This window comes from Quercus robur, chromosome 2, assembly GCF_932294415.1.
Source record: "Quercus robur chromosome 2, dhQueRobu3.1, whole genome shotgun sequence".
Lineage (NCBI taxonomy): Eukaryota > Viridiplantae > Streptophyta > Magnoliopsida > Fagales > Fagaceae > Quercus > Quercus robur.
Window position 1 is genome coordinate 59738474 of NC_065535.1, and position 142104 is coordinate 59880577.

The window sequence follows — 142104 nt, forward strand, 5'->3', positions numbered from 1 at the left end:
TTAAGAGTGTGTTGAGGGCCATTTGCGGAAGTCCAGGCAGACAGAAAAGACCAATAATGAGGGCTACAAAGAATTGACAAGGTAAATAGCAAAAAACCCATTGGGCCCAAGCGGAAGAAATAATGGATTACAGACCCAACAAATAAATAAATGGGTCTTGAAGAAGTAAGCGGGCTCAAAGAAGCCAGGAAAGAAAGAAATAGCATCTCATGGGCAGAGTATGAGGTAGAAAAGTGAGAAAGGGCCGCTGCAGGCCCAAGGCAATGCAAACTAAGAGAGTAGGGGGTTTATGGCAAGCCCATGAACCCCAAAGATAAGGATAAAGTTATTGGGCCGGGGAAGCCCAATGAAGTTAGTAAAAAGCCCATGGGAGTGTGGAAATAGTAAACGGGCCGAGGAAGCCTAAAGAAAGCAATCGGGCCATGGATGCCCAAAGGAAAAGCCCAAAGGGACATAGGAGCCCATGAGTAAAAGCAAAACAGTGCCCATAACCGGCCACTGAGAAAAGGAATAAACGGCTGGCCCAAAAGGAGGTCCAGCAGGATTAAGTTATTACGGCAGGAATAACAATTCAACGTGGCAGGCAATAAAGAAAATCAAAGGTGGGCCAAAGAAATGTAAAGTCCATTATCATACGAGGCCCAGCTCCTGAATGGAGCGAAAAACCAAAGGAAAACCCACATGAAGGGCCAGGAAACGCAGGCGGAGAGTCTCCAGATCACGGTAGACGCATGAGCAGCAGGCAGACTCTTAGACATATCTGAAAGGGAAGCACGTGCAAGGCCCAGGCACCACCAGCCTGTACTCAGCCAATATAGGACATGGTAGGGCCATGGGCCAGAGGTAAGAGGTAAAGGGGGTATGGTTTGGTGGTGGGGAGAGGGAAAAATATCTATTTACGGTTCCTGCCCAAGCCCTTTTGGGGGGTACGTCCTGCTGGGATGACAGACCACCCAAAAGAGGCAAGTTTGAGGAGGAACCGTTGGACGCATGCCTTGAGAGTGGAGAGAGAGAGCATTTATACCGTGGTAGGAAAGAAGTGCTACAGTAGGGGGAGAACTGAAACCTGCCTCTGTTTGGCAGGAGTGAGTGGCACACACCTCTGGTGGTCGTCAAGTACGCCCAGACCAGACAGAGGCAGTTAAGGGGCAAAATGGTAAAACCATGGTCGCGGTAGGCACTATAAAAAGGCTCTTGCTGTGTCCTGTAAGAGGGATCGAAAAACAGAGTATATTTTCTTGAGTGAAAGAAGAAAACAGAGCAAGAAGAAAGGGAAAAGATAAGAAAGAAAACAGAAAAGAAAAGAAAGGAAAACTAAGAAAAACGGGAGTTGGATCAAATAGGTCATGCATCTATAGATCGTTTTCTCTCTCTTCCCCTCCAAATCTCACCTTCTTCCCAAAACGCAAACAAGGACTCTTTCTTTTGGGCAACAACCATTCAGGTCCGACTCCCTCAAAGCCATTAATCCCCACGGCAGGATCCTTTTCCTGGGGGGTTATTTGCATTGAGAAGAGGCGTTCTCTCCTCTTTGGCTTTGCTGCAGCAGACTAAGTTTAAAACTAAATTTATGCCCGTTTAAATTACCCAGTATTATTTTCTTCATTCTTTTCTGTGATTGATATCATTATGACTGTAATCATGCTTTATTAGCAGGGAATACATAGCCGTTTATTTAAATAAGTCAAAATATTCTGTTTTAGTTATTATTATATCTGCCTGCCGTAACTCGTCTGCAACAATTCTGCTTGCCGTAAATTTGCTCCTAGCAGACAAGGCATAAGTTTGTGCACAAACTGACCCAAGTTGAGTTACAATTGGAACGGCCCCAGCTCCCTTACTCAGAAACACCAGGGCCCATCACCGCAGGAGGCAGCCCAGCCCATTACCGCAGGAGGCAGCCCAACATACCATATCATACAAAAAAGGCCCCTATAGAGTGCAAGGGGGTGGGCCATGCTAGTGGTGTTGGGCTACCTCCTGCTGCACTAAGCCCAAGTTTTCTAGATAAGAGAGTCGGGACCGACCCAGCTTCAGCTTAAGTTGGTCCGACTTGTGCGCAAACTAGGCCAAGTCTGCCAGGAACCTGCTCACGGCAGGCGAAATTGTTTCAGTCAAATCATGGCAGGCAGACATAATAATAATAAAATGAACAAAAAATATCTAGCTGCTTTAATGGGGAATTGACCAAATGGCCCTTAAAATCAATTACAATAACAATACTATTTGTTTTCTTTTTTACAGAAGAGAAAGAAAAAGAATAACAGAGGACATCAAATGTTTATAAGCATGGGTTAGTCAGAATACTAGAGGAAATCGACCGGAAATTCAATCCGCAGGAGCAGAACCACAAAGGGGAGAACGTCCCTTCTCAAAGCTGTCAATCTCTCAGGAAAGAGTCCTACCATAGAGGTTAACAGCCCTGAGGGAAACGGGTCTGAGTAGTTTTTTCTGCATAGGTACTTTCGAGTTTTTTCTTACAGAGGGCCAGATTTCATGAGGGAGAGAAGGGATTGATCTACCGATGCATGCCCACCTTTCTAATTCTCACTATTTCTTTCTTTCTTCTCACTTCGTTTTCTTTGTTATTTCTTTTAAGTTTTCTATTTCTTAGTCAAAGTTCCGTTGTTCCTCCCTTTTTTGTTCACGGCAAGACCCTCCTTTTATAGTGTCTACCGTGACCCGATTTTACTGTTTTAACTCTTAACTCCCTTTTTCTGGTCTGGGTGTACTGTCCGACCATCACTGTTCCGTCTGTGTGTCATCCTCCCAGCGCCAGACAAGGAAATGCATTTTATTTGCTAGTCTGTCGTGGCACCCTTTCCTGCTATTGTCTGGGTTATTTCTCTCTCCCTATCCCTCATGGCATGCACCTAATGGTTCCAACTTAACTTGCCTCTTTTGGTAGTAAGCCATCCCAGCAGGACACCTCCCCGAAAGAGCTTGAGCCGGAACCATAAAAATAGATTTTCCCCTCTCCCCACCACCAAACCATGCCCTCTGATCCTCTGACCCCCCGACCTCACCATGCTTTGTATTGGCTGGGTACAGGCTGGTGGTGCCAGAGCCTTGCGCGTGCCTTCATTCCATATGTGTCCAAAACTTTCCTGTTGCCCATTCATCTGCCGTGAGTCTGGAGGCTCGTCGTTCGTGCTTTTTGACCTCTTATGTGGGCTATTCTTTGTTTTCCCGCTCCACTCAGGAGCTGGGCTTTATTTGATGATGGGTCTTACATTTCTTTGGCCCACTCCTTGGTTTCCTTTGTCTCTTGCAATGTCGTTCTGTTATTCCTGCCGTAATAACTTAATCCTGCTGGGCCTCTTTTAGGCCAGCCGTTTATTCCTTCTCTCAGTAGCTTGGCATGGCCACTGGTTTGCTTTTATTTATGGGCTCCTATGTCCCTTTTGATTTTCCTTTGGGCATCCTTGGCCCGTTTGCTTTCTTTGGACTTCCTCGGCCCTTTTGCTAATTCTACATTCCCATAGGCTTTTTACTAACTTCATTGGGTTTCACTGGCCCAATAACCTTATTCTCATCATTGGGGTTTATGGGCCTGCCATAACCCCTTACTTTCTTAGTTTGCATTACATTGGGCTTGCAGCGGCCCTTTCTTACTTTTCTACCTCATATACTGCCCATAGGATGCTATTTCTCTCTTTCCGGGCTTCTTTGAGCCCACTTGCCTCTTCAAAACTCATTTGTTTATTTCTTGGGCCTGTGATCCATTATTCCTACCGCTTGGGCCTAATGGTTTTGCTGTCTGCTTTGTCAATTCTTTGTTGCCCTTATTATTGGGCTTTCTTTCTTCCCACCTGAATTCTCACAAATGGCCCTCAACAAAGAGATGACCCAATAAGACATCTCAATTAATAGTGGGTATAAATTCTGCCTACACCGAAATCAATTGATAAAGACCAATCATTATAGAACAGTTTGGTTACCATAAGTTGAAATTCTATTGTATCTATAAAAAAAAATTACGATTAAACAATTTAATGTCAACGCAACTAATTGACACTTCCTGATATTTCCAATGAAAATATCCCAAATTCAAAACCCTCCTCCCAACTATCGAATTATCAACAAAAAAATAAAAAATAAAAAATAATAATAATAATAATAATTCTTTAAAAAAAAAAAATTGGCAATTACAAATCTAATCGAACACATTCATCTTGTCTTTGTCACCAAACAGTCTCATTCTTCCACACCAATCAAATCAAGTCATCGTCATCCACGGCTTTTGAGTTTTTGTGAGTTGTTTCCTTTGAATCTCAATTATGCCAGAAATTCTTTGACCAAAATTTCGGCAATCTCTCTAAAAATGACTCTTGATCCAGTACCAGAAACATAAAATATATATATATATATATATATATATAATAATTAAAAATTGAACTTAAAAATCATAGTTGTGCCAAGTGGCTTTATCAAATTGTAAAAAAAAAAAATAGATTTTTAGATTTTAGTATTTTTCTTCTCCTATAATTTCTAAGTTAGTAAAAAAACTTAATTTGATTACAATTCAAATTCTTCATCTAATCCATCTAATCCTTATTTTTTACGTGTAGTGTATTATAATCCAAATTCTTCATCTAATCCTTATTTTTTAGAGTAGTGTATTATAAAATTTTTTTTTTTTTTAAAAAAAAAAAAAAAAAAAAGCAGCAACTTTCTTATTGTTTAATTACTACACTACATGTATTTATTTGGGTTTTTTCTTTGAGAAGTAAATTTAGTTGGTTGGTGCCATACAACAACTTACAATTGCATCTATCTAAATATTATCAACAAAACCTAAAATAATAGGATAGAAAGAAAAAAAAATCCAAAGCATAAAATATTAAAATGTGTAATTGTGTACCTAGAAGTATAGCTAATCCCATGAATTTAAAAAATAAAAACCAAATTCATTGGGAGGATATACACACGGGAAGAATTGATAATAAATTATTATCTACTTTTTTTTTCAAATATATTTTGCTTTAATTTATTTTTTTGGATAAGTATCAAATTTTTGGATAACAAAAAAAAAAAAAAAAAAAAAAAAAAAAAAAAAAACCTAATAATGTTAACAACTTGATTTTTACGGTATAACAGATTTGTAATTAAAATTAACAACTTGATTTTTGTGGGGCCCGGCCCAAAACAATGGGCTACCTAAACACAGGCCCGTCCAAAAAGCATCATGTCCGAGGAGAAATCATAGCCGAAACATTATCCAAGCCCAACTATGGTAAAAGAAACCTGTCCGAGGAGTTACATCTCCTCGGACGCTACGAAGTCCAGGCCAAGAACTCGCCCCTACCACTGCAGCTCATCCTCCAAGCATATAAAAAGAATAAAACCCAAAATATCTCATGAAAAGCAACTACCGCCACATTAAATGTATCACAACCACCCTCTTGGCCGCATTAATGAGGAAAAGACCCCTGAACAGTACTGCCTTGGCCACTGTAACTCACAAGGGGATGATAAAGGTGTCTGATAGGACAGGTGCTCAAGTGGGGGCTTAGATGATCAACAAGTGTAAGGTTCAGATAAGAATAATAGAGCTATATAATGTAATAGAATCCCTCAAAGAAAGGGGACGGAAAAACTGTATTCATCACTTAGGAAATAAAAGCTTCTGGGGAATATTCATTCTGGTGTTTTTATCCTTGTAACAATCTTCTCCATACCTAAGTCCGACCAGGTTCACTGAGGCTAAGTTCTTTCACCCATCCTCTACAAACATTCATTGTGTGTTGCGCTTTGGGCCAGGGTTTGATCAAAAGGGTTTGGGCCAAGAAAATCGTGCAACTTCAATTGGCGCCGTCTGTGGGAAGAACTACAGCATCAGCTAGCACAACGGTCGAAGTATGGCAGAACTAGGCCCGCACCAGGAGAATCCCCACCAGGCAAACTCCCAACAGACACAACTCGTTGAGTCCCAGAGGCAGAATAACCCCACCGATCTAGGCGGCAGGGGGAATCGTGAGGGAAGTGTGCATACTGTCCGGACGAGCCAGAGTCACACTCAGATAGGCAGTCACGTGTCCCAGAGGCGAAATAGTCATCAGGACATGCAGCGGGAGATAGACGACCTGAAAAGGGAGTTACGACGTGTGCGGCGAAAACGGTCCCCCTCTGACTCAGACGAGTCTTCTAATGCGGAGGATGTGAGTTACCGATGGAGGTCGAGGACCCCCCCAAGTGAGACTTTTTCCTACGAGAGGGAACCCCGCCCTGTGCGGAAATATGAAAACCCATCCAGCAAAGGTTCAGGGAACGATGTCATGAAGAAGGCGCTGGACCAGGTTTCGAGATCACCCTTCACATATAGAATTGAAGGGGCTAAACTGCCTCGACTCTTCAACCAACCGGCGTTCGTCATCTATAATGGCCGAGCAGACCCGGTAGAACACGTGAGCCAGTTTAACCAGAAAATGGCAATCTACTCCCAAAACGAAGCCTTAATATGCAAGATCTTCCCATCCAGTTTGGGATCAATGGCGATGAGGTGGTTTAACAGCTTGAAGACGAATTCCATAGGTTCCTACAAGCAGCTCACTCAGGCTTTCTGCTCCCGTTTTATCACAAACACCAGAGTCCCTCGACCCCTTAGTTCATTATTATCCTTGTCTATGCATGAAGGGGAAACCCTGAAAGCGTACTCGGATAGATATTGGGAGGTGTATAATGACTTAGATGACAACCATGATGATGTTGCTATCAGCACGTTCAAAAGCGGCCTCCCCACCGAGCATGGCTTGAGAAAATCCCTCACTGGAAAACCAGTTGCCGATGTTCATCAGCTGATGGATAGGATCGACAAGTACAAAAGGGTGGAGGAAGATCAGCTGCAGGGAAAGGGAAAGGAGAAGGTCATTCCCCCCAAAGCAAATGACTTTAGATCGGAACGGTATAACCCTAGCCAGCCGAGGAAAGATTTCTCGCGACAGGCTGGACAGAGCCACGCACAAACAATGAATGCCGTGTTTAGGGAGCCAGTACAGCAGGTGCTGGAGAAAGTAAGAAACGAGCCCTACTTTAGATGGCCGGGGAAGATGGCCGGAGACCCGTCCAAGCGTAACCAGGACCTATACTGCCACTACCACCAGGACCATGGGCATACCACTGAGGATTACAGGAATCTGTGGAATCACCTAGATCAGCTAGTCCGAGAAGGGAAGTTACGTCACCTTCTACACCTCTCAAGCGGACACCACGGTCAAGCAATACCAGAGTCTCGAAAGGATGTGTCCTTAAGACCCCCTACTGGAACGATACATGTCATCCTCGCTGCACCAGGAAGAACTGAGCCACCCATCCCCAGAATATTGGCTGTAGATCGGCCCTACTCCGAGGACAAGCACAGGGAACCCAAAAGGGCGAAAAAGCGAAGCTCTTTGATATTGGGATTCTCGGACGAGGATAAGAAGGGAACTATTCAACCTCACGACGATGCCTTGGTGGTTACGTTAAGAATTGGAGGCTTCGATGTGAGAAGGGTGTTAGTAGACTCAGGTAGTGCAGTAGAAATAATGTACCCTGATCTATACAAGGGGCTGAACCTCAAGCCGGAGGACTTGGCAGCTTATGATTCCCCTCTTCTCAGCTTCGAAGGGAGGATGGTTACGCCGAAAAGGCAGATCCGGCTACCCGTGCAGACGGGGTCAGAGGTGGTGGAGGTAAATTTTATCGTGGTCGACGCTTACTCCCCCTATACCGCGATAGTTGCCAGGCCATGGATCCACGCCCTGGAAGCCGTGACCTCCACACTCCACCAAAAAGTAAAATACCCATCCAGATGACAAGTAGAAGAGATCCGAGGAGATCAGGCCGTATCCAGGAAGTGTATGGTTGCCGCTATCCTACATCGGCCCGTTGCCGAGTCCTCGGCCCCAAAGAACTTATAGCAACCAGACTCCTCGGCAGGGCTAGGGGAGGAGCCAGCCGAGGAGATCAGGTGTGAAAGTTTAGAAAAGATCGCTGTCAACAACGACCCGGACAAGTTTTTTCAGGTCGGCTCTGAATTGCCTGCTCAAGAAAAAGAAGAACTGATCGGATTTCTCAGAGGAAATGTCGACGTGTTTGCGTGGGACGCCTATGACGCCCCGGAGGTTGATCCTGGTCTTATTTGTCACCACCTTAACGTCAACCCGTCTTCCATTCCAAAGAAGCAGCCTCCCCGACGCCCTTCGAAAGAACACGCTAGTGCCGTGAGAGACGAGGTTGCAAAATTGAAAAAAGCAGGGGCTATTAAAGAGGTCTTTTACCCCGAATGGTTGGCAAACACGGTGGTGGTAAAGAAGAAGACAGGAAAGTGAAGGGTCTGCGTGGACTTCACGGATCTGAACAAGGCGTGCCCAAAGGACCCATTCCCCCTACCACGAATAGATAGGTTGGTGGATGCGACCGTGGGTCACCCTCGGATGAGCTTCCTGGACGCCTTCCAGGGCTATCATCAAATCCCCCTTGCAGCAGAGGACCAGGAGAAGACGGCTTTCATGACGCCCATCGGAAACTACCACTATAAGGTGATGCCGTTTGGGTTAAAGAACGCAGGCTCAACCTACCAAAGGATGATGACCCGGATGTTCGAACCACAGCTGGGCAGGATCATTGAGGTTTACATAGACGATATGGTTGTGAAGAGTAAAAAGGTGTCCGAGCACGTGAAAGACCTTAAAGAAATCTTCGCTATCCTAAGAGAACACCGGTTACGGTTGAACGCTTCTAAATGTTCCTTCGGGGTAGGGTCGGGGAGATTTCTAGGGTACATGGTAACCCACAGGGGTATAGAAGTGAGCCCCGATCAAATCAAAGCAATAAACAGCCTACAGGCTCCTCGGAACCCTAAGGAAGTGCAGAAGCTCACTGGTATGATTGCAGCATTAAACCGGTTCATATCGCGGTCAGCAGATAGATGCCGACCTTTTTACCTCCTGATAAGCAAGTGGAAAGGGTTTGAATGGTCGGAGGATTGTGTTCGGGCTTTCCAGCAGCTTAAGGAATATCTGTCACGACCCCCCATTATGTCCAGCCCCGAAGCAGACGAAGTGTTGTTTGCGTACATCGCTGTTGCTCCCCATGCTGTAAGCCTGGTACTGATACGGGATGATAATGGGGTGCAGCGACCAGTATACTATGTGAGCAAATCATTACATGAAGCCGAGGTACGATATCTACCTCTAGAAAAGGCAATTCTGGCGGTAGTCCATGCCACCCGGAAGCTCCCTCATTACTTTCAAGCACACACGGTTATCGTTCTCACCCAGCTTCCCCTCCGAGCAGTGCTTCGAAGCGCTGACTACACCGGAAGGATTGCCATGTGGAGTGCGCTTTTGGGGGCCTTTGATATTAAATATATGCCCAGATCCTCCATCAAAGGACAGGTCCTCGCAGACCTGGTAGCGGAATTTGCTGAACCCTCTATAGAAGCAGTAACCGAGAAGAAAGACATGGATGGAAAATCGGTTGGTGTCATTTCGGCAGGGGGAGCCCTGCATTGGAAGGTCTACGTGGACGGCGCGGCCAACCAGAGAGGATCTGGAGTTGGGATAGTTCTGATATCACCAGACGGTGCCGCCATTGAAAAATCACTGAGGCTCGGATTTTCGGCTACGAACAATGAAGCCGAATACGAGGCCTTGCTCCAAGGGATGATTATGGTTCAGAAACTGGGCGGAAGAGTAATAGAAGCATTCTCGGACTCTAGGTTGGTCGTCGGACAGGTGATGGGTGAGCTGGAAGCCAGAGACGCTAGGATGCAAGAGTATCTGGGACAAGTCAAGCGCCTGCAGACGAGTTTTGAGTCATGCAATCTGACGCATATTTCCAGAAGTGCAAACACTCATGCAGATTCGCTGGCCACTCTTGCCACGTCCTCTGCGCATGACCTGCCACGAATGATCATTATCGAAGATCTAATCAGGACGAGTCCCGCCGATAAAAACCCGGCCCACGTCCATCAGATTAGACAAAGTCCCAGCTGGATGGACCCCATAAGGAACTTCCTCCAAGACGATATCTTACCGGAAGAAAGACTAGAGGCCGAGAAGATACGTAGAAATGCTCCTCGGTTCTGGCTATCAGAGGACCACAAGCTATATCGGCGCTCCTATTCTGGACCGTACCTACTCTGCGTACATCCAGAAGAGTCCGAGTCTCTACTTGAAGAGTTACATGAGGGAATTTGTGGAAGTCACACCGGAGGAAGGTCGCTGGCACACAGGGCACTCACCCAAGGATACTGGTGGCCGAACATGCAAAGAGAGGCCCAAGAGTACGCTAAGAAGTGCGACCAGTGCCAAAGATTTGCCCCGAATATCCACCAACCCGGAGGGGTTCTCAACCCACTCTCTAGCCCATGGCCGTTCGCACAATGGGGACTTGATATTGTCGGACCATTCCCCAAAGCTGCGGGGAACAAGCGATACATAATAGTCGAAACTGATTACTTCACTAAATGGGTGGAAGCGGAACCCTTGGCCAACATTAGGGACGTAGATGCCTAGAAATTCATCTGGAAGAACATTATCACCCGCTTCGGGACTCCGCGTACACTCGTTTCCGACAATAGTCTTCAGTTCGACAGTAAGAGCTTTAGGGAGTATTGCCGCGAGTTTGGGATCATTAATCGATATTCCACCCCTGCATACCCCCAGGGAAATGGGCAAGTCGAAGCCGTGAACAAGGTCATCGTGAACGGGCTGAAAAAAAGACTAGATAAGGCAAAGGGGAGATGGGTAGAAGAACTCCCGCACGTCTTATGGACATATCGGACAACGCCGCGACGTTCAACCGGTGAAACCCCCTTTTCGATGACTTATGGGGCTAAGGCTGTGCTTCCAATCGAGAACAACTTCCCCACACTGAGGTCTAGCTCGTTTACCCCAAGCGATAACTACGAGTTATTGGGAAGAAGTCTAGACCTAGCCGAGGAAAGAAGGGAAAAAGCCATGATTCATATGGCCTACTACCACCAGAAGCTGAGGCAAGGGTATGATGCCAACGTCAAGCTGCGACCTCTAGGTCCAGGTGATCTCGTGATGAGAAAGATTCTCGGCAGCGCGAAAAACCCCTCTTGAGGCAAGTTGGGGCCCAATTGGGAAGGACCGTACCGTGTCACATCCGTGGCCGGGATAGGCTCTTACTACCTAGAAGATCTGGATGAAAAAACTGTACCTCGGCCATGGAATGTAAATAACCTCAGAAGATATTGTTATTAATGAAAATGGCTTCGCCCATGTTTTGTTTCGTGATTATCCTTCATCTGCTGATCTATCTACAACTATTCATAGTTTTAAACAGAACCTAAGTCCTGCATGGCTCCTCGGACCACAGACTTAGGGGAAATTATTACTCATGACAATTCATCCAAGTTTTAAACAGAACCTAAGTCCTGCATGGATCCTCGGACCACAGACTTAGGGAAAATTATCACTTATGGCAACTATTCATAGTTTTAAACAGAACCTAAGTCCTGCATGGCTCCTCGGACCACAGACTTAGGGGAAATTATTACTCATGACAATTCATACAAGTTTTAAACAGAACCTAAGTCCTGCATGGCTCCACGGACCACAGACTTAGGGGAAATTATCACTTATGGCAACTATTCATAGTTTTAAACAGAACCTAAGTCCTGCATGGCTCCTCGGACCACAGACTTAGGGGAAATTATTACTCATGACAATTTATACAAGTTTTAAACAGAACCTAAGTCCTGCATGGATCCTCAGACCACAGACTTAGGGGAAATTATCACTTATGGCAACTATTCATAGTTTTAAACAGAACCTAAGTCCTGCATGGCTCCTCGGACCACAGACTTAGGGGAAATTATTACTCATGACAATTCATACAAGTTTTAAACAGAACCTAAGTCCTGCATGGCTCCACAGACCACAGACTTAGGAGAAATTATCATTTATGGCAACTATTCATAGTTTTAAACAGAACCTAAGTCCTGCATGGCTCCTCGGACCACAGACTTAGGGGAAATTATTACTCATGACAATTCATACAAGTTTTAAACAGAACCTAAGTCCTGCATGGATCCTCAGACCACAAACTTAGGGGAAATTATCACTTATGGCAACTACTCAGTTTTAAACAGAACCTAAATCCTGCATGGGTCCTCGGACCACAGACTTAGGGGAAATTATTACTCGACAATTTGGGAAACTATTACCTAAGGGAAATCATTTTTAGGCGCACGCACAGTCTAGCACCGTTGCAACCCTCACTCAAATTTGCTACAACATCCTCTTCACCACGACCGTTTATATCATTATCAGCGCTAAATAAAGGGATGGTGCTAACATAAATCCATGAAAATGAAGGAAACATTCTATATTAATATTCCGAGACCAATACAAAAGAAAGGTCCTTACAAAAGAGTGCAAAAGCAGGACAACTCTCATTCAAAAAAAAAAAATAGTAAAAACAAAGATGAAGAAAATACAAAAGCTAAAAAGCCAAAAAAACTAAGCCTTGGCAGGAGGGTCTCCTTTCTGCTCTGGCAGAGGAGGAGAAACCACGATGGCAAGGTCCGCAGCCGGATTCTTCGTGTTGTCAGGCACAGGGACGGCGTCAGGCACCGCCAAATCCTGCTCAGAAGTTGCTTGGGCGCCGTCAGGATTCACTCGAATCTCCTGAGGGTAGAAAACGTTCTCAGGCAACCTTAGCGCCGAATCAGCGGGAACTCCTGCAGCATCAAGAGCCTGAGCCCACGAGATACTGCAGTAGTCCCTGCACACCTCAGGGATCTCCTCGGACAGCCTGGCCTCCGTTTCTTGGACCCCAAGCTGGCGAGCAGCATTCTTTTCAGCCTCCGCAGCCTCCCGGATCAGCTGAGCCTCCTTTCTAGCCCTCCGCAGCTCACTCTCGACTCTTTGCAGAGCAGTCTTGAGATCCACCACTGCCTGCTTCTCAGTGGCGAGGTTGAGCTGAGTCGAATACAGCTCTTTACGCTGATCCTCCGCCTGAGTCTCGGCACTCTTCAGACCAGCCTCAGCACTTTTGCGCCGTTTCTCCAACTCCTTGAACTTCTCAGTAAGCCCAAGGTGATCATGCTTGAGGGACCCCAAGGTAGTCTCCATCTCCGTCCGAGACTGAGCCTCAGCCTCAGCCCGACTCCGACTATCACGACAAAATTCCTCAGCCACAAATACTTGCTGAGTGATCTGCAAGCGAAATAAAATCGGCTCAGAATTTAGCAGGGTTAAGTAAGTTAATAAAACAGTAAAAGAATTACTCACCATCGCAAGATCCCTTTTAAGGGATAGGAAAAGCTCCGGCTGAGAGAACCGCCTATAGGCCTCCATATCCCGAGGAAGCAGTAGGGGTTGCTCTAAGGCATCAGCCACGTACCCTGCTCGGCCCCGATTGTATTCTCGGATCGACGAGTTGTAGGGGATGGCGACCCCATCCAACTCCAACTTAGGGCTCCAGGTACGCGGGGTAGCGCGCACCTCAGCACGGTTCTCCTCGTCCTTGCTCTCAGAGGAGTTTGCCCTCTTACTCCTCTGTCCCTTGGCAGCCTTTTGCTGCTTAGTAAGCCGGGTAACCAGCTCGCCCTCCTCAGGAATGTCAGCCTGCCTCTTCTTTTTCAGGTCAGGGATAGCCTTGAGGCCAGGATCAGTAGGGACCTGAAGGGCGATTGGAGGTGGGTCCTGGGTTTGCGCTTTGGCAGGCGCCTTCGAAGACTGACCCTTGCCTCGGCTGGACATCAACTCTCTCAGAGACTTTCCCATATCACCTCCTTCTTCGTCCGAGGAGTCTTCTGAGCAAGTTATAATAATTGGACCAGCGACCACGGAGTTGCGGTCCTGCTCTCCTTCAGGATCAGAAAGCTCAACCACGAGGTCTTGCTGAACTTCTTCCTCGAAATAAAACTCGTCTATTTCTTCCTCAAGGGAAAGACGAGATGATTCGGTGTGCCCCTCAACTGGAACAGCAACACCAGGCTCTTCCGGCGGAGGTAGTTGCTCTGCTATACGGGGATGCCGAACAACGGGTAGAACGACTGGGGGAAGATCATGTGGAGCTAGGAACCCGTTTATGGATACGTCAATCCTAGCCAACCTCGGACTGCCAGCCCTTATGGCGTGACCAACAGCTTGAAAAGAGCGGCTTAGAGGCTGGTAGCCCAGGACCAGATGAGCCGCACGTAGCTGTCCGTCCTCGGCAACGTAAATCTCCGACCTTAGAAGATAGTTCAACGCCGGCACATTCACGAAGTTTAGCCGGGGAGCGACGTGAACTTTATCTGCAAAACATCCAAAAACAACGGGGTTAGTACATGAAATTCTCCAAGTGTGAGGAAAGCTAGAAAAGCGACCCCCCAATGCTAAACCCTATCCCCAAAAGGACTGGCCCTAAAGACGCCGCACCTGGTTTTCCTGCCCTGGTCGGACAATGAATACCGTCGAACCACTCCCCCGAAGCAATAAGAAAATCATTCTTCACGGTCTTATTGGAGACTGGAAGACAGGAGATCAATCTAACCACCTCGGATCGGGATTTGAGATAATACCCTCCCTTATTGAGGCCACTCTCGAGGCGATGACACTCATACAGATAAGCCACGTCGTGCCAAGTAAGGCCTAGATTCATCCGCTCGTCTAAGACATCTACACAGCCTAGTATCTTGAACATATTAAGGGCACACTGATGCGGCGTCAACCTATGGTTGGACAGGTACTCCCTTGTGATCCTACGCATGGGAAGTGTCATCCCTCCCTCTATGAAAGCAATCATGGGGATAACAACTTCTCCCTCGCCTCTATCTGTCAATACTCCCTCAAGAGGACAGTACCGCAGCCCCACGCCCGGGAGAATGTGGTATTTTGCCCTAAAGGCCTCCATAGCGGCCAGAGTATTTACTAATTTTTCGAATCTACCCATCCGAGTTATACTGGAAGAATGAAAATAAAGACCAAGGGAAAAATAAAGTCCGAGGAGGAAGTCGAAGCGACAAAACGAACGGGACTTACAGGTATCTTCTCAAATGCCCAATAAGGGAATCGGAAAGCTCTTCTACGGAGGGCGCCTCGCAGAAATGACGATGAAGATCTAAAGGAAGGATGTGCGTAAGGATTTCTGGGCGCTGGAGTTCTCTGGAGGGCTCTGTTCTGATGAGCGAATAAAAGAAAAGAAGAGGGGAGCTTGTCTGACGCCTTATATAGCCGGGAGGAGAGAGAAAAGATCGACCTCGCCTAAAAAGTCGAGAAATAATGATGGCCGTTCGATCCATGTCTCACCGTTGGATGAAGGGGACAAGAAACCTCCAGAAGTAAATGGCCGCGCCTCGTAAATTGTAGCGCGTCCAAAAGTAATTGCCCGCACGCGCGCCCCAAGGCTTCTTTGCTTCCATCCTCTCATTGACATCAAAACCCCGCTTTTCTCCTCGGAAGGAGATAAAAACCGGAGTTTTGAGGGGCTATTGTGGGGCCCGGCCCAAAACAATGGGCTACCTAAACACAGGCCCGTCCGAAAAGCATCATGTCCGAGGAGAAGTCATAGTCGAAACATTATCCAAGCCCAACTATGGTAAAAGAAACCTGTCCGAGGAGTAACATCTCCTCGGACGCTACGAAGTCCAGGCCAAGAACTCGCCCCTACCACTGCAGCTCATCCTCCAAGCATATAAAAAGAATAAAACCCAAAATATCTCATGAAAAGCAACTACCGCCACATTAAATGTATCACAACCACCCTCTTGGCCGCATTAATGAGGAAAAGACCCCTGAACAGTACTGCCTTGGCCACTGCAACTCACAAGGGGATAATAAAGGTGTCTGATAGGACAAGTGCTCAAGTGGGGGCTTAGATGATCAACAAGTGTAAGGTTCAGATAAGAATAATAGAGGTATATAATATAATAGAATCCCTCAAAGAAAGGGGACGGAAAAACTGTATTCATCACTAAGGAAATAAAAGCTTCTGGGGAATATTCATTCTGGTGTTTTTATCCTTGTAACAATCTTCTCCATACCTAAGTCCGACCAGGTTCACTGAGGCTAAGTTCTTTCACCCATCCTCTACAAACATTCATTATGTGTTGTGCTTTGGGCCAAGGTTTGATCAAAAGGGTTTGGGCCAAGAAAATCGTGCAACTACAATTTTCATATCAACTTCTTCACAACTTAAATTTATTATTTTAAATAGAAACAACTTCTTATCAACTTTTTTTTTTTTTTGAAGTTTACTGTGGTTGAAATTTTGTTTGTTGGATAAATATAGGAATGATTATGGATAATAGTTTTATTATACCATGAATTTTATATTTAGATTTTCAGGTCACTATAAATAATAAGGTAAGGTTCATGATTTTTATTATTAATATTTTGAACTTCCAAGTATCTATCATCGTTTCAAAAAGCAAACTCCCAATTTTGTTGGTATTGAGTTTTTCTCCTCCAAAAAAAAAAAAAATGTCTTGAAGCTTATATCTACACATTTAATTTTGATAGGGTGAAATTCGGTGCCTCCTCCGTCACTTTCAAAGACAAAAATTCAATTCTTATGTAAGTATATCTACTTTTATTTTCTAATGTTTAGTAATTTGGGTTGTTCATAATTCTTAACTATTACATTGAGATTATCACTTAAATATGCTTTAAATCTTTTTTTTAAATTATTGAATTCAAGGCTTTTCATTTAAATATGGGCTTTAATTATGCAAACTCACTTTATAATTTTTTTAGGCATCTCCTTTTATATTAGCTGCATAATTATCTACCATATTCCATTCAATTAATTTTGTACTTATATATGATTTTTATTCATTAATGAAAGCTTAATCTTACACAATAATCATTCATTATATAACTAAAAGTAAAAGGTAACTTTGTTTAAAAAAATAGAGTAAAATATTACTTTATTTTTATTATCTATTTAATTTTAGTTAAAATAAAATATTTTTTTTTATTTTCATTAATTTACACATGATTCTTGATTAAGCCGTGCATCACACAGGCATAATACTAATATATATATATATATATATATATATATTGTTCATAGAAGATTACGGAAGAAATGTTGAAGGACATTCATAGGATCACGACAGTCTCATTCCAATGGTTCCCTTCATTCTTCCTGTGCTTCAATCTCTTTAAATTTGAATGGTGTTGGAGATTTAAAAGCCATAAATGTTGGGGGCGACTAGATTTGATTGTTGTGGGAGAAGGAGATTGTTTGGTTGCAAAAGACAAGATTAGATTTATTTCTGGGTTTGGATTTGAATTGGGGATTTAGACCCAAACACGTAGGTTTGGATTTAAGATTATCATAGTAAAAATTTTTAATAAAAATTAAGGGACAAAATTTAGCTACAAAATTGGTTGTAGCCTTAGACTACAACCTTATTCAATATTTTTTTTTTATTAGAGGTGAATTTTAACAAACTCATCATTGGATTACATTTTCTTCTTATATCCTTTATGCTTGCAAAAATTCAAGAAAATTAAAGAACACTAGCTATGTCATTAATAAATTTTTTAAATTGCAAGTTTTTGTAATATAAAATTATGTATAAAATATAAACTTTTAGATTATATAGTAAATAATATCCGATTAACACAAAATTTGACATGTATATTAAAAGCGTAAAGAACATGTAATTCAACGGTTAGATTTTCAAAATATGTATTAATATTTATTTTATTAAGTGAGTTTGTAGCCTTAAGGTACAACCAATTTTGTAGCTAAACTTTGTCCAAAATTAAGTTGGTTTTTTGTTAATTGTTGGGCTGGATTAGTTTTTAGAATTTATTTTGAATTGTGAGATGATAATTTTTTCAACCTATATAATTCAACTTAAGCCACTTATTTTATAATTTTTTCAACCTATATAATTTTTGTAATTTAAAATTATGAATAAAATATAAACTTTTAGATTATATAGTAAATAATATCCGATTGACACAAAATTTGACATGTCTATTAAGAGCATAAAGAACATGCAATTCAACGGTTAAATTTTCAAAATATGTAGTAATATTTATTTTATTAAGTGAGTTTGTAGCCTTAAGGTATAACCAATTTTGTAGCTAAATTTTGTCCAAAATTAAGTTGGTTTTTTGTTAAATGTTGGGTTGGATTGGGTTTTAGAATTTATTTTGAATCTTGAGATAATAATTTTTTCAACCTATATGATTCAACTTAACCCACTTATTTTATTTTATTGCTATTTTAAGAACTAATTATGAATTTGAAAATTCAAAATATAACTTAGGCATATTACAATGAATTGTAATAATTTATTGAAAAAAAAATTAATTTTTGAATAGTTAATGAAAGAGTCCAATTTTTTACAATGTATGAAATATATAAGCACAGCCACCTATCCAATGCAAGTCAACTCAACCCATATAGGTTGTATTAATTTGGGTTGAAATATGGGTCTAGTTGGGTTGGAATTTTATTTTGAGTCTCTAATTAAATCAAATTTAAGTTAGTAGATTTTAAACTTGTTTAACTTAGCCCATCCCACCATATGTAAATTGACAAGGAAGAGAGAATGAGATTTTAACACAAAGGCACATCATTCTTCCTTTAAAATTATCATGACTCTTGAGTAGAGTTTGTAATAGACCTTTCTATTAAAACTTAGAACCTCATCTCATTCCATATCCATTATGTGACCATTTGTTTCTAATATCAATAAATAAATAAAAACTTTTCAACTAATCTTTTTAATTTATTCATTTAAATCACTTTTATATTAAAATACTTTAAGAAATTTTAATAAAAAAGAATAATCTTAGGACCACATAATTGTACACGACTTTAGCCACAACTCGTCATGTGACGAGTTGTGTGTGGTAAAAGTGTAGTGGTGGGTCCACATCTTTACCATTCACAACTCACCAGTTAGCCCAAAATTGTGTACAACAATACAATTATTTGGTATTAGAATTTTCTGATAAAAAAAAAAAAAAAAAAAGCAAAAATGCAAAACTCATCCTCTAAGTTTCACTACTTTTAATTTCAGTACTCTAAGTTTAAGTTTTGTCATTTCAATCTTTTAAATTTCATTCATTCTCAATTAAGTCCTTTATTAACAATCTGTTAGTTGCTACAGTTATCTACCCAGAAGATACCATTTTTGCCCTTTATTTAATTTTTAATTTTATATTTTATATTTATTTATTAATTTTAAAAAAAAATGTTAACTTCAAATAAATAAATTAAATTTTTTTAAAAAAAAATGAAAGAATCAATGTTGTCCCTCCATCTGGAGCCTATCTTGATACTAACAATTTCTTTCCCTAATTTTCTTTTTTCTATCCAACCAAATCCTAAGTTAGTAACAAAGCAGTGGGTCATTATAGAATTATGGTGGTGGAAAGCAACAGATTCCCTAGAAACTTTTGATGGGGGATTTCCTCCTTCAGAGCTTTTCTTTCAGATTTGCTAAGGTGTAGAGTATGAGGAGGATCCAGTTCAAACATGTCAACTCATTTAGCAACTCAAGTGGGAGATTACTTAATGCCATGGGAAGCCTATGTGCCCAAGGTATTTACATTTTCTAGGGACCATAAGATTGAAAGGGAAGACTTTGGGCGGCTTTGCTCTGGTTGGACTGTACAAATTCAATGGCTCCAGTTCCCTGTTTTCCCTCTCGATCTCTCTTTCTCTCTCCTTCTCCCTCTCAATGTCTCTCTTTCTCCCTCTCAGTATCAGGCTGGGCTGGGGTATCAGGTAGGTGGGATTGCAATTGTGTTCTTTCAGATGGGAGGGATGACATTGATTAATTTCTGTTTTTTTTTTTTTAAATTAACTTTCTTTTAAATAAATAAATAAATAAAGGGTAAAAACGATGTTGTCTGGGTGGGATAATGGCAACAACTAACAGTTTGTTAATGAGGGACTTAATTGTGAATAAATAAAACTTAAAAAACTGAAATGACAAAACTTAAACTTAAAATATTGAAATAAAAAGTAGTGAAACTTCAGGGGTAAGTTTTGTATTTTAGCAAAAAAAAATTAATAGTAATAAATAATTCTCATTTATTCTGTTTTTTGGTCGCCCCATGAACAAAACAAAGATTTGGTTTACCTCCATACCTTTTTAACTAGAATTTCTTTTTATTTTAATGAGAAAATACCACAACATCTATTAACTAAATAAAATGTGACGATTAAAATCTACTAGCTGTCATTGTATGATTAAAACAAAAGGAGCTGTCCAGGACAAAAAATACCGGGTAAACCAAACCAAAAAAGCAAAACAATGTCTATCTCTTTATCAGGAGTAATGATTTATTGTTGTTGTGCATCCAACCATTGAAAACCCTTGTATCAACCCCAAAAACCGGTTGCTGTAGGTGGGATTCTCCATTCGATTTCAGGGTCCTGACTCCTGACTACTGAAATTCTGAATTCTGATTCAACCATTTATTTCCTTCCTCACGCCACTATCCCTTGGGTACTCTCTCCCTCATTTGCTTTACTAAATCAGGTATAACTTAATCTAGGCATGCTTCACTTCTCTATATATAATCTTCTTCCTTTTTGGGTGACATTTATTATCTTCTAAAAGTTTTGTATCTTAGATGTTTCATATGACTAATCGAAGTTAAAAGCTGCCTTCTAGAACGGCTATCTATGCTTTTTGTCTGGCATACGGGCATACAATTGAATTTTGATCAATACCCTCTGTTTTGTTTTGGTTTTGGTTTTTTTTTGGGGGGTTCCTTGTTCTTTGTTGGGCCCCTTCGGTCCAGGTCCAAGTCCAGGTAAGATACCGAGGTTGTTTCTTTTTCTTTTCTTTTTTGATACCGAGGTTGTTTCTTGAGTGAAAAAAAAGTGATGCAGTGTGTTGGAAAAGGACTTATATGACAATATTAAAATACGAATGTCCAGGAGTCAATAAGACATGATATGCATCAATGGGTGCAAAATATTGTGTTGGAAAAGAACGAATTTCATAAAATAGTTGTAACCTATATGATGATATTAAAATTGAGACCTGAGCATTTTGCAATGGCTGGGAATTAATTGAAATAGTTGGTTTGAATTACAGTCTTGATGTTCTCCAAAAAGAGTTCTGCTTGACGGGGCTGAAGTAGTTGATTCAGTCCATTTTGCCAAGACAATTAACCTTTATCCCTGATGTCACATATATATATATATATATGTACACTTTGAGATTCTCTATGACAGGCTTTATTGTGGACAAGACAAACACCCTGAAGGTTAGACAATAGACACTAAAGAAGGGAAGAGAAATGAATTATTTCATGTTGTTTGGTTATGTAGAGATAATGGAAGGAAACTAGAGATAAGAAAAGATACATTTGTTAACTTTTTCCTTCTCGTCAATTTTTTTAGAGAAAATTTTAGTTGACTTGACCAGTGAAAATTTTTGAACAATTTCTTCCTTCTTTATTTTCTTTTACCTCACTGTCGATTTTCACTTACTAGCCAAACAATGAAAAAATAAGAGAAATTAAAAATTTTCCGTTGTTTTCTTTTATTCAGTGTTTAACTAAACGTAACACAGGTTTGTGAAGGAGATTCACATTATTTGAGTTAGCATATATATGCAGATTTGTTAATTTTTCTCTCTTCATAAACAATACTATTGCTGGTATATCCTATCATTATTATCCATTGTAAATGGTATTATTCTTGTAGTGATTCCTCCTCATGACCCTAGGCCTTTATTGGAAGCAATGGAGCAAAATGCGAAAATGGTATCTAGCCCATCCAAGGGTTTATTGCAGAGTGAAGATTTGTATCAGGTACAATACCATTCTTTTGCGTGTTTGTGTGTGTGTTCATCTTTTCTTTTCTTTTTTGATAATTTTTTTTTCTTCTTTTCTTTTTTAAATTCTTAATGTCATTCTTCAACAATGTTGCAGTATATCCAGGAGACTAGTGTTTTCCCACGTGAACCAGAATTTCTCAAGGAGCTAAGACGTGTCACAGCTAGCCACCCAAGGTAATTGTCCTTCTTTCTAGCTAACTTGGTGCTTGTTCTTTCAATTACTATAGTTCTTGTATGTTCTGAAATTTATGAATGTAACTTAGTAGGTGTTTAGAAACCCCAGCGTGAAAATGAAAATTTCTGTGTGGATTCCATGTAACTTGTTAAGCTATTTAAAATTTCTTTAATTAAGAAATGCCATGTGAATGAATGGAGCAAATTGATTCTTGTGATATTCAAATACTCCCTCAAGAAATGATGCATTTGACAATGGATGGCATGGATACGGCTAAATCATCTTACTGGTTCAGTAGTTGGCATTGAAAGAATTATTGAACTTGTTATGGTACACATTCATGAGCATGCCTTCGAAATGAGTTACTGGAGACTTTCAAGTATCTTTTATCTCACAGCATTCAGAAAATTAATTAGCTTGTCGTTTTCTAGGGCTATGATGGCTACCTCACCAGATGCCGGTCAGATGATGGCCATGCTGTTGAAGCTAGTAAACGCAAAAAAGACTATTGAAGTTGGAGTTTTCACGGGATACTCTCTACTCCTCACTGCCCTTACAATTCCAGAGGATGGCAAGGTCTGTAATGGACAATCTTATGTATCTTCTACTTATCTATTAAATTACTTATGGTTTCTTGTAGATTACTGCAGATTATAGCTATAGATGTAAATCGGGACCCTTTTGATATTGGGTTGCCGGTAATTAAGAAAGCTGGTGTTGCTGACAAAATTGATTTCATTGAGTCTGAGGCGTTACCTGTTCTTGATCAGCTATTACAGAATGTAAGGATTGCTTCCTCTTATTATTATTAATCTTCTTTCATGCTTGCCACAATAAGGTCTTCATGTTTCTTTTTCTTTATTTCTTTTTTTCACTGCGGGGGATGGGGCTTATGCAGCATGAAAATGAAGGGAGTTTCGACTTTGCTTTTGTCGATGCTGACAAGGTCAATTATTGGAACTACCATGAGAGGCTGATGAAACTGTTAAAGGTGGGTGGGGTAGCTGTCTATGATAACACACTCTGGGGAGGGTCAGTTGCAATGCCTGTTGCATTGGTTCCAGAGTTCATGAAACCGGGCAGACAGTTGACAATTGAGCTTAATAAATTACTTGCAGCTGATCAGCGAGTCCAAATTTCACACGCTTCATTGGGTGACGGTATCACAATCTGCAGGCGTCTCTACTGAATTACTGCTTGGATTTAATCTGTATTTTACTTTGTTTTCTTTTTTCTATAGAAAGGAAATGCATGAGAACAAACTAAGCAGCATCACAAGTATTTATTTCTTTACTTGTTTTATGAGCTGGAATGTAAAATTCACCCGAAGTAGCCAGCATAGATTATTACTTCATTGCATATTACTTATCATATGTAACTGTTTGCAACTTTGAATCAGAAGATGCTGATGTTGCTAAGATACAGATTGCTTCACCCATTTCTTCCATATCAACAAAAGAATGTTGACACTATCAATGGCTCCAATGGCTCCTTTGGTCCCCACGGGCACCTATCTGCTGAGAGCAGTTTTTTATGTTAAGGTTTTATCAACATATACGTGTGACGGTGTGAGTGAAGTCCTATGCTAAAAAATAATGATAAAAGTAAATGATTAATATAACATAATTGGGCCCAAAATCATAGGCTTAAGTTTTGGGGTTAGATGATGTTATTATATGTTATATTAACTACTAAATAGGTATGGGTGTAAATTCGGGTTAACATGTCAGGTTCATGTCATGTCGAGGTAGGGATATTCGACTAAATAACTCAACTCGAACCCGACCTATTTAATAATCGTGTCATGATCCTTCAACTCTAACCCGACTTGTTAATAAGGTGAGTTGACCTAACCCAACCCACTTGACACGCTCAATAAACGGGTCGTGTTGGATTGAAACGAATATAACACAAACCATTTTAACCTATATAATATTAAATATAACATCCATCTAGAAATATTGTTTTTTACATCCCAAAAGTAGTGCATACATTTCAAGTCTTCAATCCACATTCAAAATAACATAGTTCAACAAAAATATAACACCTATCTAGAAATAAGTTCTTTACACCCCAAAAGAAGTGCATACACTTCAATCCAAATTCAAAATAACATAGTTCAACAAAAATTTAATATCCTCAGGGTTTGTAAAGTTTCAATTTCCAATTATATCCCTTGTAAGTTTTTATAATTACTCACTTTTCTTTTTAAATTTAAAATATAAGTTGGATATAAAAGGTATTTGACAAATCTAAAATAAAATGAATATTTATTTGTTATACTAGTTAAATTGGTTGTATTAAATGGGTCATTTCGGATTGACACAAATAAATTTACGTGTCAAACGTATCTATTGTAAGTTACACAGGTTGACCCGCTTATAGGTTGGATATAAAAGGTATTTGACAAATCTAAAATAAAATGAATATTTATTTGTTATACTAGTTAAACTGGTTGTATTAAATGGGTTATTTCGGATTGACACAAATAAATTTACGTGTCAAACATGTCTATTGTGGGTTACACGGGTTGACCCGCTTATAACATGTTTCTTATCATATCGCTATTGTGTCGCTTTCAGGTTGACCCGTTTATGACCCAAACCTGCTAAAACTCATCCCTAACTCGCAAAAACCCATGTCGTGTTCACGAGTTGGGTCAAACATTGACACCCCTATCAATAGGAGTTATTCCAAGATTTTCTCTCCCCAACATTCTCACTTGTTTTTAACCGATTTGGAGCTATTTTCCTCCAATTTACTATATGATGATTAAAGAGACTATCCATATGTAGTTTTAATCACATGACTTTTTTAATGAATTATATGACTTATATATATATAGGCAAAGCTTAGAGAAAATATAACTATATTTTACAATTGAAGTCCAATTTTGCGTCATGTGTCATAAATTATTTATTTTTAGAGTTTTATTTCTTAATTTTGGAGTCAAATGTGGAACCACATCATAAATATCCATCCAAGTGAGTTATTGTATACAAAAACCAAAGTATCTAGAATTAATGAACATAAAAATAAATAAATAAAATTGAAATTGGATAATTTACATTTTCTACTTAATAATATTATTACAAGACTTCTTAAAGAGTTTAAAAAAAATTATAAGAATGACTATCAATAATATTTAAATTATATAGGTAAGAATTATACTATGCATCTTTTTTTTTTTTTTTTTTTGAGGAAAATACTATGCATCTTAATATATATCTTTTATGTAATTCTATGCATATGTATGGGGTTATAAACTAATTTAAATAATACATAAGGATGATCTTGTAAATTGTCATGTTGTAGGTCGGTGGAAATTCCTCCAAACTATTTGAGGGACGCTATCTATTTTTTGTAAGGATCATTCTCATTATTTTCTCCCCTTTTTTTATCACAATGAGAATATGCCTTCTTGCCTTATATGACAAGTTAAAGATGTGTGTTGTCATGCCAGTGAGGTGCGATCCCTCTTGCTGTTTTTTATATATTTATAATCCCACTACTTGAAAAGGAAGAGAGGAGGAAGAGAACTTCCTCCTCTCTTCCTTTTCAAGTAGTGGGATTTGATTCCATTGTCCTTGACAAAGAAGTCCTTACGCCAACAGTCTATAATTTTATCAAATTATTGCTCTTTCCACAAAGGCAGAAGATAAGTTCTTCCAAAGTGCAATTCCTACCCTTATCCTATCATTTAAACATGACTACAAAAATCAATAAGTCTAGAATTTTTTTTTTTTCACAAAATTATTCACAATCATTGAAGTGGGGAGTTGTAACTAGTAGACAATAAAGTGGTATTAGTAATAAGCCTAAATGATAATTAATAATATCTTGACAATTCATTGATTGTGAAATTTTTTTGTAAAAAAAAGTGCACCCATTACTCACAATTATTACAAGCAAGTTGACACAAAACACAAAAGCGTCTTTAAATAGTTGTTATATAAGTCTGTAACCCATACAATTCATATGAAAGTTTAACATAATATGATTTTTTTTGGTCTAAATATGAAATTTGATAATTATTAATATTGGAAAAACTAAATTAAATGACGATCCACATGTCAAAAGAGGAACTAGTCCAATAACACTTGAGAAACAATTGCATATGCTTGTCACATAACAAAGGAGTAGGCAAAGCATTACACATCTCTATGCTGCCCAATTCTTCCAGTTCCAAGGCCATTTTCTTTTTCGAACCGATTAAATTGCACAGTACACCATTGTGGACAAGGATGTAAACGAGCTGAACTCGAACTTATAAACAAACTAGATTAAATTTTCAAGTTTGGTTTATTTTATTGTTGAACAAACTCAAGATTGTTCCCAAGCCCCTTGATTAACTTATTTTTTTTCTCATATATAATAAACATCATAGCTATTTTTTTTATCCTTTTTCACTAATCTATGCTAATAATTAATAAATGGATTGTAGTTGAAATTATATATTACTTTAGCTAGAATGATTTTTGTTATGAACTTATAAAAAAATAGATAACCAATATTGTATTGTTTATATTTGAGTTTGACTCATTTAATTATCAAGCCTAAATATTGACTTGAGCTTGGCTCATTTGTTAGATAAATAAATATAAATAAGTTTTCTTCAAGCTGACATGGCATTTTTGTAAATCGGAATTTCATTGGACAGATTTTTCATCTAATTTTCGGACAATGGCCATTAAAGTTAACATCATCAAGATGAACAGTAGGGTGTAAATGACTAGATTTGTTACAAATTGGGTAATAGTTGTAACTTTTTATAGCTTGGGGGTGTAAAAAGTAAAAACACAAGTATCCCTATAGTTGAGATGTCTTTTTGCAAATTACCGTAAATAATAACTGTGTTTCACTTTTTTGAATTTTTCTAACTTGCAGTCTCCGCCAGCACTCACGACTCATTGACCGTTTGACACGTAAACCACTTTCCCTTATGAAGGTGTAGGAAGTTGCAATGAAGAACTGTGTGGCGCTTGTGGAAGCCCAATTCAGTTCCTGATTCAACCATTTTTTTCACACCGTAATCCATTGGTACTCTCTCTAACCTTTTTCAAAATAATTCTGCAGCATTCACTTCGCTTAGAACTTTTCTTTTTGTGTTTTTTGGATAGTTTAGAACTATATAATTTCTATGTATCTTTTGTGGGTAGGTGTGATTATTTTCTAGTTTCCTTTATTATGGTTAATCTAATCCCTTCCCATGTTAAAGGTAGCCTTCTAAAATGACCATGTATGATTTTTTTTTTTTTTTTTTGTGTATGGACATAAAAATCGAATTTTGAGTAATACCCTCTGTTTTTGTTAGGCCCCTTTGGTTAAGTGAAATACCAAGATTGATTTTTTGAGTGTTTTGCTGCACTTACAAGGAATATAGATCATAATGTTTGGTTTAAAATAAATATAAAGAGGATAGTATAACAGACTAATGTGAGATTATAAGACGTGTTAAGGTGCAAAACATTGTGATGGAAATAACTAATTTGAGAAGATAGTTGTAGCCTAGATGATGATGTTTTATAACTGATCAGTACTAAAGACCTAGGAATTTTGCAAAGACTGGGGATTAATCGTTAACAGACTCCGGTAATTGAATTTGTTTTTCTTACAACAAGTGGGGGAGAAGGGATTCAAACACAGATTCTCTTTCATAGGAAAACCAGACAGTGTCATTGAGCCACAAGGCTTTTGGAACCTCTGGTAATTGAACTTGTTGGTTTGATTTGTATTCTTCATGTTAGTATACAAGACTACTGCTTGATGTGGTTGATGGAGTTGATTCAGTCCAATTTTCTAGGATAATCAACCTTTACCCTTGATGTCATATATACTCTGCCCCGTTTGCTTACTTTCTATGAGAGAAAATGAACAATGGAAAATAAGAGAGAGGAAAAGAATAGAATTATTTTATGCTGTTTGGTTATGTAGAGAAAATGCAAGGAAACTCGACAGAAGAAAAAAAAAATGGTAACTTTTCTTCTTGTTACTAACTTTCTATTAAAATATCATCTATCTTTGGAGGGACAATTTTAGTTACATGAGGAAAATTTTGAATCTTTTCTATTCCCTCACTATTTACTAACCAAACAATGAAAATAGGAGAAACTCAAAAAAATTTATTCTTTTGTTTCCTTAGTGGCAAACCAAACATAGTATTAGTATAAGTCTGTGAAGGAGATTTATGTGTATAAAAAGGCCCCTCTCTTTTTTTCATGAGATTAAGATATATATGCAGTTATGTTTTCTCTCTTCATAAACAATGAAATTGCTGCCCCACTGGAATATTATAACCCTTGTCCTTTTTTGAATGATATCATTCTTTAGTTATTCTTCTTCATTAAAATATACAGTAAGTAGAAGCAATGGAACAAAATGTGGAAAACGTACATGCTCCTTCCAAGGGTTTGTTACAGAGTGATGATTTATATCAGGTACTTCATTCTCTCTTTTTTTTTTCTTTTTTCTTTTTTTTGTTCAGCTTTTCTTGATTAAATTCGCAATTTTGTTATTCAATGATGCTGCAGTATATCCTGGAGACTAGTGTTTACCCACGTGAGCCAGAATTTCTGAAGGAGCTAAGGCATGTCACTGCTAGTCATCCAAGGTAATTGTTCTTCTTTGTAAATTGTAACTAACTTGCTAGCTCTTTCGTGTACTCTTGTCAAGGTAATTTTTTTGGTGTTTAGAAACATCAACAAGAAATGCAACTTCTGCATGTTCCTTTGAATGAGAAAACCAAAAAAGGAAAGACAAACAAAAGGTGCAATTAGAAGTTAATTATATTGAAATGACTTCAGGTATAAATGGATAAATGTAACTTATCAAATTAAGATTTCTAGAATTATGAATGCCATGGAAGGAAACAGAAAAAATTAGTTCATGTGGTATTTGAATACCACCTTAAGAATTGGTGCACAACACAATCAATGACTGGCATATTGTAAATCATCTAACTGGTTCAGTACTTGGTGACTAAAGAAATACTGAAGTTGTTTGTATCAACCAACCATTACTGATTTTAAACTGACTAAGCGGGGACTTTCAAGTTTCTTTTTTCTCTTTTTTTCTTTTTTTTAATATCTCTTAGCATTCAGAAAGATAATTAGCTTGTCATTTCCTAGGGCAATGATGGCTACTGCACCAGATGCAGGCCAGTTGATGGCCATGTTGTTGAATCTAGTAAATGCAAAAAAGACAGTTGAAGTTGGAGTCTTCACAGGATACTCTCTTCTCCTCACTGCTCTTACAATTCCAGAGGATGGCAAGGTCTGTAATGGATATTCTTCAGTGAGAGCCTTATACTTATCTATTAAACTACTTATGGTTTGCCATATAAAACTGCAGATCATAGCCATAGATGTAAATCGGGAGACATTTGAGATTGGGTTGCCAATAATTAAGAAAGCTGGTGTTGCAGACAAAATTGATTTCATTGAGTCTGAGGCTTTACCAGTTCTTGATCGGCTATTACAGAATGTAAGGAGGAACTTTCTCTTATTATTAGTCTTCTTTCATGTTTTCCACAATGAGCTTGTCATGTTTCTTTTTCTGTCTTTCTTTTTATGGCTGTGTGGGGGATATGCAGCACGAAAATGAAGGGAGTTTCGACTTTGCTTTTGTTGATGCTGACAAGGTTAGTTACCAGAACTACCATGAGAGGCTGATGAAACTGTTAAAGGTGAATGGCCTAGTTGTCTATGATAACACACTCCGGAAAGGATTTGTTGCAATGCCTGAAGCGTTGGTTCCAGAGCACAGGAGACAGGACAGAGAGATTTCAATTGAGTTTAACAAATTTCTTGCAGCTGATCCTCGCATCCAAATTTCACATGCTTCAGTGGGTGATGGCATCACAATCTGTAGGCGTCTCTACTAAATGACTTCTTGAAACTTCTCTGCATTTTACTTGCTTTATGAGGTTGAACGTAAATGCTCCTGAACTACCTCGCTTAGATTATTAGTCCTTAAGATGGTATATGAGTAATTTGGTTTTGATTGTAAATTGAGTTTGAATGTCACATGATTTTGGAATCACCTTAAGTTGGGGTTGCTAAAAAACAGATGGCTCAGTCACTTATTCCTCCTTATTTACAAAAAGAAATGTTGACAATTTCTCTTTTTTTTTTTTTTTTTTGGGTGAATAAGGTGATATTATTTATAATTTAAAAAAAAAAAAGAATCAAACAATTACAGCTCAAAACCCCAACACTGGCAGCAGGGCTGCCAACCGGGAAGCAAACAAAGAAAACTCCCAAAACAACACAACACAATACAAACCCAACCCTGCTCAAGCCTAGCCTATAATGATCCAATATTTCACCTGGATTCTCAGCATAGTAGAGAGGCTTGTATCACTGGCAGAAACCTTTGCATGGACGTATGCCCTAGCTCATCATCTTACATCATTCAAAATGACTTTTACCAATTGATCCTCTAAAATAAAAAAGTTACACATTTTTTATACCATAGATTTCTAAAAGCTCTAACGGTTAAAAAAAAAACACTATTATCTGTATCATCATTAAATATTTATTGTTTTCCACCTCATTAAAGGAGGAATAAGTGTATGAAGCCTTTTGTTTTTTTTTTTTGTCCATATGAGTTTGAATGTCACACAAATAGCACTATATCATTAGAAGAAAAGCAGATGGCCAAGGTATGTGGCATATCTGAGATCAAAACGCGTTTTATATGTAATTGAATATTAGTTTCTAGTGTGTTTAAGTAGTACAAAAGTGATTAACAAGTGGTATTATTGAAGACATAAGACTGCTCAAGAAACTACACAAGAAAAGCTAAAACTATAAATCTCAACACTTGCTCGATACTTGTTGATCTATCGAGATTGAACCTTGATACTTGCTCAACACCTCTCGATCTATCGAGCCTCGAGTAACTTGAATGTAAAATTCAGTTTTTGGCCCATGATGACTTGGCCTTCTAGGGATTCGTGTACTAGGGTTCCAGAACATATAAAAGACATATTTTAAAGCCGCCATCAGAGAGACAAAGAGACTCATGCATAACAGGAGTTGTTGCAACGTTTATGCACCTAGGGCTTTGTGCGAAGCTACTTCCGGTTCATCCGAGCATGGATTGAAGAACTCTGTAAAGTTACAACAATCAAAAATGTTGTTTTGGAGTTAGTCACGGATAGGAAGATTCATGCAAAGAAGAAATCTTCTACAAAATCAAGTTCAATTGGGGATTATAGCTGAGACTGGTATAGCTCAATAGGTTCTATTATAAGTAGGTACTTCAAGATAGGCATGTAGGGTAAGATTCCTTGTACTTATAGCTGGTTTTTCTTGTTAGAGCACGTTTGGTAGACTAGAACGGTAATTACATAGGAATAGGAATAGATATTACAAGGAATACAAAATGCTATAATGTAATGCTTATTACTATTCACTAGTCATAAATCCACACATTGCGTGTGATAATTTTTTTTGATAAAATACTATTTTAGTCCCTAGACTTTATAAAGAGTTTTTTTTTTTTTATAAAAAAAAAAAAAATATATATATATATATATATATATAGTTTTATCATATTTTTCATAATCTTGTCTATAACGTTTTTTTTTTACCATTATCATATATTTATTGGTTGATGATTTGCATAACATAGACATTTTTAAATAAAAGGTAGAACTAGTCATTAAATTTTCTTAAGTCATGGTGTGTGTGTGTGTGTGTGTGTGTGTGTGTGTGTGTGTGTGTGTGTGTGTGTGTGTGTGTGTGTGTGTGTGTGTGTGTGTGTGTGTGTGTGTGTGTGTGTGTGTGTGTGTGTGTGTGTGTGTGTGTGTGTGTGTGTGTGTGTGTAAAATTTCCCTAGTTAGAGTTTGATTAGTTTTAAGTTTAAATTTTTTATTATTATATTATATTTAATTGTTGATTAATTATTTAATTAAGTGAATGTAATGGTTGATTTTATTGCACTATATAGTTTTCAATGTCCTCTGTATAGTCATCTCTATTTTATTTCTTACTCCTCTTGACCACCTTTTTATTTTCCAAATAATGGTTATTAATTGACATTTGATTTCATTTCTTTTTTTTCTTCCTTCATTTATTCTTTATTACTTTATATGTTTCGTTGCTAGTTGTAAAATTTATGGTTATTAATAAGAAATAGATATCATGGATGGCTTAAGTAGTTATAGATGTAGTTACGTTAGTCGTAAGTCAAAGGGTTTTTTTTTTTTTTTTTTCAATCTAAATTTTCAAGGAATTATGAAAGGCATTTCTCTAGTTTGTTCTCAATCAATTAAGATATCCACAATATATTAACAGAAGTAATAATGAGCCTTAAATTTTTTTTAATGTATGAAGTTGTTAGATTAGTGGTATGTCAAAGGTTTTATAAAAAAAATTTAAAAATAATTCCAAGGAAATGTAAAAGGCCTTTTTTTGAAAAAATAAATTGTGACTTTTTGAATTGTAGAAATATGATTGTTTTAATTACCTTGTTTATAGATTTCATTATTAAGTTATAAACATCTAAATTAAAGTAGATGAATATGCAAATGCAAAATTATATGTAAAGTTACAACTACACAAGATCAATATGTATAGATAATTTTTTTTTTTATATTCATGAATCATTATTTCATTGTTTACTTATAAATATCTAAATCAATTTTTTTTTTTTTGAAAAAATACCTAAATTAAAATAGATGAATATATAAAAGTAAAATTATATGAAAAGTTAAAATTACGCAAGATGGACGTTTAACCACTTGTAGATGTGTGTTTTTTGAAGACTAAAAGTATACACTATTGCTTTAGTTAGAACTATATAACTATGCAAATATTGTTGCGAGTGGTTCCATCATTTGCAAATTATCAAGTTTGGTGGCCTTACAAAACATATATTTCATTTTGCAAAAAACTTTACATGAACTCATCTTTTGTGGCAACTTTTTTTTTTCTTTTTGCTGAAACAACTTAAGAATATTAAGACTTATGTTGACACATGTGGTGGTTGTAAAACACGTCAGTGATATGAAAAATAAAAAGGTTTAAATATTAAAAAAAAAAACATTTTTAGTAGATTGTAATATAAAACATTTTTTTCTCAGTATTTTATGTAACTTTTCCCATAAGATCAATATTGTTAGCATCCTTTAAAGATGATACATAATATTTTTGAGAAGAACAAGAAGATGAAGCAGAGACAATGCTAACACATAATATAAAATTATTAAGTTTGCATGATTTAAATTTGTGGCAAAAAAAATATTAATGTATCTATGATAAAAGTTTGTTGAGGTCTAAAAAGTTATAACACCAAGGCCCAAAAGGAAAAAAACAAAGTGGGTGAACCTCATATAAAAGGGTTGAGCTCACCACAAGAGAAAAGGATGGCCCAAGTCCATCAAAAGAAAGATTTGAAGCCCAGAACCCACAAAAGGACAGGCCTTAGGGCCCATGAAACGGAGGGAAGAAAGGAAAAAGTCCAATCCATCAAGATCAGAAAATCAAAGAAAGTTCAGTGGAAAGAACTGGGCCGGGATACCCAGAAACTGCCAAGGGCTCGGGATCCTCGAAACATGCAACACAGTTAGGATGAGATTAAGACAATTCAAAAAGAGCACCAAGAAACACAAAGAACGAAGGACAAATACATCCTTCTCAGTCACCCAGTGATGCAGAAAGGAAACAGAAGGCGTGGAGAATAACAATTCATGAACAAGGGGCTGGTACCTCGGGCAACCCAGAAAGAAGAACTATAAAGAGAAGTAGCCGAGAAAACCTCCAACCTGGTAGGAATGGATTCGGCTCACCTGGGAAAAATGACAAAAGAAGGACAGTCAAAAGCTAAGTCTGAAAAAGGTAAGGATTAGAAGCCTAGAGGGAAGAGAGATTGGAGGTCAGGACACCCCAGAATGGAAAGTTAGCAAGAAACTTTTAGGGAAACAGCACTAAAAGAAGCAAACTATGAGAAACAAGGAAATGATCAGTCATCAAAATGGCTGGCACAACGTGGGCTCTGGTACCTAGGGGAGCAGAGGAAGGGAATCAATGGTATCCCGGAATTCTAGAATGACGCTATAAAAAAGAGAAGCAGCCAACATTGAAGAGGCATTCAAAAATAGTGAATCATAACAGAATTATTAAGAAAACTCTATCAAAAACTCAAAGAAAGTAGTAAAAGAAAGACGAATATCGTCCGGTATCTCGAAACAGCCATTATAGAACATACTTGGATTCAAAGGGATTCAAACTTTGCAAGTTTTAGAGGTTTAGATAGTCATCTAAGTTTGTAATTTTTGAGCTTATTTGAACCTTGTAATACGGCTTAGTGAGCACATTGTGATTTATAACTAAAGAAAGTAATGAAACATTTCTTAGTGTTTTAAGGATCCTTAACGATATATTCGTTTCTCTCTTTATTACATTGTTCCTTTACTGTTTCTTGTTGTTCAATACATATATATTCTTGCTAGTATGTACGTATTGTAGGATTTTTGCTCTGTGCACTACTTGGTTTTGTAAATAGCCCATTTAGCTGCGGTGAACTAAGCCCAGTCCCCTTAAAATAACAACTCAAAGGCCTAGGGTCCTTGCTTCAACTTGGGCCTGGACACTTTCCAAAAAGGACCCTCACAAATTTTTTATCTAAATGATATATAGTAGTTCATATTTTTTTAGACTTGATTCAAAAAGTTCATTCTCAATAGCATTTTAAGTCTACAAATTGCTCAATCTATGGGCCTAGACACATTCAAAGGTTGCTATCTAAATAATAAATTATATGACCCTTTATCACGCAAATATATTGATTTCCCCAATGTATGGTAAAGGAAGACAAGTTTGTGTCTAGCCATATTCTTGATTTGTACTGCATAATGTAGTAGTATGGAGGATGTGACTAGATTTAAATATTGAATGAAATAAGTTGAGAGGAAAAAAGAGTAAAAATAAAATATATATCAATAAACATCGAATTATCTAAGTCATTCTATGTAATATAATAACATTATATTATTATATACTATATGTATAATGCAATAAGATAATATTTAGTCAAAGAGAATATAAAAGATGATAACTTAAAACACAAAACTAAATTGCACAACCCAAAGTAGAATTCTAATTAACACAAAAATTCATCAACCTAAAGAATTGATGCAATAAAAATAAAAATAAAAAAATCAAACAAAAAATGAAAAACAATTTGAGAGTGAGAGAGAGAGAGGTAACATTTTTTGTGTGAATAAAAACTACTGAATAGTTAAACCATAAGAATAACTATTACATTACAATACCTATTACAGTCTACCAAACATACCCTTAGTAGATTCTTCAGAAGTGGTGACTCGATATTCACTTTGTGGGGTTTTGCTAACAAGGGTTTCTCATCGTGATCAAATCAACATGTCAAACTTAATTTCTACTGCACTCTATTTAGTTTAGTAATTTAATTGTGTCTTAATCTAATTTGCATGTAATTTGACCAATTAACCAACTTAGTTAATTAGATTAATTAAATGAGGTCAATCTATAACCTAACAAGCAGCAACCAAGTGCAAAGCAATAATGAGACAATCAAAACACAAATCATTAAAGATGTTACAAAGTCTTTTTGTTATAAAAAAAATATGAGAATACCTTCGGTCTGGAGCTGGCAGAAAAGGGCATGTTTATGCCATCAATCAGGAGCTGCCACGTCAGACATTTAATGAGGAAGCAATACACTATCACACAGGATTATAACTCAATTAAAACTAAAATCATCAAACACGTATCAAATCAGAAGTAGAGACTTGGAGAAACAGCACCAACGCCTAACCCATTCTTGAAATACTATCTATTATCATTAAATACCATATCAAGGCTCTCTACTATTTGTCAAATTAGTTTAATTGGAAAGATTTGAACTTAAGATCTTCCCTGACCTCACTGCTCACCTTTACCATCTTAGCCAGGGCCCAAGGACCTTTCCACTATTCAATTAATTGGAGCTGTTTCTCCAGGTCTCTGCTTCTAATCTGATACATATTTGATGATTTTAGTTTTAATTGAGTTATAATCCTGTGTGATAGAGTGTACTGTTTCCTCATTAAATTTCTGACGTGGCAGCTCCTAATTGGTGGTATAAACAAGCCCTTTTGGGCCAGCTCCAGATAGAAGGTATTCTAGAAAAATATTATTTTCACACTGTTTTCCAAAGCTACCTCTAACCACTAGCCATTTTCAATATTAAAAAAAGGGACCAATTTGAATTTTTTTTAATATTGTTTGGAAGCATTATTGATATGAAGTGATCCGCTTTCAGATTTTCATTGCATTCTAATAAGTTTTTAAAAAATTAAACGTTTTGCTCAAGTAAACAAACGAGGGAAAAAAAAAAAAAAAAACAAACACTCACTAAGTTGTATCCAAACAACGGCAAGCAAAAAAAAAAAAAAAAGCAAAAACGCAAACGCAGGAATTATAAGTTGTATCCAAACAATGAAATTGCTGGCCCGCTGGAATATTATAACCCTTGTCCTTTTTTGAATGATATCATTCTTTAGTGATACTTCTTCATTAAAATATACAGTAAGTAGAAGCAATGGAGCAAAATGTGGAAAACATACGTGCTCCTCCCAAGAGTTTGTTACAGAGTGATGATCTGTATCAGGTACTATATCATTCTCTCTTTTTATTTTTTATTATTTTTTGTTCAGCTTTTCTTGATTAAATTCGCAATTTTGTTATTCAATGGTGTTGCAGTATATCCTGGAGACTAGTGTTTACCCACGCGAGCCAGAATTTCTCAAGGAGCTAAGGCATGTCACTGCTAGTCATCCAAGGTGATTGTTCTTCTTTGTAAATTGTAACTAACTTGCTAGCTCTTTTGTGTAGTCTTGTCAAGGTAATTTTTTTGGTGTTTAGAAACATCAACATGCAATGCACCTTCTGCATGTTCCTTTGATAGAGAAAACCAAAAAAGGAAAGAAAAACAAAAGGTGCAATTAGAAGTTAATTATCCTGAAATGACTTCAGGTATACATGGATACATGTAACTTATCAAATTAAAATTTCTAGAATTATGAATGCCATGGAAGGAAACAGAGAAAATTAGTTCATGTGGTATTTGAATACCACCTTAAGAATTGGTGCACAACACAATCGATGACAGGCAAATTGTAAATCATCTAACTGGTTCAGTACTTGGTGACTAAAGAAATACTGAAGTTGTTTGTATCAACCATTCATTACTGATTTTAAACTGATTAGCGGGGACTTACAAGATTCTTTTTTCTCTCTCTCTTTTTTTTTTTCTTTTTTTTTCTTTTTTTCTTTTTTTTTTAAAATATCTCTTAGCATTCAGAAAGATAATTAGCTTGTCATTTACTAGGGCAATGATGGCTACTGCACCAGATGCAGGCCAGTCGATGGCCATGTTGTTGAATCTAGTAAATGCGAAAAAGACAGTTGAAGTTGGGAGTCTTCACAGGATACTCTCTTCTCCTCACTGCTCTTACAATTCAAGAGGATGGCAAGGTCTGTAATGGATATTCTTCAGTGAGAACCTTATACTTATCTATTAAACTACTTATGGTTTGCCATATAAAACTGCCGATCATAGCCATAGATGTAAATCGGGAGACATTTGAGATTGGGTTGCCAATAATTAAGAAAGCTGGTGTCGCAGACAAAATTGATTTCATTGAGTCTGAGGCTTTACCAGTTCTTGATCAGCTATTACAGAATGTAAGGAGGAACTTTCTCTTATTATTAGTCTTCTTTCATGTTTGCCACAATAAGCTTGTCACGTTTCTTTTTCTGTCTTTCTTTTTATGGCTGCATGGGGGATATGCAGCATGAAAACGAATGGAGTTTCGACTTTGCTTTTGTTGATGCTGACAAGGTTAGTTACCGGAACTACCATGAGAGGCTGATGAAACTGTAAAAGGTAAATGGCCTAGTTGTCTATGATAACACACTCTGGAGAGGATTTGTTGCAATGCCTGAAGCGTTGGTTCCAGAGCACAGGAAACAGGACAGAGAGATAACAATTGAGTTTAACAAATTTCTTGCAGCTGATCCTCGCATCCAAATTTCACATGCTTCATTGGGTGATGGCATCACAATCTGTAGGCGTCTCTACTAAACGACTTCTTGAAACTTCTCTGCATTTTACTTGCTTTATGAGGTTGAACATAAATGCTCCTGAACTACCTCGCTTAGATTATTAGTCCTTAAGATGGTATATGAATGGTGTGGTTTGAATGTAAATGAGTTTGAATCTCACATGAATGGCATTGTTTGGTTTTGGAATCACTAGAAAAAAACAGTTGGCTTTCACTCACTTATTCCTCCTTATGGACAGAGAGAATTGTCAAAATTTTATGTATAATTTTTTTATGAATAAGATGATATTATTAAAACCAAATCAAACAATTAGAACTCAAAACACTAACACTAGCAAGTAGCAACAGGGCTGCCAACAGGGAAGCAAATAAAGAAAACTCCCAAACAAAACACCACAAAATACAAACCCACCCCTGCCTTGGCACAACCAGGCAAGGACTAACTAACAGACCAAACAAACAACACTGCACCCTACTCAAGCCTAGCCTATAATGATCCAATTTACGCCTGGATTCTCATCATAGTAGAGAGGCTTGTATCACTGGCAGAAACCTTTGCAGGGATGTATGCACTAGCTCATCCTCTTACATCATTCAAAATTTTCTTTCACCAATTGATCCTCTGAAACCAAACGATAACTTTGCAAAAGTTACACCATTTTTACACCATAGATTTCTAAAAGATCTAATAATTAAAATAAATAAAAAGCAGTACAATCCATATCAAACTTAATTTATGCTGCACTCTATTTAGTTTGGTGATTTAATTGTGCCTTAATCTGATTTGCATGTAATTTGACTAATTAATGAATTTAGTTAATTAGATTAATTAAATGGGGTCAACTATAACCCAACAAGCAGCAACCAAATGCAAAGCAACAAAGTTTTTTATAATAAAAATATTATTTTCACACTGTTTCCAAAGCTACCTCTTATCAATATTAAAAAAAGGGACCAATTTGAATTTTTTTAAGATTGTTTGCAAGCATTATTGATAAGAAGTGATCCGCTTTCAGATTTAAAAAAATAAACGTTTTGCTCAAGTAAACAAACGTGGGAAAAAAAATTCACAATCATATTATAATAAGCATTTCTAACTTCCAAACAAAAATGCGCTCAGACAACACAGCACACAGTAGCCCAGAAAAACCTGTAGCTGCAGGTGGAAGCCAGATACAATTCTCAAATTTTTATCCTAACCTCACTCTTCCTCCACTCAACCTCATCAAGTATCAACGCCTCCTCCAGGCTCCATCACTGCTGCTAAGTGCTGCTGCTGTTCTTTTCCTCAGATCAGATCCGGACTGTTGGTCTATTGCTGCTGCTGCTCCACCTTAGATGCTTGATCACAGTCACACACGGTAAATCTAAGAAATTTCTCTCCTCTCTCAAGTTTAGATTTTTGTTTTTTTTGTCTTGCCAGGTTAGCCCTCTGCCCTCTGCGTTTTTTGATGAACTGTGTTGACTGTATTTCAGTATTTGTGAATTGTGGCTTACTGGCTTTTATTGGACTGGTGTGTTTACTGTGTTGTGTCTTGTCATCATGTCTGTGTGGACCGTAGACTTAGTTGGTGACTTGGTGTTTGTGGTTGTGTGGACGTAGGACCAATTTCAAACTTTGTTTGTAACTTTTTTTTTTTTTTTTGGTTTTAACTATAGAGAAATAAAGTGGTACCAAGATACAGTGGAATGTGAGTATGTGATAGTGAATATCTTATTTGTGAGAGTAGTATTTGGTAGTATTTTTTTTTGTCACTTGTGAGTCTGTGAAGATTAGTTTTTGGTAAGTCATAAGTGACTTTTTTGTGAGACCAATCACGAATTGACCAAGTCTTTGATCAATTGTTTTGGTTTTATCAAAAATTGTCTTTGTCACTTTGTGTGATATGGCTAATATAGTAATATTATTTGTATATATATGATAATATGAACTTGTGAACTTTGTTTTTTTCACTTTACTAGAATGTTGCCTGCGCGTTGCGCGGATAATGCTGTAAAATGGTTTTGGAAATTTTTGTACATATATTATAGCATAAATAATATATATTTTTATTGCTAAAATCACCTAAAATTATAGGAGAAACTTCAGAGCATGTAGGCATATTTTGTTGCGTACCATCAGTTGATCATAAAACAATTAATTGCAAGCATAAATTATGCATAATTGCATATCAAACTCCTTGAACCTATCCCTTGTCATACGAAATGTCTAACGAAGGCATTGATCTTATGAAGCATTTTCAATAATATTTTAATTATAGCCATGCTAAGGTTGCATAGTGATTCATGTCTAGGCAAAGCAACAAACTCACTTTGATATTGTCAATGCTCTCGTGGACAACTGTACATGATACTTGACCAATAGATAAATAAATAAATAAGCAAGCAGCTTCAATGATGATTGAGCTAGACATGATTAGCATATTTAACAATTTTTTAACAAAGGTGTATCAGTATAATATATTTAACAATTTTTTTAATACTTTTTTGAGTTAATATAGAGTATAGGCTAACCTTTAAATAATGGAGACACCACATAATTTTTTTTGCCCACCTAATTCTTAATTTGTACCTTTGCGGTTCTCATTGTTTCTTTCTTTGTTCTTATTTTTAATAATTGAGTTTTTGTTATATAATAGGACATAGAATATGTGTAGATTGTGTTGATTATTTTAAAACTTTGCTTCCAAATAATATTTAACCCCTCAATAGGTAAAAGAAAATTATTCACCTAAAAATAATAACAACTTTCTAACTCATAGTTAAGTTTGTTTGTTTCACTCGTGTCAATTATATAGGCTGCTACATCATACAACCAAATAAAAATTATAAATTTTCTTCAAGCATTTTATCAAACACTATGGATTCAAAATAAAATATATAATTACTCCTAGGCTCTTAGCACTTTGAATCCCACAAAAGTTTTCCCATTGGCATTTTGAATGTGACCCAATCCATATAGATACATGGGTATGTGCTCCAACTACATGTGGCATTGGGGAGCTTGATTTGTTGATTGAGCTTCTTCCTCATTGATCTTTCTACCTGCCTAACAAAACCGGATTATTTACTCAACTTATCTTTGCCCTAGGGTCTAAATAGTACCCAATTCAACTAATTTTCTTTAATCACATCCTCATGTAACATATTTAAATCACTCACCAAAAGCCAAATTATAAATTACAAAAATGGTGTGGCTTAGTAAAAATCTCAACCAGTAAATAGTTCAAATGAAAAGAAACAAACCACCATGTAGTTTGATTATCAAAAACCCATTACCTAAGGGTATGATAAATTTGGGGCCGGTGGCTTTTTCTCCTTAGGTTTAGTGACTTTAGTCCCCGACCAAAATAGGAAAAGTTGAAGCTTCAATCTCCTAGAGTCTGTCTTCCCTCAAACATTGCAAACCACAAACTCAGTACCTAAAATAAAATAAATAAATAAATAAAAATGAAAGAAAGAAACAAAGAGTGAGAGTCGGAATATTTATTTATAGACACTGAGAAAGGAGTTTTTTTCCATGAACTCATAGAGGAATCGTTGATCCATCAATAGAAGGAAGATCCATCAATATATAATTTCCAAAAGAAACAGGTACATTAGTGTGCGTTTAAATTGAAAGGGGAAGTGAAAGATTTTTCATTTTTATTTTTATTTTGCTAGAAGGACTGAAGAGTTAAGAGAGATAATAAGTGAAAAAAAAAAAAAAAATTAAGATGGGTTTGATCTCAGCGAAAATATATTAAAATTTAACAATGCAAATTTTTTTTTTTTTTTTTTGGTGAGAAAGTAACGGTGCAAAACTTGGTCTCACTTTGCCAAGTGCTTATCCGTAGTGTGCATTTAAATTTGAAAGGCAAAGTGAAAGAGTTTTTTTGTTTTTTGTTTTGTTTGTAAGAAGTGAAGAGTTTGGAGAGAGAAATAACTAAATTGATTTTTGCTGAAGCAATAAGTGCTAAACATAAAAGCTACCTTCTTTTAATTTTTGAGGTTGGAATGAAACAACATTGTTTCATAATAAAGAAGATTGCAAAGAACTCATATAGAGCGCCACATGGCAAAACCTCATGCACTCTTGCATGAGGTCTCTGCTTTTATATATATATTGATATATTGATGTGACGTGGCTAATATTAGTAATATATATAAACTTGTGCTTATCTGTTTGTGATTATTTTGGTTTTAGATTTTTTTTTTTTTTTTGGTTGAGAAGTTCCTTGTTTTTAGTTGGTGTATAGAACTACGAATTATGGAAATAATGAGAAACTTTTTTTTTTTTTTTAATTTGTAGATCATGAGTAAGTCCACTACAATATTAAATTTTTTCAAAAGAAAAAATCCAAATAATTCCGAAGTCATAGCTGATGATGCAAGATTGCCAACCCCTAGCGTTGAATCCGTTGATGTCCCAGTTTCTGAAAATCTCCAAACTGAAGTTCCAAATGTTACCTGGTTCAAATGTCACCTGCCCCCCCGGTTCAAATCCTGGTTCCGACCCTGTAGACAGTAGCCCTGAAAAACCTGTTGCTGCACGTGGAACCCAGATACAATATCAGGGTCCTGGTTCAACAATTTGTTCACATCACAATCTGCAGCCAGGCACAAGTATCACCACTTGCACACACACTCTCTCTCTCTCTCTCTCTTTCTCTCACACACACACATTTTCAAGATAAATTTGCAGCCAGGTACAACTTAGTTAAGTTCTATATATAATTTAGGCAAGCATTCACTTCATTTAGAACAATATAGTTGACATGTTGTATCTTTTCTTGGCTGGTTGTTATTATATTCTAGGTTTTTCAATTGATACATTCAAATGGCTAATTTGAAGGTGGTCTTCTAAATTGGCCATTTATGCTTTTTCGTCACTATTGGGAGTATTGAAAAATTAAGGGAAAACAATGGAAGAAACATGGATTGAAGTAGGCTTAGATGCGCAAAGAATTTGTTTTCTTTATTTGGATAAGTCTCTGAATTTCTCTTTAAGGTCTGCAACAATCTGTGAAAAAAATGAATAGAATGAATATTTTATAAACAATGAAGAGATACCAATGAAAATACGTACACCTTTGAAAGGTGACTTGTGACCTTTGAAAGGTCACTTATGAAAAGACATAACTTTTAAAACTCCGTGAGGACAGCTACTAGGTTTTGTTTTTTTTTTTTTTTTTTAATGAGATTTACAGCTACTAGTTTTTAGGAAGAGAAAACATTCATTTTGGCTCTTATAGTTCATCATTACCCTAGAGCTTTATTGGATGCAATGGAGCAAAATGCGAAAAAGGTAACCAGTCCTTCCAAGGGTTTATTGCAAAGTGAAGATTTGTATCAGGTAGTACTATACCATTCTCCTTTTTTTCTTTTCTTTTTTTCATATTTTCTTGGTTGAATTCTCAATTCGTTCTCCAACAATGTTGCAGTATATCCTGGAGACTAGTGTGTACCCACGAGAACCAGATTTTCTCAAGGAGCTAAGGCATGTCACTGCTAGTCATCCAAGGTAATTGTCCTCTAACCTTTTTTTTTTTTTTGGAGAAATTTTCTTAACTAACTTGATGCTAGTTCTTTCGTGTACTTTAGTTCTTGACTTCTTTTTATATACTCAAGCTCTTGTCAATGTAATTTTATAGGTGTTTAGAAACCTCAGTGTTAAATGAAATTTCTGAATATTCCTTCAATAGAGCAACGCCACAAATGGTGCAATTAGAAGTTTATTATCCTGAAATGACTTCAATTATAAATGGAACGCACGTAAACTATCAAACTGTTTAAAATTTTCTAGAATTATGAAATGCCGAAGGAAATGGAACAAATTTGTTCGTGCGGTATTTGAATACCACCTTAAGAAATGGTGTATTAGACAATGGATGACGAGCATATAGCAAATCATCTAACTGGTTCAATACTTGGTTATAGCAACAACTCATGGCTCAGTTTAAAATGACTTAGTGGGGACTTTCAAACATTTTTTATTAAAAAAAAAAAAATCCAATGCAGGAAAGTGTAGGAAAATGAGGATTAACAAGAAACAAAAGTATAAACTCTAGGCTTTACCACATAGAATCTGCCTAAAAACCTTAGGCATCAGTCACCACCTAAAGATGTTTGGCATCACCACCAATCGAAGATAGAGACATATTCTCAAAACATAATTTATATTCCAAATCATACTGCCTTCCACAATTACAAGATCACTACTTTAAATGGTTTAGGGATTACACCAATAGAAAATACCTAATTAAATCCCTTAAAACCCTCAACATTAAACCCAAATTTAAAATTCAAATTCAAAAATAACATCTTAAGGTTGTTGTTTTAGTGCTCCCTGCATCAATATCTCTCTTCATTCAAAAAAATAATTAGCTTGTCAACTTCTAGGGCTAGGATGGCTACTGCACCAGATGCAGGTCAGCTGATGGCCTTGTTGTTGAAGCTAGCAAATGCGAAAAAGACAATTGAACTTGGAGTCTTTACAGGATACTCTCTTCTCCTCACTGCTCTTACAATTCCTGAGGATGGAAAGGTCTGTAATGAGTATTCTTCGGTGATAATCTTATCTATCAAACTGCTTATGGTTTGCCAAATAAAACTGCAGATTATAGCCATAGATGTAAATCGGGAGACATTTGAGATTGGGTTGCCAGTAATTAAGAAAGCTGGTGTTGCCGACAAAATTGATTTCATTGAGTCTGAGGCTTTACCAGTTCTTGATCAGCTATTACAAAATGTAAGAATGACCCTCCCTATATTATTAATCTTTTCATGATTGTCACAATATGATCTCATCAATTTATTATCCACAGACCACAATGAGGTCTTCACATTTCTCTTTCTTTCTTCTTCTTCCTGTTTTTTTTTTTTTTTTTTTTTTTTTGGGGGCGGGGGGGGGTGGGGGTGGGGAATTATGCAGCCTGAAAATGAAGGGAGTTTCGACTTTGCTTTTATCGATGCTGACAGTGTGAATTATTGGAACTACCATGAGAGGCTGATGAAACTGTTAAAGGTAGGTGGCCTAGTTGTCTATGATAACACACTCTGGAAAGGAACAGTAGCAATGCCTGATGCGTTGGTTCCAGAGTTCTGGAAACAGGAGAGGGAGTTGGCAATTGAGCTTAACAAATCATTTGCAGCTGATCCTCGCATCCAAATTTCGCATGCTTCATTGGGTGATGGTATCACAATCTGCAGGCGTATCTACTGAATGATTTCTTCAGACTTCTCTGCATTTTTCTTGCTTTATGAGTTTGAATGTAATAATTGAACCTCAACTACCTCGCTTAGATTAGTACTCCTTTAGATACTAGTTCTCATATAAAGAAAAGTGTGTGGTTTTAGAAACATCAGAAGCTGGGGTTGCTAAAAGAACAGATGGCTTCATTCAGGTCTTCCTTGTGGACCAAAAAGAACTGTTGCCATTTTCTGTTTTTAGCTACTATTATCAGAAAACAGTATATTTTCCATTGTGAGCTGAAATCATCTTCAACAAAGGACTCTCTCTCTCTCTCTCTCTCTCTCTCAAGTTCCCCTTTTGTTTGAATAAGCCCAAGGTTCATTCTTATGAATTTCTCCACTTTTTATCCAAATGATAATCTGTTCTTGTATACATTGATGACAAATTAAGGAAGATATACATCATGCCAATGAGGGTACAACGCCTGCTGCTTTTTGCAATAAGTAATTCAATCCCAGTACCTGTATTTTAGCCTAAATATAAATGGCCTAGGCTGCTTTTCTGTGTTACTGAATCTGAACTGTTGGATGTTTTGCTTCGTCTCCCCCTCTTTTTAAGTAATACGATTTGAATCTATTGTCCAAACACATAAGGCCTTAATGCCCACAATTTATAGACTGTTCTAGACATTGTTGATTGTTCTTTCCCCAATGGCAGAAGACAGCTATCTTCTTAAAGTGCCATTCCTACTTTTAATCTTTGATCACACAGAAGTATGGTCATCTAACTTAACATGCACAAACTCACATATCAGTAAGTATAGTATAATATTAATGTCCTGTCATTACTAGGAAGGGGTAGATTTATAGACAGCTGAGCCAAAGAGTGAAGTGTTGCGATGTCAACTGAGAGTTCGTGTCTCCTGCTTAACAGGTGGTATTATTTTCTCTGGTATGAATAAAGCAACTTATTCATTGAAAAATAAAAAATAAAAACAAAGCTACATTGTGTTTGTAGAAAAATTTATAATGCACGTTAGAAGAAAAGTTGAAGGCATCAGCCAAAGAAATAATGAGACATAAGCAAAATACAAATTATTGATGATGTTACCAACTTTTTAATTTATAATCAAAAAATTATTTCCATACTATTCTCCCAAGGTCCCTCTAAGCACTTGCCATTTTTTTATATTAAAAAACAGGGAGCACTAAGAATTTTTAGAGATTGTTTGGAAGAATTATTGACATGAAGTGATCCAACCTCAATTTTTCTTTACATTAGTCGCAAACCTGAGCGCAGTGCACAGAAAAAATTGATAATTTATTTTTTTAAGTGAAAAATGAAAATAGTATATGAGACTTATAAGAGTTAGTCTCAAAACTTCTTAAAATGATGTAATTATTTTCTAACAAAGTATGGTTGATACAATATGTTAAATTTTCAAATTAAGCTATTTATATTTGTTATTTGAAAGTGTTTGAAATTTTGTAAGTTTTTTTTTTTTTTTAAGAAAATATAGTGCATTTTACATTCAATATTATCTAAGACGAAGTATTTTGTAAATAATATAATGTGTAGTTGAAATTTGTTGTTAGTCTTCCTTACATACAATTCATCCTCTATTAGTTTGAAATGACCTAAAGAATAAGTAAATTCATCACTTATTTTAGGGAAAAAAAAAAAAAAAAAACTTCAATAACATAAGAAAAATGTAATTTTATCAACAACCCACCAACATTATGCTAAGAATGTGACATAATTGTCAATAAAGCAACTTCTCTTTCTACACAAACATCTCCTCCCAAAGCATCACCAAAGTGAACGAAATTGATTGGTGTGGACTGAAATTGATCGAACTGGACCAAAATATATCAAAATGCTAAGCTGATGTGGTTTAACAGGAGTATAGCAATGTTTTATCTTTAAATATTACAAGCACATTAACTTGAAATACTAAATTTTGGGATGAATTTATAATTGAGTTTTTAGTCATGTCACGTAAATTCAAAATGGCAATTAAGGCTACGTTTGGATAGGGCGTTTGCATCTGCGTTTTCCCTTTTTTTTTTTCACGCATTTTTGAGCTTTTTGAGTGCTGCGGTTACTGTTCATGTACTGTTCAATGAACAGTAACTGCAAATTTTGACTTTTCCAATTTGTTTCAGCCAATCACAGCACATCGTGTACTGTTCACGGACCCACAAATTTCACTTTTCAGCAACTTTTTCATTAAAAATGGGTCCCACGATACTATTCACACATTTAAAAATTATTTTGCTACAGTGTTTTTCAATTTTCAGTTTCAGTTTTCAATTTTCAGCTGTATCCAAACGGACCCTAAGTTACCAATCCCAAGGGAAGCCAATAAGATATAACAACATAGAAAAGAACATCAAAATGAACATAAATTCTTAAGTAAACACATTGTTAATAACTATATTAGACAAACTTAATTATAAAATAGGAACTTCAAAATAAAAATAAAAACAAAACAGTTAGATAGTAATTACAACGGTTAAGTGCATACAGGGCACTTATCATCCAAATAATTTTTTTTTTTTTTAAAATTGTATATATATCATTAAATAATTTAATGAAATACAAATAAAATTAATAAAAATCACATTCCAAAAAAATATTATTTTTAAGTAATTTTAGTTTTTTCATTTTATATTTCAAGACCGAATGGACCGAACTGGTCCGAATTGACCAAGTGGAATGAATGGGACCAAATAAACCAAGGTTGACTGAACAGAACCATAATGGGTTGAATTGGACCGAAGTAGACTGAATGTGACCGGAATGTACCAAAGTCGCCTGAAATGCTACATTGATGCGGCTCACGAGAGGGTTTAGCAACAATAAATGTTCCGCTTCAACTTTTAGTAATATATAGAATATAGATATAGAAACTTTTTTTTAAAGAAAGTTTTAAAAAACCTTAAGTAAACAAAATGAAAAAATAACAATAATTTTTTTTTTTTGAGAAACAAAAAAATAAATAAATAACAATAATAATTCGCAACTTTCCTGTAATGGTCTAATTTGCAAGGAAGGTTTTTTAGGATATAATTTTAAACTTTCTCATGATGCATAATCTTGTTAAAAATACAGTATGAGATTTAAGGAACATATTTTGTACAAGAATTTTATCAGTGGTGAATAAAACGAAGCCTTAATTAATTCTGTTTCTACTGGAAAGCATGATACAATAACCACTGTAACGTCCAGACAAAAAGGGTTTCAGACAGCAATGATTGACAGATAAGTCAACTGTCAGCCACGTAAAGTGTTAGTGTTAGACAGTAGCCCAGGAAAAACCAGTTGCTGAAGGTGGAACCCCAATTCACACCACAATCTGCAGCCAGGTACAACCACTCTCTCTCTCTCTCTCTCTCTCTCTCTCTCTCTCTCTCTAGAACTTTTACAAGATAAATCTGCAGCCAGGTGCAACTTAGTTAAATTCTATATATAATCTTGGCACTTATTCACTTCATCTAGAGCTATGTGTTATATCTTTTTTGGGGTGACTGTTACTATATTCTAAGTTTTTTATGTGATACATTTGATGTATATATATGGGCATCATATTGAATTTTGACTAATACAGTCTTTCTTTCTTTCTTTTTTCTTTTTCTTTTTGTGTCCTTTGTTTTCATAGGACCCCTTTGGTCCAAGTAATACAGATGTTTTATGAGTAAAAAATGATACATCTATGAGAAATCGAAAATCATAATGACTTGAGGTTTTGCATCTGACAATATTGAAATAGGAATGCCAAGAAGTAATAGGACAAGATAAGCATTAAGGTGCAATACATTGTGCTGGGAAATGACTAATTTTGTAGGATAGTTGTATCATAGATCATGATGTTAATTGATTTGTAGTAATGACCTAGGCATTTTGCAAAGGCTAGGAATTAACTGCCTCCAATAAGTGAACTAGTTGGTTTGAATTGCGGTGTTGTTCACAAAAAAAGAGTAACTGCTTGATGAGGCTGAAGGAGTTGATTCAGTCCGTTTTGCCAGGATAATCAACATTTATTCCTGATGTCATATATACGTTGAGATTTCTATGGCTCTATTCTTGGCAACACTTTACAACTGTTTAGTTTGCTTTCAATGAGAGAAAAGAAAAGAATTATGTAATGATGTTTGGTTATGTACAATAAATGGAAGGAAACTACAGAGAAAAAAAAAATTAAAAAATTATTTCCAGTAACTTCTTTTCTTGTTACCAACTTTCAATCCAAATCTAACCTATTGTGGAGAGAAAATTTCTGAAATTTTTGAATAATTTTCTTCTCAATTACTAAGCAAACAATGAAACATAAGCTAAACTGAAAACCTCCATTTCTTTTCTTTTCTTCGGTGTATACTCCAAAGGTAGTGCCAAGAAGGAGATTTACATATTTTCCTTAGCTGACCCCCTTTTTTTCATTCAAGTTTGGATCTACATATATATATATATATGAGGTTTTATAAATTTCTTTCTCTTTGAAAACAATACATTGCTGGTATAATACATCGTTGTCCTTTCTAAATGATATAATTCTTATAGTGAGTCCTCCTCATTTACCTCTTTATAGGAAGCAATGGAGAAAATTGTGGGAAAGGTACCTCACAATATATTGCAGAGTGAAGATTTGTATCAGGTAATGCACCATTTTCCTCAACACCCCCCCCCCCCCCCCTCCCACCCCCCACCCCAAGCAGGCACTTTTGCCATTTGAATTCTCAATTTCATTCTTCAATGATGTTGTAGTACATACTGGAGACTAGTGTGTACCCACGTGAATCAGAATTTCTGAAGGAGCTAAGGCATGTTACTGCTAGCCATCCAAAGTAATTGTTCTTCTTTCTTATGAACTTGATTCTAGTTCTATCTTCTACTACAGTTCCTGACTCCTTTTGTATATTCTGACTCTTGTCAAGGTTATTTTTTAGGTGTTTATAAACCTCAGCATGAAATGAAATTTCTGAATATTCCTTTGATAATGCAAAAGTAAAACCACAAAAATGATGCGTTCTAAGTCCATAATCCTGAAATCACTTTAGTTATAAATGGATGCCATTTAAATTCTTAAACAATTTCAAATTTCTAGAATTATGAAATGCCATGTGCACAAACAGACTTAATATGGGTTGCTTGGGTGCACACAAACCTTTTGAAAGGAAAAAGTTTTCAGATTGTGAAGATTCCTCAAGAGAACAGTTGGGGATGGAGGAAAACCATAAGGCTTAGAAGTACAGCAAGGCCATTCTTGTAGTTTGCTGTGGAAGATGGGAGAAATATTCAACTATGACGTACAGTTGGCATTCTGAAGGAGTTTGGCATTCAAAATATGGATTTAGAGTTGTATATGATGCATCCAGCAGTATGAATACCCCAGTCTCAGGTGTGCTGCAAGAAAGAGATTGGATCTGGAAGCCTGTAAGATTGGAAGCTCTAGTATCAATTCAAAACAAGCTTCCTCTGATTAAGAAGAGAAGGACCAGGCCATTTGGATTCCATTCCAATCAGGAAAATTCACTTGTGCAGAGACATTGAATGAAATTAGATCCAAGTGACCAGAAGTCAATATGGTTCTCCATTGTTGTCCCTAGATATGCTTTTATTGGCTGGTTAGCAGACAGAAGTAGGTTGGTCATTCAGGATAGGCTGCTGCAATGGGGTTACAATGGTGATACGGCTTGTATTTTCTGCAGGAGATGCTTCCCACTTGGAGAGCTGAAACAGTTGATTGGGGAGAAAAGAGTTGTTCTTTTCAAGCTAGCTTGGAATGCAACTATGTGCTGCATCTAGCTTCAAAAAAATGCAAGAATTCAGTGAGCAAGTTGAAACAGAGGATGGTATAGGTCATACTTATCAGATTGGAAGTTAGTGCCCATGTGGAGAATAGAGGGAGCTATTGTATTCAATCCTTTTTTCTTTTTATAGGTAAATAGCAGGAAGGGGACTGGTGGGGTTTGAACCTCAGTGCCTAGGCACCATAAGAGGTGTTGGAACCACTGAATCTTGAATAGAGTCCTATGTTGTGAAGAGGGAATCTCCTTTATATAGATGAAAAAATATATTATAAGTGAGGTGTAAATGGGGAATCAAAAGATCTAGAAAGTGAAGAGTAATTTGGTGTTTGTGCAGTAGGTTAGTAAGGTAGCCAAAGTTGATTGTAATAGCAGTTAAATTTAACTAGTTTGTACAAGTGTAGAGTGTTTGCAGCTTAGCAGCTGTGTACTTTGCTTGTAAGCATGTTTCTTTGTTTTGAATAAAGTCACTTGTTCATCCAAAAAAGGCCATGGGAATGAAATGGAACAAATTAATTCATGTGGTATATCCCACTTTAAGAAATGCTGCACAAGACAAAGAATGATGTGCATATTGTAAATCATCTTACTGATTCAGTAGTTGGCACTGAAAGAATTAGTGAAGTTGTTTATAGCACCCATTCTTGATTATGCCTTCAAAATGACTTGGTGGAGAGTTTCAAGCATTTTTTTATCTCACAGATTCCAGAAAGATAATTAGCTTTTCATTTTTAGGGCTTTTTACTCTACTGCACCAGATGTAGGTCAGTTGATGGCCATGCTGTTGAAGCTAGTTAATGCAAAAAGGACTATTGAACTTGGAGTTTACACAGGATACTCTCTTCTCCTCACTGCTCTTACAATTCCTGAGGATGGCAAGGTCTGCGATGGATAGCTTTAGTGAGTATCTTATAGTTACCTATAAAATTACTTATGGTTTGCCATACATTACTGCAGATTATAGCCATAGATGTAAATCGGGAGACATTTGAGATTGGGTTGCCGATTATTAGGAAAGCTGGTATTGCAGACAAAATTGATTTCATTGAGTCGGAAGCTTTACCAGTTCTTGATCAGCTACTGCAAAATATAAGGATATATTTCCTTTTATTATTAATATTCTTTCCTGATTGCCACAATATGATCTTATTATCTCTATTTCCTCTAGTTTTAAATTTTATTCAGCTCATCAGTTTACTACCACAGTAAAGTCTTCAAGTTTCTCTTTCTTTTTTGCAGCATGAAAACGAAGGGAGTTTTGACTTTGCTTTTGTTGATGCTGACAAGGTTAATTACTGGAACTACCATGAGAGGCTGATGAATCTGTTAAAGGTGGGTGGCCTAGTTGTCTATGACAACACACTCCGAAGAGGATCAGTTATGATTCCTGATGCATTGGTTCCAGAATTCGGGAGAGAGATAAGGGAGAAAATAATTGAGTTTAACAAATTAATTGCAGTTGATCCTCATGTCCAAATTTCACATGCTTCTTTGGGTGATGGTATCACAATCTGCAGGCGGCTCTAATGAGGAACGGTTTGGAAGTTGAAACTTCCCTGCATTGTACTTGTTTATGAGTTTGAATGTAAACGCGCCTGAATTACCTCGCATAGATTGTTACTCCTTCAAATATTAGTAGTCATATGAAGACTGAAAATCAGTTTGTGATTTTGGAATCATCAGAGCCTCAGGTTACTAAAAGTACAGGTGACTTCACCCACTTCTTCCTTATGGATAAAAGGGGGTGGGGATGGTTTGACAATTTCTGCCTAGCTATTATTATCAGAAAACAGTGTATTCCATTGTCAGCTAAAATCTCTCTTTTGTGAGGATGCAATTATTGTAGCTTCATTGTTTTATTTTTTTGGGATAAGTAATCCAATCCGAGTACCTGCATTTTTACATTAAATGGCCTAGCTACCTTTTCTGTGTAAATAAATTCACACCATTCAATGTTTCTCTTCCTCCTCTCCCCCTAATACGAGTTGAATCTATTGTCAGTTGGATTTGAATCCATCGTCCTCAACACAAGTCCTTAATGCCAACAATTTATAAATTGACCAATTCATTGTTCTTTCCCAAAGCCTAAAGACAATTGTCTTCCAAAAGTGTCATTCCTACTGTGATATTTGATAGCACAGAAGTATGGTCGTCTAACTCAACATTCACAATTTCACACGGAGCAGAGCATTGGCATATGGCGGATATACACACAATTTTCAGGTGCAAAAGCAGCCAAACATGACTAGAATTGTTGCAGGCAAGTTAACTCCATGTCTTTTTAATTCAAGACAAATATAGGTCCATAAAGCCAATCAGAACGATTCAGGAGAAATACAAATAAATCATTTTAAAGGCCATTATATTCCTGACCATACATTAGCATCTCCAAAGCCCCCCTCCCAACCCCATCACTACAGTACATATTTTAGGGCTAATCATCAAGAAACCTGATCTTGCTAGAGACGTGGTCTTGGCTGTTGAATGGATTTTCTATTTTTCAGCTACCAAGAGCAGTAAGAATACAGTAATAAATGAATCCACACCTTGCGAAAAATTGTGTGAAGCCTTATTCTTGATGGAATTCTTTCTCTTTTGAGGCAAATGTTTCTGCAACCAGTAGAGGGAAAGCAATGGTTGCATCACAATGTACCTGGCAATCCAGTCAAGAGGAAAACACTTAGAATAGTATATTTGTTGCACTTCTAAGTTCTATTACACACGCAAACACTGAGATGAAGGCAACACAACTAATCCATAAAAGCAAAGAGGAAAACACTTAGAATAGTATATTTATTGCACTTCTAAGTTCTATTACATATGCAAACACTGAGATGAAGCAACACAACTAATCCATAAAAGTAAAGAGAACAAAAGGCTAAAGATTTGCTTTAGTATAGTGAGAAGAAAAGCTAGAAGGCAACAACCAAAGCAGTGATGAGACAAACACAATATACCTTAACAGTCTTAGCAGAACCTCGTATTTTCCCCCATGATACAGCCTCATCAGGACAAGCTCCAGAGTCACTCCCATCAAACTCTTGTGCAGTATTAATGAACACGGCATAATCTGCACCATTACGCATCATATTGGCATTGCAAATGTGATGCTTGGGGAGCCCCCCTCCAAGAATTATCATGCCAGTCTTCCTAGGATTCGCATGTACTGCTTCACCATTTATGGCTCTAATGTCTGTTCAAAGAGTTTGTAGTTTCAATTCTCTACTTGTTAAATACCGGCTCACAAGATTGTTGAAAAAGGATATGCATACCTTGAACTATGTCGACGATCAGACCAGGGCTGCGGAAGGAATGGAAGTACAACATGTCCCCTAGTGAGCCATCTGTTAGGCTTGGACAGTAAACTGGAATGTTGTTCTGGAAAAGATTGACAAAGAAAATCAAATATCTGTGAATCTCAAAATAACCACTTCTGTAGCATTATGTTGAGCAATTACTTCAAAGTAGCAAGTGAACAATGCTTCACAACTGATCAGAGTTCAAATACCTACTAGATTACCATAAAGACCACAACAATGGCACCATCTAATACACTACAACAGCCAAAAACCGTCCATAGAAATACTAACTTTTAATTTGAGTCATCATTCCTAATTCAAATGCAACTTCTGTAACACATGAAAGCTAACCTACCCATCAGAAGATTATTACAGGACATCTTAGTGTTTATGGTTTTTAGTCCAGAAATACTTTCCCACAGCTAAACTTGCTACGTGACTTATTCTGATACTACCAAAACCTAACATCAAAGTAGCAGCAAGTTACAGGATGGTCCAGAGTCTGGAGCACACAGAAAATATATAATATGCATTCAAATGCTAACAAAAGCTTTGTAAGGATTATGTATCTTGAATCTCAGTGTCAATAGAGAGGCATCTGAAAAATCTAGATGAAAGAAATCTAAAGTTAGCTCTCTTTTGTATATTTAAATAACTAAAGCATAAACACCTCTATTTATTTTTTCTAAAACTCTCTTCTAATATGTTTTACTGTTACAATTTCTTCTCTTTCTCTTTCCTTCAATGTAGTTCACTTTACTTTCCAAAAAAAAAGGATGTAGACCGCTTTGGATAGGGTTTGAGTTGCTTGAGCTGTCAATGAAACTGATGTGTTACAAGAGAACCAGAAGTCTTGCAAAAAAATTTCTCATATGTAGTAAAAAATTTAAGAAACAAAAATTCTCAGAAGGTTGGGATTATAGGCATCATTAGTAATGCTACATAATAAAATGGCATTCCCATGAGTTCCACTGAACTTACTATTTAACCAGCATTGAACAATGTTGAACATAAAAATAAGTAAAATTAGGGGAAAATAAATAATAAAAAACAACCAAAAAAAAGTGACTAAGAAACATGGTAAGAAGGGAGAAAGGGCCTGCTCCCAAAATATAAAGCTACAAGCACTTGCCTTGTAAGCCCAGTAGAGGTATGAACTCTTGTTATTAATTTCTTTTCCCAAGCGAGCAATCAACCTCGATGGTGTCCATGATACATTCTGAAAATCCAAAACAAAATAGGTTATCACTTTCCATCAACAGGGCAACAGGAGAAGAAGATTACATATTAAAATGATATTTTCTCCTCAAAGTTCATCAAGGCATTGTATAAAGCATACATGGGCTGGGAGACCAAAACTTAAGGCACATATCAGCACTCAATAAGTACATTAGCAACTCAAAAATCTTTTTTCCTTTTTCTTTTTGAATCATTTAAGTTTAACAGGTACTGATTTATTTACATTCAAAGCCCGGGAAATGTAATCCGTCAAACAAGTAAATCACTCTACCAGTTTTGAAGCAGATTAGAACAAAATTAAGCTTGCAATTCTCAATCTGCAGAAGAACAGCATTAAAGGAATACCTCTTCAGTTTGTTCTTTCAACATCTGGTCAAAAATCGGAATTATCCAATCCTCAAATTTGCAGTAGTTGTCGTTAGGAACCAACAAGTTACCAATGCGGTTCAGTCCTTTTGATCTTAAATAGGCTCCAGGTAAAGAAAAGTCACCTTTATATGTGGGCGCAAGGCATTTTATCAGATCTTCCTCAATACCACCAGCTGTTGTAACCACCACATCAACCTGCAGTTATCATAAGAGTAGTAACACTTCAAATTATTCTAAACAACAACATTAACACATATACTGCTGTAATTCCTTTTATGGCTTACAACCCAGAATATCAAACTTATTCAAATTGTTGATTATATATCATACAGAAAGAAATAACACTTCTATTGATAAATTTACATGCAATGCAACAACACAATAATGACCATTCATTTATAAATCCTTTTATAACTCAAAACCAGAAAAATCAAACTTAATTTAAATTGTTGATAAAGGTAAACCCAAGGCAAGCCAATAATAATGATACTATAAACCCTTTCTATTATTATTATTATTATTATCAAAAAAAAAAAAACCCCATAAAATTAAACTAATTCAAATTGTTGATTACGAGTCCATTTGGTTAGGTGTTCTAAGAGCTTAAAAGTGCATTTTTAAAACTCAAAACTCCGTTTCACAACAACAACTCCTCATAGCTTTTTTTTTTTTTACAAACGCTCATTTTAAACTCAAAACACCATTCATTACTCACCATATGATGCTCAACAAGATAGCGAACCACGTCCCTAACACCGGAAGACGTAAGATTTGAAGTAAAACCCAGGAAAACTTTGCACCTCACGGACTTTCGGTACGACGGGTCTCCCTCCTCCTCGCTACAATCTTCCGCTACACTCTCGTCCGCAAGCCTCCAATCTAGCTTCAATCCAATTCAAAAACAATCAAGTCTAGTGACAAAATTCTAACAACTAATTTTTTTTTTTTTTTAATTTTTTTTTCAGAAACAGAAACTAACCATTTGATTAACAACTTCAATTGCGTCTCCCAAATTGGAAGCTTGAAAGCCGGTGGAAACCATGGACTTGAGAAGCTGGGAGTGGTTGACTCCTTGATTGAAATCGTAACCCTCGATCTTAATACATTGTCCCTCTAGGTTTTCTGATTGTTTGAAAACCGTCGAGTGCACAGATGACATGAGATTGAGATCTTCCTTCATTGCTTCCCCCATTGTTTTCTACTTCTGCAATCAGAGAAGAAAAGAGAGGAACGTAGCAGCAGCCACCAAATTTTCAATTGGAGAAAAATGAGAGGGAGGGTTGCGTTTAGGGTTTAGCAAAAACTGTTAGTAAAAACTAAAAAACTGGAAAGAAAAAAAAAACCCTCTCTCTCCAACTTTTTTTCCTTGCCTTTTTTAATTATAGCTTTCTATTCTTTCTTTTTTAAGCTCGTACAGTACCCTTGACCGTTGAGTAGTGTTGAAGCTGCAGTTGTTGGATTGTGGAGAACGGTGATTTGCGTTTGCTTTGCATCTGACTGGGCCTTTGGATTTTGATTTGCGCCACAATGGGAGAGGTTTTTTTTTTTTTTTTTTTTTTTTTTTTTTAATGCTATTGGGAATTTGGTGGATAAAAAAACCTAATTTATACGTAATATATATATATATATATATATTTTTTTTTTTTTTTTTTTTATATCGCATATTCTGGCTTGTCAATTGGCACAAGCATCAAGTCACTTTAATCTTCTTCTTCTTTTTTTATGAATTCACTTTAATCTTTTTATATCTTATTTCTCTCTATATTTATATCCACATTTTTATCTTTATTTTTATGATTTTATATATATATATATATATATATATTCATATCAATATAATACATACATATATATATATATATAATAATGTAAGTTTGATGTACCAATTTACCACAAAAAAAAAAAAAAAAAAAAAGTTTGATATTCCACACCCTTGGTCCATAGACTCAAAGGACAAGTCATATATTTTGAGTTTCGATTTCCATTCACCCGGTATTAGCCGGTATTAGTCCATAGACTTGAAAGACATGCTCAAAGGTCTCAAATTTCATCCATTATATTATCGATCTATCAGATTTTCAAGATGTTTCATGAGTAAGGAGTGAAATAGTCTGACCAAAGGCTGAAACACGACTTTCTTATATTAAAAAAATGTAAAATAAAAGTATTTGACCTTTTATTGAGTTTTTCTAATATTTTTACATAAACTTCTGAAAATCCACATATTTTTCACGTCATCTAAAGTTGTCCACGAGTGGGTTGGTGTCAAGTTTAGGTTCAAATTGACAATTGACCCAATTAAGGTGGGTCTGGGATCAAGCAACTTATTGTCGATTGTACGGTATATAGGTCTTTTTTTTATATATATACAAGATAAAAATTCTACTCTAACCTAATCTAATTGTATATGTGTGTGAAAGCTCCATTCTACAGATTTGAACCCTGATCTTTGCCCCCTACACACCACAAATACTTATATTTGTGGAGTGACCATCGCACCAAGAGTATGCGGTGGTATAGGTATATATGTTAGACTGCCACAACTTGGGTGATTCAAAGGTCAAATTGGTCAAAACAGCCTTAAAATTGGTAATGTTAGCAAGCATGGTGAAGTTGAGATTTCCAATTGAGATATGCCTAGATCCAATCAAGTTCTCACTAGATATGGTTGGAACTCGCAACATTTGGCAGCAATTTCAACATATTGGAGGCACACGATAAAAATTGGAAGAGAGAAGGAAGAGTACGATGGCATTCTATCAAATCGGTTGGAGTCGGTTTCAAGCGAGGAGAATTGCCAATCAACCTAAAATAGTCGAGTTTTCTTGGCAAAGATTCATCACCAACTATCATATTGGTTGACTAGGTCAAAATTCGATTTAGATCCCTTCGGATCAGAAGGTTTTGTCTGATCTAGTCACAACTGGACAACCCTAACATCATCATTTTGATATTTTTTTAAATTTTAATTTTTAGAGTTATAAATAGTGTTATACTATGTCAGTTTAAACTAATTATAAATCATAATCTTGTAGGATAAAGTAACTTTACACTAAATAATGCTCCTTAAATTAAATTTGATACACTAACTAAACAAAATTGTGTTTTATATTTTTTACGCAAGTTTTAAATAATGAGATGGGTTCAAGTTACACCTAGTGTAACTTTTTAGAGTTACACATTTTCTAAACCATTAGATTTAAGTAGATCCAACGGTAAAAAAGAAACTCATTAATACTAATATTCTGATTAAGATCTCATTAATTATCCCTTATTTATTGCATTCCATACCTATCTCTAAACCTAAAAAAACAAAAAAGACCAAAATATAGTACTTGGTACTGTTGTAGAATGCAGACCAGGAAACACAACATTTTGGAGTACGTGAAGCTTCAAATTGCGAGTAACTACCGGTTACATTCCAAGTCTCTACCATAAACCAGAAAAATTATGTCATAAAGAAAGCAAAGCATATATCATCAAACCATATAATTTAATCTCTAAATTCTTGGCAACTTCATAATATTAGCTCCCAAAGAAAACAATATTCATATTAATTCTTCAAAACTTCATAATATTAGTTCCCGAAAACAATATTCATAGTAATTCTTCAACCAACATACTTGAAATCTATGTATTTCTAGTGAGAAAATAAAATAAAAAAAGATTGTATAATTATAAAAAAAAATATGATATATGCATAATGAGTGACATATATAAGACATGTTTTTTGCGTTTGTGGCAAGTTTAGGGTTAGGATAATTTGTGAATTTTATTTTTTGGTTTAACTCTTTATAAACAAGTATAAAAATATAAAAATAAAAGAAGAAGAAGAAGACGGTTTTAATTTTTAATTGATTAAGCTACTTGATATAGTTTGTTTTACCGAATTCGTTAAAAACTTCCCAAATTGAAGACTACTCCTTATAATTTTTTTTTTTTTTTTTGGGAGAAAAGTCAGCACTCAGCAGTAATTTCAATCACCAAGTAATCTTAGATTCATGGTAGAACTGTTGTAGTCGAACCATGCGTGTGGTTCCCAACTTTTAAAGGATTGTATAATGAATTATTGCAGCACCAAGGTGGCCTTTTTCTGCATCTTGCATGTGCCAATGGACTATTAGCATACTTATTATTTTGGTATTTCAAATATATATAAATATATATATATATATATTATTTTGGACTTTTTTTTTTTTTTGGAGAAACGGTGGAAAAAAAAATTATAGAAAGATGTATACTTTTTTATGTTTTTTTTAAGTTTAGAGATATGTATGGAATGCAATAAATAAGGGATAATTAATGAGATCCTACTCAGAATATTAGCATTAATAAGTGTCTTTTTTGACCGTTAGATCTACATAAATCCAATGATTTAAAAAATGTGTAACTTGAACCCATCTCTTAAATAATTTGATAAATTATTTTACTATAAACACTTTAATTTGACCTTTTACTTATTGATGCTTAGTAATTAAATATGTATTATCTTTCCGTGCATTATAAGGGTTAACCACCAATATTTATATATTTATATGCGTTTGTGTCTTCCTGTCATGTCATAAACTATTAGCACATAGTGTGGACATTTTCAAAATAAATCATTTTTATTTATAAAAAGTAAAAATAACATAATTTCATAGTTATTTAATTAGTCTTCCAATTTATCTTTTATTCGTCACACACACATATAAAGAGAGATAGAGAGGGTGTTTGGTGTAAATTACACATTAGTTTTGTTCGAATATAGGATAAAAGACTTGAAAATGGTTTAATGTGACAATTTTTGTTTTCTTCTTAAGGAATTTATGGATGAATTAAGTCTTATTAAACAAGTGGATTTAATATGACTTGGTGTTAGCTAAAAGACTTGTACCTCAACTACTTAGTACCTTCTAGTATTTATAACAAAGATATCCCGGGCTCAAATCCCTCATTGTAATTATTAGGGGTGTCCAGACTCGACCGCGACCCGCCGGACCGACCAACCCGCCCAATCTCCACCCGATTTTAGCCCGAACTGATGCTCCCGTCGATTGGTTTCGGGTTTCCGCGCCCAAGGCCCGACGCTGGCGGGTCAAGTGGTGGGTTTTCTTCTCCAAAACTTAAGCTACCCGACCTAACGGAGGTTATATGCAAATCTGGCAAAATCAGCTCAAATCCGAGGAGATCCAACGAGTTCTCAACCATATTTGGTGAGATTTAGCCAAATCCGGCCATCCTCAGCAGATTTCAGAGATTTTGGTGCAAATTTCGACGATTTTGATGCAGATTTGGTGAGTTTTTACATTTTCCGGCGATGATTTTGCAACTCCGGCAACAACTCGAAATCGACCGAACATACCTGATCTCCACTCAAACCCAAAACCGACTCGATTGATTGGCGTCGGTGGTCGGTTTCAGGTCACTCTTCTTTCCACCTGATGCCGCACGGGTCGAGTTCGGGCTGGGTCGAAAACCAACCTGACCCGACTCATGGACACCTCTAGTAATTATATATATATATGTGAATGACTAGGTGCTAGTTGTCATTTTAGATTTATGATATCACAATTCTTTTTGTTTAGGCAAAATCTTCAAAACTCATATCATTATGTGTTATTAAATTTAAAACAAGCACTTTATACTAGCTATTGTTTTTTAATTCCCTTAATTTTGAATTCTTAAATCCAAACTCAATCCTAGTGTAAATTTCCTCAATATTACAATAGTTAATAACTTTATATTGAATTCATTTTTGATAATCCTGAATCATATCGTCTCTCTCTACCCTCTATATTTGAAAAATACCAAGATGATTAGACATTAATAATTATTCATTTATAAAATATTTAAATTTCAATTTATTTTAAAATTATAAACAAAAATGAAAATATGGATCAAATAATAAATAATATCTAATCAATATAAAATTTGAAGTGCCTGTTAAAAACAAAATAACATATAATCTAATGGTAAGATTTTGGAAAATACTTATCCAATAAAAAATTATTAGGTAATGTAATACTATTAAGAATTATACGTTACAATTTTATTGACATCCAAATAAAATAAGACGTCAAATATGAGTCCAGCTTTTAATCTTTTTAAAAAAAAAAAAACTCACACAAGAGGGAGAAGATGAGATCCTCACACAAAGGCACACCACAATCAATTTACAAATGAGCAAAGAAGCAGAAGATAACATTTCTTTTTCAACTTACCATTTGAAGGTAGATTTTTTTTGGGCCCAAATCCAATTCTCCAATTTTCCCAATTTCAGTCTTGGGAAAATATTTAACACAACTTCGACTTTTTAGTTCTACTCGCAAGGGGGGGAAACTTATAAGGCATAATGCTCGACCATAACCATTAGAAGAGAGCAAGGGGGTATTAATAAAAGGGCATAATGCACGGCCACAGTTTCAATTCAACCATCACATCTGTAGTCACAGTAGCCCAAGCAATCTCAGCTCCAACCCAAACTATACAAAGGATTAGTCCATCAAAGAGACGTATATGCCACAAGCAAGCACATATCTATACCTCATGCCTGTATCCATCAACAACAAACTGAAAACATGGGTAGGTTCCTTCTATGCACCCCTGCACCTATAGCAGTGACTGGTGGTATAATGCCACAACATGGCTGAAGATGCAAACGGATGAAATGGCAATTGTTAAGACATATGAAGATCTGGTCATGTAATCAATAACAGATTCAGGAAGTTGACTATAGAAGTGCAACCATAGATTAAAATGGATAACAGATTTAGGACATATGAAGGTCTGGTCATGTAATGGTTGGCATCCATGTCAAATTAAGATACTTTTTAAGTAACAATATGACCAAATTCTCAGGTAGATCTAGTTTGAATTTGTACCATCATGTTTCAATACTGAACAAACAATCAATTTATGAAGAGAAAGGAAACAAAGTCATGTCCATCATCTCATTCATCAACAGAGACAAAATTACAACTGACTGAAGAAGAAAAGTAGACAACATAACAAATGCTTGCTAACAAAGGCAAAATGTGATCATATGGGCAACTCTATGCCCCTTTCCCTCCAAGCATGTCGAAAAAGGCAAGTTGGAAGTCTAAAGAAAATAACCCAAAACCTGACCACCCACATTCTTTTTAATTGCCTCTTCGTGATCCAAAACACCATCTGGAGTTGTGATTACAACATAACCCCACTGCACAGAGAGAGGGAGAGACAAGTAATAAGATAAGTCAGAAGAAGAGGAATTTCATTCTTTCATAAACAAGTGAGATTTCATTAACACAAACATGGAGCCCATTCTTCCCCCAAGCCTTTTCCAATATAAAAAGGGAAAATGAGCATCCATGACAGAATGTTGAAAATCAAAATGTGACAAACCTGATGTGTTGGTAGCATACGCAATCTGTAATTTTCAATATCTCTTGCCTTGATATCCTGCCTGTAAGTGAGAGCCTTGCAATCTTTAACCCTGCCTTGTAGTTCAACTGTTATCCTCCCCACTCTATGCGGATCATAGACCTGATAATCCTTGATGTACCCTAAAATGGAAGGAGGAAATGCACATGTATAGTATCTGCTCCAATCCATGGGTAGCAAAGCTTTGCTGGTCTAGAGAAGGTGGCTTAAAAAACTTCCTAAACTGCCCCTACATAAGCATGGATTCATATAGAAGCAAAGGAACTATCTGAAAATGCCTAAGACTAACCTTTCATAAGCAGCTAGAGCTGCTGTGAGGAAAATTAAATGAAATCATACTTCTGACCCCAATGAAACATAAGCAGCTATCCAATTAATCAAGTAAAATACAGGCACCTCCTCGTCTCCCATTTATGTTTATTTACTATTTTTAGTAACTTCGGGTTTCTAATTATAATAGGGACCTCCCAAGGGTTCTAAACTAAATTATCTCCCTCTTACTTTATGGCAACTGTTTCAACCTCCCGTCTTTTAGGGATATTGGACAAAGAATAAGACTAAAGGCACCAGTACTTGAAAAATAATAATAAAACAAGTAGAATTTTGGCTTGGACACAGTATATGAGCTACTTATAAAAATAAAAATAATAAGTATACGAGCCCTAAATCAAATAGTACTTCCTCCTCCCACAATAGGTGGAGGATATGACAATGGGTTCAAAATTCACCAGATCAAGCATTACCAAAAATCAAACAAACTTAGACCATAATTAGTTCAGAATAGAAACATATAGAAGTCAACAAAAACACACAAAATAACAAACCTTGAATTGAGTGTTACAGCACTGGACTTCAAACTATATTAACATTGAAAAGAGAATCTAAAATGCTCTAAAATTCACATGAAATGAAACAGAACCATGATGCAATCCTCCACCACTCTATTTATAGTACCAGATTTCTAAAACAAACCCCATTAAAAATTTTATGGGTAGGAATAAAATGGACAATCCACCATCCTTTTCCAATTCCAAACACTCTAATAACTCAGTGTCCACCATTTCTGGTAGCTCCAACATTATGACATCATAATTTGAAGTACCCACCGACCTTTTACCACTTCAGTACCAAAAACCAAACACAAATATTATAAATAAAAACTAAACCATTGAAGTTGCAAAGATCCTTAATTTATACAAACCCACCACGAATTCAAATAATAAGGGACTCCGAAAGTATAAATGGGAAAATTTTATGGAAGCAATGGAAAAAGTAGAACTATAAAGAAAACCCATATCGGCAAAGAGAGGAATAGTACAGATTTACCTCGATCTTTCATGATCTTGAGAAAGGAAGAAATAACATTGGAGATAGGCTTCAACTCCACAGTTGCTTTTCCTCTCTTCTCCGCATTCACTATCGATCTCAACGCATCGTTCAATATCCTCCTCCCCATCTCTCTCTCTCTCTCTCTCTCTCTCTCTCTCTCTCTCTCTCTACCCTGAAAGCCTAAAACCCCTAAGTCGGACAGAGTCACACAGTGAGTTCTGCGAGGTTTGGGGGTTTTTGATTTTGAGTGGCATTTTGGATATTCGAATAAATGGCATGGACATTTTCGACTGACAAACTGTCTCAGAGAGGAAAATGTTATGGTTTTTTTTTTTTTTTTTTTTTTGATGGCATGGCTTCTGCCCAGTGTTTGGGCACGTGTCATAATCACAGCAGTCCCAGCGACGCTGGACCGAAGTCACGCTCTTTTTTGCTTAATTTATCAAATATATCAATTTAATAATTTTAATTTACTTTTGTTTTGTTTTAATTAATTTTATCTTTATTATTAACAATATGAAAATAAAAAATAAATAAAAATGTTATGTCTATAAAATTTTCACAACACTTTTACAACAAATCTTAAGTGATAAATTATTATAGGTGGGCAAAAAAGCAATTTAAACTGTGGATTCAAATTATAATCAATAACAATTTGACATTTATAATTTGCTATGAAAGTATTGTAAAAATATTATAAATATTGTATTTCTCATAAAATAAAGATATATGATCTTGAATATTAACTTTAACTAGTCGCCAACTCGTGCGATGCACGAGATTCTTCAAAAAGAAAAAAACAATATTGCAATTATCATTTGCTGCACTAAATCAAAATGTCTCAAGACTCACTAATCAAATAATACAACTAAATGGAGAAGACCCAAGCATAACATAAAATCTTCACTAATTCAAATATTAAATATTGTCAAACCTAGTACATGCTTGTGCCCAATAAAAAATTATAAAGACAAATAAGGGATAAAGAAATCTTGTATATCATCTCCATAAAAATACATACATGCCAAAAAGATTAATACCACTACCATAGGTCCATTGGCAATGAAGTTATTTTCATAGTTACATATATACTGTGAATAAACAAATAAACAAATTGCAATAATGATTGCAATCTTATTTTCATAATAAATAAATAGAATATAGTTACCAATGTCAAATTTTTTTGCTATGACTCAAAAAGAGTAGAGAAAGAACATAATACAACAAATCTACATTATATAGAAGAGTACATCATATATTTATTCAACATAAAACATAGAGTTTTATAAAACATCTTTGCTTGCTCACATTTCCAACCACATCTCTTGTGCTTAGATACCATAGATATTGTTTTTTCAAAATCACGAATAGACTTTGCCAATAAAGCCTTCTCCATGTCAAACCCTTTTGCTTTGCCTTAAAATAGTTCCTAGAAAACAGCTGCTCTACCCAAGTTAGGGGCTTTGAGAACAGAAGAGTTATAGTATTTGAGAAAGTGCGATAACACACCACATTCTCCCTCAAATCTACATTTTAGTAGAAGGATCTCATTCCTAGCCAAATCATTTTTCCTTTAATACCAAGCAAAACAAAAACAAAAAACTAAACGTATATTATGTCCAGATAAAAGCAATCCTTAAGATTATTAAAACCTGATGTCAGTAAGAGCACCTCAATGTTCCACACATTCAGCAACTATGCAACAATATTAGTTCCTAAGGAAAAAAAAAATGCACAACCCAAATATATAATCCAACAATATGCACAAAATGCTCTTCTTTTCTAATAAATCAGATCATTCACATAAGGCATAATAGAAATTAGAATTAGAAATCTGAATAAAGAAATACAAATAAGAAAACTAAAGACAACCTAAAAAAGATGTAATCTTTATCTTTCTTTAAAAGAAGGGAGGTTGGGGGACAAAAAAAAAAGTGCAGACAAGAAAAGGGATTGCTTCCCACAAGGGCCACAACATTCTGCATAACAATCTACAGGAAAATCAAAAGATTCCATCAGCAAATTTCTCAAAACATAAAACTGCATAAGCAATAAATTCTTTGAAAGTTTTAATTAAGAGAATTATACTTCAGTTTATGAGGTTATGAGGTTAAAAGAAGTACAATTCATGCATTAAAAGATTGATTATGAGGTTAAAAGATTCAGTGAACAAAAAATGCATGTATTTAAAACTATGATTGCCAACACTAATAGAGAACAAACATCTGAGAGTATAGCTCTCCCAGGCATTCTATCAAACCCTTGTTAGGAATCTCAAACAACTATAGTAACCAACCCCAACCTTAAAAAAAAAAAAAAAAAAAAAAAAAAAAATCCCACAAAAACTCAAATATTTTAGTCATATAGCAATATACAGCAATACCCAGAAAAAGAAATTTTAATTTTTGGGGTTATACCATCCTCCTTTCCTCTCATCCTAATAATTCCAATTCTCCAACACTACCAACCATGAACGGCTAAATAAAAACAAATCTCAAGAAAAACCCAAAACCTAAGTCATAATGTCCAAATTTTTAAAACAAAAAACAATTACCAGCAGACCATGAATCGCTAAATAAAAACAAATCTCAAGAAAAAACCAAAACCTAAATCATAATGTCCAAATTTTTAAAACAAAAAACAATTACCAACAGACCATGAATGGCAAGAAAAACCCAAAACCTTAATCATAATGTCCAAATTTTTAAAACAAAAAACAATTACCAGCAGACCATGAACGGCTAAATAAAAACAAATCTCAAGAAAAACCCAAAACCTTAATCATAATGTCCAAATTTTTAAAACAAAAAACAATTACCAGCAGACCATGAACGGCTAAATAAAAACAAATCTCAAGAAAAAACCAAAACCTAAATCATAATGTCCAAATTTTTAAAACAAAAAACAATTACCAGGAGACCATGAATGGCAAGAAAAACCCAAAACCTAAATCATAATGTCCAAATTTTCAAAACAAAAAACAATTACCAGCAGCCCATGAACGGCTAAATAAAAAAAAATCTCAAGAAAAACCCAAAACCTTAATCATAATGTCCAAATTTTTAAAACAAAAAACAATTACCAGCAGACCATGAACGGCTAAATAAAAACAAATCTCAAGAAAAACCCAAAACCTTAATCATAATGTCCAAATTTTTAAAACAAAAAACAATTACCAGCAGACCATGAACAGCTAAATAAAAACAAATCTCAAGAAAAACCCAAAACCTAAATCATAATGTCCAAATTTCTAAAACAAAAAACAATTACCAGCAGCAGTCTGATGGTGGCGAAATGCATGCTTGACAGTGGGTGGTGGCTCTCTCGATCTCTCTTTACCCAATGACTTTCACTCTCAAAATCTGAGTTTTGCGTTTTGATTTTGGAGAAAGGAAAGTGAGTTTTAGGTTTAACCAATCCTAATCCACCCAATTGTAGAAATCATAAATAAAAATATCAAAAAAACTTAGAAATAAAAAACAGGGCATCTAAGGGTGGCGTTGTAGAAAGGCTTGGAGATGTGGAGCACTAAACTTCTAGAGAAAAAAAAAAAAAAAAAAAAAAAACCCTCAAAAAATCTATTTGGGTTTCTCATAAACGACCCTAAATGCCCAATCTTTATGACCAATCTTGAATCTACAACAATACTCCACGACTCATGGCTTCTTTGCTTAGTTTGTGGTTTTTTAGAATTGTGAGAAACCAATCAGCAAAAGGAAAAAGTAGAGAATAGAGAATAGAGAAGAGAATAGACATACCCTCTACCACGGCTAGGACAGTGGTTTGTTCGGTGATGCCTTCTTTCTATCTCAGACCTGACAGTGCGGGGATGGCTTCTTGGCATGATTGATTTTCAGTGTTGGGTTTTGGGGAAGGTGGGTTTTCAAATATATATATATTTGCGTTTATTGGGTTTTAGAATAGGTTTTGTATTTGGTGGGGAAAAAAAAATAAAAACTTATAAAAAAAAAAATTTAAATGATGACGTGGAAAATTGTGGAAGTTTCAAAAGTTTCGGTTTTATATATATATATATATATATATAGATAATAAATATGAGTAATTTTTTTATCAAAAAATATGACTAATTTATACTGCTATAATAATTTTGTAGTTTTTTTCTTCTAAGCACAGGCAATACACTTGAACTCCCACATGAGATAGGCACCACAAAGGATGACACTCTCACTTGGTTAACACTTATACTCCTTTGCTTAGCATATCGATTGAATTTGAATATACTATTGAATTATAAATAGTAAGGTCCTACTTACTTTTTGGGAAAAAAATTCACATTAGTAGTAATTTCGTGTATTGAATAATCACTAAAATGGTGAATTCATCTATAAAAAAAAAAATGTTTTGCATGAATATAATGTACTTTATATATTATATTAGTTAAAGGTCCGTGCGTTGCACTGTTTACTTAAAGAGATACATGTAAATAAATTAAAATATTCAAAATTTATTAATAATTAGTTAGTCACATTATAAAACACATTAATGTTATGATATTTAATTAATACATGCATTTGAGTCACTTTTTTATGAGCACGGTGTGTAATATATAAATTTTACATTAAAACATAAAATAATGATATACAATCTGTAGGAGCCAACTGTCTAGAAGGTAATATTAAAACTATATGAATTGGGCCTATGGTCCAATCCGAGGATATCAACCAATTCGAGGATGGTTAAATAAGGTTATAATGGGAACGGTATAAGAAGAATAAATAAAGATTGTATGTGATGGTCCAAAACACGTCCGAGGAGATAATTCATCTCAGAAACGGGGATCCGAGATCGGTAAGGATGTCTTATCATCCCAGGTATCCTTCAAGGTTGCATCACAACTAAGAGTTGGGCATTGGATAAGGGATGAGTAAAGGGTGACAACAAATATCTTCAAAAGCTGCTACCTTCACATTAAATGCCTCTCAACCAACTCTTTGGCCGCATTAATGTGGAGGTGATACCTAAACAGTGATTGAGCAGCCTTACAGCTACTAGTTAATGATTCTAAGAGGTGTTGGATGGGACAAAAAGGAGTTCTTAGAATCCAACCTGCACGTGTATGGTAGGGATGATACCAAGATTGTAGTATATAGCATGGGAAGGTGGCTTAAAGGAAGGGATCGGAAAAAATCAAGAAATTCTGATAAAAAATAGTGCGAACCCTTGTAACTGTGTTCTTCAACAAGATATTATAATATAAGCTCATCGGGTTGTGCTGAGGACAGATTTTCTTATTTACTTGTGTTCAACAATCTTAATTCAGCAACTTTTATTGTCCATCTTTTGGAGTAGAACTAGTTCTTTCACCCACGCTCTATAAATTCATTGTTTGGGCTTGTTGGGCTAAAACCCAATCCTACACTGGGTCCAATCCAAATTCAGCCCTTACACAATCAAAATAAATATTAAATTTATTTTAAATTATATACTTGAAACTTTTGCTAGTAGAATTTTTAATTTCTTATAGTTTAGAAAATAGATTGTTATTCATAGTAAATTATTGGTAAAAGAGTTTGATTTACATTAACTATCTATTGTCACTATATTAATTATTAATGAAAATTAATTATCTTTATGCATTTAGTAGTATAACATATTACCAAAATACTTTAATTTTGAAAGGAAACAAAATTGAAAAGGAATGGGCATTTTGAGGAGATAAAACATGGCATTTGAGGCTTATGAGCATTATTTTGACGTTCTCAATGCATAATGTAAACAATGAAAGAATAAGTGTTAACCTTATGTGTGGAGTAAAGTTGCTTTAGATGATTTTATATGAGATCTTCACGTGCTTTGTAACCAAATTGACAAATATTACTATTTTCGTGTGTGTTCTAATAAGTATTACTGTTTACTAAAAAAAAAATAGGGATGTTAATCCCACATTGATTGTGTGTGTCAAGCGTCCGCTGTTTATAACCCCAGTCTACAACTACAATATTACTGTTAATCCTACATTGGTTGTAGTTGTACTCTGGTTATGCAATGTATTATAAACCCGATTAAAAACACTAATATTACTATTTTTTTTTGTGTTCTAATAAGTATTACTGTTTACTCAAAAAAATTATAATTGACAAACAAACTCTTCATTAGAGTGTCATTAAAAAGTAAAATAAATACTAAAGATGAAGAGGAAAAAAAGTTGATATCAACAATTAAGCATTTGTATCTATCCAAAAATTAATGTAGCAATAGTTTAAAAGTTGTAAACTTACTGGAATTTTATACTGTTAAAATTTTAGCTAATAGAGTTTAATCTCAAGCAAACTATCTTCATAAGAGTGTCATTAAAAAGTAAAATCAATACTAAACTTAAACTCAAACTCTCTTAATTCAAGGGAAATAAAAAATGAATTCGTAAAACTTGAACCTTTTAAAGTTTCTAAGCACGATTGATGAAGATAAAATAAAATAATATATTTATCTAAAAAATCATAATAATAGAAAATTTAATGATTGATAAAAATCATGTCTAACCATATTTAATGAGAAGTTGATATGAACAAAAATATAATGTTAGTCTAATTTGTTAAGGTGTGAAGTTGAAATCTAAATCTTTAAAACATCATGATTTTGCTCAATTATTCTCCTTTTTATTAATAAAAATTTTACTACTCGAGAAAATTAATTTAATCTAATAATGCACATAAAAACATAACACAAATACAAATGGAACCCTTGTTGTAGGAGAGAATACAAAATTTGATAATTCTTAAATAATTAATAGATAAAGCGTATTGTAAGGACTCAATTTGTAACGACCCCAAAATGATATTGGGTTCGTACGTTAAGGGCCCAAACAATATAATTTGTAAAGCGTGGTCTGAAAGGCTAGGCCTTGGTCACCGAATAGTAGTTAATCATGGTACTCATATAGAGGTGAACCATGTTTGATCAAGAAGTCTTTCTCCTCGGCATGGCCTGGGAGGCTCTGGTTCTTGGCCTTTTTCCCTAGCCCCTTTTCTGGATTGCTTGCTTCTCTTTTTATATTAACCTTTACCCTTCCTCCAACATCCACGTGTAGGTTCAGCTTTCCAGGGCTGATACTTGTCCCATCAGCCCATACCCAAAGTGGTTGGGGGTAGTTGTAAAAGCTAAAAAGCATTACTCTGTCTAGCGCAGAGTATTTAATTGCAGTAATGGCAGCCTTTCCTTTGTCCTTTGTCGCCATATTGTCCAGGGGTCCTTTCTCTATCAATGTGGAGGTGTTCAGCTTTTCCTTAAACTGTTCCTATACCGTACTTGCCCTTTCTTTCAGGAGCGCGTTGGGATGCCGAGGACAGAATCATCCTCGGCTATATCTTTAGGCCATTTGGACTTTCACTGTATGTCCTCGGCTATATCCCTCCTCGGCTCGGGTCTTGGGCCCTAAAGCAAAGTGGGCCGGGGTCACAAGTTCTCTGGCCCCACACATATATATTTATAGAGGTTTATATAATAGATTTCATGACTCATAAACAAAACTTTAAAAAAAAACCAACACAAAAACAAAGTAGAGAAATACATACCTGTAATAGTTTGGATGGTAGGTTTGATAAAAACTTCTACTATGGATTTCAAAAATATCAAATTGCCTAAGTATAAGGAAAAAAAAAAACAAAAAACAAAAGAGAGTTAGATTTCTAAACAACATAAAAATTGTAAGAGAGCGAGAATTATTGATAATGGGGAGAGAAAAGAAGAAGAATAAGAAGAAGTTGTGCCTAAGAATATATAAGAATACATGGGAAAACAATATATATATATATATATATATAGAGAGAGAGAGAGAGAGAGAGAGAGAGAGAGAGAGAGAGAGAGAGAGAGAGAGAGAGAGAGAGAGAGAGAGAGAGAATTTTCAATTGTGAGGAAATTAGATTTCTAATCATTTTAGGAATTATAAGAGAGGAAGAATTAACTTAGGATGCATGTTTATCCACACACACAAAAATTGTCATATAGATTGAATAGAAAAAATTAGAAGTGATTATCTATAAAAAAAAAAAAAACAAACAAAAAAAAAATGTCATATAAATTGAATACGTTAAATATGTAATTGAATACGTTGCTTTTTTATTTTTTATTTTATTCGTGTACAATTTTTTTTTTTTTTACACGTAGTAATATAATTTAAATAAAAATAAAGGATTATATGAAGATTGTTGCAAATTTTTTATTTTTACATGTATTATGTTGTTGTTTTTTTTACACTTGATAATATAATTTAAATAAAAAAAGATTAGATGAAGAGTTTGGATTGCAATTAAATTAATATTTTTATCAACTTAAAAATTATAGAGAAGAAGATAAGAACAAAAAAAAAAATTATATTTATTTTTTTAAAAATATAAAAAAATGTATGCAATTTGATGAAGCCACTTGGTGCAATCACGGCTTCTAAACCCAACTTTTATTATATAGTATATAATATGATACTGATATGTAATATACCTAATTTTCAAAACAATTTATCTAAAAATTTCAATAAATATTTAGTTAACAAAATCATTACTATAGTGAAATTTACGTAGCAGGTTAAAGAAAAATAATAAATTTCACTTAATATTCATCTCCAAAAAGCAAAACTACAAAATTTTTATATTTCTTAAACAAAATTAATTGAAAAATATCAAATAAAATGTTGTGTTCTATTATTAATCTTAAATATTGTGTTCAATTTTAAAAAATAAAAATAAAAATTTGTGCTAGTAAATTTTGTGATATGCAATAATAACTTGTTAACGTCCATTATAAACTATGTCTAAATATCGCTTTAAAACTTTCCAATAAAGGAAATAAAATATCTGATTGTCCATCCGCAGATGGTTTGCTGTGGAGAACTTCAACTCAAACCCCATCAAGTTGAACATCATCCAAAACCTGCCCACAAATCAAGTGTCTTTGTCACTGTTTATGTCTTATGGTATGCTTGTTTGGGGTAGAATGATAGAAGAGAAAAAAGGGGAGAAGATGGTGTTTGGTTAGGGGAGGAGAAAAGGGGGGTGGGGGAGTGGGACCACCATATAAGAGGAAAAAGTTTTCTTCCTAAATTGGGGGAGAAAACTAGAGAGAAAAGTGAGGGAAGGAGTGGGCTTGGTGTGAAATACCCATTTACCTTCCCCTTTATTTATTAATATTGCTTCTTTTATTTACTGCCTTAGTGCTACTGCTTCTTTCTTCTTTCCTTTCTTCTTGTTTTGCCTTTTCACTATACTGGTTGGCTCTCTTTATCTTTCTTTCTTTCTTTCTTTCTTTCTTTTCATATCAAACGCAACTTTTTTTAATATTATTTTTAGTTTTTTTTTTTTGCTAGATGTTTTATTAGTCGTATTAGTTTGTAAGTTTGTAGTAATTAAAAAAAAATTAGAAACTATTAATAATTTTGTTTTTGTTATGTACTAAGAGAATGGGAGTAAATTTATATAAACTACATTTTCTATCATCTCACTTTTCTACTCAACCAAACAAAAGAATTTTTCATCTCTTCACTTTTCCACTCCCTTAACCAAACATAAGCAGGGAAAACTAAATTTTGTCTATCCACCCACTTTTCCAATCCCTCCTCATTTTTTATTTTCCTACTTTTTTATCCTCTCAACCAAATAGACCCTTATGGTAGCCCCTAGTGCTTCACCACGTGCTTGTAGAAAAGTTGGGTTGCCTCCTCTGCAGGGCATGATGCGATGCTGGGATGAAGACTGTGCACTTGGAGAACTTATCAACCACCACCATAATTGATTTGTGTCCTTGGACTTTAGGAAAGACCCTTAATGAAATCCATAGATACACTTTTTCGAGATTGTTCTGGAATCAGTAGAGGTTGCAGTAATTTTGCTTCCTTTTTCCTTTCTGTTTTCCCTTGCTGAAATACCAAGCAAGGCTTCATGTAAGCCTCGATGTCCTCCTCTATCTTATGAAATGACCAGAGAAAAAGAGAGAGAGAAAAAAAAAACTAAACTAAACTAAACTAGCAATCACATTTCCAATTTTCTTGTGCTAAACCCACCTTTAAGCTTTGATGGTTGGGAAGTAGGGATGGCAATTTTTCCCTGCCCTACTTAACCCCCCCTCCCCCGCTTCACCCTGTGTGGGTTTTCCCCACCCCGCAAAGGTGATGGGGCGGGGATGGGGTAAGATTTTAGCCCCACACCACGGGGCAGGGCGGGGATGGATTTAGACTTTTTAAACACACCCTGCCCCCGCCTCGCCTCGCCCGAGTTGTTAAGGGTTATAATTGTAAATTTTTCATATCCTAAAACCTTACTATAAGGACTCAATTTGTAACGACCCCAAAATGATATTGGGTTCGTACGTTAAGGGCCTAAACAATATAATTTGTAGAGCGTGGGCTGAAAGGCTAGGCCTTGGTCACCGGACAGTGGTTAATCATGGTACTTATACAGAGGTGAACCATGTTTGCTCAAGAAGTCTTTCTCCTCAGCATGGCCTGGGAGGCTCTGGTTCTTGGCCTTTTTCTCCAGCCCCTTTTCTGGATTGCTTGCTTTTCTTTTTATATTAGCCTTTACCCTCCCTCCAACGTCCACATGTAGGTTCAGCTTTCCAGGGCTGATACTTGTTCCATCAGCTCATATCCAAAGTGGTTGGGGGTGGTTGTAAAAGCTGAAAAGCATTGCTCTGTCTGGCGCAGAGTATTTAATTGTAGTAATGGCAGCCTTTCCTTTGTCCTTTGTCGCCATATTGTCCAGGGGTCCTTTCTCCATCAATGTGGAGGTGTTCAGTTTTTCCTTAAACTGTTCCTATACCGTACTTGCCCTTTTTTTCAGGAGCGCGTTGGGATGCCGAGAATAGAATCATCCTCGGCTATATCTCTAGGCCATTTGGACTTTCACTGTATGTCCTCGGCTATATCCCTCCTCGACTCGGGCCTTGGGCCTTAAAGCAAAGTGGGCCGGGGTCACAAGTTCTCTGGCCCCACACCTACTATTTAAATAACATATTAATATTAGCTTATTTTATTCTACCAAATGTGGTTCTCTGCCTTTATTTTGTTATGCGTTATACTATGAGTTTTTTTTTGTTAAACGCTTGGATATACTATTCCATTTTTTTCTAAAAATTGATTTGATTTGATGGGATAAATTTAGTTGTAATTTCAAGTATATTTTTATTAATGAAATAGGTTTCATTAAAAAAATTGTACTAATTTTAGGGCAAATTAACAAAAAGTAGAGTTTTACGGGGTGTGGCGGGGCTTCACGAGGCCCCAAGGGGCGAGGATGGGGTGAGAAAGTTTTCCCCGTCATGCAGGGCAGGGCGGGGCGGGGATGAAAATCCCATCCATCGGCCCCGCCCCGCCCCATTGCCATCCCTATTGGGAGGATGGAAAAATGAGAGGATATAAAATATTTAAGTTATGTTTATGTTAGGTTTTAAGACTTTAGGAACTAAATATATTTGTTGGCGAATCATGATAAAAAAAATGAGTGTAGGTTTAGGCTTGCTCAAAGTTTATTTGTTATAGTTTGAATCGAGCAGAAATTTACAATGCAAAATTGCAAAGCTCAATCAATCGAAAGTAAGACGATTGATCGAGAATCGCAGATCAGAAAATTCTGCAGAAATTTCAAAATGCAGCCAAAGCTCATATGACATGTAGGGTTAAGTGTTTCACTCCTAGTATAAAAGGAAAAACCCTAGTCACGTTTTAGAAGTCTTTGAATAGTTTTGTGTTTTCTCTTGTGTGAGATTTGAGAGGTGTTTACCTTAAAACATAAGGAAAGCTCTACCAAAGTCTAGACTTGAAATCAAGTTTTGGTGGTGATTCAATTGCTGCACAAAGATCCTTCAAAGTACAAAACCTATGAGTGGAGTCTCAAAGTCACAAGTAGGAAAACTTGTGTTTGGTGCAGATTCAAGGAAAGAAGTAGTCGGTGGACTTGGAACTGTCACGTGGTTGTGGTAGTAAGTTTTCTACTCGATGTAGCATTAGGATGTTAGTGGTCTAAGTCCTTTTGTAAAACTTCAATTATTTCATAGTGGATTTGTTTTTACCTTGAGGATAGCTAGATTCTCTAGGTTTTTTACCGGTTTGGTTTTCCTGGGTCATCAGATTTTTGTGTTTTTTACTTTCTACATTATATTTGTTTTGCTAATACTTGTTTAACCTAGACTTGAATAACAAACTTGTTAATCAACTTGGCTTAATATTAGGTTAAACATATTGTGTTAAGGGGTCTAAAAACTTAACAATTTAGTAACAATTTTTGTTTTCTATTTTCAAAGACTTGTTTTTGGGAATATAAAGAAAAAATAATTTTCTTATATTTTTGAAATCAAAAACATGTTTGGTTATTTGAAATTAAAATGATAGTTTTTTGAAGAAAAAAAAAATAGAAAATACTAAATTATGTTGCTACTAGGATTTGAACTCTAATGCTAACTCATTAAATGAGATAGATTCATTAAATTAAATGCGTATTTTCATTGATATTTGAAAATTAGAAATTGAAAACAGTCTTTTGCATGTTTTCAGTTTCCTTTACAAATTGAGTTTTAAGAATAGTTTTTTTTTTTTTTTTGTCCATTTTGGATTGCCAAACAAGCTTTTTAGTTTCAAAAATATAAAATTATTTTTGGAAACAAAATATAGTTACCAAACATACCCTTATGTTTTCCACCGTGTGTGTTTGGCACGGAGGGATAGCTACTTAATTACCATTAGGGCTGTGCATATCCATCAATCCACCTAACAAATTCACAAATCTACCTAACCCATTCCAACCCATATATATTTAATATTTATAAGTATATATTATATGGTTTAATGTACTAATAAAATAGTTTGTGTTGGTTTGATGCTATACTCAAGTTTGATTACCAACATAAATAATATTATAAATATGTTGTTTTTTGTGTTGGTAATCTTATAAATCTGTTGTTCTAATGCTCAATTTTTTTTTTTTTTTAAATGTCCAACCCGTGGTCCAACCCAATCCACATGGAACATAATAGTAAATTAAGACAAACTATAGTTTCCATTGTCTTATTATTCTTTTCAATCAAATAAAATAAATTTATTTTTCCTCTAAAATTTTTTTTTTATTTTTATTTTTATTTTTCATCCTTATACTTTTCATAATTTGTACAAAACATACACGTTGGAAAACACAAATCTTTTACACGTTAGAGCATCCACATCATATATTATGAAATAGCACAAGGGCCAAATTTTGCCCACTCGGTCCCAAAAAAATTCAAATTAGCTTTCTTTTTTTTTTTTTTGTTGAGAAGAAAGACATCATTTATTAAAGTTATCAAAGGGTGGCTTTATCAGCCTGAACAAAAAAATAAGTGATGTGTGGATCATCCTCCATCCACACTGTACTATCTCGAAAGAACACAGCTTGTCTAGTCAGGCTATGAGCAACTCTATTGCCTTCTCTCACAGTATGAGAGTAAGACGATTCTGAAAAGAAACCAAAGTAAAGAGCAGTATCACTAACCAACCACCCATAAGAGGTCAATCCCTTATCACTAGAGCATAGAGCTTTCACCACTGTTGCCGAGTCTTCTTCGACAATAACCTTAGCTACTCCTATCTCCCTGCCAAACTCCATAGCTTTGCATGTTGCCATAGCTTTAACCTCAACAGCTTGAAAAGTGTAGGGTAATTGTTGTACTAAGGACGCCACAACTAGCCCCCTGTTATTTCAGATCACCACACCTATGCCTAATCTATTTTCAACAAGGAAAATTGCTCCGTCATAGTTTATCTTAAAGAAATCTTGAGGTGGTGGAATCCATTTAGATCACTATTTTTGTTGGCGGATTTTGGGGAGGGTGTCATAGCTTTGTACTCCTCCAAACGGTCTTTTAACTAGCTGGGCTAGTTGCTTTGTGGGGCAACAAGGATAATGAAGATGAACCTTGTTTCGTTAATTCCAGATTGACCATACATTAGCTTATGTATCCATTGGCTATAAAATGTATTTTTACTATAGTATGTATCTGTTTGGGATAAGCTAAAAATTTCAGCTTATCTGCAATTTTAGTTTATTTTTGTTACTATTCATGGGTCTCACTACACTTTTTGGTACTATTAATGGGTCCCATTATATTATTCAACTAACTTTTACCTTTATCTATAATACTTATAGCAAAAAGTTTTCAATTTTAACTAAATAAGTTATTCCCAAACAGACACCATATGTGCAAATATATATAAGGGCATATATATATAAGAAGGACGAGAGTGGATAATACTTGTATTGTTACTAGTGTGTGAAGAGAGATAAACAATTAAAAAATTAAAAAAAAATTAGAAACAAAATAAGAAAAATTGATATTTAATAAAATAAAGTTTAAAATAAATAATTTCATGCCAATGTTTTTGAAAACAATGAAAAGTTGTTAAGTAAAATTATATTATGCTAAAATAGACCGATACAAAGAGAGAGTGCAACTACCAATCTACTTGATCCTGAAAATTCAACGTCACATTGGAAAATGAGTGTGAGTTAAAGAGGTTTAAAATCTGTACTGTGTATCCAAGAGTTAAGCCCTTTTGGATATACACCACCAGGGCCGGCCCAAGGCCTAGGCCTAAGGCCCCACCAAAAAACAAAAATTTTCTTAGGAAAAAATGCCCCACTTTCCATAGTAAAGGCCCAAATTTTTATAAAATTATATATATATATATATATATATATATATTCTAAAGGTTGTACATTTTTTTTATTAGTGATGTCAAGGATACTACAAATTTTACTATTGGCTTACAAATTGTCATGTTATTAATCATAAAAAAAATGATATAAACATTCATTAGTTAAATTGATGAAGTTCATCAATGAGAGACAATGTCACATTATATTTTGAACATTTTATAGTGTTTTTAATTAGTGTATTTTTCTTTTACATTTCTATTAAGACTCTCAAATTACAAGACCAATAAAACCTTAACTCAATTGAAACCCTAAAATATTTCAAAAAGATGTTGCAAATGTATTAAATCATCAATTATAGATTAATCTCCCCTGATAGTTTGAGACTTTGATTTTTGTAAACTAATATCTTACAAAGCCACACACCAAATAATATTTGTGGGGCTAGTGAATTCGCGGCCCAGTCCCACTCTACATGGGGGCCCAGGCCCTATGGCCCAAGCCGAGGAGAGCCATTGTCGAGGACGACCTCTTGCTCGGCACCTCATGAAGTGCCTGAAGAAAGGGAGAAACTGAGCTCAGGGGCAGGGTAAGGGAAAAAGCTGCCAACGTCATAATACCAAACCCTGTATCTGATAAGTCCATCCTTTAAACCATACCCTTTAACTTTCCCAACGACCCCAAACCATACTAGGTATGGGTTGACAGGACAAGTTTGCACCCCAGAAAAGTGAAACTTACACGTGGACTCTAAATAGGAAAACAAACATGAGTATAAAAGAAAGAAGACCCCCAGAAGAAAAGGGGACTCTCTCCCCCCGGTAAAATGGGAGAAAGGGGGACTCTCTCCCCTCAGTAAAAGGGGAGAAAGGGAATAACACAAGGATCTTTGGACAGCGTCCGAGGACAAAAGTCCTACAACCCGTTTCAATGGAGGGCTTAGCTGGTCAAGCCAGGCCCGCCCGTACAAGAATTTCCATGGACGCCACGATCAAACCGTCCACCTGTGCCCAAGGTCATGCCATTCAAGCCTATTCTCTACAAATCATATTGTTGGGGCCCATTGCATACGAGCCCAACGTTACTATTGGGCCGTTAAACAAATCGTGTCCCTACAATTGGCGCCGTCTGTGGGAATGGCTTGCGCGTTGGCTTAGGTGGTGGCGGAGTTAAGCCTTTGTCAAGCAAGGGTCTATGAGGGTGCCTTCATTACCAGCGACATATTGTTATTGTTCTAACATAAGTTCCCACTAGGGGCTATGCCTGGCAATGCCAAGGGCACAGGCAATTCTAGGGGCTTCCAACATCAAGTGAACCCCTCCCCACCTGAGTCAAGGGGCTAACCTTTGGAAATTAAATCAATAGATAAGTAAAAGAAAAAATACAAGTTTTGGACAGAACCAAGGCCTTGCATGGTCCTCGGACTCAAGCCTCTGGGGAAACCAACTACTTAAAAGAAAAAGTACAAGTTTTGGACAGAACCAAGGCTTTGCATGGTCCTCGGACTCAAGCCTCTGGGGAAACCAACTACTTAAAAGAAAAAGTACAAGTTTTGGACAGAACCAAGGCCTTGCATGGTCCTCGGACTCAAGCCTCTGGGGAAACCAACTACTTAAAAGAAAAAGTACAAGTTTTGGACAGAACCAAGGTCTTGCATGGTCCTCGGACTCAAGCCTCTGGGGAAACCAACTACTTAAAAGAAAAAGTACAAGTTTTGGACAGAACCAAGGCCTTGCATGGTCCTCGGACTCAAGCCTCTGGGGAAACCAACTACTTAAAAGAAAAAGTACAAGTTTTGGACAGAACCAAGGCCTTGCATGGTCCTCGGACTCAAGCCTTTGGGGAAACCAACTACTTAAAAGAAAAAATACAAGTTTTGGACAGAACCAAGGCCTTGCATGGTCCTCGGACTCAAGCCCCTGGGGAAACCAAATACTCAAAAGAAAAACTACGTTACATGGACCTTAACATCTGTCCGGAGAGAGCTCTTCATTAACAATTGGGATAATCCCTAAACTGCATGGGTTCCCAAGTCTGCTCTCGGATCCTCAGTACCAAAGGGATTGATGCAATATAGAGCAATATGTTACCAAAAACACAATCGAAGTCCCTCAATGCTCGGCCATCCTCTCGGATGAATTATTTAGAGTTTATCGTTCTCGGACGATCTCCTCGCATGTATTACGGAATATTCAGCTGTTATCTCGATTAGTTTCCTGAGTTTAATTTACTGTGAATTATCGTTATTATGCCTGGTAATGTCGGTAAATTAGAATTAGTCGGATTATGCTTCAAGGTTTCCTGCTCTAAGTATCATTGAAGAAAAACACACCCAGAGCACACCCATTCACAAAGTAGTTGTTGCAAAAAAAAAAAAAAAAAAAAGAGAAAGATATCCAAAACAAGTAAATAAATTCCACTTTTATTAAGACAAAGAAATAGTACAGTGTACAATGAGAAGCTGGAATAAGCTTATACTGGAGCTAATTACATAAGCGAAAAGGAAAATACAAGAAAATAAAAAGGAGTCCGAGGAAGTAACACAGAGGAGAGGTTGGCTGCTATTGTTCAAGGAAAACCATTCCTCAACACTTCTACATGCCCATAACTCAGGCAGCCAAAGAACCCAACATGGGGCCTGCACCGTTGAAGAAAAGGTGTAGAGAGCCTAACTCCGGGCTAGCGGAGCTGAAGAAAAGGTGCAGAGAACCCAACTTGCGGCCAGCACCGTTGAAGAAAAGGTGCAGGGAGCCGGAAGTTGATGGGCCTTCACGTAACCATGTCTGCGATAAAGCAGACGGCGCTGATGGCGGAAAACTCTACTTCTAATGCACCAAGAATCTGGTGCGACCAGCACCTGCTTCGGATTTTGACTAAAAGAAGAAGAAACACCATTTCCCCTTTGTCAAGACGGAATATTTTCTTGAATCTGTGCCTCCCTTGCCCAGACCACACTACTTTGAGTCTCAGAAGGACCCGGCGCCTCTGTGGCGGATGGAGTTCCTTCACCCCAACCCGCGCCTCAAGCATATTACACTAAGGGTGGACAACACCGGATACGGATGCTGTGATTATGGCTTAAGGATTATGGTTTGGGAGGAAACTAAAGGATTTATGTGTAAGTAGAGCAACCTCCTATCCTATTTATTTAAAAGATCAGGAGGTGGCATTTAATTTACGCAGAGTTCCAAGGAACGCTACAGAAAAAATGGTTTCAGCGCAATTTCCAATGCCACCTGCAACCATAGGGTTAAAGGATTCTCGTGAAGGCGCGTCTCGAACACTGGAACGTCAAAGGGCACCGCGTGACTGAAGACTAAAGAAATGCCTCTTAATTCGGTACATCTCCTATGCAAATGGAAAAGCCCAAACATCAAAAAGTACATAATCAGAGTGAGTCGTGATGTGGGCCTAGCATTATCAAAATCCTCATCCCCAACTAAAAGTCGGGCAGCAGGATTTTGAGGGGCTATTGTGGGGCTAGTGAATTCGCGGCCCAGTCCCACTCTACATGGGGGCCAGGCCCTATGTTTCAAGCCGAGGAGAGCCATTGCCGAGGACGACCTCTTGCTCGGCACCTCATGAAGTGCCTGAAGAAAGGGAGAAACTGAGTTCAGGGGCAGGGTAAGGGAAAAAGCTGTCAACGTCATAATACCAAACCTTGTATCTGACAAGTCCATCCTTTAAACCATACCCTTTAACTTTCCCAACGACCCCAAACCATACTAGGTATGGGTTGACAGGACAGGTTTGCACCCCAGAAAAGTGAAACTTACACGTGGACTCTAAATAGGAAAACAAACATGAGTATAAAAGAAAGAAGACCCCTAGAAGAAAAGGGGACTCTCTCCCCCCGGTAAAAGGGGAGAAAGGGGGACTCTCTCCCCCCGGTAAAAGGGGAGAAAGGGAATAACACAAGGATCTTTGGACAGCGTCCGAGGACAAAAGTCCTACAACCCGTTTCAATGGAGGGCTTAGCTGGTCAAGCCAGGCCCGCCCGTACAAGAATTTCCATGGACGCCACGATCAAACCGTCCACCTGTGCCCAAGGTCATGCCATTCAAGCCCATTCTCTATAAATCATATTGTTGGGGCCCATTGCATACGAGCCCAACGTTACTATTGGGCCGTTAAACAAATCGTGTCCCTACAATATTTATCTCTATCTTAAAATCAAAATATAAAATTAAAAATTAGATTACAACTTTATTTAACTATGTTTCGTCTTATATCCAAAATAAAGTATATTTTTCAATCGCAATATATTTTTATTTCTTTTTATTAATATTTATAATTCAACTATGATATTCAATTCTCTATATGAAATTAACATTAGTGTAGTTGGTATTATTTATGTATTTAATGTATCAAATTAATCTTAATTTGATTAGTATTAAATAATTTTGTTTAATTAATATTTACATATTAAAAGTCCCGCATAAATTTTTCGCCTTAGACTCCAAATTATGTTGGACCGCCTTTGTACACCACTATAAGGTTTTTTAAAAAACTTTCTCACCTCTCTCCACGTGCATTAAAAAAATACTTAATATTCTCAAAAAAAAAAAAAAAATCACTGCCACGTATTGTAATTAGTGTCAACGATGAATAAAATGACTCTTACATGACCCAAACAAAACTAAAAAGCCATAACCGACTTCCATTTCCACCCATCTCTTTTTCTCTCTCTCTCCATGGAGGAGCTACCTCCTCCTCTAATCATCGAAATCCTGAGTCGACTCGGCGACTCATCGGAGCTCGCTCGGTGCCGACTCGTCTCGAGGACACTCAACTCGCTCTCTTGCGAGGTCTCGAAAATCCACCTCCTCTTCACCTTGTCACGCTACCTCAAATCCCGAGCCCCAGGTACCGAGCCCTCTGTCACGCCCTTCAAGACCATCATCAGCAACTTGGTCCTTCACCGCCGAGCCCTCCGGTCCGTATCGATTGGCGTCGAGAAATCGCTCGGAAACATATCCGACGTCGACGTGGAGGGCGAGTCCGACGATCTTTACCTCACCGATGTGGGATTCGTTAACCAGTGGTTGCCGAACATCGGTGGTGGGCTCAAATCGCTTTCGATATCGGACTTTTGGATTCAGTCTTGTTGGCGAAAGTCGGAGATTCTGTCTCTCATTTCATCGTACTGTGAGTTTCTGTTTTCTTTTTGGGTTACACATGTTGTCTTGTCTATTAAATAGTCAAATGAAATTTAAATCCAGTTTGAAACTGAATTATGGTAACATCATCAATACTTTAATGATAGAGACAAAACTGAGTTACAACAATTATGTGCTGTTTTTTTTTTTTTTTTTAATTAAATTTATTTATAAACTTGATAACTAGACTGGGGGGATTTGAAGCTTGGATGTCTCTGTTGGGAACATCAGAAGTGTCAATTAGCTAGAAGGCTCTTGGCATTTGGTGTACCTTAGGTTTCCCAAATCATATGATTGTATTGGTCAATGAACCATAAGGTGAATTTGATAGTCCATAAGAGAAGATTGCTGAAGTTAACTGAGGAACCTAAATTACAACACCTAAGAAAGAGTACCAAAATGTTAATGTTTGAAATTCGTCTAGATGTTGAGTATGTATCAAAATCTAATCAACTAATTTTAGAAGGAAAGAGTTGGATTTTAGAAACTCCATAAGAGGCAGATTTTGAAAATTCACAACAAAGGGCACTTGGTGCGATAGTGTAACTTATCAATGGGGGGGAAAAAAAACTTAGAAATTAACAAATAGTGGATTTTTATGCTTTAAATTAACAGAGGTTCAGAACATTTCCCATCTGTATCAGAAACTACACAAAATCTTCAATCAACACCCTGATGTGAAATTTGGATTAAAATCTAATTTGGATAGTGGGTGAACATTGCGCATCTATACCGTTTAGAATTTTAGGATGTATATCACAAATGTATTCATAGTATAGGATTGAAAACTACAATTAACCAGTTTCCTTTGATTGCTGAAATGTCACTTTATTGTTTAATTTCATTCCCAGCGGAGCTCCAGTTTGATAATTACTCAGATATGCTTGTTGTGATTGAATATATGCATGTTATATGTTTGTACATGTGCATGTGCAGGCCATAGTCTTCTTGAACTACAGGTGAAAAATGCTTGGCTGTCTGTGGATGGTCTGAAACCAATGCCCATGCTCACTAGTTTGACACTTGAATACATAAGACTGGATGATGAAGATCTACACAACGTTAACCATTGCTTCCCTTATCTGAAAGTTCTGAATTTGATTGGTGTTGGTGGACTTAAGGAACCAAAGATCCATCTTCTGCACCTTAACACTTGTCTATGGACAGTGTCAAATGCTCCACTTTCTCTGACCATATTGGCACCCAAACTTGTCAAACTCAAACTGAAGTGCATTAAACCACAGTCTCTTGTCCTTGAAACCCCACTGCTCTCTAATTTCCACCTTGCCCTTGAGGAAGCAAATGAATTTAAAGTGAAAGAGTTTCCTCATTTAAAAAACCTTAAGCTTGAGTCTGTGAATCTTTGCAGTCTTATCAGCATGTTTCCATCTGGTAGAACCGTCAAGAAGCTTAGGGTGGATTCAATGAAATTGAAAATGACAGGGTTTAACTTTGACATGTTGTTTGATGTTTTCCCAAATTTGAGCTATCTTCATATGGGTTCGGGAGCTTGGAAGGAAATAGAGAATTACTTTCACTCAAGAGGTATGGAAGGTAGGCGTGGGATGAAGGGGTTGAAGGAAATTGTTGGATATTTGGTGGAATTTGACTATCTTACATTTTCATTCATTTTCTCTATTTTGGATAATTGTACCAACTTGTCAGACATGGCGTTAGTCATCCACAAACGAGTTGATAATCCCACTGCTAGCAGCCTCATCTCAAAGTGTAGAGCTGCTTGTCCAAGAGTTAGATGGAAAAGAGGAATGTGGATAGAAGGAACAGAGGATCTTTGGGTTTCTGAACCCCTGTAGTTTGGCAACCGTGGTTGTCCATAATAGGAAGAGGACTGAATAAAAATTCCTTTATCATTGCCATGTTTCCAAAGGGTTATGTTATGTATAATTTGAATAAAAATTCCTTTATCTATGCCATGTTGTTAGAACAATAATTTGCTGTGTGGAATTTGGCAGACATACGGGAGGTGGCAAAGACCAATAGTTCATAAGACTCGTGACAATATCAGATGCATAGGAGGGAATGATATCCTCTCATCCAAGGTCTGTTGTACATATAAATGAAATATACATTTCAATGCGTCTGTTGTACATATCCTTGATGTAGAATTTGGTGGGAACATTAGGGCCTGTTTGGTTGGTTATTCCAAACAACAATTTTCAGTGTTTAAACACTGAAAACTATTGATCCCAAAAAAAACATATTTGGTAGGAGTGTTTTTTTTAGGAGTGTTTGAATTACGTTGCTCATTTTAGGATATTTAAACATTGAATTTAGAAAACTTCTCTTACCGGTTTTTAGTTTTCAAGTAACATTGTTCAATAAATTTTGTAAATATTTAGAAATTTGTAGGACTCACATGTAAATACTAGAATTTTGTTCTAGCCATGTTTTCAGTTTTTAAATAACATTACATATATTTTCACACATTTTTTTATCCACACGTATTTCCAAAAAATACAAACAACGTTATTAGAATAACATTACCAAACGGCCCCTAAAACTTTCAATGCAAATTAACTCATTTTCATACATATGTACAGTTCATATTTGGCTTGCCAATTTGAGGATAGTTGCAAATATCTCCCACCTCCCTTGTGCCTCCTATTGGTTTGGTAGAACATTTATGTTCTTTATTTTTTGAAAACACAACAATACTTCATTCATTGAAATTGAAGAGAGTCAACATACAATGCCTCCAAGGCTGGTGGTGGGGAGTCCTCCAACCAAAATACATCATCAACTATAGTTTTCGCATAACGCACTAGAGAATGAGCTACACAATTTGCATCCCTTTTCATCAATTTCACTTTTGCCCAATGTAAACCAGCAATCAAACATTGTATATCAACAAAAAAATGACCAAGCCGAGACAAGTTTGTATCACTGGACATTAATGAATGCAGCACCTGTGCACTGTCTCCTTCAATCACCAATTTTGAAAATCCAATATCAATGGCAAATTCTAGAGCTCTGCAGCATGTAAGGACTTCAGCTTTCGTGCTGTCTTGTACTTGCAGACCCTTAGTGGACATTGCTCCCATTACTTCCCCTTCTCATTGTGAATGATAGCTCCTATACCAGAGCACTTAAGGTCAGAGAAAGTGGCTGCATCAAAGTTAAGTTTGAACTTTGAATTTGGTTGTGGACACCATCTGCTCTCTGTGCTGGTTCTACTGACTATAGTTAGCTGCTTTTGAGCTTGCTAAAATTCTACCAGGAGATCAGATGCTCGTTTGTTCAGTTGGGTTAGTGCCTGAAGCTTTCCCCCAATTATAATCTTGTTCCATTGGGTCCATATGAGCCAGGCTTGGGCTAAGAATAGCTCAAATTCTCCCCTTGATAGTCGGTCCTGCACCTCCTTATATAATTGCATTGAATCCCATTGACCCCCAACATGTTTTTGTAACCTCACTGAGCTACCTGCCCATACATCCTTCGCCACTCCACACTCCCATAAAGCATAAACCCCTGTTTCTGAAGCACTCTTGCAAAGCTCACGTGTATCATTCACCATTATACGTCGATGGACTAAATTTTCTTGGGTAGGAAGGATGTTTTGGCATGCCCTCCAGCCAAAGACTTTGATTTTATTAGGCACCTTGAGCTTCCATAACTTTGCCCAATTTTTAGTACCGCTGTGCCCTCTAGAACTTTCTACCCAATTCGCCCCCCTAAGTATTTGTGTGGTCACATAATAACCTGATTTCACATAATATATTCCCCTGGTTGTGTGGAGCCACATCACTGAGTCCACCACTTGTCTTTTACTCAGTGGTATTTGCAATATTGCCTCTGCATAATCTCTGTGGAACTTTGTCATGATAAGCTCTCTATTCCAGCACCTTAATTCGAGGTCCATAAGATCAGAAACTCTCCATTCCCATTCTTCCTCAATAGGGTGGAATATAATTTTCTTTGGGGGGTGATTAGGGATCCAACTATCCAACATGACCCGTATAGATGTTCCATCTCCCACCCTCCAACAGCATCCCATTTTTAAAACAGGATGGGCAACCATAATACTCTTCCAAATAAAAGAGCTATTTGACGAATCAACTGCTTCCAGGAAATTGCATCGTGGAAAATATCGAGCTTTGAGACACTTGAACATTAATGATCCTTGGTTTTGCAATAGTCTCCATCCTTGTTTAGCTAGCATGGCAAGATTGAAGGCCTTCAAGTCTTGGAAACCCATTCCTCCAACTTTCTTAGCTTGAGTTAAGATACTCCACCTCCGGCAATGGATTTTCCTCTCCCCATTAACTTGACCCCACAAAAAATTTGCACACATTGCGTTGAGATCATCACAAAGCTTTGTTGGCAGTTACAATACACCCATTGTGTATGTGGGGATAGATTATGCTACGGCCTTAATCAACACCTCTTTCCCGGCCTTGGACAACAGCTTGCCTTTCCAACCCTGCAACTTTTTCCACACTCTATCTTTAAGGTAGGCAAAAGTTTGGTACTTTGCCCTTCCAACCAATGTCGGCAGCCCTAGGTAAGTTTCAAACTTTGCCACTTCCTTTATAGCTAACTTCACCTTTATCTAGTCTCGCATCCCCTCTAGAGTGTTGTTGCTGAAAAATACTGAGGACTTCTCCATATTAATACTTTGACCTGAGGCATCTACATAGGTTTGTAGAAGTTCATTTATCAGCTAGACTTCCTTTTGAGAGGCTTTGCAAAATAACAATGGATGGCCAACGAAAAGCAAATGAGATATCGTTGGCGCTTTTCTACAAATAGAAACACCATGAATCCTCCCCGCCGACTCAGCTTTTGCTAATAAGGATGTGAACCCTTCTGCACACAATATAAACAAATAAGGTGATAAAGGATCTCCTTGGTGGAGCCCTCTAAAGGGGGTAATATTTCCAAATAGGTTTACCATTAATAAGAATAGAAAAAGATGGTGAAGAAACACAGGCCATTACTAGCCTGATCCAATGTCCAAGAAAGCCCAATTTAGTCATAATGCCACGAAGGAAATCCCATTCTACTCGATCATAGGCCTTGCTAACATCCAATTTCAAAGCAAGAGAGCCTGTCTTTCCCTTCTTTCTACTATGCATAGTATGTAGGGTCTCATAAGCTAATAAAACATTATTTGTGATGAGTCTTCCGGGTACGAAAGCACTTTGTGTAGGTAATATGATTTGTGGCAGAATCAGTTTTAGTTTATTAGCTAAGACTTTAGAGATGATTTTATATATCACATTACAAAGGCTAATAGGGCAAAAATCAGACATTTTTTGGGGCTTTTAACTTTCGGAATGAGAACAATATTAGTAGAGTTAATTCTAGGAACCATGTGACCAGACTCAAGAAAATCCAACACAGTATCTATTACATTATTACCAACAATATGCCAATACTTTTCAAAAAAGAGAGCATTCATACCATCAGGACCAATGGCCTTTGTTGTTATCATTTGGAACAACGCCGCTTTGATTTCGTCTGCACTAAACTCACTGGTCAAGGTTTGATGCGTCTCTGCAGTAATTTTGTGGGGCACTGCACTAAGGCATTCATCCATCTAGTCACACTCCCCTGCTATGAAAAGATTCTGAAAGTAGTCCAAAGCTACTCCTGCAATATCCTCCACTTTTTCAACCCAATTATTGTCTGAATCCCTTATTCTTTGTATGTAATTTCTTCTTCTCCTCTATGAAGCCTTTGAGTTGAAAAAATTCATGTTTCTGTCGCCATGATTTAGCCAAGGGATCCGAGATCTCTATGCCTAATAAATTTCTTGTTTGCGTAATAAATCATCCAACTTCCTACTCATAACCAAAAGCTCTGCCTTACTTTCCTCAGTATAGTCATTACAATTCAAAGTTTCAATTTTGTTTTGGAGTTGTTTGATTTCCTCATTTGCCAGATGGGTTTTAGTTGAACTCCAAGCCAACAAATCCACCCCACAGGCTTTGATTTTTTGTTTAGCTGTCTCTAGAGCATTTGGCAGAATGCCCTCTCTACTTGAAGCTTCCTCTACCACAACCTCACAATCATTATAGAGAAGCCACGTCTCCTTAAACTTGAATCCACGGCTTCCTCGTCCTTGCCATTTTCTGTCACCCTTCACATGAAGCACAATTGGAAGATGATCAGAGGCATAATAGGATAAGTGTGTTACCTTAGAGAGATGAAATTTCGCCCTCCAAGCCTCATTCCCCACTACCCTGTCCAACCTCTGTTTTGTGTTCGCATGTCCAGGTCTTCTATTGTTCCAAGTGAAAGGGTAACCTTGGAAGCTTAAGTCAATTAATTTAGCCAAGTCTAGTGCCTCTCGAAAATCATCCATAAGCCTTTGTTGCGGTGGTGTGTTACTTAATTTCTCCGAGGAATTCAAGATGGCATTAAAATCTCCTATACAAACCCATGGTCCATCCATAAATGATCTTAGATGATTGAGTAGAGGCCATCACTTACCCTGTTGGCTAGCTTCAGGCCACCCATAAAATCCGGTGAGAAACTAGTTGGACCCATCTTCTCTAGTGACTTTAACAAGAATATGGTTCATGGTGAAATTGATAAGGTCCAGCTGCACTCCTTCCCTCCAAATCAATCCTAGTCCTCCTCCAGAATTCAGTTGCTTAATCACTATTTTGTTTGGGAATGGTAAGTCCCCTAGTTGTCTGTCAAACCCCTCTTTGTCCAGTCTAGTCTCCACTAAGAAGCATACCGTAGGCGCTTGAACTCGCACGATGTCACATAGGCTTCGAACTGTCCAAGGGTTCCCAAGCCCTTGGCAGGTTCAGCTTAAAATTTTCATTGCATCCGGCAAGGGCGGTTCTCCACCCTCGTCGATTCATCATCGTGGACTTCCTTTTTGTCTAAAAACTCTCCTTTGTTTTGCTGTTCTCGTCGTAGCCTCATATTCTCCTTTAGGTTCTACAACGTGTTTAATCCCTTTCTTCCCCAACTTTGATTTTGGGCACTCTTTATTTGTTTGCACCAGCCCACAGTCCATATGGGCAACACGAGTCCACTTAGGCTTGGTTTTTGAGTCCGTAGGCCCAATAGTCTTAACATCATGCATAAAGGGGCACGTGATCTGCATTAAAATTTGAATTTTGGACCTCAGTAACATTACCTTCATTATTACGTTCACCCTTTTCCAAGTTGGTCACAATGTCTCCAAGTATCATGGGTGAGAATTGATGGCCTTCTAAATGAATCCCGGATTTCTCGCTGCATCCAAAACCACCTTCCTCCTTAGGGTTTCCGTCTTGCTTCTTAAACGCCGCCTTGATTGGCTCCACTTGCTTTGAATTACGCCCTCCACCACCTTGTGCCTTACCCCCTTCCCTGGTTAATCTTGATGGACCTTTTGGTGGCGTATGTGAGTGGCCACCAGATGCTCTCATCCAATCCCCGTACTGGCACTTCACATCTCCATTGTGTTTAGCTGCAGCAAAATGTTTAGCACAATGCCAAAGATCGTGTCCAAGCATACCATAACAGTGATAGAAAAGTGGCAGCCTCTCATACTTAAACTTGCACCATGTTCGTTCACCATCTACACTAGCTAGATAAGCCCCCAGCCTAAGAGGTTTAGGAATAGGCAAGGCCACTTTAACCCGCATAAAAAAGTTTTGATCATTTGGATTCCTTCTCCTTTCCACATCTTCCACACTACCTAGTTTGCCTCCAACCTCCGTAACCACTGTAGGAGACACCATATCAAAGGAGCATCCCAAATTTGAATCCAGAGAGAAGCAAAGTCCAAACTAACATTCCTTGCATTCATGCCTCTATGCCACTTCTGTAATAAGAGAAGTTGGTTATCAAACATCCACAGGTCGTCATGAAGTATTCGCTCCATATCAAACTTGGTGTTGAATTTAAATTGGAAAAGATTTTCCCCTACTTCTATAATCTGTAAGCCTTCATTCAAGCCCCAGGCCCTTCTTAGAGTTGCTTTCGCTGCTCTTTTGTTGTAAGGTTTACAAGTGAGAAACCTTCCAATCAGACTTAAGTTGCAACTTTCAATCTCCCTTAATCTTCCTTCATCAGAGATCGCAATAGTTTCTTCTTCCTCCATTGTTAACGTCATGTTCTCCAAGCTGTCAATAACCTTCTCTGCCATCGAGATAGCAGATTGGTTTGATAGGATGTACAACCACAGTAATAGTTTAGAAGATAGGATAAACCCTAAGGGTGCTCCTTAGGGAGGGAAGGCTCGTCAGCAAACAAGAGAAACAACTCCTACACGAGGAGAGACACCATTTATGTTCTAAAAATATCTTTTGTTGTTTATAATTTCTTGAGACAAGATTCTTACTTTGAATTACCCAATTTTATACATATAGACCTCAATTTTGGGGTATTCTAATTTTCAAATTGATTTAGTCAGTCTTTTCAAATATCAAACCATCGACACACCGTAGTTTGTAGAGGTTACAAGATTTTCAATTATTCTAGAATCATAATCTTTATCGTACTCTTTTCCACAACTATATGTGGCAAACTGTGACCTATCACTCATAGTCGGATACATAGGATAGTTGAGAGAAATAGTATGGTAAAAGTTGTGTTTCATAGACTTTTTGAAAGCTTTTTATAATAGAGAGAGAGAGAGAGAGAGAGAGAGAGAGAGAGAGAGAGCATGGAAGTGGTGATGAGGGAGGAAATATCATCGACAACAACATTTTTAATTTGAAACTTGTAATGACATTAATCGTGTTGTCAAAATTTCATATGCAATTGTATCTGGCACGATTTCATTTTTAAGGGGGAAATGTAGTGGTGTGGTTCTATTTTTTCATGGATCATTGTCATTTTCATTGGAATTATATGTTGTATAAAATCTTAATGGAAATAGTTTACCTCCAAATCAGTCTAGAGGAATCTTCCTCCAGGCTCCAACTTATCGTGTGGCGGTTGAAAAAATCACCCATATGTAGTTTTATTCATAAAGTCATGTGACTTTATTTAAAATAATACACTTGGATGGTTTTGTAAATCGTCATGTAGTGGGTTGGAAGAGAATTTGGAAGGAAAAAAAATTGCAGGAAGAAATGGATAATACTAACAAATTTGGATAAAGAAACATAAAGAGGTGTATGGATATATATAACAACCATGTGAAAATGAAAATTTTCCTCTCCAATTTACTTGAAAATTTATTTCTTAGATTTGTTATGAAATAAAATTGTACGGAGAGTATCTAATACAATTTTATTTCTTAGTTTTTATTTTTTGGAGAATTTTTTTTTTTTTGAGATTTGTTATGAAATTTTCATTGGTTTTATTTGAAATAGAAAGTATGTGAAAGAGAAAGCAACCGGTAAAAATTTATTTTTCAGACCAATGGAGCGGGTAAAAAATGATAAGTAAAAAACGGAAACTATAAAAAAAAATAAAAGGGGGCGTTCCGAGAATCGAACTCGGGACCTCTCGCACCCAAAGCGAGAATCATACCACTAGACCAAACGCCCTTGCTTGAAGTACATTCCCATTGATAATAAATATATATACGCACAACATATTTTTCCCCAGTCAGTCTCAGCTCCTTCTAGGGTTTTGCAAAGGTGTATAAAATCAACCTTCTGTCTTCTCAGCCGAGCCCTCGTAAACCCCTCTCTCTCTCTCTGACCTAAAATCGTAAGTCTTCCTCATCACTCGGATCCCTCTTCTCTCTCTCTCTCATTTCCGATTCACTTTTTTCCCATCCCATGAATTATTTCCATTTACACGATCTTGATCTAATGTATTCGGTTTGTTTTGAAAAAAAAAGGGTACAGGCAAGGTAAAAGGTAGCAATGGCGACAGTTCCAGGGCAGTTGATATGGGAGATGGTGAAGAAGAACAACTGTTTCCTCGTCAAGGAGTTCGGACGTGGCAACGCTGGCGTCCAGTTCAGCAAAGAGCCCAACAACCTCTTCAACCTCAACTCCTACAAGTACTCCGGTAACTCTCTTTTCTTTTCTTTCTTTCTTTCAATCACTATGTATGTGAATTTTTACTACTTACTATATCTATAATAAGATGATGATGATGATGATGATACATAGGTTTGGCGAACCGAAAGACGGTGACGATTCAGCCAGGTGGCAAAGATCTGTCGGTGGTATTGGCGACCACGAAGACTAAGAAGCAGAACAAGCCGGCGGCCATACTTCACAAGTCGGTCATGAGGAAGGAGTTCCCTCGTATGGCTAAGGCTGTTACCAATCAGGTATACTTACAGTTCTGTAATTGAATCTTGACTTTGAATTTAATTAGCTGGACTTTGCTCTTAATCTTGTTGTTCATTTCAATTAGTTTGCTGCAAAATATTGCTTTTTTATTTGTTGGGTGTAAGTGTTTGCTTGGCAATACTAATGGGAATGAAAGGATTTCAAATCTGCTTGGGACCCACCACATAGAATTTTTAGTGTTTGAAATGCCAAAATAAACTTCCACTTGTTGTGAAAGTCTTTCCTTTGATGGAGGAAATGGTGATTGCAATCACTTGACATTATTCTAATGATTATTGGGTGAGTACCCAGAATAAAAATTGATTAATTATGCAAGTATTTTTTCCTTGCGTTTTGTGTGTGATCTTTGATTTATGTGTCAATTGTAGTTTTAGTTCTTTGCAGTGGTTTGATGCCCTGAAATGTTTTTGGTTCTTTGAAGAATAAGCCACTATTTTAAATTTCGTTTTTAGAATGTTAATGACTGGTGCTTTTATTTGCTAAGCGGTGATGATCAGCTAACATATAAGAAAATCCTGCTGTGTGTGGGATTTTCAATGAAATACATTTGTTACGCTTGGCTTCTGAGCTTCCTTTTTCACCCAGGTGTATTATGCTTTGAATAAGTAATTTGTTTTGAGTTATGTGTGTGATCTTTAATGTATGTTTCAATTGTTGTTTTAGTTCTTTGCAGTGATTTGGGGGGCAGTCTCTCTAAATTTGGTTTACTGAAAAGTTTTGGTTCTTTGAAGAATTGGCCACTATTTTAAATTTCTAATATAGTATGTTAATGGTTAGTACATATATTCGTTAAGCGGTGATGATAAGCTAACATGTAAGAAAACCCTGCTAGCAGTGGGATTTTCAATGAAATGCAATTGTTACGCTTGGCTTCTGAGCTCCCTTTTTTCCTAGGTGTATTATGCTTTGAGAGTGTTGGCCTATGTGACCTACTGAGTTTTGTTTTATTTTAGTGTATGTGTCTCAAGAATTATTTGGCGGGGTATAGTTTTTTTAAGCCTTACTTTCTCCTTGTTCAGCTTTTTTTTTTTTTTTTTTTTTAAGCTAGGTAGCCATTGGATTTAGCTTAGAATTCTGTCAATGATTGTTGTTTAGAAAATTTTCTCCTAAATATCATTATTCCTTCCAACTTCAATTGTGAGGTATAATGGAGATAGGGTTTCAATTCAAGTGGCTCTGATACCAGTATAAAATCTCTCTTCTTTCGAAAGCTTAAGGTCATAGGAAATAGTGAATTTAATTTGTTAACCATTATTCAAACAATTATTTGGCACCGTAGAATGATTTGGATAAGTAACTAGTTTTGAGTTATGTGTGTGATCTTTGATGTATGTGTTGATTGTTTTGCTTCTATGGTGATTTTTTTTTTTGGGGGGGGGGGGGTGTCGGTCCAAATTTGATTTCTTGAAAATTTCCTGTTCTTTGAAGTATCTTAATTTGATTTTCAATTTTTTTAGTATGTTTATGACCGGTAAATTTATTAGTTAAGCGGTGATGAGCAGCTAACATGTAAGAATATCCTGCTAGCATGGGGTTTTCAATGAAATTTGCTTGTTACGCTTGGCTTCTGAGCTCCCTTTTGACCAAGATGTTCATGCTTTGTCAGTCTAAATTTGATTTCTTGTAAATTTCCCGTTCATTGAAGAATCATCTATGATTTTCAATTTTTTTAGTATGTTAATGACTGGTAAATTTATTAGTTAAGCGGTGATGAGCAGCTAACATGTAAGAAAATCCTGCTAGTAATGGGAATTTTCAATGAAATTCACTTGTTACGCTTGGCTTCTGAGCTCCCTTTTGGCCAAGATGTATTACGCTTTGAGAGGTGCCAATATGACCTAACAGTTCTATTTGTATTGAGCTTTCTTGTCAAGTGTTATGGTGTGTAATTTCTGTATGCTGGGGTGTGGTTAGAAATAGTCAGTTCAGATTTTGTTTCTTGGAAATTTCCTGTTTGTGGAATCATCTGAGTTTCAATTTTTTTTATCATGTTAATGACTGGTAAATTTATCAGTCAGGCAGTGATGAGCAGCTAACATGTAAGAAAATCCTGCTAGCAATTGGACTTTTCAATGAAATGCACTTGTTACGTTGGCTCTGAGCGATCTCCGTTTTGAGCAGGATGTATAACCATCAGTTATTTGCATTGAGCTTTCTTGTCAAGTGCTAAACTGTGTAATTTCTGTATGCTTGGGGTGTGGTTGGAATACTTGTAGTTGAAAGTGATTCAGTATATGTAAAAGGAAGCATTTAATTCTCTCCAAGTTCTGCTGTTAATATGGATTCTCATTATTAACCCCATAAATTTCTTTGTGCTGTAAATGAGGCATAGATGAGTATTGACTTTGATCATGTCACTTTTCTTTTTCTTTTGTTGACAAATCTCTGATGTCTTAGAATTTTGTTTGAATTTGATGCCTAGAAGTTGAAGAACTGACTTTCAGCATTTTTTTTCATTGTTGCTAGTACCTAATATGTCAAATTGAATTTCGGAATTGATGTTTTCATTGCATGTTTCCATGTACTTTGAATTGCATGGGTTGAAGTTTGTTTTCCAAAATGTGCATTTAAAAGTGATGTGTTTGACTTTTTACTATTTATTACACATTCAAGAATGACTTTATATTTTGTCTAAATGTCAACACTTTCTAAGTTGGTTGCTTGCCAATGATTGCAGGTTTCTAATAATTACTACAGGCCAGATTTGAAGAAGGCAGCTCTTGCAAGGCTTAGTGCTGTTCACAGGAGCCTTAGGGTTACAAAGTCTGGTCCCAAGAAGAAGAACAGGCAGGCTGTTAGGACCCCTGGTAGGAAGTGAGATATGCTAGGGAACCGAGTTGTGTTGCTGTATTTCTTTGGTGGTCTTTCTTAGTTTCTCTTCAGTCTCAACGAAAGAGTTAAAATTTTCATCTATATTAATCATCTGAATGTATTCAAAAGACCTACCCCTTGACCAAAAAGGGGAAACCCAGTTTTTGACCTAGTACGGCCTTAGTTTGTTATGCTTCGACTTACTATGTAATTTTTTGAAACGTTATTGGTAATTTTGTAGTGAGTGTACTAGTGTTGCTTTGTCAATGCTGCTAGTGATTGATATGGAATTCATATCAATACATTAGCGTGAAATGATGGTTCAAACCTGCACACAATTCCTGCAACCGAATTGTGCATTCCAGCTTTGTCATTTGTAATGAGGTGAGCTGTAGAATGTGGTTTGATTGGTAGGTTAGGAGCTCCTGCGATTGCATACATATCCACGCTCTGAAAATTTATGGCACTGGGTTTCATGGTACCCAGCTTTTTTGTTTGTCACAAGATGACTTGGATTGCATTGATGCAGTCATAAGCAACGCAAGATGTTCGTTCGAGACAGTTCGTAGCCAACATTAGCAGTTACACCCCTCCAGCCAAAAGCTTTTGACATGGATATGTGTTCTCTCATCAATGATACACAAATTACAATTTATTTAGGTAGCAAAATGTGATTTATGTAGTGTCACTTCTGCATGGAACAATTATTAATGTCACTTATGATGGACAACAATTTTAACCATTATTATGCAAGGGAATGATTTGGCATGTCCAAGTTGGACAGTCAACCCGCTGTTGGCTTCTACGATGAAAATTGTGGAGGTAAAGCAATGTTTCCACATTTCTCTGTCACCAAGTTCAATTGAATTGGAATTCATTTGTGTTCCACGTTTGAGTTTTATCTCTAATTGGGTCTCTACTGTTGCTGCAAGGTTCTTGTACTTAGAATACCTAACACAAACAGAGGTTGAAAGGTATAGTATGGGTTTAAAGTTGATTGGTTCGTAAAGCTTGACGTTGGCTGTACCAAATCGTCCGAGTCTCTCTGAGATCCTATCCTGCTTTCGATTTCCATACCATTTTCTTAAGGGGTTCATGGGAAGGTCAGGTTGTGTACTCTTGCCATTTATTATGTACAAGTCAAACAAAGCAAACGGAGTTGCATTAGCAAAATTTAAACTGATGACCTATAAATCCTATAGTAAGAAACATTCTCTAGGATTAGTACATCTACCGTCACAATCAAAAGACTTAGGGTTTGGATTTTGGGTCTGGAAGATCGATGGTTTTTAATTGGGTTGAGGTTGTGGGTTTCTGATTCTTTGATTGAAGACCAGTGTGTTTTTGTGGTGGGTTTCTAATCTCTGAAGGGTGTGTTTTTGGGAAAGGAAAAAAGATTATAAGATTATTTTAATAAGATGTACTTCAAAAATAACGAATGAGATGTATGATGTGTTTTAAAAGGGAGTTGTTCAAATAGAAAAAGTGATTTTTTGGAGATGCGAAATTGAGAAATTATACAAAACTCAATGTGAATGCTTTAAGCCATATTTGTTCAATCCCCTAATTGAACAAAATAACAAAATTGGGTTTGTGGTCACCATTGCCACAAAATAGCAAAATTGTGACCAATAATTAATGCACCCTTTATTTTGGAAATCTTTTTATGGGTTTCCTATCTGCCATTTGTTGTAAACTAGTAAAATAATAGGTTTGCTGTAAACTAGTGAAATAATAGATCGTCGTTTCCAATCTAAAAGAACGTAATGGGAAGGAGATAAGTTGTTTGTGATTCCTATGTCATCCAAGAGATGAAACACTTCTTATTATTCAAGAATTGGAAGATGTGCTAAGCTCCTTTCAAAACTAAATTTACTTCTTTTTAAGTGTTGAATTTTCGTCTCATTGTTGAAGCAACATCCTAAATTGCCCTCATAATTTGATCCACACCAATCTAATTTTTTGATGCTTTTATCTTTTTGGTTTTTGAGGAGGTTCCACTTTGAGGGTGAAAACATGATTGAAGAGTTGCCATAAATCATTATTATCACATATCTCCAAAGTAACTTCGTTTTGGGTGACTTGGTTTAGGAATTTCCATCACTCATTTCTTGTTTTTCATGGGTTCCACCACCTACTAGTTTCTTGTTTGGTTTGATTTTTGTTCTCAATTATCATAACTCATCACTCAACAAAATTGAGAATGAGTAGTGAGTTATTAGAACAAATTTTGAGAGTTTTCAAATATTAGGAAAGTGAATTAAATCGCAAAATAATAATGACACACAGAAAAGTGGGACCCACACAACTAAGTTGTTTCTATCAAGTCAAAAAGAAGTAATGAAGCCCAACGGCTATTTGAGGCAGTAGATAGAACTCACTAAGTTCACTCTAACAATAGAAGCAAGAAAACCCCATACTCATCTCACAAAACTTCATCTCTCTCACCTCTCAGTCTTTCACTTCAGGTGAGTCTCTTTTGAACTTCTCTTTCGTCTAGTTCTTGGCTTCAGACCTCATGTGAGGGGTTGTCTCATCTCACTTTGTTCATCTCTCTCGGTCTCTCATCTCTCTTGGTCTCTTAGAGCAACAAATCCACTCCATCTCAGATGAGTGTCTTTGAACCTCTCTTCAATGTTTTCCATAAAGCCCACTAGAGTTGAATTAGTCCACGGTTACCTTTTCCAGAAAACTCAACCAATTTGTATTAGCTTGACATTTGTTCCTTCATCCACTCATTTGCTTTAGGTTTGGCCTACTGAAAAAGGACGACATAATAAAGAATTGTCTAATGTCTAAAATCCACAACCAAAACAACATATGACATAAGATGAAAATAATAAAATATTTCACTTGTCTAAAATCATAATAATAGCACCCATAAACTAGCCTATAGAACCATGAATCTAATAAAACAAAGACACCTAACATTCTTTATACTTCAAAACTAAGATTTAACCAAGTTGCTATCCAATAAAAACTAAAAACTAATTGGACAAAACCTAGATTAGACTTTCCCAAACTCTTGGATTGCTTAAAAAGCCACATTTCTTGTACAATAGCATGAAATTGAAACCCCTAATTCACTTGGGCCTAACTGGCTGGCTAGTCCAACAGGGCCTTAACATGTATGTAGGGCCACATACTTTTTTGTATATCACGTGCAATGCACGTGATATACATCTTCAACTTCTTCTATATATAAAGCCCCAAATCTATTTTCCCCAACAGTTCGTACACACCATAATTTCCCGCCTCTCTTGCTCTCATTTCCCGCTCTAAAAAAAACCCTAATCCCCAAAAACCCAAATGGGTCAGAAGCAACAATCCACTGCCGATCCCACCGCCGAGCCCAAGAAACGAAGGCGGGTCGGGTTCTTCAACTTGGGTGAGTCATCTCAGCTCCGATTCAAGCTTCCAATTTTATTCAATTTCCGATACTTCACTGAGCTTTCATTTCTGTGATTTTTTGTTTTCGTTTTTATGTGTTTTATTTTTTGGAAGCAATTTCACATTTTTAGTTTACTAATGCTGTTTCCTTTGTGTTTGTTCATGTGGGTCTGCTTCAGATTCTGGAATTGAGGCCAAAGATTGCATTAAGGTTTACCTGGGTATGATTTAGGTTTTGAGTATTAATTTGTTTTTTTAGGTTGAATTTTTTGTTGGGTTATGTTGATTTTTAATGTTTGTTAAGTTTATTATTGGTTGATTGTTATGTTCTGCTTGCATTAGAAGTTAAAAGGCATGTTTGGGTTCTCTATTGCCCTGTTTGGTTGGTGAGAAAATGTGGGAAAATTTTAAAGTTGGTACCTTTGAATATTTTTTTTGGGTTTGAGATAGTGTTCTCAATAGAGTCAACAAGGAAGTAATGGTAAATAACAAAATCTTGATTTAAGTTTCTCTTAAATAGTCAAGTTATGCTGGGGTTTATACTAGAGTTGTGTGAACTGAGGTTCTTTGAAGATAGCTTGGTCTTTTGAGAACCTGGAATCTGAGCTTGCTAAGTCATCCTGCATTGCCTAAGTGAATCGTAAAGAGTTCGTAAATGCAATGTCTGGTTATGAATATGACCTTGTTCTTTGCAATATCTTTTTTTTTTTTTTTTTAATGGTTTTCTGGCGAAATTTTTCTGTGCTGTTTGCTTAGTCTAAAAGGATAGGCAATGTGCCACTGTATAGTGCTCATGTGCATGTGTCGATTTGCAATTAGTTAACACTTCTGTGCATGTGTCATTATGCAATCAGTTAATGCTTGTGCGTGCAAGCATGTGTGTTTGTGTATGTTCATTACTTCTACTGCACAGCTGCTTGTTTAACGTTTTAACTTACTGCATAAACTGTGGAGAAGAACCTGACTTCCCTGTCATGGTTCTTGATTGTATTATAACAGTAATGATTTTGAACTTAGTCTTGATTCTTAGCAAGTGAATCATCCAATTTATCTTAATAAACTTATTAGATAGGCAGCTACAGATTAAAAAATATATATATATATATATATTCTTCATTATATACTATAATTTTTCTTTGTAATATGTTGAGCTTATGTTGGAGTGCATTGTGTCAATAGTTTCTAGCAAAGAGGAAGTGGGTTCTCCAGATAGTTTTTGCATCGACCCAGTTGACTTAAATAGCTTTTTTGATGAGGATGGGAAGATATATGGTTACCAAGGCTTGAAGGTAATTAAAATTGTAGCAAATTTAAGCTTACCTGAATTTTACTTGCTGCTCAAGGGGCTAATGATGTAAAAACAATGTTATGCTGTTTAACAATATAAACATAATGGTTAATTCTGTACAAAAAAGAAATTCACTAATGCGTCTTGTTTGATACATTTTATGCAGATTACCATATGGGTTAGCAGCATATCATTTCATGCATATGCTGATATTACATTTGAGAGCACATCAGATGTAAGTACTGACATTCATCCTTGGTCTACTAGGAAGTCAAGATTGTTATGTATTTCCATTACCTGTTACATAGAGTCGAGACTTTGTCCTTAAAAGAGTTAAATTTGGTTGTCCTTTTGACCACATTTATTAATTGCTTTTATTTGTTTTAAGGGAGGAAAAGGTATCACAGATCTGAAAGCTGCTCTTCAGGTATACATTAATTGCCCATGTTAAACTGTCCCTTTTACTTATTATGCCTATATTTCTGCTCATTCATTTGTCATGTTCTGCAGAGAATTTTTGCTGAGACTCTTGTTGAGAGTAAAGTTGACTTTCTTCAGGCCTTTTCAACAGGGAGTAATCTCATCGGGTACCTTGTACTTTGCCCACATCTAGAAATCTACCCTGTTTTTTTTTCTCAATGAAGTGTCAGGTTGGTTGTTTCTTGTGTTCTGATGTTCACCTTTAACTGGTTACAGATCCATGATCTCAAGCGGGGAGATATTGAAGCTCAAAGCCTCAAATGGACGTGTCACTGATTGTAATAGTGATAAAGCAGCTATTTCTGATGTTGAGGTGCTTTCCACATAAAGCTTTGGTTTTAGTATCATAGTGAAAATGATAGTTGCTTGTCTAGAAAGCCACTGGATATGGTTTTCTGTCAAATACTGGGGGCTTTGTGACTTGAACCATTAAGTTGTCAAAAATTTTCTTAGGATCCGTATGGGATGACTTATTCTTATTGACTTGTTTTGCTAAAAAAAATAAGCTTACCATACTGTATACATGTTGTAGAAGGCTTGCCATGGCCGACTGCATGTTGAAAAGTTATCGTCTTTTCTTTTAGATCCCTTGTTGGCGGTATTAGTAGTTAGGTAAAAGAGGATTTTGTAAAGATCAGTTCCTTTTTCATGCTCCTTTTCCTTGTATTTGAATGTGCATAGTCGAATTTTTGAAACTGAGTACCATGGTTGATGTGCTCTTCTGGGTCAGGTTGTTCGCATGGTGGTGGGCAAGACAGCTGCTGGGCACCTTTACAGTCGCTTGATACCTCTTGTTCTTCTTCTTGTTGATGGTATGCACTCATTTGTTTTGTTGTTGAAACATTCTATTTTCCCTCCTTCTTTTCTTTGGTTGCATTTTGAAAGTATAGATTCCATTTTTAACTTTGAGCCTTCTGAATTAGGTAGCAGCCCTATTGATGTTAGTGATCCAAGTTGGGAGTTGTATGTCCTGACTCAGAAGAAACCTGATCAGCAGGGCGAGATTCAATGTAGAGTGCTTGGTTTTTCAGCTATTTATCGTTTTTACCATTATCCAGACAGTTCTCGCTTGCGACTTGGTCAGGTATACTCTCCTTTATTCTTGTTAGTTACTGGCTTGACACACTTAGAAAATCTAATTTTGGTTCCCTTGTATGAATACTATCTGAATCTATATTCATATCTTTAGAAATTCCAATTTTGCCTTTTGCAGATATTGGTATTGCCTCCTTACCAACACAAAGGTTATGGCCGTTACCTTATGGAGGTGCTTAATGATGTTGCAGTGTCTGAAGATGTTTACGACTTGACAGTTGAAGAGCCATTGGACTATTTCCAGCATGTGCGCACCTGTGTTGACTTATCACACTTGCTTGTTTTTGATCCAATCCAGCATGCAGTTAGTACAGCTGTTTCACGTTTGAAGCAAGGAAAGCTGTCAAAGAAAATCCACATTCCCCGGTTCATGCCCCCTTCAAGTGTAATTGATGATGTCAGGAGAAGTTTGAAAATCAACAAGAAACAGTTTCTCAATTGTTGGGAGGTTTTAATCTATCTTGGTCTTGATCCTGTTGACAAGTACATGGAGGATTTTGTGAGCATCATTTCCAGCCGTGTGAAGGGTGATATTATTGGGAAAGACTCTGGGACTAACGGAAAGCGAGTAATTGAAGTTCCAAGTGATTACGATAAGGAGATGGCATTTGTCATGTATAGGTCACAGGTTGGTGAAGCTAGTGATGTTCAGATGGATGAAAATCAAACAAATCAAGAAGAGCAGCTCCGGCAATTAGTCGATGAGAGGGTGAAAGAAATCAAGTCAATTGCGCAGAAAGTAACTGGGCATCGTGTATGAATTGTGGCTGAGTCATTGTAGTGGACTCTGGTCTCTAGGAAGTACCTGCATATTATTAAATGATGCAATCATAGGAGGTCTTGGTGATGCTGTATTTTGGGAGGGATGGAGGCTTGGCTGTAAATGACTGAGCTGTACCTGGGAAATTTTTAGCTTTTGTTATTTAGAAAATTTACAGAACGCCTTTTCAATGAATTTGAGCATTTAAGCATCTATTCTAACTTCTGATCACTACTATTTTTGAGCCCTCTAATATGGGTTTTTATTAGAAACACTTGGTGCCGCAAATTTACTTTGAAGTGATGCTTTCAGTAGATCTTTACCCCATTGTCAAAGGCTGGATACATGTAAACTCTTGTAAGCATTGGAGTACTTTTATCATCATAATCAACAATTGCGAGTATATATGGTAATATGGTTACTCCTAGGCTCTAGTGCTTATATTGAGCAGAGAGGTGTGGTAATGAGTCTGGTTTGTGTACGTTCCCAGTATAGTCTCTACTCTAGTCTCTAGTTGGCCTAGGGATGTAATCATGTAAATGAACCAAGTTGTTTTATGAATAGTTAGCTTGAGCTCGGCTCTAGAAAAAACTTGTTTATGTTTGTTTTCTTAGAAAACAAGCTAAATTCAAGCCTTAAGTTTAGGCTAGTTTAGGCTAGATTAAACGAAAAAAGTTCAAACATAGTAATGTGTTTGTGAACAAACTTATGAACATGAGGACTCAATTTGGCTATAATTCTTATAACTATACTATTTATAAGAGAATTTCTTTCTTTGAACTGGACTTTTATGTAGTTAAAAAATACCATCGTTAATAAATGGTAACTTTTCTTAAAAATAAGGTCATAAATGTCAAATAAATAATCAATTTATCTACAACACCTTTAGCTACTATCGTTTTGAATTCAAAAAGAATACTTCTAAAATTTAGGTTTTCTTTTTTCTTTTTCACATTCATCTTTTTATTCCCTAAAATTTAGTCTTTTTTTTATATTTTTTATTTATTTTTTTAACCTAAGAGAACTCCTAAAATTTAGCCTTATTTCTCCTTACATTCATCTTATTTTTCTACCAAATCTTTTCTCTATATTACTACATCACTTTCAAACACAAGTTCAAAAAAAAAAAAAAAAAAAAAAAAAATTACAGTTACTGCTTAAAATTAAAAAAAAAAAAAAAAAAAGAGTTTCTGAGCACGCACAATACTCGTGCATAGAGACTAGTATTCTTATATGTATACTTCTCTAAGAAAATATTTATAATAGATTTGAAATTAGATTGTATAATTTCTTGAAACTGTGCCCATGAATTGAGTTTTGGTTATTTATGAATTTTAATTTATACCCACGTTTTATATCTTTCGTATTAGTTAAATAGGTTTTAGTTACATAATTTGAGGAAATTTTTGAAAATCTGATCATGAATTGGATTACTTATTATATAATTTTTTTTAAAATTATTTATGGATTTGTATTTGCACCTTTTTTATATTAAAATTTCATATTATTTCAATGGATTCAATTACATGTATAAAAAGAAAAAAGAAAAAAAAAAAGCAACAAGTTTTAGTTATCTTTGCATATTATGTATACCCATGTTTTGTTACATGTTCTTAAAATTAAAAAAAAAAAAAAACTTTTGTTATGTGTTGAATTTGAGTGTTTATGGTTTTATTTTTATATTTATTAACTAATGCCCTAACGATATTTGTTAGCATTTTCTTAAAATAAAAACAAAAATAAATAGAACAACAAATTGATGACTTTAAAGTCAAATTATATAAAAATGAGATTCTTTGTCATATGCATCCTCAATAGTTGACAACAACCAAGCTTTGGTCTACACCAAAATATAATAATGAACTTAAACATATTTATCTTGTAAGTCAAACGATCTTGCATCTCTATGTTTTAAGATTTGTGAGCATTGTTCTTGATGCATGCGAGAAATGAACACGTGTTCCTCCATTCGCCTCACCAATTAAATTCCATATTATCCAAGTGGTTATAGTTGGAAAAAACAAACATATAAACAAACCCTGATTCCACTGTCTCTCCTCTCTCATTAGCAGTGTTCACATCCCATCAACCAAAGAAGCTTCATCACATTGAAATAGGCGTTGATGGGCAATGAACATGCCTCCACAACATGAGTTCTTTCACTCGACAATACTATTCCCAATTTCAAGGAAAGAACATAATGAACACATCACCCAAAAATTGATGGAGGACTAACAATTCACTAACAATCCACATCACCAAAAAATAAATTGATGGAGGGATTAACAATCCAAACCCTATGTAACATTAGGGGGCAAAATCGAAACTCTAAAACATTAGGATATAAAATTCAAAGACCTTCAAACTTTAGAAGTGTATTTTGCACTTTAACCATTTATTTATTTATTTTTTGTAACTTAAAAAAAAATTAAAATTAAAATTAATGGTCAAAATTTATCATTTGTGTTGAAATTTAATTTTCCTTGTGCTCAGTGCTAGTTTGCGACTAATATTATTAAAACAAGTGTCCCAATCAAGTAGCTTTGTCGGTTCAAGAATTACTCACGTGGATGCACGTGTAATGAGAGGGACATTTGACCTATCAAAGTGGTAGGGAGTATTTCTTTTCTTTCCCTCAAAACTTTAAATTCTTAATTATCTTTTTTAATGTTTTTCCTTGCATGTTAAAGATGAATTTTCTTAATTGTAGTTTGACATTTCTTCTTTAATTAGGAATTATTGAACGATTTAGATTAATAGGTCGTTGATGCATAGTCTAGTTTGGTTGCTGAGAAACAAAAAAAGAAATTAGTTCTAGCTTTCTCTTTTTCTCAATCTTCTCAAGCTCTATTTAGTTATCAAAAGCACCAAGAAAGTATAGAAAATGACTTGTAATGATTTCCATAAAACAATTCTAGGAAGTTTCAATCTCACACATTTTGGAAGCCATTAATGGTCAAGTAGATCACGAAACAAAATAATCATATGTAGAAGATGAACTTGCTAAAAGAATTGAGTGTTTAGGTTTGATGAAATTTTTGTTTCTCTAATAGAAAAGTCTTATCTATTAAGAACTTCATAAAGGCAAAGAGAATGTTACTCCTATTTTATAATCATGATAATATGAAAAATTCTCTTTAACTTTGTCAAAAATGGCATACCAAAACGAAGTTGCCAATAATGAATTTTTAGAATAAGGCACATTTCATATAGGAAAGAGCAAAAAAATAAAAATAAAAATGAAACTAATAATGAGGATATTTTTATTTTTAGTTTATCAAAATGATATTTGCATGATTGAGTAGGCATGAATTATGTCTATCTATACCAATGTCATGCAATTTTCAAATTTGTAAACACATATAATATGATCATATCACTACATCACTCTTACTCTCTTTTTATTTTAACTATAAAATAGATTACTAATAAAAAGTTATTGAATTAATTTTTTTACAAAGAAAATTAATGAGATATTAGAGGAAACTAATAACAAGTTAAGGTTTATGAGGGAATTCTTTCGTGATGAATAGGAATTAGGTCATGCAATCCTAGAGTTTGGATAACTTGATGGTTTGATTTGGGTTTTAAGATCACAATTCTCGATCAATCGACTTAAGTAAATTATGTGTCGTGCTCTCAATAAATCGACCATGTGTCAAGATTCTAGAGACTTGAATCTTCTAAAGTTATTTTGGAATCAAATCTTGAACATTGAGTAGTCTTCAAATCACTTACAAAACACATATTTTGATATGGTATTAGAGCGAAGCTTCTAGAAGCCTTTGGGGTTTTATTTTCTCTTTCAAAGTTTGTGTTTTTTCTCTCTCAAAAACTTGAACTCCATCAATGGCTGCTGTCACAAACAACACTTCTGCTTCTGAATATCCTTCATCCATGGCAGATGATCCTTTGTTTCTGCATCATAGAGAGATTCTTGGTGGTGTTCTTATGTCTCAACCCTTAGTTGATGAAAACTATCTAGCTTGGACCCGATCAATTAGGAAAGCCCTGATTTCCAAAAACAAATTGGGGTTTATAGATGGAACACTCACACTCTCATCTCATTTGAGGAAAACTCCATTTGAGATTCAAGCTTGGATTTGAGCAAATAACATGGTAGGAACATGGATTATAAATGCAGTTTCACCAAGAATTCAAGCTAGCATCATTTACGTGGATACAAACTTGGAGATTTGAAATGACCTTAGAGAAATATTTTCTCAAGGATCAATTAGCACTATTACCAAATCACATCCTTGTTGTCTTGTTTTTCTTGCTTCTTACTGTCTCAAGTTTCTTCTTTCCTTGATGACTTCCTGTCTATAGATCACAATTAGGCCATCCTTCTGATTCTAAGCTTCGTTCATTAGGCCACGTTCTACCTATTTTGTAAAATTCTTGTAAAAAAGATTGTGGCCATCCTTTTGATTCTACACTTCATTCATTAGGCCATGTTCTACATATTTTGCAGAATTCTTGTAATAAAGATCGTATTGTTTGTCCTTTGGCTAAAAATAAAATTACCTTTTCCATTCAATAGCTTATCTGAACATGCTTTTAATTTGATTCATGTGGATGTGTGGAGTCCTTATTCTACTCCTACTTCAAAAGTTTCAAATATTTTTTTAACAGTGGTTGATGATGCCACTATAGTTACTTGGACTTTTCTTATGAAATCTAAATCTGTATATATATATATATATATATATATATATATTTTATACAATACATAAATTCTACTCTAGTCTAATCTAAGTGTATATGTGTGTAAAACTCTCTCCTCGAGACTTGAACCCCGGCCCTTGACCCCCACACCCCACAAGCACTTATACTGTATTTAGAAGCTTAATAACCTCTTTTTTGCACTAGGGTCCACACTCAATTTGGTTGCCAACCTATAAATGTGGATTTAACGTAAGAAATGCATAGTAAAACTTTGAGCCCAGCCTAAAAACCTTAATTTGACAAAGAAAAATGTGTTTTAGTTCAATTTAGGTGTGTGCCGAATAGGTTCACATTATTAGGGTTTGTACGGATTTTGTAGGTAAATTGGCTTGACCGGTTAGATTATAATTATTTCTAAGTATGCTTTCTAGGGGAAAATGAGTAATTTTATGAAACAAAATTGCCAAAATTTGTACCTATGTATATGATAATATATATATATATATATATATAAATATTTTTCTTTTAAAATTTGGGGGCCATTGCCCCCTAACGTCCAAGTCTCCCTCAGCAATACAAAAGCCAAACAGCAATAGTTAAAACCTGATGGAAAAAATAAAGATTAAGGATGAGATGTATTGAGATTTTGAGACGAGAAACGGTGGAGATTTCGAACAAAAGGGCAGAGAGAGAGAGAGAGAGAGAGAGAACACTATGGCCAAAATCTGGAGAATGCATAATTTATTTGCTTCTCAATTTTACATTCTCTTTCCCTTCATATCTGGGATATCAAGTTCTTCAAGAACACGCTCTGAGGCCTAAATTTGTTTTAGGTTTCAATTTCAAGTTCTTCAAGAAAACACATTGAGGCCTAAATTGTTTTAGGTTTCAATTTTTCTTCTTCTTTAGAGTTCACAGTTACATAATTGTATGGTCTAAATATATAGCTTCTTTGGAATCATTTAGAGAAGCAAATGTTTCCTAACAAATAACGTTTGCTTTCGGTCACCTTTTTTTTTCATTGAGAAAATTTAACACCATAAAGACACCAAAAAAGCTGAGATGTGTTTGATTAAAATACCCATGAGATGTCAAAAATCACCAAGTTGTCTTGAAAACATCTAACATGATCAAAATATCTTTACAATCACTAAAAAAAATCCAAGATATCACTCTAACATGGCCAAAATCCAAAATTCTACTGTACCCCCCCTTTTTTTGAGGGGGTACGGTACTCACTAGTAGGTAACCTGCTATACCAAATGGGTATTTTGGATCAAATTAAGTGGTTTTGATGTTATTATGGTCATTTTCAAAATATTTAGTATTTTAATCATTCTAGGTATTTTTAGCGCTACTTTGTTCATTTTCAGTGTTTTTATTATTATTAATTTTGAAAGTTTAAAAATGTATTTTAGTCATTTTATAGGTTAATGAAGGTATTTTGGTATTATTTGAGGCATTGAGGTATTTTAGTAATTTTATATATTTTTAGGACTATTTTTTGAAATCCTTAATTTCCAGGTATTTTTGTTCATTTTCAAGTTTAAAAACTATTTTGGGAAAATTCATTGTTAACATTTTAATTATTACCAAGATTATTATGAATCGACAAAAGTACAGTCATATGTGATGTTGGTACTACCTAATGTGACTAAAAAATAATAGAACTATTGTTTTTTTTTTTTTAGAAGAAAATAATAGAACTATTGAATATAACAAAAGTATGATCATATGTGATTTGGTACTGCCCAATGTGACGTTAGAACCATTAAATGTGAGAAAAGAATAATGTTACCACCAAATGTGACAAAAGTACAATCAGTTGTGATGTTATTGCCTAATGTGATGATGAAATTGTCAAATGTGAGAAAAAAAATTAGAGTACCACCGAATGTGACAAAAGTACGGACATTTTTTTAGGTTCTAAACGAATTTAAGTAATTTTTTAGGTTATGGGGTCATTTTTGGTCATTTTTTAGGTTTTAGTGTCATTAAGTTATTCTTTAGGTTCTAAGGGTCTTATGGTAATTTTAAAGGGGTTCGAAGGTATTTTGGTAATTTTCAAGTGTTATGGGGTATTTTTGGTCATTGTTTTAGGTTTTTTGGTTATTTCAATCATTTCTTATATTTTAGGGTAATTTCAAACATTTTTTTTTTTTAAAGGTTTTAGGGTCATTCAATCATTTTTTAGGTTCTAAAGGTATTTTGATCATTTTTTAGGTTCTAAGGGTATTTCGATAATTGTTGAGGGTTTTGGGGGTGTTTTGGTCATTTTTAAGTTTAATGAGATATTTTGGTCATTTTATAGGTTTCAAGGGTATTTCAAAATTTTTTAAGGTTTCAGGGTCATTTCGGTAATTTTAAAGGTTCATGGGTATTTTGGTAATTTTGGTTTAAGGTGCATTACGGTCGTTTTTTAGGTTCTATGGGCATTATTGGATTTTTCTTTTACTTTTTTTCATATTTGCTTGGATGATCAAATATGCTTAAATGTTTTGTTTTTTGTTTGCAATTGTGTGGATGACAAATAGCATGACAATTCTTTGTTTTCCTTCACATGCTTGGATAAACACTTCTAAGTTATTATTTGCTTTTCATAACATGCTTAGATGAACATGTCTAGGTAGTGGTTTTTTTTTTTTTTTTTTTTTGGATGCTTAGATGAACAGCTCTAATTAATATTATGGTTTTCACTTAAATACTTGGATGAACATGTCTGGGTGATTTTCTTTGTTCTTTTCATGATTGCTTGGATGATTGGTAGGCCTAAAAATAAATTTTCTTTTTTTTGCAATTATGTTGATGACAAATAACATGACGATTTTGTTTTCTTTTACATGCTTAGATGAACATGTCTAGGCTAGGAATTCTTTGTTTACATTAATTTCTTTGATAAACATGCCATTGCTTTCATGCTTTCTTTACATTTACATTGTTATCTAACAAGTTTCACTTTTTGTTTCTCTTTACATTAAATTCCCCAACACATGCTTGTTTACAATTCTTGCAAATTAACATGTTTATGTGATATATTATTTGCATTTGTTTGACATGACATGATATTGGCCACCTTAACCTAGGAGACTGGTTTTACCGGGCGAGATGGGTGCTTAATTCCTTCTCATCTTATAAATTAGCCTCCGAACCAAGATTAAGGGTTCTAGACTAGACTCTTGCATATGCAATTTTACATTTTTTAGAATGTAATTAGGAAACAAAGCAATGTAATTTATTTTCTTAGATTGTATCTAGGACCAAAAAAGCATTGTAAATTTTTGTTACAAAATTGATGTAAATTGTCATATATAATAATACAACATAAGCATTTTTAATAGAGAAGGTTTTCTTATTTTTCCATTTAAATTAAATAAGTGGCGACTCCATGTAAAACCCTCGATCTAAGGGGGAGTACATTTTATAGTGAATTCGACATTTGTAAGCGACCGCGACCCCGGCTTGCCAATTTTTTTCTCAAATTGGGCCTAACCCATGCGAATGGGTGGGATCGTGATGCTCAAAATATCGAATTCATTGCAAAATGTACTCCCCCCTAGATCGAGGGTTTTGCATGGAGTCGCCACTTATTTAATTTAAATGGAAAAATAAGAAAACCTTTTCTATAAAAAAATGCTTCTGTTGTATTAATATACATGACAATTTACATCAATTTTTTAACAAAATTTACAATGCTTTTTTGGTCCTAGATACAATCTTAGAAAGTAAATTACATTGCTCTGTTTCCATGTTACATTCTAAAAAATGTAAAATTGCATACACAAGAGCCTAGTCTAAAACCTTTGATCTTGGTTCGAAGGCTAATTTATGAGATGGGAAGGATTAAGCACCCATCTCGCCCGGTAAAACCAATCTCTTAGGTTAAGGTGGCCAATATCATGTCATGTCAAACAAATGCAAATAATATATCACATAAACATGTAAATTTGCAAGAATTGTAAACAAACATGTGTTGGGGAATTTAATGTAAAGAGAAACAAAAAGTGAAATTTGTTAGATAACAATATAAATGTAAAGAAAGCATGAAAGTAATGGTATGTTCATCCAAGAAATTAATGTAAAACAGAGAATTCATAGCCTAGACATGTTCATCTAAGCATGTGAAGGAAAACAAAGAATTGTCATGCTATTTGTCATCCACACAATTGCAAAGAGAAAAACAAAATATTTAAGCATATTTGATCATCCAAGCAATTGTGAAAAAAAAAGTAAAGAAAATTCCCTTAGACATGTTCATCTAGAGAAAATCAAAATACTTAGACATGTTCGTTTAAGCATTTAAAAAAAGTAAAACAACTACCTAGACATGTTCATCTAAGCATTCAAGAGAAAGTTGCACATTAGCCTAGAAGTGATCATCTAAGCATGTAAAAGGAATATCAATGAGATATATAGGCATGTTCATCCAAGCATATCTGAAAGAAACAGATAATGACTTGGAAGCATTTATTCAAGCATGTGGAGAAACTAAAAAAAATCTAGACAGGTTCGTCTAAAGTTTTTAAAGGAAAGTCAGAAAATGATGTCATGTTCATGTCTCAATTGTTGGTGAAGAGAACCAAAAATATATGTCATGCTATTTTGAGATGGAAAGCTAAAAATTCAGTATCTAAAATTCAGCATGTGAAGAAAATCAAGGTTGAGCAACAAAGCATATGTAAGCAAACAAAGATTCAAGTCACGTGAAGGCAAACAAAAATCTGATAATATGACTAAGAATAAATACATTTGTCATGTTGAAAGCAAACTAAGATGTGATCACGCAATTCAAGATTTAATCACGGAGAACTACAAAGATTAGGACATTCCCTAACAAGCAACAATCTGACTTTTATGAAGAAAACCAAACATTAAGCATGTGGTAACAAAGCATAAAAAATATAGGTGTGAAAGACAATATACATTAAGCATGTGAGATATCATGAGATAGTATTCAAAAATTTGAATTACATTAAGGGATTACATTGAAGTGTGTGGCATATGAGAAGACATAAAATTATAAGAGAGGAATAAGATACCATGAATGAAGCAGTACATGAGAATCAAAAAAATAACCATGTATTAAAACAAGCATGACTCCACGAAATTTAGAATACGAAGGACAAAATAAGACAAGTATTTTAATGTTAAAAACAGCCTAAACTAAATTAGTGCAGAAATTCAAAGAACATAATTAACTACTTACCAGCATAGAGCATAAATTAAAGGGGGAAGTGATCACTTAAAGGGCTAGGAAGAAAGCAAGGAAGTACTAAACTACAACCAAAGTAAGAACAATGGTTACCTACAGCTTTTCTTTTCTGCTTTCTCACTAGCCCTCCAGAGGGAATGTGGTGCAAAAAATGGAAGAGGTCTTCTCTATTTATAGGGGAAGGGCTGGCTTAGCTTTAAACCTAAGTTATTAGCTTTCTTCTGAAGCTAAGGGAGGAGATAAACTTGTTTAGATAAGCTGGAACGGATTTGGTGTTGATCCCCATTTGAATTTTGAAAGGAAGTTGAAGATGATGCTGAACTTGTGTTATCTTCTGCACCTGTTTCGTATTTTGGCTCTAACTTTCTGCTCAAAATTACAATTGATTCGGGATTGGTGTTTTTTGAAAGGAAATTCAATTCTCTACAACTTATCCAGAAATAGAGAAAACCAAGTTTCAACGTTTTCCAGGCCAAAAATGAGATTCAAGTTGCTGCTGAAAATAGTAACGTTTTTTGAGCATTTTTCTGTTTTTTTTTTTTTTTTTTGAAATTTTTCATAGAATGTATCTGTTTCTCTATCCAACTTGTTTTTCAAAAGTTTTCTTCTGAAGCTAAGGGAGGGGATAAGCCTATTAGATAAACTTGAACAGATTTGGTGTTGATCCCCATTTGAAATTTTGAAAGCAAGTTGAAGATGATGCTGAATTTGTGTTACTTCTGCACCTGTTTCTTATTTTGGCTGTAACTTTCTGCTTAAAATTCCAAATGATTTGGGATTGGTTTTTTATGAAAGGAAATTCAATTCTCTACAACTTTTCTAGAAATAGAGAAAACCAAATTTCAATTTTTCTAGGCTAAAAATGCAATTCAAATTGCCACTGAAAATAGTAACGTTTTTTTTTAGCATTTTCTGTTATTTTTGAAAATTTTCATGGATCATATTTTTTTCTCTATCCAAATTGTTTTTCAAAAGAGCAGATAAGATGCCGTAAAGGAAAACTTTTTTTTTTTTTTTAATTTCTTAAAAAAATAAAATGAAATCCAATCAAAATTCACACTTAATTAATTTTAAATTAGTTCTTGTTGGAACCGATCAAAATTAAGTGTTTAAAATAGGACGTGATCGGACCCATTATGTAGGTGAGCCACGATCTTTGAAAATTGTTTGTATAATAACTTTTGATCAGGTAGTCCGATCAAAGCCCATGACATACCATTGTGATCGTTAGGGCATCAATATTTGTTTTGTATCACAAATCTGAAGATCTACCTATTGAAATTATGATCATGCTCTTGTTGCAACATTACTATTTTACCCTTAATATTGGTTAAATGCAAGTTGTAAAATGGGGTGTTTACAGGTCATGTTTGTGATATGGGTCTATACATTATTATGACATTGTTAGGCTTACTAAATAGACTCTCTCATATGGGGTTCAAGTATAAGTCAGTGGTAATAGTGCGGCATAAACAGGCCTAACCTAGCAAGGAGTGATGTGCAATGATTCCACAATCAACTCCGACCAAACTCCAAGACAAGAAAGGGAATTCGAGTTTGTTTTAGAAATTGAAACAAAGTAAAAAACACTTGGAATGGGGACATTGAAGTTATCAAAAGTGCAGACCCACAGTTCATCCCCTCTCGAACCAATAAGTAACGAAATCTCTGTCTGTATAATCTAACCTTATCTTTGGATGGAGGAGAACATTCCAACCACCTCCCCTCTCCTCTTCTCTCTGTCTTCCTCCATTCCAAACAGGCCCTAAAAAATAAGTTATACTAGTTAGTGTTTGAGTCTTGGCAATCTAAAACTTTAGGGATTAAATGGTTATAAATTAGATGAGTTTAGTTTTCATATTTTTCCCTTTCATAAGTTTTTTTTTGTGTGTGTGTGGATAATTCGAAAGTTACAACAAGAGAGGAAGATTTGAATCCTAAACGTCTTTGTAGAAGGCTCTTGGCCTTTCATAAGTTAGTTAATGTGATAAATGTTGGTTTCATTTCCTATAAATTGTTGATTTTTGTTTTTGTTTTTTAAAGATTCTAGGAAATTTGATGTTGTAATGCTCGTTTATGGACGATTGGCACCATAGCCAAATAGGAGAAGGGGGAGCTGATTATTTGTGGTTGTCCTGAGTGAGATGTGAAGTGTTAAGGGTAGTTGCAAAGCATTTTAGAGGCTGGCCAGCCAGCCTTAAGTTGGGTTATGCAGTTTCTTTGAGTCAACTGTCTAAATCTGAGTTAGATTTCATTGATTTGGGAATTTTTGAGAGTGGAGTGTGGAAAAAAGGTTAGCTGTGGGATTGTAGTCTAATTATATATTGGGTAGTATATATAATTTTAATACAGCTTGGTTCACAGGTTGCTCACTGAGGGCTCTTGAAGATATGGCAACCACGCCAAGAGAATCAGCAAAAAGCACAAACCTCTTCACAGTTACAACCCACATTGTATGCCTTTTTTACGCCTGCTATAAAAACAATGTTTATCAGGTGTGAAATTTGAAATTTGCTTTCCTATGGCTAGACCCTTTCAGCGTGTCTACATGTTTTATGTGCTCAGGAATGGAAGTAGCCAGTTGGGGGAGCGTGTGCTGCAAATTTTGCAAACGGAAATCTTATTACACATTTATCATTGCATACTCCATACACGCTACGGTTTCAACCTACGTGGCAGTGTGTATGATACTATGATGAGTGTGCAACGGCGAGTGTGTAATAAACATTAACCTCTTACAAATAAAGTGTGCATGTGATGTCCTCATGGACACTTACTACCTTCAATGCTCATGCACACTGTCCTAGCAGGAAAGTGAAATGGGAAAATTTTCATCAATTGATATAAGACTGCAACCAATTTAAATGCCTTCCCTTAGTGCCTCCTCTTGATCTACCAGTCTGAAATATACATTTCTACACTCAACAACACAGGTACATGTGCCTAAAACCAGCACTCTATGGTCTATAATATTTGCATTCAAGACTGTTTGCACCCAGTCCTTGCCCTTTAGAACTGGCAAAGAAATTAAGCAAGTGAAGAATGTAGCCATTTCATCAACATTTCCCTGGGTGTACAGCAAGTATGCTAAATCTTGTGTACGCTGTAACCTGCATCCTCTGATTTCAAGTTCTCTTTCCAGTTCTCAAATTCAGATCCACCAAATGTCAATTGCTTAATTCCAACCATGCTGTTAAATGAAAGGTAAAGGGGTAAGAAGCTTTTTTGAGATAGAACATAAGAACCTTTTAAGTACACACAAAAATACGGCCAAAAAACCAACAGACAAACATCAGAAACAAAACTTATCTAAGAAGGCAAGACCATTTAAGGAGCTGAAAGAGAGAACAAAGCAATCCTAGCTGTTAGCATATGCATATGCGTATATCTAACTACACATTCCTAAGTAAAAAAAAAAAAAAAAAAAAAACACTCAGAAATGTAGAGACAAATTAATCAGTATTTGGAAATCTGCAACTATCATTCTCTTGAAATTTCTATTTCGTAGAAACTAATTTCTTATTTGTAGTGGGGTTCAAAGGATTGCGTGCAGGAAGATAATTATTTCCAGTCCAAACTTTAATAATAATAACTGAGTCAATAAAACTAACAAAAAAATTGAAAAGAAATGAGATGTGCTGAGCTTACTCGGAGCTTATCTGTGTCAATGCATTTATCAAAACATCCAGAAGCAATGGCTCACTGGTCCCAATATCCACCCTGTAAAAAATTATCAGATTTATGAGGAATAATCATCAATCTTCCGTTTGTGTGTGGTTGTGTGCACGTATTGTGTGTGCATGTATAATATATGTAATGCCTTAATCTGCATCTACTTCCCTTTGAAATTATACACACCCACACACAAAAATCAGCACATGTAAATTGAGCATCATCAAGGATATAGAGAAAACTTGCATCCATTATTTAGAATTTTAAAACGGTCCCCACCAGATTCGTGCCAAGTTGTCTTGAATCTCAAGATCCCCAATATTGTAAAACGCGGTTGGTGTTGTGTTTGCTCCCTGAATAGCATCATAACTTGGTCTATTATCCATAGGAGCTTGTGACAGCTGCAGGAATGACATTGTGCATTGTGTGAGTAACAAAGAACCCATATGGCTATTGGAAATAAACTTGCATTCCATATATGGTGGGGCTATGACAAGTATCTGGATCAAAATTTTATGAAGATGAAATTTTACCTGCATATTCATAGAATTGCATCCGCCAAGACGTCCAATTATGTGCCATGATCGAATGGTCTACAAACAAACATATCAATTAAGTCACTGGACTTCAAACCAGGATACTAAAAGAACAAAAAATAAAGTCATTAACTTCATCTTGCAGAGAGGTTATTGTTAAGTTAGAGAATAGTCACGTACATCACAAATTAAAGTAATATCTTTCTCCAACGGATTGTTGTAGAATTCGAGCCATATGTATGAGTCTGAGTATTTGAATCTGGAAGCACCAGCTGTCAAAGAGTAAGTTTATGAAGGAGGAAATGATATGTAAGTGTTGTAATAACTCCATGATTAGAAGTTGATGGAAGATTTCATTTGTCTTCAGTTAAAAAATGAAAAAGAAAAGAAGTTGATGGAAGATATTGAGTCCAAGAATCTAAAAAAGGCAGTTAAAGAACTTTTGGCCCTCAAGAAAACTTGGTTCAGCTGACCTTGAGGAAACTTTGTTCAACTGACAAACATGATGGACTGCACAACCATAAATGGTGTATGCAAAAGCGTTTATGTACTCAACTTATCAGTATGACTTAATAAATCCAATCCTACCAATTATCAATCAACAAGGATTGAATAAGCCCAGTTTTAAAATGGTTTGTTTGGAGAAAACATGTTTGGCTGGAATGGCCTATTATAAGCTTACATGATGGCAGTAATTCAATGTCACTGGTTATTAATAATTTCAAGCATTTTCATGGATAACTTCATTTGTGATACCCCAAATTTCTGGCTCCCAATTTCCATACATTATTATGTAGAATGAACCAATCAAATCCCTTTTTGTCTCCTTCCAGAGCCTCACAAAATGGGCAGTGACATCAATATACTTTCAGAGCTTGTGTTCCTAGTATCCTCTCCTCAATTTGGTTTGCTTGCCCACAAAAGGTGGTTTTTTTTTTTAAACAATTCAGCGCTAAGCTGCCAACACAGACTGGAAATATTACACAAATCTTATGGAAAGCAATCATGTGTGCATAGTTAGCACAAAATCACCATTACCTTGTGTACCACTAAATTTGCAATAGCATAACCACATAATTAATGTTCCCATGTATTCAAACTTACTTGTTGAATGTCACTTTCATTGGTTTTGCTGAACCAGCCTTTGCCTGCAATATTTTGTTCCTTTTCTTCTTCAACCTCTCCTTCATCTGCAATCCAATAAACCCCATTTCAACTCTCTCTCTCTCACACACACACAAAAACCCCAAAATCCACAATACCATATCTGCTATCCCCTCAAAACAATCCCTGTCAAACATTTCCAAGAATACAAATACCAAAACACAAAAACACCCATGTAATAATTCACCCTTAAAACATAAAACCAACACTAAAAACCAAATCTTTAAGGTGAAAAAACAAAAACCCGTGAAATTTTTTCCTCAAAATAAGTTTTCACAATGCATAGCTTACTTTTGACCGAAACTTTTCCGGGTCGTCCACAGAATGACCAAGAATTTCAGCAATTTCGGGGTCTCGATCGAAGTCATTCTCTTCTTCTCTCCTTCTAAATCTACCCCAAGCTGAAAACTCATCTTCATCTTCATCTCCATCTATATCTCCATCTCCATCTCCATCTTCACTTTCATCTTCATCTTCATTTTCATCTTCATCTTCAAATTCATCATCTTCTTCTTCAATTTCTCTTTGCAAGTTGTGGGTATTTAATTTCTGTCTTCGACTGGCATTAGCTTTACACAGAAACGTTTTGGTTCGAGCATAGCTCGGATTCGAAAGCTTAACGGTCAACAAAAATGGCGCGAAGCGGTTGTTTTGGAGGGAAAAGTTGGGGCATAGAATGGTTGGCGGTTGAGGAAATGGTGCGCAGGAGTGTAGGATTAGCATGCTTTGCTTAAAAAAAAAAAAAAAAAAAAAAAAAAGGTTTGGAAGGTTGGAGTTGGAGAGGAACGGCGTATGGTAGCAACAGGAGAGTAGTTGTGTGTGTGGAAGGCTAGTGTTTTCCACTGCTTTCTTCCTTAACTCGCACCTTCTCTGTTCATAGCTGCTAAAGAGAGTAAGACTGTAAAGAGAGACTCAACCTTCGTGGAGGTTCAGACTCCAGAGTTACTTATCAAGGACTGCACCAAAATAATAAAATAAAATAATAAGTCTATTGTTTTAATGTCCGCGAGTACATGCGTTGCGCATGATCATTTTTTTTAAGTGGTTTTAATAAATTTATTTTTTACAATTTGGACTAATTTAATAAAGATTAATGAATTTTTTTTTTTTTTTTTGAAAATGGACTATTTATTCAATTAAATAAGTGAAAGGTCATGATCAAAAAAAAAAAGCATCCATTGTTAGTGGGGGAGAGTCCTCCATCCAGTATTATACATCCTTATCAAAATTATTTATAGCATATTGGACCAAAGTATGTGCTACTCGATTCGCACCCCTCCTAATACAGCAAATACTAAACCATTGCAAACACCACATCAAATGTCGAATATCATCCACAACATTACCAAATGGTGAAGTGTTTTCCACTGAAGAAGAGATGGCATGAATAACATTAATGTTGTCCCCCTCAATTATTATCCTCAAAAATCAAGCATACATAGCAAATTCTATGGCTCTTCGGCAAGCAAGAAGTTCTGCTTCATCACTTGTGCGCACCATCGGACCACTAGCCGTCATAGCAGCCATAACCTCTCCCTTTTCATTCTGAATAATTGCACCGTAGCCTGATCTGCCTGAATCCAAAAATACAGCTGCATCAAAGTTCAGTTTGTATGCCTCTGTTGGTGGTGGCTACCATGTATCTTCGCTTGGTTATTGCCTCATTTGAGCATTCAACTGGGTTTGGGCGTGCTTGAAGTCTTCAATATACTTATCTGCCCTTTTATTCAAGCTACTCGAAACCTTCATTTTTCCTCCATGTAGCAAGCTGTTACGCTGGTTCCATACCATCCACGCTTGGGTCCAAAATAATTCAAACTCATCTATAGTAAGGCGCTCGATGAATTTCTCCATCAGGTGCAACATATTAATTTGGCCGTGTCTACCCTTCTGCAGTTTTCGAGAACTTCCAGCCCAAATATCTTGGACTATTGCACAATCCCACAGTGCATGAATGGTGGACTCTGTTTCCCTTGTATAGACCGAGCATTTATCATCATTAATTACCCTTTTTTTGGCCAGGTTCATTGTTGTAGGTAGGATCTCATGGCAAGCTCTCCATGCAAATACTTTTATTTTGTTCGAGAGCCGAAGCTTCCATATTGCAATTCATACATTTTTTGCAGCACATCCCCTAGATGTTCCACCCCGATTCTCATCAACTAAAAGCCTCCTAGCCATATGATAAGCTGACTTGACAATGAATAAACCCCTTGAATTACGCAGCCAAAATATAGAATCAGGGACATTTCTTTGGCTCAATGGTATTTGGTATATAGCTTCAACTTCTTTCCTGTGAAATATAGCCATGATATCCTTATATTTCCATACGTTCAGCTCCAGATTAATCAAATCCGCCACCATCAAATCACCCAAATTTTCCTGAACCGAATGTAGGACTTTGTTTGTTGGAAAATTAGGCAACCACCAATCCTTCAAGGCATTGATTGAAGTTCCATTACCAACCCTCCAATAGTGACCGGATTGAAGAACAGGTTGTGCTGCCATCAAACTCCTCCACACATGAGCAATTAGGGGATTCTTTAGCCCTAAGGAATGATGATCTCGGAAAGTACCTTGCTTTAAAACATTGATAGAGCAGAGATTCGTTGCCTTGAACCATCCTCCAACCTTGCTTGGCCAGCATAGCTAGATTAAAAACTCTCAAATCTCGAAAACCCATTCCTCCTTTTTTTGAAGCCGTTAGTTTATCCCAACTCTTCCAATGAATTTTTCGTTCATTGCCAATTTGACCCCACCAAAAACGCAAAATTTCAAAGGGATTTGAAATACACTTATAGTGTATGTGGGTATGGACTATGCCACAGCCTTGATGATGATTTCTTTGCTAGCTCAAGACAACAACATACCCTTCCATCCTTGGAGCTTCTTCCAGATTCTGTCCTTCAAGTATGAGAAGGTGTTATACTTGGCCCTCCCAATCAAAGTTGGTAGACCAAGATAATTTACAAACGGATCTACCTCCTGTACTCCTAAAATCTTCAAAATCTGGCCTTTCTGCCTTTCCGAAGTATTATTGCTAAAGTAAGCTAAAGACTTTTCCAAATTAATACTTTGCCCAGAAGCTCTTGCATAGGTTTGGAGGATCTCTGCTATAGTTTCTCCTTTAGCCCGAGTTGCCTGACAAAATAGCAATGAATCATCTGCAAACATAAGGTTAGTAACCTTTGGTGCCCCTCTACAAATGGAAACTCCCTTGATCCTCCCTTCTGATTCAACTTTTTTTAACAGTGCAGTAAGGCCTTTTGCACACAAGAGAAATAAGTATGGTGATATTGGATCTCCCTGACGGATTCCTCTAGATGGATGGATCATTCCGTAAGGTTTCCCATTCACCAGAATAGAAAAGGATGGTGTTGTAATACAGCTCATCACCCTCTCAATCCAACCAGCTGTGAACCCCATCTTCTCCATAATACTTTGAAGGAAATGCCACTCAACTCGGTCATAAGCCTTGCTGATATCAAGCTTCAGTGCCAAGGAGCCGTTCTTCCCCTTTTTTCTGGAATGCATGGTATGAAGTGTCTCATAGGCCACCAACAAATCAGTGATCAATCGTCCCGGTACAAAAGCACTTTGTGTAGGTGATAGAATCTGAGGCAGTACCTGTTTCAATCTGTTTGCCAAGACCTTGGAAATAATTTTGTAAATAACATTCCACAAACTTATAGGTCTAAACTTAGACATTCTCTCCAGATTTTTAACTTTAGGAATAAGCATAATATTTGTATGATTAATATCAGGTAACATGTTACCATTATTTAAAAAATCCAAAACAGCTAAAACAACAGAATCACCCACAATATGCTAGAAATTTTGATAGAAAAGGGCATTCATACCATCAGGGCGTGGAGCTTTTGTTGGTCCCATTTGAAATAAGGCCACCTTCACTTCTTTAGTAGTAAATTTAGTGGACAGGAATTCTTGCATGTCATCAGTCACCATACTCTCCACCGCATCCAAGCACTCCTCCATCTGATCTCCCACTCCTGCATGAAAAAGGTTATCAAAGTAGTCTGAGGCTACCTCAACCACCTCCTCCAAATTCTCCACCCACTGCCCCTGTGAATTCCAGATACCTCTTATATAATTTTTCCTTCTTTTTTGTGATGCTTTGGCTTGAAAAAATTTAGTATTCCTATCCCCATGTTTCAGCCAATTTATTCTAGACTGTTGGGCTGAGTATATTTCTTGCTTTTGTAGAAGTTCATCCATCCTTTTGCTCAAACTCAAAAATTCAACTTTAGAAGCTTCAGTAAGTTAGGCCTCATTCAATTTGTCCAGCTGCTTTTAAATTTCCTTGATGGCAATAGTATTTGGATTAGTTATTGGAGAACCCCAAGCCATAAGGTCCGCTCCACAAGCCTTTATTTTTTCCTATATTGCAACCAAACCGACCTTATCCTCTCCTGCCTTCTCCCAAGCCTCTTGAATAACATCTGTACATTCAGACTGAAGCAACCATGACTCCTCAAACCTAAAACTTCTCTCACGTTGCTGCCTTGGTTGTGAAAAGGATTGAACATGTAATAAAAGTGGAAGGTGATCCGATGCATGAGTTGACAAGTGCACAATTCTACTCAGCTGAAATCTGTCAGTCCATTCTTTATTGGCAACACTTCTATCAAGCCAAATCTTAGTATTAGCTTCCCCAGGTCTCTTATTACTCCAAGTGTAGGGACATCCCTTAAATCCAAGGTCTTGAAGTTGACAAGAACTCAAGGTCTCCCTAAAGGCTTCAATCTGTGAAAATTGTGGCTGTCTTGCACTTTTCTTCTCTGAAGCATGTAATTATGCATTAAAATCTCCAATCACCACCCATGGTCCCACTACAAAGGTTTGTAAATATTTTAAGAGTCTCCATGAATTTTCTTTCTGTTGTGCATTTGGCCACCCATAGAAACCAGTTAGGTACCAAACATAACCATCTTCTTCCGTGACTTTGGCCAAGACATGGTTAGTAGTGAAATTGATAATCTCCAATCTCACATCATTCTTCCATAAAAAAGCCAATCCTCCCCCAGAATTTGGTTGTTTAACAATGATCTTATTCTGAAAGGGTAAATTTCCATACAATTTCTTAAAACCTTCCTTATCAAGTCTAGTCTCCATTAGAAAACATACTGTGGGAACTTGCTCCCTCACAATCTTGCAAAGGCTTCAACCTGTCCAAGGGTTCCCAAGCCCTTGGCAGTTCCAGCTTAACAGCCTCATTGCTCTAGGCAAGGGTGGCTCTCCACCCTCGCCGAGTCCATTTTGTTTATACAGGTCCAAGTACCTTTGGGCTTATAATTGCTTGGCCCAATCATATCCGAACTTGAAGTAAGCATATCCAGGTCCTGACCTTGGCGTTCTATCAGTATAGCATCCACTTGGCCCTCAGTAGGTTTAGAATTAAATCCTACGTTATCAAGATCTTCATTTAAATCGGTGCTAGGCTGTCCATTATCCTTTTTTTTTCGAACTAGTTTCTCCACTTTTTGAGTTTGAACCCTTCACGTCTGCATGGGAGTAATTACTCATGCTATCAATATGCATGATTTCAGCAACCGTTCCTTAAATCACAGACTCAAGGTTGTCAACGTTGCTAGGGTTTCCAAGATCAACCATGTTCGTTGCCGTTTTCCCCACCGAACCACACTGCTCCACCTATACAGAGATCTTCTTTGCTTCACATTCCGTGCCCTCCTCAGTGAAAGACGTCTGACTTGCATCTTTAGAAGTTAAAGCTCTTGGATGACCTTCCACTGCCTTGAGAAAATCGCCATACTGGTATTCAATACGTTCTCCTTTTTTCTCCATTGCATAATGGGCTGCACAATGCTTCAGACCATGACCTAAAATTCCACAATAGTGACAAAAAATGGGCAATTTCTCATACTTAAAAGATACCCACGTTTTCACACCATTCGATCCAGCAATAAGACCTCCCCTTCAAATAGGTTTTGAAATTGGTAAGGCCACTCGGACTCTCATAAACATACAAATATGATCCTTCCTTTTCTTCCATTCCACCTCCTCAACCTCGCCCAGTCGACTCCCCACTTCCTTTGCTACTTAAGGGGAAACCATATCAAATGGTGCATCCCATATTTGAACCCAAAGGGATGCAGACTCCAATCGGATATTTCCCAGAGTCATACCCTCCTTCCACCGTTGAAGTAATTGTAGCTGATTATCAAAGGACCAAGGGCCTCCTCTCAAAATCCTATCCAAGTTAAACTCTGATTGAAATTTGGATTGGAAGAGATTCGGCCCTACTTCAAGAATTTGCATCGACTCATTCAATCCCCTCACCTAATTGTATTCTTCGCTGCTACTTTGTTAAACGACTTACATGTGAGGAAATTTCCAATCAAACTCAGATTGCAACTTTCAATAGCTTCCAATCTTCCATCATTCGAGATAGCTATAGTTTCTTCCTCTTTAGTAGTTAACTTCATCTTGTCAAGCCTATCACACACAGCATCCTCCATTCTGCCTTGTAAAAAACTAGATAATTACCCTTCGCTCACAGCCAAGGGAGGGAGTACTCGTACTAGTACGAGAGGGAGAGCTCCATGAGAGGGAGATAGTTTTTTTTTTAATTTTTTTTATTTGTATCCCTTAGATTAATGTATTTCATAATTATAAATGTAATATAATAGGAACAATTATAAATATTAATTTGAAATTCATATTGTAAGGTTAAATTTATTCAATCATGTGTTAGTTTTATTTCGTGCCAAATTTGCTTATAATTTAGTAATTAGATACCCTGTATTTAGGTGAGAATTATGTAAGGGTAGTGTGTGAAAGAGTGTGAAGAAATTTCAAGAAGTGTGCAATTCAAAGGAGTCTCACGATTGGATCTCGCGACTGGCAAGTCGCCAGAATGACACACTTGTGAAGCATGCAAGGGGAGCTGAAGGGTCATGCTAGTTGTAGCACTACAGGATAAAACTTCCAGTCTGACCAGACAATTAGCTCACAACTCAAACTCGTGACTCGTTCTAGTCGCGAGGTCGAATTGCCAGAATGCCCTGTTTGATGAAAAATGACCTTTCGCATTCCTCATACACCCTACTATAAATACCTTTATACCCACGAAATATAGAGAGTTTCCAAAGATAATTTTGAGAGAGAAACCCTAGAGAAAAACAAGATTGACTCATCCACAATCTTCATCTTTTGATTCTCCAAATTTCTCTACTCTCATCCTTTCCATAAACATATCCTTGAGAGGTACGTTTAGCCAAATCCTTATCTCACCATACTCATATCAGTGAGGAGGTATTTTGGTGCTTAGAAAGCAGTTCAGAAGGGACCAATTCATTTTGGTTCATGCAATGGGTTATTGCGGGATCCGGTAAGCTAGAGAAGGCAAGGTTCGGCGTAACCCTATTGGCGCAAAAAGTTTGGAGGGCTCAGGTGCACTGGGTAGATTAGGCTTGGAGGGTCTTCTACTATTCATGTATCCCAACTTTATTCTCTAGTAGATTATTGACCGTTTGGAGGGCGGTGGAGAAATTTTTCGCTGAGTACTTTAGTTTCCTTTTGGATAACACATCACCGTGTTATCTTTGTATTTGCATCCTTCTTCCCTTACTCTTTATCACTTAATTGCTGCTGTGCTTGTGATTAATTATGGATTAGAGTGTTTTACCAATTTGGGTATAGCTTTTATTTCATATTCCACACATATATTATTTGATTAAAAGCTTGTGTTGGTATTTTTGTATTTGGAGGTCTAAATGTTCATAGGTGTTTTACACACTAATTGAACTTTCAATTGGTATCGGAGCGGGTACATTTGTTATGGTTTAAATACCTAAGTGTGATCCTTGATCCCGTGTGTTTATTTGCCATGGATAGTGCTTTGTATGCTTCTATGCATGTCTTGGTTGATGATGAATGTAGCATGCCACGTGTTTGTGAAAATGTCTCTATAAGTGTTAATCCTCATAATTGTGATGACATGTTACATGAATTTTTGGGTGTTGTTGATATTCCTAACATCAAACTCTTGAAGAAAAATGCTAAAAGGTTTCATAAGAATTTGAGCAAGTTATTTTGTGAAAAAAATGATTTAATTCCTAAGCTCAATGAATCCAACAAATTGGTTGATAAATATAAGAAATTTGCTGAAAATTCTCATGAAAAGCTAAAAGAGTTTGAATGTTTAAACATGGACTTGCATGCTAAACTTGTTTTGTTTAACAAACTTGTTAATGAGCTAAAATGTGAAAATGAATCTCTTAAGATGCATGATAAGTGTTTGATTGATGAACCTACTGCTAAAAAGGATGAAAATGTTTGTTGCAATCATGTTGTGGTACTCGATTTTGTGCATAATGTGTGTTCTACCTCTAAGGGCAAATCAATGTACATTCCTCCACACAAAAGAAATCAAAAGGTGGAGAGAAAGGTTTTTAAGTCAAAGCCTCCTTTTAGGTCTCAACCTAAGGTTTTGGATGGATCTAAATTTGTTCCAACTTATCACCATTGTGGTGTGATTGGTCATATAAGACCTCAATGTCATAAGTTAAAGAGAGAACGAAACCATGTTGTTAGATCCCTTTCCAAAAAGCCTAGTAGACCTAAACATATTGTTTGTCACCATTGTGGTGCTTTTGGTCATTTAAGACCTCAATGCTAAGTTTTATGCTCTTAAAAGAATTAAAAGAAAAGAGAAACTTAAGCTTCTTGGAAGCTGTGCTAAAAAGGGTAAATCAGATTTGAGTGAAAATAGTATGTTGTTAAAGAAAGTGTTTAATACTCTTAACTCCTTGTCTATATGCATCTCCGGTTCTCATTCTTCCAACCCTTGTCTCACTTCTTATGAGACACTCATTCCAAACAATCGTTGTGTTTGGATGAGGAAGGGTTCCTATGGTTGAGCTTTTGCTCTTTTGGTCCTTGATCTAATTCTTTCGATTTTTGTAGGACCCTTCATGCATTAGATGTTATATATTCATGCATTTTTGCATCTTGCATTTATTTATTTGCATTGTTTTTGCGTTTGATCTTACTTTTATTGCTTTGTTTTGTGTGAGTAAAAATCCAAAATCACATAAAAAGTGAAAAAATCAAAAAATTTGATCATATATATTTGTACACATGTCACATACATATTTAGCCTTGTACCTTCGTACTAATGGTTTTGTACATTTACGAGCTTAGCTTGTTCTCCATGCACTTATATCTTTGTGGGAAAAATCTTTACATCTATGTATGATCGTTTTAAATCGATCTTCAAGTTTGTCATGAATGATTAGTCAATAATCATGTTGGTTTTGATACATGCGTAGACTTGTGCCTATATCTCTTCCCACTCTTTTATTTTTGCTTAAAGAGCTTAACAAATGTTAAATCTCAAAAAAGAGATAATGAACTGCAAAAGTCGTCGCACATGCTAGTATTTGACTAAGAAAAAGGGAAAGCGACTTGTATTGAAAATGTAATATGCTCAAAAGCTAAAGGCTTGTTCATTAAATTGAAATATCAAAAATTTCAAGCAACGATCTCAAAAGAGATGTAAAAATAAAAAATGATCAAATATTATGAATTGTAAAGAAGCCAAATGAAAAACTTCAAAGATATGTAATCATTTTCTTGTAGGAGGTTATATATGTTCATTTCCATAATTGAGATGGATCACTTGTCTTATTACTGGTTGTGTATGACTTGATTGAATTGATCATTGAAGTTTCACTCTAGACTAAGGACTATTCCATATTTGATACACACACACAACACACATGCCTAATGTTCAATGAATGCCTTATTCATTTGTTCGATTGTACTTATTTAAATGTGATGTGTGTGCTCAACTATATTTGGATCAATCCAAAAATATTTTTGATCATTTTATATGTTTTTGGAAGTGATTTTTATCACTCTTTGTGTTCATGTTTAGTGCTTACTTTGTTTTTCATTGTTTAAACATGTTCTGTGTTGAAAAATAGGTGTCAGAATTTTTGGTTACTCATTCTGGCTACTCTCGCGAGTAGCGAGTTTTGGCTACTCGTTTTGGCGACTTGCCCAGTCGCAAGATCCAGTCGCGAGTTTACACAGAATGGTTTGCAACTCACTTGCTACTCATCTCGCAACTCACCAATCACGAAACGCCTAGAAACAGCTTTTTAAAGAACTTTTTTGTGGGAAATCTGTTTTAAACCTCTCCCATATTTTCTTAAACTCCTCTTTCAATACTTTTACATCAAAACCTAATCAATTTGAATGGTTTTTCATTTCATTAACATCTCTAAGGTAATTCCAAACTCTTTTCTTTGATTTTGATATTTAAATTATATTTTGTAGAGTTTTTATGCTCTTGGTTGAGATTTTCATCATAGGGGTTAGGGAGACTTAATTTTTGTCAAATTTTTGTATGGGATTGGTTTCTTTTGATGATTTGCTTTGGATATTAGCCCCTTGTGGCAAAAAGAACATGTATTAAGGGTGGATTTCATGATATTCATGCATTGTTTTACATTGTTGTTCATAGTGTGCACGTTAGGTGTTTGATAAAACGTCTCTTAGGCATTTTCTCACTTGTTTGGACTCTGATGAGTACCAAATTCTGGGGTTTCTCATATTTCCTCATTAGGAACATGTTTGGTTCATTGGTTGTGTATTTTACACACCTTGCTCCACATGTGCATTTTCCATACTTTGGTTATGCATTGCACATAACCACCTTTTGCATATACCTTTGCTACCCTTGTCATGCATTGGTCTATACCTTGTTTCTTCATCCTAGCATATCATATTTACCTTATGCTTTATAGAATTTTGTTTTGTCTTTTATTTGAGCTTCATTTCTCATTCATCTTGCACCCCTTATGCATCATTCTCTTTGTTCATACCTTCATCTCTTGCCCTCTTTTCTCCTTGACCCCTTTGTCTATTCGTATAAAAAAAGGAGAGAGTATACTTTAGAGTAGTATACCGGAGAGTTTTATCATTTCTATATGACTCTTGTGCACATTCTTAGGGGGGGAAATTCTATTTCTTGTGCACATTTGTAAGGAGAAAGATATTTCATAGGGGAGATGCATATACTAAAGGGGAGAAGACATTGTGTTAATAAGAAAACTTTGTTTTGTTTGTGTTTCTTTATGTTTGTTTTCTTGTCTGCTTTTTGGTGTTTTAAGTTATATTTAGTATCTATGCTTTGTTGTTCTCATTGCATCGTGTTTGTGTGTTGGACATGCATACATCCTTATGCTATTGTGCTTCATTGAATTCATATTTGGATGATCATTTGCTTTGCTATGTGATCATTGTAATAATTTTTTTATGACTGTTTTGGTGTATGGTCAAGTTGTCATATATTTTACATCATGTTTACTTGATCACAATTTACTTGTTACATTATACTTGTCTTTTTATTACTTGCTTTATCTTAAGGGTCTAATGTGTTTTGTGCAAGTGTTTCAAGTTACAGGTATGTAAGGTTGAATTTAATCAACCATGTGTTGGCTTTATTTCATGACAAATTTGCTTGTAATATAGCACTTAGAAACCTTGTATTTAGGTGGGAATCATGTAAGGGTAGTGTGTGAGAGAGTGTGAAGAAATGCTCAAGACAGTGCAGTGAAGCAGAGACTCGCGGCTAGGACTCGCGGGTGGCTCGCGGCTTGCAAGCCGCCAAAAGTTGCTCACGTGCAGAGCATGCAGGGGAGCTGAACAGTCACGCCACCTGGAGCACTACACGACAAAAATCCAGACTGGCCATTAAGTTAGCTCGCGACTTAAACTCGCGACTCAGTCAAGTCGCGAGGTCAAGTCGCCAGCCAGCCCTGTTTTTGGAAAAACTGACTCTTCGTATTCCATTCTCACACCAGTATAAATACCCCTCATTCCCACAAGATATGTGTGGCTATTCAGAAAGAAAAACCCTAAGAAAGGTTTCTTCAAAACACCCACCCAATTAGAGAGAGGTACTCATTCTTAGAGAGAAATCTTTGTAGTCTCTTCTCATTCCCTCTCTCATTGTCATACCTATTGAGAGGAGATTTCTATCCAAACACTACCCACACCCATTCAGAGTGTTGAGTGTTTTTGGAGTTTTGGGAAGCATTGGAAGATGCCAAGGATGGCGGATGCTATGGTCTAGTAGCGGAATCCGGTAAGCTAGAAAAGAAAAAGGTTCGGCGCAACCTCGTTGGAGCAAGAAGCTTGGAGGGCTTAGGTACATCGGGTAGATTAGGCTTGGAGGGTCTATTGCTGTTCATGTATCCCAACTACATTTTCTAGTGGATTATTGACCGCTTGGAGGGCGGCGGAGAGGTTTTACGCCGAGGGCTTCGGTTTCCTCTTCGATAACACATCGTGTGTTGTCCTTGTGTTTGCATCTGTCTTCCCTTTATCTTTGCCTTTTATTTTCTGCTGTGGATGTGATTTATAATTGGCTTAGATTGATTTCCAATTCTGTTTATAGCTTATGTTCATTTTCCGCACACTTGTTGTTTGTCATATAGCTTAAATTGGTTATTTTGTATTTGGGGGTCTAAACGTTCAAGAGTGTTTATACACATATTTGAACTTTCAATTGGTATCAGAGCAGGTACACTTGTTGTGGTTTAAATACCTAAGTGTGATCCTTGACCCCTTGTGTTTATTTGCCATGGATTGTGCTTTGTATGACTCTTTGCATGATTTGGTTGGTAATGAATGTAACATGCCACGTGTTTGTGAAATTGCCTCTATGAGTGTTAATCCTCATAAGTGTGATGACATGTTATTTGAATCTATGGGTGGTGTTGACAAACTCTTAAAGAAAAATGCTAAGAAGTTTCAAAAGAATTTGAGCAAGTTATTTTGTGAAAAGGATGATTTGATTGCTAAGCTCAATGAATCCAACAAATTGGTTGAGAAATATAAAAAACTTGCTGAAATTTCTCATGAAAAGCTGAAAGAGTTTGAATGTTTGAATATGGACTTGGATGCTAAACTTGTTTTGTCTAACAAACTTGTTGATGATCTTAAATGTGAAAATGAATCTCTTAAGATGCATGCCAAGTGTTTGATTGCTGAACCTATTGTTAAAAAGGATGAAAATATTTGTTGCAATCATGTTATAGTACCCGATTTTATGCCTAGTATGTGTTCTACCTTAAAGGACAAATCGGTATACATTCCTCCACATAAGAGAAATCAAAATGTGGAGAGAAAGACTGTTAAGTCAAAGCCTCCGTTTAGGTCTCAACCTAAGGTTTTGAATGGATCTAAGTTTGTTCCAACTTGCCACCATTGCGGTGTGATCGGTCATATAAGACCTCAATGCTCCAAGTTGAAAAGGGAACAAAACAATGTTGCTAGATCTCTTTCTAAAAAGCCTAGTAGACCTAAACGCATTGTTTGCCACCATTGTGGTGCCTTTGGTCATCTAAGACCTCAATGCTCTAAGTTTCATGCTTTTAAAAGAATCAAAAGAAAAGAAAAACTTGAGCTTTTTGGAAGTTGTGCTAAAAAGAGTAAACCGGTTTTGAGTGAAAATAGCATGTTGTTAAAGAAAATGTTTGATGCTCTTAACTCCTTGACTATGTGCATCTCCGGTTCTCATTCTTCCAACCCTCGTCTCACTTCTCTTGAGACACTCATTCCAAACAATCGTTCCGTTTGGATGAGGAAGGGTTTCTATGGTTGAGCCTTTGCTCTTTTGGTCCTTGATCTAATTCTTTTGATCTTTGTAGGACCCTTCATGCATTAAATGTCATAACTTCATGCATTTTGTGCATCTTGCATTTATTTGTATGCATTGTTTCGTTTTTTATCTTACTTTTATGTTTTCGTTTTGTGTGAGTAAAAATCCAAAACCACATAAAAAGTGAAAAATTCAAAAAGTTTGATCGTATTTGTTTGAGCACATATCACATGTGAGTTTGGCCTTGTACCTTTGTACAAATGGCTTTGTGCATTTACGAGCTTAGCTTGTTATTTTTGCAACTATATCTTTGTGGGTAAAATCTTGACATCTTTGTGTGATTGTTGTAAATCGATCTTCAAGCTTGTCATGAATGATTAGTCAATAGTCATGCTGGTTTTGATACATGCGTAGACTTGTGCTTATATCTCTTCCCACTCTTTTATTTTTATTGCTTAAAGAGCTCAATAAATGTAAATCTCAAAATGAAAAGAGATAATGAGCTGCAAAAGCCGTCGCATATACTAGTATTCGACTAGGAAAGAGGGAAAGCGACTTATATGAAAATGTATGATGCCCAAAAAGCCAAAGGCTTGTTCTTCAAAGTGAAATATCAAAAATTTCAGGCATCAATCTCAAAAATGAGATGTATTGCTCAAAATGAGTTGTATTGATTCAAAATGATCAAATGATATGAATTGTAAGAAGTCAAATGAAAAGCTTCAATCTTATGTAATCATTTGCTTGTGGGAGGTCATATATGTTCACTTCTATAATTGAGATAGACCACTTGACTTAGTACTAGTTGTGTATTACTTGATTGAATTGATCATTGAAGTTTCACTCTAGACTAAGGACTATTTCACATTTGATACACACACATAACACACTTGCCTTATGTTCAATGAATGTCTTATTCATTTGTTAGATTGTACTTGTCTAAATGTGATGCGTGTGTGCTCAATCTTATATGGATTAATCCAAAAATATTTTTGATCATTTTATATGTTTTTGGAAGTGATTTTTATCACTTTTTGTGTTTATGTTTAGTGCTTACTTTGTTTTTCAATGTTTAAACATGTTCTGGTTTGAAAAACAAGTGTCAGAATTTTTGGCCACTCATTTTGGCTACTTGCGTGAGCTGCCAGTTTTGGCTACTCGGTTTGGCGGCTTGCAAGCCGCGAGTTTAAGCCGCGAGTTCATACAGAGAGGTTTCGCGGCTCACTCGCGACTTGGCTCGCGACTCGCCAGTCGCGAGTCGCCCAGAATCAGTTTTTTAAAGAGCTTTTTCGTGGGAAACTTGTTTTAAACCTCTCCCATCCTCTCTAAAACCCCTCTTTCAATATTTTTACATCAAAACCCAATCAATTTGAATGGTTTTTCAATCCATTAACATCTCTAAGGTAATTATAAACTCTTTTCATTGATTTTTGATCCTTGGATTATGTTTTGGTGAGTTTTGTGCTCTTGGTTGGGACTTTTATCATTGGGGTTGAGAAAACTTAATTTTTGTCAAATTTCTTTATGGGATTGGTTTCTTTTGTTGATATGCATTGGATGTTGGCCCCTTGTGGCAGAAAGAACATGTATTAAGGGTGGATTTCATGATGTTCATGCATTGTTTCACATTATTGTTCATAGTGTGCATGCTAGGTGTTTGATAAAATGCCTCTTAGACATTTTCTCGCTTGTTTGGACTCCGATGAGTACCAAACTTTGGGGTTTCTCATGTTTCCTCATTAGGAACATGTTTGGTTCATTAGTTGTGTATTTTGCACACTTTGCCCCACATGTGCATTTTTCATGCATTGGTCATGCATTGGTCATGCATTGCACTTAGCCACCTCTTGCACACACCTTTGCTACCCTTGTCATGCATTCGTCTTTACCTTATTTCTTCATCCTAGCATGTCATGCTTACCTTATGCTCTGTAGCATGTTACTTTGTCTTAGGTTTGAGCTTCATTTTCTCATTCATCTCGCACCCCTCATGCATCATTAGCATTGTTCGTACCTTCATCTCTTGCCCCCGTTTCTTCTTGACCCTTTGTCTATTCCTGACAAAAAGGGGGAGAGTATACTCTAGAGAATATACCGGAGTATTTTGTCATTTTTATATGACTCTTGTGCACATCCTTAGGGGGAGAGATATTCCATAGGGGAGATGCATATACTAAGGGGGAGAAGACATTGTGTTAACAATAAAACTTTATTGTGTTTGTTTTCTTGTATTGCATTGTGTTTGTGTTTTGGACATGCATATATCCCTATGCTATTGTGCTTCATTGAATGTATGTTCGAATGATCATTTGCTTTGCTATGTGATCATTGTAGTCATTTCTATATGACTGTTTTGGTGTATGATCAAGTTGCTCACATGTTTCACATCATGTTTACTTGATCGTAATTTGCTTGTTACATTATACTTGTCCTTTTATTACTTGCTTTACCTTGAGGGTCTAATGTGTTTTGTGCAAGTATTTCAGGTTACAAGTATATATGTTCCAAGTGCATCACAGCTTCTCATCACTTTGAAGGGGAGAAACTTTATGCACTTTTAGTTTATATTGTTTAAGTTTTTATTCAATATAATGTGTTTGTACCCATGCGCTTTTGTAAGCTTTTAGGGTTAATGTTTTATGCATAGTTTGTAGGCTTTATGGTATGTACCTTGCTTAATGCAGCCTTTATGCTATGTTGAAATCAGTACTTTAATCTAAATGTTCTGCATTTTGGTTTATGTACTGTCACTCTTGTGCCCTTGTAGGATTGTTCCTAGATGCATATGCCTTGTGTACTATGCATTGGTTGAGTGTTGAACATACAAGTGTCTTGCCTTGTGCTTGTTAACTTGTATGTCCTTGTATTCATTCCAAGTGTGAATGAGCACTGTGATCACTACCTTGTGGTATTCACTTGATTGATCAAGCCATGGTTTGTTTCTTAACTCCATCTTTGCTTGATCACATATTGCCTGTTTCATATGCATTTTATGATTTTCTGCTTACAATGATCATGGTGTATTGTTGTGTTTCAGGAGATTCATGTTCATATGATTCAAGAGCTGCACAGCTTCTAGATTTAGGTGTGAGTGAGTTTTGCCATTGTTCCCAAACTCACGTTTAAGTCTAGAGTCTGTTTTAGGGTGTTTTGTCATGGAATAGCCAAATGGGGAGATTGTAAGGTTGAATTTAATCAACCATGTGTTGGCTTTATTCCATGACAAATTTGCTTGTAATATAGCACTTAGAAACCTTGTATTTAGGTGGGAATCATGTAAGGGTAGTGTGTGAGAGAGTGTGAAGAAATGCTCAAGACAGTGCAGTGAAGCAGAGACTCGCGGCTAGGACTCGCGGGTGGCTCGCGGCTTGCAAGCCGCCAAAAGTTGCTCACGTGCAGAGCATGCAGGGGAGCTGAACAGTCACGCCACCTGGAGCACTACACGACAAAAATCCAGACTGGCCATTAAGTTAGCTCGCGACTTAAACTCGCGACTCAGTCAAGTCGCGAGGTCAAGTCGCCAGCCAGCCCTGTTTTTGGAAAAACTGACTCTTCGTATTCCATTCTCACACCAGTATAAATACCCCTCATTCCCACAAGATATGTGTGGCTATTCAGAAAGAAAAACCCTAAGAAAGGTTTCTTCAAAACACCCACCCAATTAGAGAGAGGTACTCATTCTTAGAGAGAAATCTTTGTAGTCTCTTCTCATTCCCTCTCTCATTGTCATACCTATTGAGAGGAGATTTCTATCCAAACACTACCCACACCCATTCAGAGTGTTGAGTGTTTTTGGAGTTTTGGGAAGTATTGGAAGATGCCAAGGATGGCGGATGCTATGGTCTAGTAGCGGAATCCGGTAAGCTAGAAAAGAAAAAGGTTCGGCGCAACCTCGTTGGAGCAAGAAGCTTGGAGGGCTTAGGTACATCGGGTAGATTAGGCTTGGAGGGTCTATTGCTGTTCATGTATCCCAACTACATTTTCTAGTGGATTATTGACCGCTTGGAGGGCGGCGGAGAGGTTTTACGCCGAGGGCTTCGGTTTCCTCTTCGATAACACATCGTGTGTTGTCCTTGTGTTTGCATCTCTCTTCCCTTTATCTTTGCCTTTTATTTTCTGCTGTGGATGTGATTTATAATTGGCTTAGATTGATTTCCAATTCTGTTTATAGTTTATGTTCATTTTCCGCACACTTGTTGTTTGTCATATAGCTTAAATTGGTTATTTTGTATTTGGGGGTCTAAACGTTCAAGAGTGTTTATACACATATTTGAACTTTCAAGGTATATATTTTCCAAGTTCATTACAGCTCCTATAATTCATGATAGGGGGTGAAAGAGAGAAAGAGATTTATGATATATTAACTATGTTTTTTGCTTGGCTCATAGTTCATGATTATGTTTAGCTGTTTAAACTATATTTTATTTGTACCTTTGCTTTGTAGCTTAGTGCTTTCAATTAATGTTATGTATTTTCTTTAGTATATCACTCATGTGTCATTGTTGGATTTTATATCCTTAATGCAATTACTTTGTGTTTTTGTATCGGTTGAATGTTGAACATGCAAATGATTCTTTGCATTAAGCTTATTAGCTTGCATATCTGAATGTTCATTCCTTGTGTGAATGATCATTGTGATCACTATTTATAGTGATTGTTTTTGTTTGGTCAAGCCATGTTTTATTGCTTTAATCTTTATTGCTTTAATCTTTACTACTTGATCGCATTGTGCTTGCTTCATATGCATTTCAAGATTTCTGCTTATAATGATCGTCTTGTGTTGTTGTTTTCAGTAAATACTTGTTCGTATGGTTCAAATTTGCTTTATTCTGTGCCAAATTTGCTTGTAATTTAGCAATTAGATACCCTGTATTTAGGTGGAAATTATGTAAGGGTAGTGTGTGAGAGAGTGTGAAAAAATCTCAAGAAGTGTGCAATTCAAGGGAGTCTCATGACTGGATCTCGCGACTGGCAAGTTGCTAGAAGGGCACACTTGTGAAGCATGCAAGGGGAGTTGAAGGGTCACGCCAGCTGTAGCATTACAGGAAAAAACTTCCAGTCTGGCCAGGCAATTAACTCGCGACTCATTCCAATTGCGAGGTCGAATTGCCAGAATGCCCTGTTTGATGAAAACTGACATTTCTCATTCCTCATACACCCTACTATAAATACCTTTATACCCACGAAATGTAGAGAGTTTCTGGAGATAATTTTGAGAGAGAAACTCTAGAGAAAAACAAGATTGACTCATCCACAATCTTCATCTTTTAATTCTCCAAATTCCTCTATTCTCACCATCTCTATAGACATATCCTTGAGAGGTACATTTAGCCAAATCCTTATCTCACCATACCTATATTAGTGAAGAGGTATTTTAGTGCTTGAGAAGCAGTTCTGAAGGGACCAATTCATTTTGGTTGATACAGGGGGCTATTGCGGGATCCGGTAAGTTAGAGAAGACAAGGTTCGGCATAACCCTGTTGGAGCAAGAATCTTGGAGGGCTTAGGTACACTGGGTAAATTTGGCTTGGAGGGTCTTTTGCAATTCATATATCTCAACTTTATTCTCTAGTGGATTATTGACCGCTTAGAGGGCGGCGAAGAGGTTTTTCGCCGAGTACTTCGGTTTCCTCTTTGATAACACATCACCATGTTATCTTTGTGTTTGCATCCTTCTTTCCTTACTCTTTATCATTTAATTGCTAATGTGTTTGTGATTAATTATGGATTAGAGTGTTTTACCAATTTGGGTATAACTTATATTTCATATTCCGCACATATATTGTTTGATTATAAGCTTCTGTTGGTATTTTTGTATTTGAGGGTCTAAGCGTTCATAGGTGTTTTACACACTATTTAAACTTTCACATATTTTTATTTATTATAGGAACAATCATAAATCATAAATATAAATTTTGTAGTACCAAAATGAAAACAATTTTATATTTCTTAGAAATTCAAAAGGCAATTTAATGAAAATATTCATTTTTAAATAAAAGTCACTAATAACATTTTGTGAATCATTAAAAAGAATATAAAATTTAGAAATTATTCTTTTTTAGTTTTAAACAAATTTTCTCAAATCTTAATTTTTCTGCCCTACTATCCAAAACACGAAAAACGTAACTAAAAAAATTAATAAAACTTAACAATGATTAATTGGATCAATTAGGAAAATAATTTGTTATTGATAATCTATTAAGGTTATTTTCTTTGCAGAAATTGCAATTTGATCCACCAAAAATATATTATCAAATAAACAATTATTAACAAAATCTAAGAATTAAATTTCTATATATACATTGTTATAAAATAATAATTAAAATACAGTTGCAAAAGTTAAAATATGTCACCCATCCAATTATTTTTGTTTAACTAACCTTTGTTTTTCTCTTAATAAATGAAATTATAAAGTACTTCTAATACGACTTTTAAGAGTACTTTGTCTACCCCCAAAGGATTAAAACAAAAAACAAAAATAGTAAAGTCTCATAGTTTAACATCTAAATTGATCACTATAAAATATCAAATTCTAACTTGCAAAACAACTAATTATTAACCCAAATCAAATCAAACCAATGGGATAAAGAAAAAGAACTTGTGATTGGAAATTGGAATACCAAACTACCTAAATATGCATAAAAGTTGATATAAGTTTATCAAAAAGATTTAAAAAATGTGATGTGACAATTAAATCAACAATAACAAAAAGAACCATTAGTAGAAAAAAAAAGTGGTTAAAACAATAAAAAAATAAAATAAAAAAATCTACCAAAAGAGAAACAAAATTGGAGAAAGTGAGTATTGACCTTTTTGTCATGGATCAATTTATATGAAAATTAAGATGGAAGGGGAGGGTGAAGTATATGAAAGGTTGAACAAAGTGAAACTATAGAATTTAAGAATATATAAAGGAAAAAAAATTAAAATCTAAAGAAAATCAAATCAAAATTTTTTTTAAAAAAATTATTAGAGTGGATGAAAGATTGAACTAAAAAGACAATGGTTGAAAAAGATGAAAAGTTGAACAAAGTAAGAATTGCAAAAAAATAAAAATAAAATAAAAATAAGAAAAGATGCTAAAGATGTAGTGCATAAAAAACTTTATAAAATTTATTACAAAACTTCCATTATTATATATAGTATAGGTATGTATAGACATTATTTTTTGGTTTTTTATTCTTCATTGATTTTGTGAGGGGTCTGAGGACTGAAGAAGAATGGATTAGGGATTAGATTGCTCAACCCACACCCAAGGAGACAAACACGTTCTGAAGATTCTGCCCATCCGAGGATGGAAGCATAGTCAAGACAATGGACATCTTGTGATGTTCAAGGGTAAGGAAAAGGGGTAGCAACGAAGGCAGGGTAGAGGGGAGGAAGTTTCCTAGAAGGAACACTTACCTCCTTCGCATTGAATGCCCTGCACCAACCTTATCAGCTGCATTGATGAGGAAATGACCCTTGAACAGTAACTTCATAGCTAGCAGCCATTTCGATCACCTTAAGCAGAGTTTTGATGGGACAAGTATCTTTAGGAACGCTTGGAGGCATACAGATGGAGGGCTATGATGCAAATAAGGGGGATATAAAAGGAGGGGAGTCTCCTAGAAAAAAGGGAGGACATTCTTGTTTATGAAATAGGAAAAAGAGAAAGTGAACAGTGCTCTATCTGGTGTAAAACTCAAACATTATATACAAGAAAATAATCATCGGCTTTACCCGAGGAGAGTTATTTTTTCTCATTGTCTACTTATGTTATTCCTTTCTGTTACCCTAGGCTCTTCGGTCTTTGACTCGAACTTAGGTTAGAATTGCACTTGAATTGTTTGCTCACTCTCTAAAGAAATTCTATTGTTGGGCTTGATTTGAAGCACGAGATATCACCGTTCTAAATGGGCTCGGGCCTTTATTTTTTGGGCACCTACAGATTTCATTATTTAGTTATAAACATTTAAATTAAAGTAGATGAATATGTAAATGAAAAATTATATGTAATGTTAAAACCACCCAAGATGAATGTGTAAAGTCAATAATCTATTTATATATTTTTTTTGTTTTTAAAAAAGGAATAAAAAATAAATTCTAAATTAAAGTAGATGAATATGTAAAAGCAAAATTATATGTAATGATAAAACCGCTCAAGATAAATGTGTAAAGTCAATAATTTATTTATATTTTTTTGTAAAAAAATAGGAATAAAATAATAAGAAAAATAATTATTATGTGGCCAATGACGTGAAAATAAAGTGGCGCAATGGGATATCAGCAGCAATAAATACTACGCTTCAACTATAAATAATATTTTCATAAAATGAAGAAGAAAATAAAGAATTGAATATGGGTGTTTTGAAATTTGATTAGCAAAAATAGAAAAAAGTATAAAGAGAAAATTTTAGATAAATTGATTTTAATGCTCTCTTAATATTCTTTTTTGAATGGTTGTCAATTCTTTAAACCTTGTAATGCTAACATTTTGTAAAGTATGTAATTTTTTTTTTTTTTTTTGAGGAACTTGTAATGCTAACTGTAGGGACACGATACGTAATGAACCACAACGATGTTGGGTTCGCACGTGAAAAGGCCCAGACAATATCATTTGTAGAGAGTGGGTTTGAAAGGCTAGGCCTCGGTTACCCGGCGGTGGGTTTTTTGTGGTGTTCATACATGTTTTAGGTGTTTTCACCCCTGGAGTCTTTCT

General features: G+C 35.9%; 10 protein-coding genes, 6 non-coding genes and 1 pseudogene across 26 annotated transcripts; 13 read left to right on the plus strand and 4 right to left on the minus strand.

Annotated features, from left to right (window-relative positions):
• Positions 1–20198: 20198 nt before the first annotated feature.
• On the plus strand, positions 20199–23367 carry LOC126714285 (probable caffeoyl-CoA O-methyltransferase At4g26220). 3 transcript variants are annotated; one of them, XM_050414374.1, is made up of 6 exons: positions 20199–20461; positions 21640–21746; positions 21867–21946; positions 22379–22523; positions 22598–22729; positions 22846–23367. In XM_050414374.1, exons 2-6 carry the CDS (start codon positions 21678–21680, stop codon positions 23134–23136), a joined length of 717 nt encoding a protein of 238 aa, XP_050270331.1. In that variant the 5' UTR covers positions 20199–20461; positions 21640–21677; the 3' UTR covers positions 23137–23367. The 3 variants fall into 3 exon arrangements, with proteins under 3 accessions (XP_050270331.1, XP_050270332.1, XP_050270330.1); XM_050414375.1 differs by having other exon boundaries at positions 20199–20428; positions 21662–21746; XM_050414373.1 differs by having other exon boundaries at positions 20200–20461; positions 21662–21746.
• A 3452-nt stretch (positions 23368–26819) lies between these two features.
• Positions 26820–30063, plus strand: LOC126714287 (probable caffeoyl-CoA O-methyltransferase At4g26220). Its single transcript, XM_050414376.1, has 6 exons — positions 26820–26987; positions 28304–28384; positions 28478–28557; positions 29075–29219; positions 29298–29429; positions 29539–30063. Exons 2-6 carry the CDS (start codon positions 28316–28318, stop codon positions 29827–29829), a joined length of 717 nt encoding a protein of 238 aa, XP_050270333.1. The 5' UTR covers positions 26820–26987; positions 28304–28315; the 3' UTR covers positions 29830–30063.
• Positions 28318–38271, plus strand: LOC126714288 (probable caffeoyl-CoA O-methyltransferase At4g26220; annotated as a pseudogene).
• An 865-nt stretch (positions 38272–39136) lies between these two features.
• Positions 39137–52858, plus strand: LOC126714284 (probable caffeoyl-CoA O-methyltransferase At4g26220). Of its 4 annotated transcripts, XM_050414371.1 has the most exons (7): positions 39140–39392; positions 42692–42728; positions 43291–43375; positions 43464–43543; positions 44422–44566; positions 44639–44770; positions 44954–45530. In XM_050414371.1, the coding sequence occupies exons 3-7, from the start codon at positions 43307–43309 to the stop codon at positions 45242–45244; spliced, it is 717 nt and encodes a 238-aa protein (XP_050270328.1). In that variant the 5' UTR covers positions 39140–39392; positions 42692–42728; positions 43291–43306; the 3' UTR covers positions 45245–45530. The 4 variants fall into 4 exon arrangements, with proteins under 4 accessions (XP_050270327.1, XP_050270328.1, XP_050270329.1 ...); XM_050414370.1 differs by lacking the exons at positions 42692–42728; positions 44954–45530 and adding an exon at positions 52261–52858 and having other exon boundaries at positions 39137–39401; XM_050414372.1 differs by lacking the exon at positions 42692–42728 and having other exon boundaries at positions 39140–39401; positions 43275–43375.
• LOC126714289 (probable caffeoyl-CoA O-methyltransferase At4g26220) lies at positions 48352–52254 on the plus strand. 5 transcript variants are annotated; one of them, XM_050414380.1, is made up of 5 exons: positions 48352–48582; positions 49803–49868; positions 49979–50034; positions 51757–51901; positions 51979–52254. In XM_050414380.1, the coding sequence occupies exons 2-5, from the start codon at positions 49809–49811 to the stop codon at positions 52228–52230; spliced, it is 513 nt and encodes a 170-aa protein (XP_050270337.1). In that variant the 5' UTR covers positions 48352–48582; positions 49803–49808; the 3' UTR covers positions 52231–52254. The 5 variants fall into 5 exon arrangements, with proteins under 5 accessions (XP_050270337.1, XP_050270334.1, XP_050270336.1 ...); XM_050414377.1 differs by having other exon boundaries at positions 48380–48582; positions 49979–50058; XM_050414379.1 differs by lacking the exon at positions 48352–48582 and adding an exon at positions 48606–48661 and having other exon boundaries at positions 49979–50058.
• A 414-nt stretch (positions 52859–53272) lies between the features above and the next one.
• On the minus strand, positions 53273–57483 carry LOC126714283 (deoxyhypusine synthase). Of its 2 annotated transcripts, none has more exons than XM_050414367.1 (7): positions 56908–57483; positions 56644–56811; positions 55905–56123; positions 55453–55539; positions 54294–54399; positions 53979–54214; positions 53273–53674 (listed from the first exon to the last, which is right to left on the minus strand). In XM_050414367.1, the coding sequence occupies exons 1-7, from the start codon at positions 57118–57120 to the stop codon at positions 53591–53593; spliced, it is 1113 nt and encodes a 370-aa protein (XP_050270324.1). In that variant the 5' UTR covers positions 57121–57483; the 3' UTR covers positions 53273–53590. The 2 variants fall into 2 exon arrangements, with proteins under 2 accessions (XP_050270324.1, XP_050270325.1); XM_050414368.1 differs by having other exon boundaries at positions 56644–56807; positions 56908–57056.
• Positions 57484–62753: 5270 nt separating this feature from the next.
• Positions 62754–64875, minus strand: LOC126714291 (40S ribosomal protein S15a-5). The gene is made up of 3 exons (XM_050414382.1): positions 64659–64875; positions 63294–63454; positions 62754–63108 (listed from the first exon to the last, which is right to left on the minus strand). The coding sequence occupies exons 1-3, from the start codon at positions 64786–64788 to the stop codon at positions 63010–63012; spliced, it is 390 nt and encodes a 129-aa protein (XP_050270339.1). The 5' UTR covers positions 64789–64875; the 3' UTR covers positions 62754–63009.
• Positions 64876–83919: 19044 nt separating this feature from the next.
• On the plus strand, positions 83920–86544 carry LOC126714292 (F-box/LRR-repeat protein At4g29420). The gene is made up of 2 exons (XM_050414383.1): positions 83920–84436; positions 85384–86544. Exons 1-2 carry the CDS (start codon positions 83983–83985, stop codon positions 86259–86261), a joined length of 1332 nt encoding a protein of 443 aa, XP_050270340.1. The 5' UTR covers positions 83920–83982; the 3' UTR covers positions 86262–86544.
• A 7298-nt stretch (positions 86545–93842) lies between these two features.
• Positions 93843–93914, minus strand: TRNAP-UGG (transfer RNA proline (anticodon UGG)). The gene has a single exon. It is a non-coding gene; the product is annotated as a tRNA-Pro (tRNA).
• A 30-nt stretch (positions 93915–93944) lies between these two features.
• LOC126714293 (60S ribosomal protein L28-2) lies at positions 93945–97739 on the plus strand. The gene is made up of 4 exons (XM_050414385.1): positions 93945–94080; positions 94214–94386; positions 94491–94654; positions 97354–97739. The coding sequence occupies exons 2-4, from the start codon at positions 94239–94241 to the stop codon at positions 97492–97494; spliced, it is 453 nt and encodes a 150-aa protein (XP_050270342.1). The 5' UTR covers positions 93945–94080; positions 94214–94238; the 3' UTR covers positions 97495–97739.
• LOC126716297 (small nucleolar RNA R24) lies at positions 95157–95248 on the plus strand. Its single transcript, XR_007652099.1, has one exon. It is a non-coding gene; the product is annotated as a small nucleolar RNA R24 (small nucleolar RNA).
• LOC126716197 (small nucleolar RNA R24) lies at positions 95467–95558 on the plus strand. The gene has a single exon (XR_007652016.1). It is a non-coding gene; the product is annotated as a small nucleolar RNA R24 (small nucleolar RNA).
• On the plus strand, positions 96162–96252 carry LOC126716198 (small nucleolar RNA R24). Its single transcript, XR_007652017.1, has one exon. It is a non-coding gene; the product is annotated as a small nucleolar RNA R24 (small nucleolar RNA).
• On the plus strand, positions 96378–96470 carry LOC126716298 (small nucleolar RNA R24). The gene has a single exon (XR_007652100.1). It is a non-coding gene; the product is annotated as a small nucleolar RNA R24 (small nucleolar RNA).
• LOC126716199 (small nucleolar RNA R24) lies at positions 96692–96782 on the plus strand. Its single transcript, XR_007652018.1, has one exon. It is a non-coding gene; the product is annotated as a small nucleolar RNA R24 (small nucleolar RNA).
• A 2965-nt stretch (positions 97740–100704) lies between the features above and the next one.
• On the plus strand, positions 100705–104715 carry LOC126714294 (histone acetyltransferase type B catalytic subunit). The gene is made up of 10 exons (XM_050414386.1): positions 100705–100875; positions 101057–101098; positions 102057–102166; positions 102332–102400; positions 102554–102592; positions 102676–102752; positions 102862–102958; positions 103376–103457; positions 103569–103729; positions 103859–104715. The coding sequence occupies exons 1-10, from the start codon at positions 100797–100799 to the stop codon at positions 104498–104500; spliced, it is 1398 nt and encodes a 465-aa protein (XP_050270343.1). The 5' UTR covers positions 100705–100796; the 3' UTR covers positions 104501–104715.
• A 12519-nt stretch (positions 104716–117234) lies between these two features.
• LOC126714295 (uncharacterized) lies at positions 117235–120717 on the minus strand. The gene is made up of 7 exons (XM_050414387.1): positions 120041–120717; positions 119690–119775; positions 118766–118844; positions 118583–118642; positions 118329–118450; positions 118026–118097; positions 117235–117567 (listed from the first exon to the last, which is right to left on the minus strand). Exons 1-7 carry the CDS (start codon positions 120470–120472, stop codon positions 117465–117467), a joined length of 954 nt encoding a protein of 317 aa, XP_050270344.1. The 5' UTR covers positions 120473–120717; the 3' UTR covers positions 117235–117464.
• Between the last annotated feature and the right edge of the window lie 21387 nt (positions 120718–142104).

Excerpts from the sequence above, each read along its gene's own strand:
- LOC126714283 (XM_050414367.1), bottom strand. The coding sequence starts at position 57,120 with ATGGGGGAAGCAATGAAGGAAGATCTCAATCTCATGTCATCTGTGCAC. Across the intron at positions 55,540-55,904 it reads TGAAAGAACAAACTGAAGAG|AATGTATCATGGACACCATC; the intron begins GTATTCCTTTAA and ends TTGGATTTTCAG. Across the intron at positions 53,675-53,978 it reads GTTCTGCTAAGACTGTTAAG|GTACATTGTGATGCAACCAT; the intron begins GTATATTGTGTT and ends CTGGATTGCCAG.
- LOC126714284 (XM_050414369.1), top strand. The coding sequence starts at position 39,379 with ATGCTTGATCACAGTCACACACG. Across the intron at positions 43,376-43,463 it reads AAAGTGAAGATTTGTATCAG|TATATCCTGGAGACTAGTGT; the intron begins GTAGTACTATAC and ends ACAATGTTGCAG. Across the intron at positions 44,771-44,953 it reads TTGATCAGCTATTACAAAAT|CCTGAAAATGAAGGGAGTTT; the intron begins GTAAGAATGACC and ends GGAATTATGCAG.
- LOC126714287 (XM_050414376.1), top strand. The coding sequence starts at position 28,316 with ATGGAACAAAATGTGGAAAACGTACATGCTCCTTCCAAGGGTTTGTTA. Across the intron at positions 28,558-29,074 it reads GTCACTGCTAGTCATCCAAG|GGCAATGATGGCTACTGCAC; the intron begins GTAATTGTTCTT and ends GTCATTTCCTAG. Across the intron at positions 29,220-29,297 it reads CAATTCCAGAGGATGGCAAG|ATCATAGCCATAGATGTAAA; the intron begins GTCTGTAATGGA and ends ATAAAACTGCAG.
- LOC126714293 (XM_050414385.1), top strand. The coding sequence starts at position 94,239 with ATGGCGACAGTTCCAGGGCAGTTGATATGGGAGATGGTGAAGAAGAAC. Across the intron at positions 94,387-94,490 it reads CAACTCCTACAAGTACTCCG|GTTTGGCGAACCGAAAGACG; the intron begins GTAACTCTCTTT and ends GATGATACATAG. Across the intron at positions 94,655-97,353 it reads CTAAGGCTGTTACCAATCAG|GTTTCTAATAATTACTACAG; the intron begins GTATACTTACAG and ends CAATGATTGCAG.
- LOC126714295 (XM_050414387.1), bottom strand. The coding sequence starts at position 120,472 with ATGCTAATCCTACACTCCTGCGCACCATTTCCTCAACCGCCAACCATT. Across the intron at positions 118,845-119,689 it reads ATGAAAGTGACATTCAACAA|ATTCAAATACTCAGACTCAT; the intron begins GTAAGTTTGAAT and ends TGGTGCTTCCAG. Across the intron at positions 117,568-118,025 it reads TTGACACAGATAAGCTCCGA|CATGGTTGGAATTAAGCAAT; the intron begins GTAAGCTCAGCA and ends TTCATTTAACAG.
- LOC126714291 (XM_050414382.1), bottom strand. The coding sequence starts at position 64,788 with ATGGGGAGGAGGATATTGAACGATGCGTTGAGATCGATAGTGAATGCG. Across the intron at positions 63,455-64,658 it reads CAAGATCATGAAAGATCGAG|GGTACATCAAGGATTATCAG; the intron begins GTAAATCTGTAC and ends CTTCCATTTTAG. Across the intron at positions 63,109-63,293 it reads GTATGCTACCAACACATCAG|TGGGGTTATGTTGTAATCAC; the intron begins GTTTGTCACATT and ends CTCTCTGTGCAG.
- LOC126714292 (XM_050414383.1), top strand. The coding sequence starts at position 83,983 with ATGGAGGAGCTACCTCCTCCTCTAATCATCGAAATCCTGAGTCGACTC. Across the intron at positions 84,437-85,383 it reads GTCTCTCATTTCATCGTACT|GCCATAGTCTTCTTGAACTA; the intron begins GTGAGTTTCTGT and ends GTGCATGTGCAG.
- LOC126714289 (XM_050414377.1), top strand. The coding sequence starts at position 49,809 with ATGGAGAAAATTGTGGGAAAGGTACCTCACAATATATTGCAGAGTGAA. Across the intron at positions 49,869-49,978 it reads AGAGTGAAGATTTGTATCAG|TACATACTGGAGACTAGTGT; the intron begins GTAATGCACCAT and ends ATGATGTTGTAG. Across the intron at positions 50,059-51,756 it reads GTTACTGCTAGCCATCCAAA|GGCTTTTTACTCTACTGCAC; the intron begins GTAATTGTTCTT and ends TTTCATTTTTAG.
- LOC126714294 (XM_050414386.1), top strand. The coding sequence starts at position 100,797 with ATGGGTCAGAAGCAACAATCCACTGCCGATCCCACCGCCGAGCCCAAG. Across the intron at positions 103,458-103,568 it reads TGTTCTTCTTCTTGTTGATG|GTAGCAGCCCTATTGATGTT; the intron begins GTATGCACTCAT and ends CTTCTGAATTAG. Across the intron at positions 103,730-103,858 it reads CTCGCTTGCGACTTGGTCAG|ATATTGGTATTGCCTCCTTA; the intron begins GTATACTCTCCT and ends TGCCTTTTGCAG.
- LOC126714285 (XM_050414374.1), top strand. The coding sequence starts at position 21,678 with ATGGAGCAAAATGCGAAAATGGTATCTAGCCCATCCAAGGGTTTATTG. Across the intron at positions 21,947-22,378 it reads GTCACAGCTAGCCACCCAAG|GGCTATGATGGCTACCTCAC; the intron begins GTAATTGTCCTT and ends GTCGTTTTCTAG. Across the intron at positions 22,730-22,845 it reads TTGATCAGCTATTACAGAAT|CATGAAAATGAAGGGAGTTT; the intron begins GTAAGGATTGCT and ends GGGCTTATGCAG.